We start from the raw sequence: 144,160 nt of genomic DNA on the forward strand, positions 1-144,160 counted from the left end.
TAAGGAAGGCCCCACCAGGAGAGAATTGCACACTCAGTAACAGCCAACTCCGTCATTATTGTCCCACTCTCTCCATGGGCCTTCTTCCAACCTAGGACCCTTTCTATACTCACCCTGATCACCTGACCCAGCTGTGTGTCCAGACAAGGAGCTCTGGGTGCCTGAGGCAGTAGAGACAGTGCAGCACCGTTGTGTATGGTAAAGCTGGTGACTTTGGAAACCTGGCGTTAGGTGGGACTTGCAGCCTCTTAGGCTCGAAGCCAGGGCACCATCAGTGAGATGCTCCTCTCAGCTCATAGTGTCCCCGTTGACACCCCCCCCCCAAGCTCAGCTTGTATAAGCCAGGAGCTAACCATGTAACTGAGTACAACTGAAGTCTCTTCACCTTCACTGTTTCATCCACAAAAGACATTGATTGGGCCAATGTCATGGCATCCTTACAAGGTTTCAGCGAGTGAATATATGAAAAGGGATCAAGACAGTTCCAGACACCTTAGAAAATGCCAGAGTTCATTCGTTCCAAAAAGCCCTATAAACCCCTCATAGTGCACAAGTGGCCAGGCCTCGCCCCTGAGGACCTCCAACCAGCAGGTTCTGCCCACAAGAAGACTCTAGCTGCCATAACAGCTGGGCCCAGCCCCTCCAGACTCAAGTGGCCAAGCTCTGCTCTACGGGGCAAAAAGCCCAAGCTCAGGATTTGAAATTCACTAATCTTCACTCTGGAATTTCCACCCTGGAAAGCTCTCCCTCACCCGCCAAAAACCCTATATAAACCCTGTTTTATATAAGCTCAGTTATCTCCTGCATCTCACCCAAGCAGAGGTAGCCGCCCTCCTGGGTTTTCCCCTTTCAATAAATCTCTTGTATGAGGCTTGTTGTGTGCTGTGATTTTGTGGTATTTCATGGCTCCCAACTGCCAGGATACCTTTCCCTTCAGAGCAGTAACACTTGCATCGGGGAAATCCCCCCTGCCCAGCAGAGCTGAAACACTTGCACTGGGAGAATCTTTCCCTTCAGAGCTACACTTCCATTGGGAAAACCTTTCCCACAATACCCATATAAAACAGTGCGTACGTCCATCAATACATAGAATACATAGTTGGGTGTTACACTGCACCTTTCTATGTGTCAGGAACTGGCTAAGAGCCTTGTATATATTGTTTCACTCTCACCTGGCAAACATTGCATGACGAACTCTTTTTACAGCATGCCACAGAAGAGAAAGCACTTTTTCTTGATGACATAGCCTATGATTATAGGAAGAGTGAGATGTCACAAGAGGACAGTGCAATTTGACTTATGTAAGGTACCCAGATAGTCAGATTTATAAATACAAAAAGATGAACGTGGCCAGGATGGGGCTCAGTTTGGTGGCGTGCCCTCTCCTTATCACGACGTAGAAACAGACATGGTTATACACACCTGTAATCTCAGCACGCAAGAGGTGAACTCAGGAGAGGGCAAGGTCATCCTTAGCTACACAGAAAGTTTGATGCCATCCTGGCTATATGAGGTCTTGTCTTTTTTTAAAAAAAATTTTTTTTGAAGTAGGAACTGAGGTCAGCCTGGTGGGTAAAAATAGTTTTTCTCCAAGCTTGGTAACTGAATATGATCTCCAGGACCTACATGGTGGAAGGAGAAAGCCAACCCCTGCAAGTTGTCCTCTGACTTCCAGAAAAGCACACACACACACAAGCAAACAAACAAACAAATAAATAAATAAATAAATCACTTTCCAGAGCATGGAGGAGAGTGAGTTAGTGTTTAGTAGGGCCTGAGTTTTTGTTGGGGAAGTGAAAACATTTCTAGAGATGAATGGTAGAGATGGATGGATATCGTTGAGGATATTTGATGCCACTAAACTGTATTCTTACGATACATTGGTACATCCTGTGTTACATACACTTTACCACTATTGGAAGAAAAGACTCTATAAACTCAACTACATTCCATTAGCTTTCAAGAGACTAACAGAAGGACTGAGGGAGGAAGGGAGGAAGGGAGGAAGAGAGAGAGAGAGAGAAGGGACAGTGTGCCTCCTTCTTTGTCTCACAAATACTTAAATAGCTGCTGCGAGTCCATCACTGCCTTAACTGTTGAGTTTCAGGGTTCCGCTAGGCTGAGGGCTCTGATCTGATTGTGTGTGGAGGTCGAGGATTGACATCAAAGACTCAGAGTTTAATGACCTTTTCGACCACTTACCAATAGCACACTACACAGCCGGTCTCACAAGCACACTGAATCTCTTCCCAACAGCCCTGAGCTTAGTGCTGTTACTCATTGTCCTTACTTTCAGATGATTAAAGGAGACACAAAGAGACTAAAGAACATGAACGCAGGCAGTACAGATTAAAAGTATCCACCCCAGGGCAAAAGTCGATACATCACAGACAGAGGTGTGCTGCCTGCCTGGCGGGGAAGGGCCAGGACACAGGCCTCCCCTAAGCATCTTTGCATGGCCAGTGGGTTAGGCCCCGCTTTCATGCTGTTTATCTCCCATCCTGTTTCCTGCCTCCCTCTACCCCAACATCGGGATGCTTCTTCAGCCTTCCTTCTGTGGCCCTGGGAACAGCAAGATAAGATAGTCACCGAGCATCCTCCCGGTGGAGCTTCCGGAACAATTCTCTCCCGTTTCCTCCCAGACCAGCTCCACTTCTTGTTTTTAAAACTCAAACTAGGAATGGGGAGATGGCTCAGTGGGTAAAGTCCTTGGCCGTCTAAGCATAAAACTTGAGTCTGAATCCCCAGAATTCACATAAAGCCTAAGGTGGTCCAGCGAGCCATAATTCTAGTGCAGAGAGGGAGAGGCAGGGCAGGAGGCCCAGGCAAGAGACTCCCCAGACAGGAGTGGGCTGGTTGGCCTTGTGTAGACAACATCCAGTAAGCAAAGACCCTGTCTGGAAGGAACAAGGTGGAAGATGAGGAATAACACACAAGGCTTTCCACATGAAAGCTGTCACACACACACACACACACACACACACCTGTGTACATACATAATACCAGCGCTAACTATGTGCCTGCCATCAGGCCTATTCTTCAGTGAGCCCCTCAGACTCCCTCTCAACCAGCACAGGCAATATCAGGCTCCCAGCTAATAATGCTGTAGTGAACTCCTCATCCAGTCCCCTTGTCTACTTCATTTCCAGCCATTCCTATCCCACTGGGAGCCAGTGCAGCCTAGTTTAGTACTTGAGTCTGATTTTGGGAGCAAAATAGTCTGTTCTTCAACTGTTGCCAGAATGGCTCCAGTTTCCTCTACTAATATATGGAAAGGGCCCCACTCCGTAGGCTGGTTGCATGAATAAATTGAGACAGGGCCCAATAAATAGCAGCCATTACAGTGGCTTCTATGAGAGTAGGGTAAGTGCCGTTACAGACATGCCTCCAACACTGCAACGCCTTAACATAATAACAATGGGTTCACTGCTCACGGAACTGTCCGCACAGCATTTTCTACTAAGTGTTCACGGGGGTACCAGGATACTTCCATCTTTGAGCACCCCTTGTTGCAGCCCTAGGGTGTCTTCCAGCAAATGTAGAAAGAGAATGTAGAGGGTCCTACAAGAGGTTGCTATGGGCTCAGCTTGGAAATAAGTCTCTCTTCTAGGTATACTTGTTGGGCTAGAACTTGGTTATATGGCTTCACCTGACTGCAGAAGAATCTAAGAAACGTGGCCCAGCTATGGGCACAGGAAGATGAAGACAGGCACAGTATGAGAACCAGGCGATTTATGCCGAATGATGGTTGGTCCCTGCGCTATCAGTATCTCCAAGGAGGAAGCGACTTAAGGGAGGAAGGGCCTATCTTGGCTCACAGTTTAAGAATACCATCTAGTCAGAAGAGGGAAAAAACAGGGAACAGGACAGGAGCCTGCCACAGAGGGCCTCTGAAAGACTCTACCCTGCAGGGTATCAAAGCAGATGCTGAGACTTATGGCCAACCTTTGGGCAGAGTGCAGGGAATCTTACGAATGGAGTGGGAAATAGTAAGACCTGGAGAGGACAGGAGTTCCACAAGGAGAACAACAGAACCAAAAATCTGGGCACAGGGGTCTTTTCTGAGACTGATACTCCAACCAAGGACCATTCAAGATTACCTAGAACCCCTGCACAGATGTAGCCCATAGCAATTCAGTGTCCAATTGGGTTCCATAGTAATGGGAACAGGGACTGTCTCTGACAGGAACTGATTGGCCTGCTCTTTGATCACCGTCACCTGATGTGGGAGCAGCCTTACCAGGACGCAGAGGAAGACAACGCATCCATTCGTGATGGGACCTGATAGACTAGGATCAGAAGGAAGGAGAGGAGGACCTCCCCTAGCAGTGGACTGGGGGAGGAGCATGGGTAGAGAGGGGGAGGGAGAGTAGGAGCTACAAGGAGGATACAAAGTGAATAAATTGTAATTAATAAAAATAAAAATAAAAAAAAAAGAGCACCATCTATCATGGTAGAGGAGGCATTGCTTCCGGTTGCTCATGGCTGGTCACAATACATCTGTAATCAGGACTCAGAGAATAGGCCAGAAGTCTGGCCAGAGGCTCAAGTCTCAAGACGCCACCTTCCAAAGGTTCCACAGTCCCCCAAAGCAGCCCCACCAGGGGGACCCAAGTGTTCAAACCCAGGAGGGCATCAGAAGCATCTCATAGTCAAACGGCAGCCCATGGCCAGCCACACAGGCCTTCTGTCCTATGCCCTGACTCACCTCACCTCACAGGAGCCCACAGAGTAGAGCAGCCACATTCTCTCACTCCTGTCCCTCCTCGGACCCACTTCAGCCTCTTCAAATATCCAACTAGACAGGAGATGTCCTGAGCAAGCCACCCAGCTACACTACCCTGCAGATGAGCACTCTTCCGCAAGGGACCCAGCACACCCTAATGAACAGGAGCATGGTAGAGAAGGGTTCAGAAGATCAGCCTTTGACCACACATGCACATGGGCTGCATATAGGTGCCCCCACACACGCGTATACACCGCACACACACACACGTGCAAAAAAAAAATGCTATTTTAGAATGCAAATTAATTTCTTAGTCATAGTTCCATGACTATAAAATATAAAATACAAGTGGAAATGTTTTCAATGTAACTATAGGTGTGTAGAATTTATATGTATTAACTTTTCAATACATGTGTAGTTTTTCAATATACACGCTTTTTTTTTTCCCCAAATGGCTAAGTAAGCTCTCAGCACATAAATACTTACTAAAGCTTTTGGAGCCAGATATTTAATGATTAGAACCATGGTGTAATTCTAAAGGATAGGCCCCAAGTGGACCATGAAAACTGAGGAGGTTTTTAGTAGCCATGTATGTCTTTCCAGCCTTTGGCCTCTGGAAAAGAACATTCCCTATGGGACTCACATCCCCTTCACTGGGGACAGGATGTGTTCTTGAAACTGGCCTTTATTTACAATGTGACACATGCTAGTTTCAGGCCTGTGCTGATATCTGTACTCTGGAAGTTTCCAGAAACTAAAGTGAATATTTGTGTTCCAAAACCCAGGCTGCCTTCCTGTGGAACGGCTCTGTGTTTACCCAGCCTGTGTGGTGACTTGGAGCCTGGGGCAACCTGACTGCAGGACATTAATCTTGTTTTCAGTCACAAATTTCAGCATGAGTTCGAAGCTGGACAAGCCCCCAGCTCATAGAAGCCACCAGGACTCATGGCACAATAACATATGTCCATCTGAGCCATCACTAACCAGACATGTTGACTATTTCAGAACTGCTTGTAGCCAGGAAGCTGCTGGGCAGAAAGCAGGTCACTAAGACATAGTGACAATGGGTAAATTTGTACCTTCTTCATCATCTTTCCAACAACAGCAAAGCAGTAAAAATGGCAGCCATTTGCTGAGGGTTTGATCCATGGCAGCCATTTGTGTATACATTTATTCTTGTAACAAAAACCTCCTGTATGTAACAGGACATTGGGCAGTAATGACATTGTTACTTGTGTATTCTATGTTCATAGAAAAACACAGGGCACAGCTGGGGTGTGACAATTCTAAAAACGGTTGAAGAGAGCCTGGGCTATCTATTCCAGAAACTTGACTACTGTCAGTGTCCTCCAGACCGCTGTGCTCCGCTCACCTTTGAGTCTTTAGATAGACGGTTTCTTACACCTTCATCGTTCCCTGAGTCTGGAAAACACCTGTTCATTCTCCAAGTCTCAACTAGACTTCATAAATATTAACAGCTTTATTGAGCCCTGCGTGAGCTATTGCTCACAAACATGATAACGTTTTGATGAGAGAAGCATGCGGGGAGGTGGAGTCCACGTGTATTGGTTAATGAGCAAATGAATCTCAGAAAGAAGAAAAAGAGGTACTCACAAAAGAATACATCCCATATATCACAGCGTTCAGCAACAAATGAAACCGGCAATCCTATTAGCTTTGGGAGGTCACCAGGCCAGAGCACATAGAAACTGTGTCACGGTGTGGACGCCGCTGTGGGCGTGTTCAGCGTGCGATAACGGGCAGTGCTGTGGCAGCAAGTTTTCTTCGTGTGTGATACTTGTGGGCCTAGGAACAAAATGGCGTTTCATATTGCTGATGCTGGCGCAGACAGATCTTTCTGTAGGATCAAATGGACTGCATACTCTGCTTACGTTCAGTGGTTTTGTTATTCCTGCCATACTCTGTAGCCATGCTATTCCTGGAAATACCCCAACCACAAGTGCTACTGGCCCTGACCACAACCACCACATAGGACCAATCAAATTAAAGGTTAGTTGGGATTGCTTTGTCTAGTTAGCCAAAATAATTTGGCTCGGAGCTGACCACTTTGTAATATTCCACACCCCCACGTATGAGCTAATTGTAGTTTTTGCCTTTAGAAGCAGATTCTAAGAATCATTCAGGGTTGCAGCCCTGGCTCTAGAGTCTGGGCTGCATCCCTGATTGATCAGCTTTGGGGAGTGCATTCAATAAACTATTCATAGCTGACTGAGGCTGGTGTCTGAAAGGTTTATGGGTTATTTCTGGACCCCAACAATAGCCCCAAAGAAGAGAATATAGAATTCAGTCTTGAAGGCATTGAGGGCATTTTTTTTTTAATCACTGTAAACGTGGAAATGTGCACAGTGAAAAACCATCTTTTAAAGTCAGAATCCTTAAGCTAGGCATGGTGGCTCATGTCTGTAATTCCAGCAGTCAGGAGGCTAATGCAGGAGAATCACCAAAAGTTTCATCCTGGCGGGGCGCAGAGGCACACACCTCTAATCCCAGTACTCAGGGAGGCAGAGATAGGTGGATCTCTGCAAGTTCAAGGCTAGTCTGGTCTACAAAGAAAGTCTAGGATAGCCAAGGGTACACAGAGAAACCCTGTCTCAGAGAAAACAACCAAAAAAGTTTCATCCTGTGCTATAGTCAGTCTCTCTCTCTCAAAAAAAAAAAAAAAAAAAAAAGGAAAAACAGAAACCTTTGTGATGCCTTTTGTTATTGCAGTCATTAAACTGTTATCAATAACAATGCTGGGTAATGGTCAGTAGTCCCAATCCAGGCTGGGCTCTGAGTGGTTAGCAGGTGCCATCCTATTTACTCTTTGTGCCTATCCTGCAAGGTAGGCAGACAGGGGGCCAAAGTTCAGAGACTGCAACTCACGAAAGATCAGATGCAATCTCCAGGTCCTAGTAGCTTTGCTGCCTCTACACACTTACTTTGTTTTGCTCATAGAAGAAAGGGTCTCACTCTGCAGCCCCTGCCTAGCCTTGAACTCATGACCCTCTTGCCTCTGTCTCCTGAGTGCTAGGATTACAAGTATGAGCCACTCTGCCAGCTTCTAAATTTATTTTATTCTCCTCCTTCTCCAAAATCTCTAAGTTCTGCAGAAAACAATCAGATGCAATGAGAAAAATACACTTTTCCTCAAAAGAAATATTTCAGCCCAATAATAGAAGAAAATGTATGTTAGTGAGCTAAGGAATAACAAAAGATAACAAATAAAACAATATGTCAGGTCTTAAGACTTTTTTTTTCAAATAGTAATTAAGTTTTTCTCTCATCTATTATATCCTGAGTGCAGTTTCCCCTCCGTCCTCTACCACCATACCCCCCCTCCTTCACCCGTTCCCATCCACTCTTCTATTTTTCTTCAGAAGAAGGCAGGCTTCCGAGGGATATCAACCAAACATGGCATATCGAGTTACAATAAGACCAGGCATCTCCCCTTGTTTCAAGGCTGGATGAGGCAAACCAGTGGGAAGAAAAGCATTCCGAAAGCAGTTGAAAGAGTCAGAGACAACCCCCTCTGTTGGGAGTCCCACAAGAACACCAAGCTACACGACTGTAACATGCTTGCAGAGGGCTCCTGATTGTTGCTTCTGTCTCTGTGAGCTCTAGGAACCCAGGTTAGTTGATTCTGTGGGTTTTCTTGCAGTGTCCTTGATCCCTCTGGCTCCTACAATCAATCCTTCCTCCCCCTCTTTCACTGGATGCACGGAGCTCCCCCTAACGTTTGTTTGTCTCCGTACTTGCTCCCATCAGTTGCTGGACAGAGCCTCTCTGATGACACTTGTGCTAGGTTCCTGTCTATACTACAGCAGAACATCATTAGGAATCGGTTTAGTGACTTTTGTGTTTTTAAATCTCTGGCTATGTTTGGCTATCCTAGGTCTCTGGGCTATCGAGTCTCTGGTTCCTGACCCTCCAGTCAGTGTCAGGGGTGAGCTCTCTCTCATGGTATGGGTCTCAAGCTGGACTCCCAATTTCTGGGCCACCTTCACCACAGCACATCTTGTAAGCAGAACAAATTGCAGGTCGAAGGCTTCGAGTCTGGTTTGGAGTTCCAGGCTTTTTATTTAAAAATCAACAAACCGAAGGCCTATAAATTCAGGAAAACCTTCCTGGAATGTTTATCCTGTGGACCACAGGCTCCACGCACCCCAGAGAGCTATGAATGAGGCCCAACAAAATGTCAAAAACTGGCTTAAAGCATTATGAGCTTTTGTTTTCCACTTCCCGGGTAACTTGGTTGTGTGGTTCTGAGTATGGACTGATCTCAATGTCAAAGGCTGAGCACAGGTTGGGGTGTGTTGTGGGAGGTTGTTGTCACTGTTTTTTGTTTTGTTTTCTGATATAAGGTCTTGTGTAAGCTCAGGCCAGCTTCAGAGTCATTTTGTAGCAGAGGGTGATCTTGAACTCCTGGCCCTGTTGCCGCTACCTCCCGAGTATAAGGTTTATAGGCAAATGTTACCAAGCCCAGCTTTTTTGACGATGTTTTTTATTAGTGTGTATATGGAAGTGGTGTGTACACATGAGCATGTACGTGTGTGTGTGTGTGTGCCTGCTTGGTGTGTTGGGGTGTGCGTGAGGGCTCAGTGTTAACATTGGCTGTCTTCCTCTGTCACTCTCCACTTTACTTAGTGATGTGAGGTCTCTCGGCTGGACCCTAACTTGTTGGTTGGTTAGTTTATGTAGCCAGCTTGCCCAGGGTAGTCCCTCTCTCTGCCTCCGCAGTGCTGGCATCACAGGTGGCTGCCGTACCTTTCTGACTTCGTACGCTGGTTCAGGAGATCTGAATTTTGGCATGCACTTTACCCGTTGAACCATCTCCTCATTCCTAGACTTGTTTTTAAACTGAAAGGTGAAAAGGCTCTCTGAAGGATTTGATGAGTTTAAGAATCATTGCTGGGTATAAAAGCTGAGTGAGGTGGTTGGTGGTCATCTATAAGCCCAGCACTTGGGAGGCAGAAACAGGACCATAACTGCAAGGTCACTCTGAGCTACATCATGAGTTCAAGGCCAGCCTGGGCTACCTGAGACCCTGTTGCAGCAAGAAAAAGTAAATAAATGAAAAGTTAAAATTGATACGGACATGGTAGCACACACCTTTAGTCTTAGCACTCAGGAGGCAGAGGCAGGTGGATCTCTTTGAGTTCCAGGCTAATTTGGTCTACATAGCAAGTTCCAGGATAGCTGGGGCTACCTAGTGAGACTCTGTCTGTCTCCAAAAAAGAATAAAATTAATTGGGTACTATACTACATGGCTATAATCTCAGCTCCTAGGAAGTAGAAGCAGGAGGATCTGGGGTTCAATGCCAGCCTTGGCTACCTAACAACTTCAGTGCCAACCTGAGCTACATGAGGTAGGAAAATAATAACAAAACCAAAACCAGGGCTGGTGAGAGAACTCATCCGAGAAAGGCACTGGCCAACGAGCTTGACAGCTTGGTCTTAGGACCCACATGGTAGATGGTGGGAACTTGACTCCCAACAAGTTCTCCTCTGAGACCAATACATGCATGCCAGAGCACACGCCCACACACACAACTTTAAGAAGCAACCAAACGGGAAACGCAGGCACACAAGGGAAGCTCAAGTTCTGAGCTTGACTCATCCTCCCAGAAGCTGGCGGGGACAGACACGCCAGTGCAGCAAGGAGAGCTGGATGTGGGAATGCGCTGAGGCAGGAGGAGGGTCAGGAGTCTGAAGCCGCCCAGGACTCCACAGTGAACTCATGTCTGAGAGACACAAAACCTAAGGAGGAAGGGGTATAAATATTAGCGTAAGCAACTTCTGGTTTTGTTTCTGTTTTTTCTGTGTGTGTGTGTGTGTGACAGAGCATCATGGACCATGTGCATGTTTGACCCAACGTGCCCAGTTGTAGCATCCTCAAGTGGTGATGCTCTTCCAGAAACGCAGACATGTCGAGTGTTCGTTCGGTTACCTGAAAACAGAACCGTGTCATCATATTAAACTTTTCCCTCCTGTTTACCTTCCTTTCCTTACCCCGAGTGCTCCCTACAGCCTCCAGAAAGTCTGTTGTGGGTTAAACTCATCAGGTCTACATCTGCATGTGGATGAGGGAATTGCCCTGGTGACCCTTCCTCCCTCCTTCCTCCTCCGGGTGCCCTGAGGAGAACGCCAGCCCAGAACCAAATATAGGACACCCTGATTGCCTGGCTCTACTTTTAAAGGGTGTTATGCAACAGGCTAACTTTAGGAGTATGTCTTTATGCTATAAACTTCTTGTGACTCATTGAAAATTAACAAAGATCAGGAAGGGACCTAGGAGGGTATAGGTGAGGGCGTGAGTATGTGTGGGTGTGTGGACGTGAGTGCTATGGACATTTAGGAAGGGACAGCTCTTCACTGTGAGAGACCTGCCTGTGAATGTTTAACTGCCTGTCTGGTGTCTTTTGTCAAGATGCCAGCAGCATCTCCCAGTTATGACAGCTAAAAAGAAAAAGTCTCTTAAAAGAATGAGAATGAGGTGGATGTGGTGGTGCACGTCTTTAGTCCCAGTATTCCAGATGCAGAGGCAGACAGATCTCTATGGGTTCAAGGCCAGCCTGGTCTACACCATGAGTTTCAGGACAGCCAGGGCTCGACAATGGGATTATATCTTGAAAAAACTTAATAAAATAAGCACACACAAAAACGTGTCTTGAAAACAAAAAGAATGTGGATATAGCTTGATGGTAGAGCATTTGCCTATCATACAAAAGATCCTGGGTTTCAAGGGCTAGACACACACACACACACACACACACACACACACACACACACCTCACTGCCTGCAGCAAAATACCTGTCTAGACTATAGAGAGTTCCTCTTTCTGATATCCACAGGCCAATGACTGAACCTCTGTTAGCAATTCTGACATCCCCACAGGGATCCCAGCATCCAGGGAGTGACCTGGTCTTTTGAAAATGATGATCTCACTGTTTTGCTCAAAAATCGTTCCTGCCTTAGCGATGGAACCAGAAGACATGAGCTTACTCTGCCACATCTGTCAAATGTCCATTGGCCTCTTTAGATTATAGATCTTGAGGAAAGTTTGAGACCAACTTATTGTTAAAGGCGCAAAGCAAAAAGGAGCCCTTCTTCCCAGACCCAGCTAGAATGGCTTATCTATTTTATAATTGTATAATATAAAATTCATATAAAATTTTTAACTTGTTTGTGGTTTGTTTGCTTGCTTGAGAAGCCTAGGCTAGCCTGGAACTCACTATGTAACTCAGGCTGACCTGGAGCCCACAGATCCTCCTTCCTCTACCTCTCAAATTCTGAGATTAAAGGAGTAATTTACGCCAGAACATCTGGTGAAAAGTATTTTTTTCTTTTTCTGTGTGTGCCTAAGCTTTTAATTAATTAATTAATTAATTAGTTAATTAATTAATTAATTGTTTGTTGGTGTGGCTGTGGACACACACGCATGCATGTATGCCATTGTGTACATGTGGAGGTGAGAGGGCAACAGGCTTGGCAGCAAGTGCTTTAACCCACTGAACCATCTTGCCATCCCTTGTGTATTTATTGGGCCTCATATTGCCCAAGCTAGCCTTGAACTCCCTACATAGCCAAAGTTAGTCTCGAACTTCTGGTCCTCCTGCCTTCACCTCCCAACTGATATGTTTACAGGTGTGGTCCGGCACTTCCAGGTGACATTTTGACTACCCTCAAGTGCCATACTTGATGGCATTAAGGACCTTTACTCTTGTACAACCATCACTAATATCCACCCCCCAAAACTATCCCATGTTGTGAAACTGAATCATACAAAAAATTCTATTAAACAGTTTCTCGTTCTCCTTACCAATCCCCTGAAAGCCATAGTTCTTTTTCTCTGTGGACAAAACCCGAATTCTGTAGGTGCCTCATCTAAGTGGAATCGTATTCGTCCCCAGGTCTCATCCATGCTGTAGGTCTCATGATCCTTATGACCAGTATTAGTTCATTATATCATATATGCCACATTTGACTCTTTGAAATCTCCTGCCTATGCCCCCCAGGGGTTACAGCTGTGCCCCACCGTGCCTAGTCTTAATTGTTTTTAGTCTCCTTCTTCCCACTGTAAATCCTGTGATCCTCAGCAGTCTCTCTTTTTCTCTTGCATCCTCGCTCCAGCTCCACCTCTGTGATTGTATCTGTGAAGACTTCTTCCTTCCTTTGATAATAGCATCTTCACTATGCTTGCAGAAACCACCCTTTAGTTCACATGAGTTGGGTAGCACTTACACCCATTCTTACCAGTGCTCAGCTCCCCAAAACAATGTCTTCCCCAACCCTTTGGGGCACATGACCTTGATCACCAGAGATTCCATCTCCCAGGCCACAAAACTCACTGGCTCAGGAATTTCTGTTGGTGGAAAGTGGCCCCTCTCTCTGTGGCTTGCTGAAAGAGAGGGTGCAGACCAGGAGCTCTGGAAGCCATGTTCACCTCTGTGGCAGAAGAGCAGGAGAAAGACGGAGATGCTCGGAGGAAGTCAGAGGCACGTGTAGAGCAAGACCGATGGCCCTCATACCGATGAGTCTAACCATCTGTTCCGCTCAGGTCCCTCTCTTAAGTTATTTCAAGCCGGGGGTTTCTCTTGCCAAAAAGGAAGGGAGAAGCCTGCCCGCTGCCTTTCCTCTTTTCCCAAAGCTACCTACCACTTGATTTTCAGATTTCAGGATTTCTAGGAGCCCTTGGGCCAGACACATCAAGCAAGGAGCAAGGAGATGTGTCTCCTGGACCACCAGCATGGCTCCTGGGTAAAGGGCAGGGCCGCTTAGTCATCCTTCAGCACACCTATCTATCCAGGAGGAGATGAGTAACAGACACTATCTCAGGAGTTTATAGTCAGCACAGCCAACACAAATAGCTGTTCCATGAGACAGAAGGTGAGGGCAAAAGACACACTCAGAAAAACTTCTCTGGACTTTGTGACACCACCAACCATCTGACCCGGGGTCAACAGATAGGCCGGACATCCTTCTGTGTCACGCCTTCAGGAAAACTGACAGTATGAGGAGTCATTCTCCACCATCCTTTCAGAGATGAAAATGTCCCCTGTGAGAATTAGGAAACAGCGGTGATCCACTGGCCATCTAGGGCCTTAGTACCACAGGCCAAGAAAGGAAGAGTGGCAGGGTCTCAGCCAGAAGCCCAATTAGGGGACTCAGGGCTAGTGGCCTGTGACTGCAGCCACAAGTTTTCACTGCGGGCATGCCAAGGCTTTCCCAACAAAAATGGAAATGAAGTGATACTGGTCTTCAAGGAAAGTAGTACTCCAGGTAGCAAGCAATAAGGAGGGATGAGGCAAAGGGTCAAGGGTTCGACTACACAGTCGGTCTGGAGCCGGCTTATTAAGGAAGAGTCAGACACAAGTAAGGGGACAATGGCTTAGTCCATAAGCTGCAATACAAGCATGAGGGTCAGAGCTTGACACCCAGTGCCCCTATGGAAAAAACGCTCAGCACAGCCTCTAATTCCAGTGCTAGGAATGGAGATAGGAGAAACCCTGGCGTTCCACAAGCCAGCTAGTCTAAATCAGCAAGTTCCGGGTTCTTTGGTAGACCCTGTTTCAAAAAAATAAGGTGGAGGAAGCAGGCGTGGTGGCACAAGCCTGAAACCCCAGCACTCCGGGAGGCAGAGGCAGGTAGATCTCTGTGTGTTTGGGGCCAGCCTGGACTACAAAGTGAGTCCAGGACAGCCAAGGCTACACAGAGACAACCCCGTCTTGAAAAAAAAAGGGGGTTGGAGAGATGGCTCAGTGGTTAAAAGCACTTCTTGCTCTTATGGAGGTTTGCTTCCCAGCATGCACAGGGCAGCTCACAACCATATGTAACATCCGGTTCCGGGGGGATCCGAGACCGTGTTCTGACCTCTGTGGGTGCCAGCATGCACACGGTGCACATGCATACATGCAGGCAAAACACTCAGACACATAAAATAAACGTAAAACTTAAAAAAAAAGTGAGAAGAGACTAAGAGAGACACAATCAACATTGTCGTCTAGTCTTACATGCACAGCCATGATCACACACAGAGAGACAGGAGGGAGTGTACCTGGATGTCACACACACACAGAGACAGGAGGGGGGGTACCTGGATGTCACACACACAGAAACAAGTGGGGGGGGGTGCCAGTGGATAACCCAGACACCATGGATTATGGCCTCATTTAATGTAGCCAGTTCTTTGTGGGAGGTGGGCTTTCCATGTTTTGTTTGATGCTGGACAGAGTCAAGGCTCAGACAGGTAAAGGGAGGACCGTGTGGCCAGACCGCACACCTGGAGCCGGAAATGACCGACTTAATCCCTCAAGCCAGCGCCTGATACCTTTCACTTGTCTAATTAGGTGAAAGTCCATTTTGCATTCTGCTTCCCTTGGAACTCTTCAGGTTTAGAACTCACGCTACAGATCATTTGTTTCCACCAGTACAATTACAGTGGTGGAGAGAGAGAGAGGGGGTAAGAAAGAACCTCAGTAGAATGGACAAAGTTCTCCATTCCATGCTGCTTCGGGGGAAAGGCAAACAATACTATCAACCTGAGTAATGAGAAAAAGAAAGAAAAAAAAATCTTTAAAGAATAAATGCTATCAGGCAAAAAAAAAAAAAAAACAAAACAAAAAAAAACAGATAAGGCATGCATTGTGTTTCAAGGAATTCTTCTTTTAAAGTCAACATGAACAGTTCCTTAAGAGCCTAGAAGTTTTTTAATGAGTCCTTTTAGACTCAAGAGGAAATCACTGGGTTTGTAGTTAGTTGGTGCCACAAGTACCTACATACTGAAGGAAAGTGAGCTGCCTGGTTGAAAAAATAAATAAAACGAAGTTGAAACTGGATCCTATTCTTTACCTCAAAATAAGTGCTAAGTGAGGCAAAGGTCAGCTTGCAAGGGGAAGCATGGCAGCACTAAAATAAAACATGGGACTCATCCCTATAAAGATGGTAGAGAGGTGTGACCCGAACACCAGGCACTCTCGTAAAGGAGCCCATCAATTCTCACAAGACACAAAAGAGAACTTGTAAATCAGGAGAGTCATCACCAGGAACAAGGTCAAAGACCCAAGAAAAACTGGGGGAAAAGTACTCCGCATCAAGATTCAATGTTGGGAAGAAATGACTTTTAAGGAAAATCGTTTGTGGATCTGCAAGATATATATATATATTTAATTTAATGAGCATCACAGTAAAGGTAGGGCATAAAAGACTTTTAGTGACATAAGACTACTGGGGAGTATTTGAGCAGTTCTATTAAAAAAAAAAAAAAAGAAGACGAAGAAGATTTTTATATCGTCTGTGTAAAAAGTGTTTACAGGGGCTGAAGAGGCGGCTCAAATGGTAAAGTGTTAGTCACACAAGCATGAGGGCCTGAGATCCCCGGCCCTCAAGTGAAAAGCCAGGTGCCCCAGCACTCACCTGGTGCTGAGGAGGGCAGGGCAGAAGGAAGCCAGGATTTTCCAGGCAGCTAGTCTGAGTCAGTTAGCTTCACACGAAGTGAAGCTGAGGAGGAGGACGGAGGAAGCAGGTGGACCCAGACCTCTGGCCTCCGCATCCACCAATGCACAGGTGCGGTGCATCCCCCAACACAGGCACGCACACACACACACACACACACACACACACATACATGAGCACATACACCCACACATGCAAACATGAAAATCTTATAAATTATGAAAAAAAAATCACAAGGGAAAACGGACCAAAAGCCCAATTCAGAAACGGATAAGTAATAAACTCAGAAGTAAAAATAACACCATAGGCCTTGGGAGATGCCTAGACTCGGCAATTAAAGGATTGCCAATCAGGATTCGGTAAGACAGGCTTTCTCAAGCGTACTCAGCCAGTATGCATACATGCGTAAATATAAATCAAAGAGAAAAATGTTATGCACTTGGGCTCAATACCTACTTCTAGAAGTCCGTCCCTGACTTCCACACAGGGGCATTTGCTGTCACATTACTGACAGTAATGAATTATGGTCACTGTGAACAGGACACAGAACAGCACGTGTCTCTTCATGAAAGACTATCTACATAAGAGGTGTGCAGCTGATCATGTGTGTGTGCTACGGGTTGGCAAACAGTCGGCAAACCTGTGGGCCAACCGTGGATAGTAGCTTGCTATCTTATGGACTACAAGCTGAAAGAATTTTACATTTTAAATAGTTATTAAGAATATATAACATCCCTCTATCCCATAAAATAAAATAAAAAATGTTCATGATCTAGGCTTATGGAAGAGGGAGGGCTACCAATTTGTTTTTGATCTCCACGTATTTTAGAAATGATGGAATAAAAAGGCAACTTATGAACTTAAGAGGCATAAACAGGAGATCATGAGTTCAAAACTAGCCTGGACTATATAGTAATTCCAGACCAGACTGAGCTGTGTAGTGATAGTCTATTTGAAAAACAAGCAAGCAACTCCAGGTATGTGAGAACATATCTGTAATCCCCACATTCAAGAGGCAGAGGCAGGAGGATGAGTTTGAGCTACACAGTAAATTGAAAGCTATCCTGAGCTACTCAGGAGCCTGTCTTGAGGAGCAGGACGAGAAAGGAGAGCAACAAAATATACAATAAAGTCAGTTTATAAAACAGAATGTGCATATGCTCCCATTGGTAAACTAAATGTGTTCCCAGTCTGGGGCTGCTACACAGGGAGAGGTCTGTAGCAGGGTGGTCTGTGAACAGTCACCATCTCTGAATGGCACAGAATCTGTATTGTAAATTTTACCAAAAGGCGAATCTAAACAGATACCATGCTTGGTAGTGTATAGTGTCAGCTCTCTCCAATCCATCCCAAGGACGACACAACAAGCCTTAGGGAAACACAGCAAAATGGTGTTTAGTGTATTCACTGTAATTACAATAGTTTGCATTGACCTTAACAGCTTTGTGATCTAGACTCCGGCTCCTCGAATCTCCACCTTCTGTTTGTTGCTTTGCTTCGAGACAGTTTCCCCGGGTAGCTCACACTGACCTGCACTCGTGATCCTCCAGCCTCAGCCTCCTGAGTGCTGGGACTACAGAGATGCCATACCTACCTACCTCTATTGTTTAAAAAAATTCTTTGACATTCCACATACTTATGTAATGAATTGTGGTTGTTTTAACCCCCATTACTGGCCCTAACTCCCTAAACTAATGAAGCCTACGCAGCTAGCCAAAAGATACTCAACCATACAATAAGGACATTTGCTCAACTACGTTCACAGCAGCTTTATTCATAATAGCCAGAATCTGGAAACAACCTAGAGGTCCCTCAACTGAAGAATGGATAAAGAAACTGTGGTATGTTTACACAATGGGATACTACTCAGCTATTAAAAACAAGGAAATCCTGAAATTTGCAGGTATCCTGAGTGAGGTAGCCCAGAACCAGAAAATTCACACATAGTATATACACATTTATAAGTGGATTTTAGCCATATAATATAGGATAATTATACTAAAATCCACAGACCTAAAGAAGCTAAACAACAAGGAGGACCTTAGGGAGGATACTTAATTCTCATTCAGAAGGGCACCAGAAGAGGTTAAAGAGAGGGAACAGGAAGGGAGCCTACCATAGATGGCCTCTGAAAGACTCCACCCAGCAGGGGATTGAAGCAGATGCTGAGGCCTAGAAGAGGTGTGTGAGGAAGAGGTACTAGGGAGGATGGTAGGACTAGGAAGAGACAAGGGAGGGGCTACAATAGGGATATAAAGTAAATAAATAAATTATATGCAATATAGAAATGAAAAAATATTTTCTGTGCCTTTGACCTAAGTTTCTTCTCCTTCCTTTATTCTGTTTATATTATTTGCTCTTTTCATAATGTCCCAGATTTCTTGTATATATTTTGTGCCTGTTTTTGTTTGTTTGGGTTTTGTTTTTTTTTTAGTTAATATTTTCTTTGACCAAGGAATCCATTTCTTTTATCTTGTCTTCAGTGCCTGAGATTCTTTCTTCCATTTCTTGTATTTTATTGCTTAGGCTTGCCTAGAAGGTTCCTGTTTGAGCTCCACAGTTTTTCATTTTCAGATTTCCCTCAGGTTGGACTTCCTTTATTGATTCCATTTCCACTTTTATGTCTTAACAGATTTTTTTTTCATTTCATTCCACTGTTTGTTTGTGTTTCATTAATGTATTTATTCACATCCTCTTTAAAGTCCCTAGCGTATTCATAGCTATTTTGAAGTCCTTGTCTCGTGTTTCATCTTTACTGCACTTTTCAGGATTACTTTAGTAGGGTTGCTGGGCTCTCCTGGAGATACAGTATCTGCTGTTATTATGTTTTTATGCTGTTGCCTAGTTATCTGGGTTTGGATGATCGTAATTCTAGGCAGTAATATCTTGTCTTGTGTTTGTTGGGTAGGTTCTCCATTCTTTGGTTTCTGTTGGTTTTGTTTGTTTGTTTTTTGGTTGTTGTTCTATTTTGTTTTCTGATTCTTAGGTGAGTGTGGGTAGGAAATGCTTTTGAGGTCATGCCAAGTGTGGCCACTGGGAGTCCTGGGCAGAATGTATTTTAAAGTATTGAGAGCTGACACTAAGGAAGGGAGGTAGCTAGAAGCGAGGGTTGTGAGGGCCCGTAGGAAGGAGAAAAGCTGGGTGTGCCACCAGGGTCCTTATAGACCCCTGGGAATGGGGGAAGAAAGAGAGCTCAGAGCATGTGGTCTGCTACAAAGCTGGGGTAAGACTTGGGGGGGTTGGAATCAGAGGAGTGGAGGGAGAGTGAAGATTGCCTCACTTCCAGTTTTGACCGTTCAAGTGCCAAATGGCCCTTTGGTGTGTGTGTGCTTTCACAGGCCACTTGTGGCTTCCTTGCAGCTTCCCAGAGGAAACATGTACGCAGCCAGGAATAACTATCCTGGCCATTCTGACAGTTAAACCTTATTAGAAACTTCCTTAATTTCCTGGGCCTTACCTGGCCCATCTCCAACTGTAACACAGTACTGTTTTATTTGTTTATTTGTTTCCAAGACAGGGTTTCCCTGTATAGTCTTGGCTGTCCTGGACTTACTTTGTAGACCAGGCTGGCCTCGAACTCACAGAGATCCGCCTGCCTCTAGGCCTCCCACAGTGAACACAGTACTCTGCACTGCAGCCTCTTCCAGCTTCTAAAGACAGGGCCTGTTCATTTGTTCATGGTATCCCAGAAAGGATGGCATGTAAGAGTGTGATAGTGCCTCCCGGGTCCTTTGTTGCCTCTTTACACTCAGCAGAACCTGGCCCCAAGTAAGCATTAGAGTAATTAAGCATCACTGTAATTAGTCTACCCTCACTCCCTGCTCCATGCATCAGTGAGTTTCTTTAGGATAATGCACTCTCCCCAATTCTGTGGCTTAAAGCAACCCTGCTAGGCTGGCTCACAATTCTGAGTCCACTGGTGTAGCTTCTCGCCTGGGCTGGCTAGGCTGTCCTCACCTGGCACACTTACACATCTGCGGTCAGCTGTCACGTTGTCCGGCTAGGATGCAGGTAGGGGGGATTTCATCCGGGACAGCACAGCTGTGCTTCTCATGGCGTGCTCTCTGGCAGATGAGGCTGACTTCGTCACACAGATCACTAAAGTGAGGAGAAGGCAAAACCCAGCGCAAACCACTTTTTCAGCGGTTGCTAGTGTTTTTCTTGTTCCGTTGGTTCATGTGAATCCCACCTTCCACAGCCCCGGGTACCCCCAAGGGATAGAAGCTACCTTCAACATAGTGGTGCTGGGGTCTCCTTCCTTGAGAACGAGTCCTCAAGGACCTCTCTCACTTGCTTTGTGATTCTCCTATCTTCCATCACCGTGTATGCGGACATCTTTCCATGAAGCCATGACCCACCCTCAGGTTTCAGACCTTCCTGCCCTAAATTCTTCCACAGTTGGGAAACAATGGGTGGCCGAACACTGGAGAGGATGGGTCTTAGCTGCAGCCCCTCCCCCCTCCCCCAGTTCCCACTGTCAACTTCATCATCCATCAAGGAGTTGAGCAAGCTCTGCCAGCAGCCAGAGCTGACGTCTCTTCTCTGCATCAGAGCTGAGCAAGATCTTGTTTGAAGACCAGGCAGAGCCGCTTCCCTGACCATCTGCCTTTCTCACCAGGGGCCCAGCAAGAGTTGGCAGTGTAGCGCTGGGGTAGCCTCAGCTAACGCTGGCACACTTTTGCTGATTCTTGTGCTGGTCTTCAAGTTCGGTGATACTCAACAGGAACCAGACACAAACCTTCCCGCAACTCTCTGTGGCGGCCACTGCAGGTGGCACCTGGGTCCTCCACAACTGAATTCCAAGAATATCTTCTGAGATGCACCTAAGTGGCATATTCAGCTACAGGTAGGACCATATCATTCTCAGGTGGTCAGTGTCCTCAGCACTCAGGTTATTTTGTTGATGTGTTGATATCTCCACTGGTTTCACTGTCTCTCTCAGGACATGGAATATGCCCAGATACAGGAGCCAATCAGCTTTATATGCTGTCATGACAATTTGAACAGGGCCCAAAGCAAAAATGGTACTTCATTCAGGCAAAGGCCAAGGTGACAGACAGGATGCCAGGTCATAACCAGAGTGGAAGTTCACACTTGGTGAAGAGGAGATATTTAAATCGTGCTTTATAAAATAATGTTGACTGGGAAAGGAACCAGTAGGTGTCATGTCCCTTTAGAGGCAGCCTGGTAGGTTGGAGAAAGGAAACCAGGAAGGGAAAGTATTGCAGGCAGGGGAGGGTGTCATTGGAGATGTGGGGGTGGGGTGGAGTGACACTTAGGGTCTTGGACTTGACGGGACAGGGAGGAATTGAAGCCTGCACCAAGAACAGGAATGTTGGGGGCTTAAGATGGAGTGTAGACTGGTCTGTCTTACTCTTGGAGGTGCTGACTCAGGATGAAGTCCTGCCAAGAGGCAGGCTCTCACTTTTCTGTGAGGAACAAAACCTGCTTCCTTTCCACTGGGCTGGCTCGGAAAGCATTTGAATCTTGGCCACTCCAATAATCTGGCCTTTGCATTTCCACCAAATACCTCAAATTCATTGCCATGGAATTTCATATGAAATACTCAGGTTTCAGGGTCCGCCTTTAGTCCCATCTACTCTGCAGCTTTCATTCCTGTACTTTCTCAAAACCCCACCCTTGATTTGATACAGATGCCCCACACCATAAAAACTGGACTGCTTTGTCCTGGGCTCCCAGAACTGCCGCCTTCAGGAATTCATTTCTCTGCTGTTAGTGGTTTGCATAAACAGGCCTTCGGCCAGCAGGGACACCCGTGTCTCTAAGCATGAGATGAACACGGATCTCTCCCAGGAGCCTCAGACAGTTGCTACAATTCTGGCAGGAAGAGAGAAGTGTTTCTCTCGAGTTGTGACTAGCCATAATTGTATAGAAAATGAACCACATCTCAATGTTCATGAGAACTTTGGGGGGAACCCAGGGTTGATTTTGGATACATTTTATCATTCTCCACCTCTCACTGAACCCGGGGCTATTTTGGCTAGACTGGCTGGCTAGCAGCAAGCCCCGGGGGTCCCATTGTCTCTGTACTCAACCAATTCTGGAGTTAGCAGACAATATGCCTAGTGTTTACATGGGTCTGAGGAATTTCAACTCATGATTTTGTGCTTGTGTAGAAATCAGGTAACCCACTGAGCCATCTATGCAGTCCCCAAATGAACTCCGTTTTTCAAATAAAATTGTTTTGTTTCTGTTGTGCTAGCATGGAACCCAGGGCCTTAAAAGTGAGCTAGGCAAGTACTCTATTTTAGTATTTGAAGAGACATCACTGACATTAAGAGTATGTTGGTATTTTAAGGGACACGTCATAGCACTGACACTAAACCTAACGGAGCATCACTCTCTTTGAAAAGATAGTCTATGAAACTAAACAAAAGGCAAAGAAGAAACGAAATGAACATTGTAGACTCTTGCCGTTCAGGTGCTACCTGGGAGGGAGATGGGACCAAGGGTGTAGACCCTACAGGGAGGTGTTGTCATACTGACACCAATCTACAGTGTGGGTGGGTGGGGGAGGGGGAGCAGGACATAATTTCTGCTCGTGAAGAGCACACATGCACATGTGAAATGAGAAGGGCAGTCTGGCGAGGTGACTTGGAGGATTCAGCTCTTGCCATGCCAAGCCTGATGACCCATTCGATCCCCCGTGTACACGCTGGAAGCTGGGAACCAAATTCCAAAATTGGGCCTCTGACCTCCACACCTACTCATACATGACCCTAAAAACATTTTAATTAAAAAGGAAGAAAGAAAGAAAGAAAGTCTTGCATGGTGGTAGACAACTTTAATCTCAGCATGTAGGAAGAACTGAGTTCAAAGCCAGCCTGGCCTATATAGCAAGCTACAGGCCAGATAGCGAGAACTTGTCTCAGAAAAAAAAGAAAGAAAAAAGGCCACAAACACGCACACAGTGCCCCCATTTACCAGTGTTGCTGTGCTTTTACGTTTATCACTAAGTCATGGTTTTGCTCCACTAAACAAAGCTCCCCACTACAGTCACAGGTACTGGGTTAGTAGGTAATACTCAGGAAAAGACATTACAAGCCTGAGACCTTCCTGAGGGTGAAAGGTGAGCAGAAAGGAAAAGCGCTCTCCTTTGCGGACTCACTTTCTCTTTGGGCTGTCCCAGCACACAGCACACCCACTCCCACTGACAGGCACACTACAAGCGGAGCACAACTGAGCCTCCAGGGAATGCTGGGCCCAGGGCTCCCAACTGTGGAGGGGGGGGGGTTGTGACCCCTGCTGAGGACCGGGCCAGAGCTTCCCCACAGCCATTCTTCTTCATGCAGCTGCAGCACTGGGCCTGTGTGACTTGTGGAGCCCTAATCTGCAGCATAATGACTCTTCAGTCTCACTACTGCTGTTCTGGCGGATCACGATCCCAGCGGCTGAAAACACCTCAGTAGCTTGAGCCTAAGGTCAAGTTTTCCGCAGGAGGGTCTTTCCAGGGCCTCTGGCCTTTTTAAAGCTTTAATTTTTATGAGTTTTAGTGATAGATGTATGTGTGCACCCGTGTGTGAGTGCGTGCATGTGAGTGCAGGTGCCCCGGAGGTAGAGTAACGGGCAGTCAGTCATGAGCCGGCCGGGATGGGCAGCTCCTCCGCAGAGCGTGCCCATAACCTCCAAGCCCGCTCTCCAGCCCTGGCCACTTCAGCTTCCAGAGGTTGCTTATATTCCTTCTTTTGGCCCTTTCCACCATCTTCAAAACCCATCCCGCCACAATCCCTGTTCTGTCACTGCCCCTTGTCTGGCTGTGTCTTCTTGTCTGGCTTCTGTAGAGCCTAGAGACTGCACCGAAGTCCCAGATGATCTCTGACAATCTCATTTTGAGACCCTTACCTTAGGCTCACTGACAAAAATGCCCATTTACCATGGCGGAAGCTGTACAGGTTCCAAGGAGCCAGGGTATTTCAGGAGGCATTATCCAACCTGCCATGGCAACTGCAATGAAAGAGGCAAGTAAGGAGGCTAGCCTGGCCAAGAGAAGAGCTCTGTCATCTGTGGCAGGTCAAGGGTCAGAGTGCATGAGGTGCTGCAATAAAGAGCACAGGGAGGAGTAGACTCCCAAATGGTTTCTGACTCACAAGGTAAACCAATGTCTGAACAAGACTCAGGCTCCTGCGTCTCAGCTGCCATGGATTTGAACCCTGGCCTACCCTACCCCACAGGCAAAGAATACCATCGGACACCAGCAGGGTCCAGCACACACAAATGGCGAGTGAGATTTATTTAAACAATGATAAGTGACAGGAACAGGGTCTGGTGTGTTCGTCTTCGTAACCATGGGCTCTGGATGTGCGACAAGACCAAGGACTGGGATGAGACTGCTCGTCCCCCCAGATGCCCAGGGCACTCCCTTGGCTGGACACTTCAGCTTCCACCTCAGCAGGAGCCTTCAACAGATTAACAGGTTATCTCCTTCAGACCTAAGGGGAGAAACGCAGATGCTGTCAGACGCTGTGGCAGAGCAAAGGAACTGGGGAGGAGGGAGGCACGCGACTCTGCTGCTTGCCCGGCCCTGGGCTCTAGCATGATCCACTGCTGGACCTTGCTCCCTGCCTGTAAGAAACAACATTTCAGAAGAGAGTGAGAAGTCAGGCTAGCTTTTGTTTATGGGTGGCTTAAAGTGGATTAACAAAGCATTTCATAACAATTTATGGGCTCTGTGCAGTAAATGTGCAAACCTGCCTACTGACTGCTGAACTTTGAGCAAACACAGATGGTTCTTCATTGTGTGCTGACACGACGAAGATGCCTTTGACATTAAAATGTTCATTGTACCAACCTGGGCGAGGTGGTGTACACCTGTAAGCCCAGCACTTGGGAGGCTGAAGCAGGAAGACCATAAGTTTGAGGCCAGCCTGGGCTTCAGTGAGACCACCCTGTTCCCAAAAGCACACCACACACACACACACACACACACACACACACACACACACACACAAAAAAAAAAAAATTAAAAAAGGAAAACTAAATAGTTCAACTTACTGTTTGAATAAACAACAGTTAACTTAAAAAAAAATCAGAAACTTGTAGTTCCAAAAGCTTGGGAAGGTTAAGTACATTCAGACATAGTCTCGTGATAGAATTTAGTGAGCTTCATCAAGAAGCTCAGTAGCAAGAGAGAAAATGCTCATGTCACACAACTAAACTGAAGAAAACACAGGAGCCACATAAACACGGGAGTTTATATGAACATGTAAATTCAACTGCACTGAAGATAGAGGCACTCAGCACAAGGGCAAGGAGTAGCTTGGCAGGGTCACCCCTCCTCATGGTTTCTCTGCTTTCACATGTGTGAGTGAGGCTCAGGGGTGCAATCCATAAAGTCAGGCGAGGCACACCTGTAGTTCTGGGAGGCCGAGGTAGGAGACATGCCAAATTCAAGGCCAGGCTGTTTTATACATCTCAAAGCAACCAAACAAAAAAGGCAGCTGTTCTCTTAGGAACTTAAATAAATAAATAACAGCATCTAGAAAACAGCAGAGGGAGGTATTGGCAGAGGCTGCCTGAGACCAGGCCACAGGTAGAGCTTCTGTGCTCTCCCTTCCCCAATTTTCCCAAGTTCCAACTACAACTTCCTGTGTAATTAGGGCAGGTTCCAATATAACACACAGCAATAAAGGGACCTCCATCCAAACCAAGTTGGAAGGACTTTGTGGCCCCAAGCGTGGAGCCCACGAAGGCTGCACCGCCATGGAATGCCTCTCAGGTGTCACTCCAATCATATCTCGGGGAGACTGAAGTCACCAGAGACCTGGACTCTGATGTGCTCTCACTGGGCTGTTCTGCTCAAGGAACAGCCAGCCACTGGGAAGCCAGAACAAGTGTGGGAGGGGTCAGTAGAGGCCGGAGCCAAACCTGGAGAGCCAGGTGCTAAGGTTCCTGCTCTAAGCTCTCCATCTTGCCTGCCTCCGTCAGGCAACCACACCCCAACCCTAGAGAGGAGGGAGAAACTGCCCCAGAAGCTGAGTGGCTCTTTTAGAAATCAAATGACCCATGTGTTAATACTGAGTAACCCTGTAAGTCTGTGCTTTGAAAACCTGAAAAAGGAACCATGACTTCTCTGGACACATGGTGGGTATGCATACATGTTTCTCTAGCTCTCTGAACCTGAACTTCCAGGTGTGCCTTTCATTTCCGGAGAAGAAGGCTGTCCTGACTCCAGGCCCAAGTGAGAGAGGCGCAGCCTCTTACCTAGCTCCTGTCCGCCTCGGGTGGCCCAACACAGGCAGTAATGCCGCATGAGCTGCTCCAGAAGCTCCATTTCATCCAGGAACTCAAGGGATTCTATTCTGTGCAAAGATCAAAGCAGGAGATGTATATCACAGAGTTAGAAAGGAGGGTGCTGAGCCGCAGGGATGACATATTCAAGACATCACGTGGAAAGGAGACGGATATAAAATGGAATACACATTGTGGAGGAAGGGAGGTGCCGGAAACATGGAGGTGAAGGCACTTGCTGCTCTTTCAGGGGATCCAGGTTCAATTTTCAGTACCCACCCACACAGAGCCTCACAACTATCCTTAACTCCAGTTCCAGTGGATCTGGTGCCCTCTTCTGGCCTCTAAGGGCATCAGGCACACACTGCAAGTGCACACATATGCAGGCAAAACACTTACACCCATGAAATTAAAATAAGTAAAAATTCAGAAAGAAAAAGAGCTGGAAGTTAGCTCAGAACAGCACACACTTAGAACATACAAGGTCTTGAAGAAAGGAGGAATGGGAGATCATGGGTGGGAGGAGACAAAGGAAAAGGAGGAGGAAGGGTTTCCTACCCCAAATGTCAAAACAAACCAATCAGAAGGGTATCTGAGGTACTAATGGCAAAGGACCAATTTCTTTGCCCTATAAAGAGCTATAACTTTTACACTAACTTAGAGACAAAGAAAAGATCAGTCTGATAGAACAGAAAAAACCAAGGTTTTCCAACTCATTTATGAAAAAAATGAAAACACAGGATCATTGTCTTAGGAATATATTGCTATGATGAAACACCATGATCAAAGCAAGCTGGGGAAGAAAGGGTTTATTTGGCTTACACTTCCATATCACTGTTCATCATGAAAGAAGTCAGGACAGGAACTCAAGCAGGGTGGGAACCTGAAGGCAGGAGCTGATGCAGAGGCAATGGAGGGATGCTGCTTACTGGCTTGCTCCTCACGGCATTCTCGGCCTGCTTTCTTATAGAACCCAGGACCAGCTGCCCAGGGACGGCTCCAATCACAAAGGGCTGGGCTCTTCCCATTGCTTACTAATTAAAAAAGGCCCTACAGGTTTGCCTATAGCCTGATCTTACGGAGGCATTTTCTCAGTTGAGGTTCCCTCCTCTCAGATGACTTCAGCTTGTGCCAAATTGACATAAAACTAGCCAGCACATCAGTTTTTCGACTCTCAGACAGAACAAAGACTGAAAGATGGGCACAGGAGAAAAGGCACTCTCCCATTTGCTAGTAAGATGACAAAACAGGATTGCCTCCCAAGAGGGCACTTTGGCCTCTTTCAACACGGAGCACCAACACCCTCCAACCCTGCGACTGACCTTGCCTCTTAAGAATTTACCCTGTGTACACAGACACATTGCCAAGGGCATCCCTACAGCACCATACCACCAACTTAGTAACAAGAAAGAAATGAACTCTAGTAGATCATCTGCATGAACTGAAACACGCTCGTACATTAGGTCTCTACGCCAGGACACGAACCAGGGCAGGTCTGCATGGATTAGCATTAACTTCCAAGATAAATCCTGAAGCTTTACGGACATTAACAAGGAATGTGTGCTAGTATAGCACCATCAGTGCAAAGAAAGAGGTGCACATGTTTTGGGGGACACAGATGATTTGGGGGAAATACAAATAAAACTAGAAAAGTAAATTGTCTCAAGAGGTAGGGAGTAAACAAACAGGCAGTGGGTGAGAAGGTTTTCCTTTGGTTTTTACTCTGTAGTACTTTGTTATTTGAAAAATCAGGTACATGGTATGACTTTATCAAGAGGGCATTTTAAGTATAAATGAATATATACAGAAATATGTACAAACAAAATAGCAATACTCTCTCCACTGGAATATGTTCACATTGTGAAGGGAACTGAGGCACAACTGAAGAGTATTAGAATGAAGAGATCCACGTCGCCACTATTTGCAATAGCCTCTGCTGGCAATCTCCTCGGGGCAGTGCCAGTCTGTGTGCATTTGCATGTGTGCACATGCATGTGCGGGTTTCTGTAGCTGTGTGCGCATTCCTATCTCAGCCTGTGAGCCTAAGGACCGCATCTGGAAGGAGAATGACTCTCTGCAATGTACTGTGGCTGCTTCCCAACTACTCTTACTTAAAGGCATCTAACATGGTTTGAGTAACGGCCCTAAGGGCCATGTATTAAAGGAGTGGCTCCCAGAGTGGTGCTAGCGAGAGGTGGTGGAGCCTTTAAGAGTGGAACCTAGCAGGAAAAATGTTGGACTCTCACAGTCCAACAGAACTGTGAGAGTCTAGTCCCTTCTTCATCCTTCCTTTTGCTTCAAGGTTATGTGTTATGTGACTTTTGTTCTAATATGCCCCTGTCATGTGAACTCACAATAGTTCAAAAGCAGTCGGGCCAACAAGTCACAGGCTGGATGCCTCCAAAACTCTGAGTAAAAACAAATATTTTCACTTTCTACAGGATCGTCTCAAGTAGGTGTTATAGTAAGAGAAAGCCAAGTAGAGTAGAAAACTGGCACAGGGAGGAAGACAGGTTTTGCCACCACAGACCTCATTACTGGACAGCCTTAGGAGATGGTTGCTGGAGGGGTATGGCAAGTAGAGGGAGGCAGGCCAGAGCAAAGCTGGGATGCTGATAAAAACACAGACAATTGGCAATGCCAGCTAAGTTTATGGTGGAAAGAAAACTGATCTGGAAACTGGACATGAGGCCACCCTTGCCACACTGTGACAAACTGATCGCACCTTGTCCATGCCAGAGACTTTGTGTGGGGCTGAGATGAACAATGATGGACCAGTTTATCTGGAGGAGGAGCCTTCACCTCAGCAGAGCACATGACACGCAGCAGCAGGACTGTTTACAGCGAGACCCAGAAGCCAACAGCAGTGGAGTGGAAAGACTAGAAAAGAATGCAGCCCAGTGCTGGAAAGATGCTCAGCAGATAAGACTGCTTCCTGCTCTCCCAGAGAACCTGAGTCCAGTTCTCTGCACTCCAGAGGACATCTGAATTTAGTTCCCAGCTGAATTCAGTTCCAGTCTTGCGTTCCTGCTTTGACTTCCTTCAAGGTTGCATTACAACTTGGAAGTGTAAGCCAAATGAATTCTTTTCTCTCCAAGTTGCTTTTGGTTTGAGTGTTTTGTCACAGCAACAGAAAAGTAACTAACACCAAAACACATAGCAAAACAACAACAACCAAAAAAGATAGCCAGTGGATAGAAACAGAGTCAGGACAGCTTGGTCCAAGGTACAGTTACTAGATCTGAGTAAAAAAACAAAGTGTGTTGAAGGACACCTCAAAGCGCGTCTCAGTCTGCAGGTCTATCCCAGACATCGTAGCCCCAGAGCATACAGATACAAATGCAAACTTCTTTTGAAGACTTTCCCATAGCACTGGGTACCCCGTTCACATTAGCTGCCTATCATCTCCTCTGGCTCCTGGCCATGAGAGGACAGTGTGCTCTGCTATGCGCATTAACACAGTCCCCGAAGTAATGGCCAGCTACCACGGAATGAATCTCCACACCGTGAAGCAAAACAGCCCTCTTCTAAGTTGGTTTCAGATGTGTCAGAGTAATGGAGGCTAACTAACAAAACATCCAAGGCATATTACCCAATAAAGTTCCAAAGAAGAAAACACAGAGCCTTAAGGAAGCCTCCAGAATGGTGACTACCTAGCATCACTAAGAGGACACAGTACAAAGCATAAAGCTATTCACTAGCACTCAAGTTCACAAGAACAAACATATTGGGGCCTGTTCTGATCTTGAATCCCTTGTGCAGACAAAACCCAGGTGACATCCAGAGTTGGAAGGCCTGTCTGGGGTAGGCAGAGCAAAATTCACCTCTCTGTCACACCTGGTCTCTGTTAGGATTACATGTGCTGTATGCAAGAGGCCATGGCTGCATGAGACAAAAGACTGCCCAAGAGAGTTTCTTCCCCTATGGCTAATGCTCCTTACAGATTCCTACCTGGCTGTCTAGAGTAAATTTGCCAGAGCAAAACATTATACATGCCAGACCAGAGATGTTCAAAATATCACCTTGACACGTATCAAGTGGAAGGCAGTCTTACAAAAAAGAAGCTTCCACAAGAATCCAGAAAGTACCAGCATACAAGACTATACTCTCTTTGTTTGTTTGTTTGCTTTGTTTTTGAGACACGTTTCTCTGTGTAGCCTTGACTGTCCTGGAATTCACTCTATAGACCAGCTGGCTTTGAACTCACAGAGATCCACCTGCCTCTGCCTCCTGAGTGGTAGTGGTGTGCCAGGACCATCCAGCAAGACTGTACTCTTAAACCATTCACTGCCTAGATGACTCAATCTTGGACACAAGAGAAAAAAAAAAAAGTGATACTTTTCTAAATGTCAGTAAGGTCTAAGGAAAAGGAAGGTCAAAAGTTCTTCACATGGTCTTGTAATAGACCCCAAACTGTACCTTAAGGTCTCCAAAGGAAAGAGGAAGGGACAGATGAGGGAGGACAGAATGACGCAGAAATGAGCCAAGCAGGCACCAACACAGACGCCTGCATGCACAGGGACATTCCCTCTCTGTCTTAACAGAGACACTGAAACAAAGGAAATGCAGCCCATACTAAACATCCACATCTGGCCATTTTTAAATTTCTTTTAAGACTACCACAGTACCAGTTAGTCTTATCTACGTTGCTTTGCAAGCACATCAAAATATCAAAATATTGAGGCGTCCACATTCTGTTTACATAAGCACATGTGTGTAAGTACACGTAAACTCGATATGGAGGCCTCGATATTTTGATATTATGAATATAAATTACGATCCGTTAAGCTTTCGAAAGGAAGTATGACTTCTGCAACCACTGTGTATAGTATGATGGACTGATTTAAAAGCCAGAAGTCTATATATCAATAAATATGTGTAGAGAGATGGTTGGCGAATTAGGTCCAACTTGTTAATGAGAGCTAACTGCACGGTGTGACTGCGCAAGACTTCATGCCCTTGGCATGAAATAATTTTAGAACAATGAATAGATCTTTCTTTCATAACAAAGGGTCCATTTGAAGATGTCGTCTGAGTCCATCAAGGGATGTCATTTAAAGATGACCTCCCTTTGAAGTCATGGGCAACATCAGCTCCTCTCCGAGACAGGGATTACACAAAGTTTCCACCACAGAGGTGGCTCTGGGAATTTTCCGGGTGTAACTGCTTATTTAGGCTCAAATCATCTGCTTTGCCAACAACTCTTATCTCAGCCACTGGCTAATGAGTTACTCTCTCAAGCTTTTTACCGGTGTTTACCTGATTTCAAAGTCTGGTTAGAGTTAGCGTTGTGCTCACACTAAAGATCACAGACATGGGCCTTTGACTCCCTCGTTTGGAGACTGGGCCCGGCGCTTACGTACCTGCTCACCTCCGCCCTCGGCAGCCCGCTGTACAGCTCCATCATGTTCACTGCGCACGCCGTCTCCCACCCATTTAACAGTAGTCGTTCCTTCTGGAAGGGGGCACGGAAACGTGGAGGATTCAAAGACCAGCGTGTAAGCCTGAGGCCCTAGGACACGCACGATTTCTGAGGCCCGTAGTAGTTCCTTTTATCTTCCTTCTCAGTTTGCCATTTTCTGTATGAGCATGCAAGGCTTTCTTGGGAACACCTACTAGAGCGTACAGGCAAAAAAGAAAAACTCTTCCATGGATAACAGTTATTTGTCTGGTGGGCTGAGTGGCTGGCTGGTAGTCCAGGCTGTTTTGGAGCTTGCTAGACTAGGCTGGTCTCAACCATGTGACCTTTCTGCCTCAATCTACCACGTGGTAGGATTACAGGTCTGAGCTATGACACTCAGCTCAGGCAACATGTCACTTAGTCGTCATGTGAGAACGTTTATTTAAATAGTGACAGGTATGGGAGGTTATCTCCAGCAAATAAATGACTTCTTTACTTTTTTTTTTAAGGGACTACTACAGATTAAAAGAGATACAAAAGATATGTTAATCACCTATGAAGTGTAGATCATGGATAGATGCCAAATTAAATACACTAACTATAAAGCATGCTCTTAGGAAAAACAGAAGAGGCTCTGAGAGTCAGACCCATGACGGAGCTACTGTTGACTTGTGGCCCGTGATCACAGTAACATTACCCTGGAAGGAAGTTCACACTAGGAGGTTCTTTAATAAGCATGTAGGCTGAAACCATGTATTGTCCAGTGTATGCCTAAAAATACTCTGACAACAAATAATTGTCGGGGAGACTATGAGACAATACTGGCAAAGACTGATAATTATCGAAGCTGGCTGATAGGATATGGGTCTTTCTACTTTTATGCTTGTCTGAAATTTTGTATCACACAAAATAAACTGTGCAAAAGTTCTGCATAATGAAAGGAATGAGCTGTAGGGAACACAAATTTGTGTTTTCTGTATCAAGGAGACAGGTAGGACTTGAATTTTTCCGCCCTAAGGAGCCCTCTCTGCCTGAGTCACAGGCATACCCGGGCCTCTCATGGTGCTTCTGCCACAGTGTGCCCTGCTTTGCTGGCTAAGGGAATGAACAAATGCCCAGGATTTGCTCTGACCTGTGACTCGAGCGACTTGCAGGTTTCTACTCCTGCCAGGTCACACTGTCGCCTCCGGAGGTTTTCAATCATGATCTGCCCAAACCGGTCATCCATGTTGACCTGAGAAGGGAAAAAGCTGGTTAGCCACAACCTTAAACGTCTGTGTCCTAAATAAGCAAAACACAATATCCTGTCAAGGCTGACATTTGGTAAAACACATGGGAGAAGCTCAGGAGGGTTGTGTGACACAAAATTGAGCTGGTGGACCCCCAACAAAGGGCAGTACAGACCCCCTAAAATGCCCACCTAGTACAGCAATCCCATTGCTGGCAGAGAGGCTCAAATATATGTACAAAGATACAATGTTAGCCAGGTATGGTAGCCTATGCCTTTAATCCCACCGCTCAGGAAGGCAGGAGCAGGCAGATTATTATGGGTTCCAGGCCAGCCCGGTCTACAAAGTGAGTCCAGAACAGCAAAGGCTACGCAGAGAAACCCTGTCTCAAAAAGACCAAACAACTCAGTGGATGGCTTTTTGATCACCTCCCCCTGAGGGAGGAACAGCCTTACCAGGTCACAGAGAACGACAATGCAGCCAGTCCTGATGAGACCTGATAGGGTCAGAGGGAAGGAGAGGAGAACCTCCCCTATCAGTGGACTGGGGGAGAGGCATGGGAGGAGAAGAAAAAAGGGTGGTGGGATTGGGAGGGGATGAGGGAAGGGGCTACAGCTGGAATACAAAATGAATACTTTGTAATTAATAAAAAAATTAATTTGAAAAAAAAAACCAAACAAACAAAAAGATGCAATGGTATCTGTAACTGGAAGAATATGGAAAGAAACACCTATTGTTTGATTAATTCTATTACCTTCATAAAATGACATAGTATACAGCTGTGGAAGCACACAAAAACCACCCAACCAAATAACCAAACAATCCCTCCCCCTGCAAAAACAAAAAACAAAACAGAGAGATACAGGCACAGAATAACTTTAAGATAAATTCATTTGTTGCCAAGACTACCACACCTAACTACCTGAGTTCAATCCCCAGGACCCACATGGTAGAAGAGGATCAACTGCCACAGGTTGTCTTCTGACTTATACTTACACACACACACACACACACACACACACACACACACACACCATGACAATGGTGTGCCCACCTATATGGACAAACATATACAATAAATAAATGTAAGTAAACACTAAACAAATAAGTAAATAAACAAATGTTAAAAAAAGATTTTTAGGAAGAAGCAAGGCACAGAGAAATGTGAACAGAATGTTCCCATGCGCTTTCAAGAGGCAAACTAACCTATCTTTAATGCATTTACAAACGGAAAACACAGCAGGCAGTGCTGTTTCCTGGCAGACAACTAAGCTCTAGGGTTAGAGAGAGATCTGCTTGTTTTGATAAGACCATTCTTACATGTCTGAGACTGCCTCTTGCCCAAGTGGGCCTTAAACGGGTGTTCCTCCTGCCTTGGCCTCCTGAAAGGCAGAATTTACAGTGTTCCCACGCCACTGTCAAAGTATGCACACCAGTCCTCTGTCACGTTCAATAGACTTATGTAAATGCACAAGTGCTGGAAGGCATGATGCCACTGTATACTGTCACAGCATGTACACCAGTCCTTTGTCACATACAAGGGAACAAAAGGCATCACTTGACCAGTAAGATCCACCCCCGAGCCAGCTGGGCAGCAATGTTCTCTCTCACACTCTCTCTCTCATGTGCCTCAGGACAGAAGGTCTGAGAGCACACGCTTCATCATTTTGTTGAATGATGAAGAGCTGATGTTGAATCCTGGCTTGGCAATAGCTGTGACCCTGGAGAAGCTGGGTGACTTAGCTCTGCTGGGGCAGTACTCACACCAACCAAGCTAAGTGTGTGCTGCCATCACTCAGTTATTAATGTGGCTTTGTCACTGTACACAATTAACTGGGAGAAGCACCCAGGTAGCTAACCTGCACTGTGAGGTTGCTGTTGGTGGAGATCTGTTGATTTAAGTTAAATTTCTACTGACAAGGTGCAGATGGTGGGAGCTGAACCAGGTGAGGGACAGCTGGGGCAGAGCAATGGAGTCTGGCACAGTCCCAGACTTGCTTCTGAGTGAAAGTCCTTGAGTCAGAACCAACCCACTGTCTCCCAGAGTATGCTAGATAAATGCTCTGGACAGGGAGTATAGAAGAGGCAAATGATTACCCAAGTATGAAGCCAGCCTGGTCTACACAAGTTTTTGGCTAGCCAGGGTACACAGTGAAACTCTCTCTCAAAAAAAAAAAACAAAAAAAAAAAAAACAAAACCAACTAAGTAAATAATAAAAACAGCTAGCATGCATTCTGCTTGTTATTTGCCTACTGCAGTGTAACAGCTCATGAATTTCTATAAGGGAAGTGCTCAACAACAAAGGATTGTGGCTAGGGAGGTGGCTCCGTGGGTAAGAGTTTGCTACACAAACCTGAGGATCTGAGTTCAGACGCTCAGTGCCCAAATAAAAAGCCATAGGGCCACATGCAAGTGTAGCGCAGTGCTGGGGGTAGGGGGGGGGGGGCTGGAGACAGAGGATCACTGGGGCTATGCTGGCCATTCAGCCTAGCCAAAACAGTGCGAGCTCCAAGTTCAATTAGAGACGCCCATCTCAAGAGAACAAGGCCGAGAGCAACAGAGGCCACCACATGGCGCACATGTGTTGGGGGTCGGTCTGTGCTATGTATTCTAATGCTAATTACTGGCCTCCAAGATCTGTGGTGAGCACATCATCATGCATGCCTGTCTTTGTGTAAACTTTGCTCTACCTAATTTAAAGCTGATTGGTTAATAAAGTTGCTGAAGCCTGTGACTGGGCAGAGAGAGTTGGGCGAAGCTTAGGTTCCCAGGCTTGGGGGTCTGAAAGGTACCATGAGGTTGGGAAGGAGAAGAACAGAGAGAAGTGAATTGCCATGTGGCTGTATGGACCATCAGCACATGGCCATGAGGGCTGGTCTGATAAACAGAAGCAGCCCAGACAGGAATGATTAAGGCAAGTAATATGAGGTATGTAGCTGGGAAATAGCAACAAAGCTTAGAGGGTTGATACCTGCCCAGTTACTGTGCTTTAAAGTTTTTATAAATCCAAGAAGTCTCTGTCTTGATTATTTGGGAACTAGCCAGGGTACAGAAGCCCTCAAATCTAATAGCCCTTTCTACAACAGATATGGGGATATAATCACTCCACATCACCAGCAGTAAATAACTAGACCTCAGAAGAATCTCAGCAGTCCACACTTGCTGAACAGGGGGCAGTAGCCCAGGTGGAAATGCACACACCAGCTCTGTGTGCCTCACAACACACTAGGGAGCAGGGGTGTTACTATTTTCAGGCAATGAAACAGAGGCACAAAGACTGTAGGCAATTTGTCTTCATTACACAGGATTCAGACTCAAGCTGGATTCTCAAGCATCAAAAGGGCTTTTTCTGAAGCCATTAGACCAATCTCAGTGATCATAGGAAGAGGGCATTTTATACTTATAATCCTGTATATCACAGTTCTCTTACAAAATTAGGAGCTCTTGCAACACTAGGACAAATGCCCACATGGTATTCCCGGCTGGAGTTTCTGAAGGAGTGGCTGCTCCAGGCCCCTCAGTTCCCAACCTACACATCATTCAAGTAGCCTCTCCAGGCTCTCAGGTCATACCCTCCAAACAACCTGGCAGCTTCAAGTCCCTCAGTGCCCATCCTCCATACCACTCACATAGTCCACGACTTCCTTCATATCCCTGCCTACCTAAGCACCTCAGAGTTTTCTCTTCTTTCTGACATAGCCAAAATTACTCCATCCATGTTCTGTGGCTCTGTTGATAATATGTGATAAAATAAAAATTTGAAGACTTTCCCCAAGAATCAAGTTCTGAAATCTCTGCTAATAGCTCGTGGGAAGTCAAGAAAGCAGGAGAAGGGCTGCTAGAGCAGGCTGATGAAGCAGACGTGTGGCTGCAGACGGAAGGAACTGAGCAAGGGAAGACAGAGGCAAAGACACTCTGAAAGCGCATGTAGAGAACACCTCTCAGGAAACGCTTACCTGCTCGTAGTTTATGAACATGGCTGTGTCAAAACTGCTGGATGCCCACTTTAGGAGGTTGGCCGACTGCTCTGGAGTCATGTAAACCAGCACACATTCAGCTATCAGGAGTGTTGGTAATCTTAAGGAAAAAGGAAAGGGGGTAAATACGTTTTCATCATCGACACATCAACCTGTATAAACATCGCACCATTGGCAGTTCATACTCAAGAAATCCAGACCCGGCAAGCACTGTGTGATCAATGTTTAGTACAAATGTCAAGAGACAACCACAGAAAGGAGAGCAAGTAGCTGAGGTCCGTCTGTCTGTCTTAAGAAAATGAGGTCATATGTGGATGGACTGCAGAAGAGGAGACAGATCTGCTGCTGCTGTGGACCAACTGTCCAGGACAACAGAACCCTGAACATTCTCCCATCACAGCAGTTTATGCTCCCACCCTGCTTAGGCCCTTGTTCCGGCCAAAGCGCAGCAACAAGCACAGAGCGTGTCAATCACCCACACTACAATGGGATCCTGACAGAAAACAAATGGACTCCAGGTAGCCAGGTGACGGCAAGAAAATGAAGCATCTGTGCTGACAGATGCCAGCTGGCCCATCTGCTGGTCACTCAAGCGGACCCTTGGAGCTATCAACATACCTGGCCCCAAGAAAGAACCACCCAGTTAAGCCCAGCCCCCACCGTCAGCTCAAGGATCCTTAGTGAGCTGTTTCAAACCACTAAGCTGAGATATGCAGAAATTCCTAATATTCACTTAACAGAATCTAATCCCTCCTAAGTGAAGGTTTGCCACAAAGAGCTGAAAAACAAAGATTTGAAGTATAATTCAGTGGTTCAGGGCTTGCCTAGCATGTATCAGACCTTAGGTTCTACCCCCAGCACCAACTAGAAAAATAATTAATTTTAAAAGCTGAAAGCAGTGTCGCTGTGAATGGTTATATTCTTCGAGAAATTCCATTATTAGTATGCATTGATCTACCAGACACAAAGTAACAATACACGATGGAACAGGAAAAACAATACATCCTTATAGAATTATCCAGAAGGTATAATTTTTATAACATAGTTTTTACAATTTCACACATGCATGACTTGCATACTGGCCACTCTCAATCCCTGTCACCACTTGTTTCCCCTCCCCCACTTCCAACAAATCTCTCTTTCACATTCATGTTTATTCGTTTTGTTTTGTGATCCACCCATCCACCAAAATTCTCTAGGCCATCTGTGTGACCACGGTTTTGGACCTATCTGTTGGGGCCTGATGCACTCAACAGCAGGTCTACAACTGTAAACAACAATCATTTCTTTTCCAAATCTATCAATAGCCAGATGTTTAGGGTAAATGGTAGGGCTCCATGAGCCTCCCCTCCTCCTTCCTTGACCTGACGTGGTAGTCTTCTGTGGGCCAGTGTAGGAAACCAGCTGATATGAATTAATGATTGCAATGGCTGTGCCAGCTCTCTCGGGTTGTTGTTTGACACGTCCTGCCCTTTACCCTATCTCCTGGCTCTTACACACTTCCTAGCCTTCTTCTGGAACATGCTGTAAGCCTTAACAGGGTGGTCTAGGCGACTTGATTAGAGTGGACCACATCATCACACTGCCAACATGCTCCCTGTGTTTTTACAACATCTCCACTGGTTTTTTTGTTAGTCCATTTACATTCCTTCTCAGGCTCCTTTGCTAGGACTTCATTCCTTCCCTTCACCCTAAGTAATAAGATTACCATGACTGGTTATTTCTCCAAAATTAAGTGGCTTTCTTTTGTCTTTAATTTTAGACTGTGACACAAATAAGTTACATGAAATCAGATGGTAAAAAATAAGATACTGATAAAAAAAAACCATAGAGATTATTACAAAAACTGTAACAATTTCTATGCAAATTTAGAAGTTATTTGAAACTTCTCTAAGAACCATCAGCAACAACTAAAATTATAGAAATGTAAAAGCTGTTCAGATTTTTCTGTTTGTGTTTTGCGAAAGGGCCTCACTTTGAAGACCTGGCTGGCGATGAGCTCATGATTCTCCAGCCTAAGGCTGGTGTAACAGGCATACATCACTATACCTAGCTATTTCTCACTTTTTTTTTTTTCACTACTAAGAATTAAAACTAGAGCCATGTGCATTACAGGCAAGTACTCTATCATTTTGGTTATATCCCAGTCCCATTTCTCAGATTTGTAAAAACCAGTTATCACTGACATAAACTTGTAGCATGGCTTGCTGGGTTCTGATATTATTCCAAGACTTGAAAGAGAAAACCATAGAAATACAGAAGAGAGATGAGCCACTCACAGTGACATCCCAGTGCACACTGCTGCTATATAATCTATATAACTATATAGATAACTATATATCTATATAACTGGACATGGCTTCTATGCTCGTAACTGCCATCAGTGAGAGAAGAAACGGTGTCCACACAGTCCAGCACAGCCCTGACAGTACCAGCCAGCCCTTGTGCTCCCCTGGATTCTACTTTGGTTTTCTAAACACTGAAATGGTCTCTACCTTCACTTGGCTAAGATGCACATCCGTCGCTCACTGGAACTAAACCTGGGTCCTCTGGAAGAGCAGCCACTGCTCTTAACCACTGAGCCATCTTTCCAGCCCAATTTATTTATTTTTATTTTATGTGTATTGGTGTTTTGCCTATATGTATGTCTGTGTGAGGTTGTTGGATCCCCTGGAACTGGAGTTACACATAGTTGTGAGCTGCTGTACGGGTGCTGGGAACTGAACCTGGGTCCTCTAGAAGGTCAGTACTCTCAACCACCGAGCCGTCTCTCCAGCCCCTTTATGAACTCAGTCCTCATGTGAGGCAAGCACTTTATTGACTGAGCCACCTTCCTGCAGCTGACTTTTTTTTTTCTAAGGCAGGATCTCACTATGTGATATGTAGTCCCATCTGTACTTGAATCCACGGTGATTTACCTGCCTCAGTCTCCCAAATACTGGGATTACCCGCATAGCCATGACACTCGGTTTAGGATCACTACTTTTCAAAACATAACTGAAAGGAAAGCACTGAATATAAGGAAGACACCTGAGAAGTCAGGCATAATTCTAGTATTTGTTATAACAACTGCTCTTCATCTTTGGTATTCCAAAAGTGAGGCCAATTTCCCCATCAACATCTTGCCCCACTTATAGCTGATTGCCTTCCTGTTCTGTCATGTCACTAGAGAAATTGCAGGTCCCTATAGCCGAAGTTAGACTGAGATGTGACTTGCTCCATAAGTGACTAGTAGACACTCCTTCCTGTTCTCCTACCCTCAGGTGCATTTCTTCATCAAATCTTCAGACCCATCCGGTGAGACAGCATTTTCCCATACCATAATGCAGAAAAAAAATAAGTACCACATAAATATTAAAACAATTTTAAATGACCACTGTCAAATAACTAGTTCATGCAACAGTTAGCATCATGCTCAGAGTCAGATGCTAAAACTCCAGATGAAGAGAGTGCCGTGGTTACTGAGGAGCATCCGATTCAGTTAGTCCCCCGGTGACTCTCACTAACAAGCTCTCAAAGCACACGCCTAAGAAAACCAGCGTCCTTGGATAGCAATACATACATTCCACCAAAGGGAGAATAAACTACATGCTAATCAGAGCTGTGGAGTGAAAAAGCCGTAAGAAACCCAGATGTGCGCTCGGCGTTTTCTAGTCAGTTTTCTCTCCATCCTGTAGCGCATACCTGAGAGCCAGCTCATAAAGACAAAGGTTTACTTTGGCACCCAGTATTAGTTTTCCATCCACGATGGGCTGGCCCTGTTGCTTTGAGCCCACAGCCAGGCTCCACATGGGAGAACAGGGTACATTTCACAATGGGAACCGAGAGAGGGACTGGCTGTGGCACCAACATCCTTCAGGGACACGCTCTCAAGGTAACTTCCTACCAAGCTCCCCCTCCTAAAGGTTCCACCTCCTCCATGGCCTGGAACCAACAGTGCTCTCTGAGTACTCAGTGAGACAATGACCCCATGATGGCACGAGGCCATCAGAGCCATCTCTCGCATGGGACGTGGGCCTACAAGCCCCACTGAGGATAACGCTGCTGCTGACAGGAGGTTGCATAATGGAGAAGAGACACCTGCTCACACATCAACGGCAGATGAGTTAGAAAGGCACGGAGACATGCTGCCGTTTTTCTCCATCCATCGCCCAGAGCTCCATGTTTCATACCATTCCTCCCTCCTCTCACCTCACTCAGAAGAACGGGGGATCTTCTCCTGCCCCAGTGACAGCTAAGCTCAGCACGGGCTCTGCATCGTCCCACCACTGTCCCCAACACACTTCTCCTAGCATTTACTTCCCCAGATGCTCATTTCTTTAACCTTCTGCAGAAGATGCTGTGCCTTGGTTTATTCTTCTAAGCAACATTCCCTTCACCACATCTTCCATTCAAGTGTGCTCCTGCTACTAACTTCAAATATTCACCCCAATGTCACCTTCATCTGTGCGGCGTCTCTTACTGCATGTTGAACTCTAGTCTGATTTTGACCCACAGCATAGTTCTAAAGCCATACATCACTACCCTCTTCTCCACAGAGGACACTCTCAGTGTGGAGGACCCTTCTTTTCACTTAAAAGCCACTTCTGCAATGTAAGCGAAATGAAAGCACAGGGATCCGGAGGTATGAGCTTTACACATGTGGTCTCACGATGACGGTAAGTATTCCACAACTTGATTTTTAACTCATCACTACATTTTGAGTTCTCTCCATGTTGATTTGAGTCATGCACTTCATGTTTTGTTCATCCTGTCTCCTTCTAGAGGGCCTGTCCAGTTTTCTACTATCCTGCTTGCTGCAGTGAGCACCCACCTTAAGCATGAAGCACCTTCTCTGGAACACACATCCAATGTGGAACTTTTATATCACACATAACAATTCTGCTAGCTGCTTCCCATTGCTCTTCACCATGGCCTGCAGCCAGTTCACCCCCTCTTAGTGAGCCACTAAAGCCTACTCCCGACCACCCACGTCCTTACCAACACCATGTACAGTCAGATTTACACATTCTTGACACCTTAGTGGGCGAATGGCAGAATTTCATCTGATGGCTACCGTGGCTTGATAGCCTCCTGTGGCAGGCATACATCATACATCCTGACATTCCATCACATTCACTATCCACCTATCTTTGGCCATTTACGCTGGTCTCTCTTCATGAGTGTTGGTCTCTAGGTATTCGAGACACTAGCTCCTTCTTTACATATTGTTTCAGACTCTCTCGCCTTAGTTTATTATATCAGGGCCAGCATTTTTAAAAGGACTCACTGGTGAAAGGATGACCTAAGAAAATGACTCCTTAGAAATCTCAAAAAACGGGGGCTGGAGAGATGGCTCAGAGGTTAAGAGCACTGCTTGCTCTTCCAGAGGTCCTGAGTTCAATTCCCAGCAACCACATGGTGGCTCACAACCATCTATAATGTGATCTGGTGCCCTCTTCTGGCGTTCGGGTGTACATGCAGGCAGAACATTGTATACATAATAAAATAAAGAAATCTTAAAAAAAAAAATCACAAAAAACTGCACCAAGAAGCAACGACACAATTCAGCACAAAGACGGGAGGCAAGTGTGGAGCTGTACTACCAACTGCATCCCAGACTCTCAGGAAATCACAATCACGTAAGGGTTAAGAAAAAATCTCACTGTGTATTCATGTTACATTTCTTTAGCTTCTCTTCCAGTTCAGAAAGGTCTCGGAGATCTGCTCCAATGATGGCGAATCTTTTTGAATCCAGCGTGTGTCCATCTGTAAATGCAAAAAAAATTAAAATTCTCATTTCAACACAAGCCAACGGTATCACACTTTTAATGGGCACGGCTTTTGCTTTTTTTTTTTTTTTTAAAGGTTACTTTAATTTTTCTTATTTTGTTTTTTATGTGTCTGGATGTTTTGCCTGCGTGTGTGAATGTATACCATGTGCATGACTGGTGTTCTCAGGGGCTAGAGAAGGGCAGCAGATCCTGGAACTGAAGCTACTACCTCCACGCAGATGCTGGAATGAAACATGGGCCCTCTGGAAGAACAGGAACCACTCTTAATGCTGAGCCATTTCTCCAACCGAGATATGACTTTTTCAAAATTAAGTTAATTTTAATCCAGGTATGGTGGTGCATACCTTTAATCCTAACTCTTGGTAGGCAGAGACAGGTGGGTCTCTGTGAATTCAAGGCCAATCTGGTCAGCATAGCAAGTTGCAGGACAGCCAGGGTTACATAGAAAAACCTTATCTCAATAATGATAATGATGATGATGAAACAGGAAACTCTAGGTTTAGTGACAGTCCCTGTCTCACTGCAATAAGGTGGGGAATGATAGAAGACGCCTCTTCTGGTCTTCTGGCCTCCGTGTAGGCACATGCAGTCTCAAACACACGCACCTACACATGCACACATGAATAAACCACCTGATAGGCGACTGAAACTTAAGCCAAATCTTATCTTCTAAAGTTATCAGTATAACATTGTAGCTTTTTTCCTTTATGTTTAAGTCCAGTAGTGAGTAAAAAAACTTCTCTCTCACACACAGGTGTTTCAGAAAATAGGCCCACTCAACACTCAACACCTGTTTTACAAACTGCTTTTCCTACCTAATAACAGCATCAAAGGTATCCTCTTTATTTTGACTTGTTTTCTTGTAATGAGGTCTGACTATGTGGCTCAGACTGACTCTTGCAGCCTTAGCTTGTCCGGCTGAGTCTACAGACCTGCACCACTATGCCCAGCTCAGGGCGCCATTTTCCACATCGATTTCCGAGCATGCTACTAAGAGGGGAACACAATCCCTCACTACTTGACCTATGGGACTGCCAAACAAAAACACCTGTATTCAGCCAGTCCCTTCCTACTGGATAGATTGTCCCCACTTGAGACACTGCAGTGAGCAACCTGGTCCATACACAGGGACCTGGCAGTCACTTCTTCAAGGCAGAGGGATGAGTGGGATTAGAAAGCCAAAGACTAAGCCTGTCTGAATACCAGTACCAACTGGTGGGTGGTCCTCCAAACTCTATACCATTTGGAATATGTTTTGTTTAAAAGAAAGTAGTTTGTGCAGTGAAACATTTACAAAATGAGTAAAAACATGAATTTTTAGATGTGCCAGAGTGAGATGGGATGGTGTCTGTGGTGGCTCTCAGGTTTGCGAGCCAGCACAGCCACCCTTGAGGGCTGTGCCCAGACTGTAACTGCGTAGACCTTCCCACAGTAGACACCTGTAGCGCATTCCCAGGTGGCTCTGAGGTTGTCAGTCTGGATATGAATTTAATGACACTGCCTTTGATGGCCATCAGTGCCGTCAATGATATCTTGGTGCGTCCTTAGAAACTTTCAATTAAGGAATGACTGGTTTTTCTTTATTTTTTTAAGCTGGGCCTCTGCTGGTTAGCTCAGCGTGGCCTTGTACTCCCGGTAACCCTCCCACTGGCAGAGTGCTGGGGTGACAGGTGTGTGTCACCATGCCTGGGTCAATTACCTTTCTACCACAGGCCTTATTTACTATTTCCTCAGTGGTAGAGAAAATGTGGGTAGGTGACAAACAGCAGTCATCCTGACCCACTGCTGCCGATTCAAACTCTTCTGGCTCTGAGAGTCCTTAACAAAAGGTGTTGAAAATGGCACAGTGCCATGCTAGCACATATCAAACCCTGTATTCAATCCCCAGGACTAGAGAAAAAAATAAATAAAACAAAACTATAGCATGTACAGAGGGCCCCTTATCATCTTCATCAGCCCATTTGGCTGATTTAAATACACTGAAAGAAAATAACACCTTCTGGGAGCCCTATAGATGTCAGGAAAACAATACAGAACAAATAGGAAACCCAAAGATACCCCAGGGTACTGCAATGCTGGATCAAGAAAATAATATCAAGAATACAAAAGTACTTGTCTGGCCTATAACAGAAACAAACAATTCCCATGTGCCTGTGTACCTTCTTAAAAACAATGCACTGATCATGAGTGTGTCTTGGATTAGTTTCTCCATTCCTGACCAAGCCTGGAAGACACACTAGAGTTTTGAAGCATGTAGTTCTCTAATAAAATGGAATGCAGAGGTGAAGAGGAAACCAAGTGGATTGCGAAAGACACACCTTACTAGGACCAGTATCAAAACAGCAAAAAGCAAACAGGGCACAGGACAGCAGATGTGAACACACATAGTGATGTAAGGCTCCTGGGCCTGGCCTGTATCAAGGAGGAACTCCACACAACAGGAGGAAAGCCCTGGACAACATGACCTCGAGCCTTTGATGTGACAGAATCTGAGGATCTCAGCAGCACACATCAGCACCACACACAGTTGCCCCTAAGTCAAAGCTGTTCCAGTTGTTTAAATACACAAGGTCCATTGTCTGTCCTCAGGGGAAGCCTCTCCACAGGGAACACAATGGACATGTGGGAGACATGAGCTCGGAGCAAGTTCCAAAGAAGTTTTATTATTCTGAGAAAGCAGACACTTTTATAAAATCCAGCACTGTCCAGAGACCACTGGAAGAAGCAGAAAGCCATACATACTGGAGTGCTCCCCAGAGGTGACAGGAAGGACTAAGTCCATGTATTGGGTAAGGAAGTGCAAGCCTGAAATCCTAGCACTGGGAGGTAGAGGCAGGAGGATGGAGAGCTGAAGGACAGCCTTGGTTACATAGCAAGTTTGGGTCAGCCTGGGCTTCCTGAAACTCTGTCTTGGGGGCGAGGGGGATTGTATGCATTGCTTCTGGTAGTTCTGTAATTCACACTCCTTTAGAGAGCTTGTTGCTAAGAGGATTGACAAAGGAGAAGCTTTGAAAATACAACTAATAAGGCTTAACAATTAAGAACGAGCTTATACATGCCCAAAGTGAAGAGACAATTATGAAAATCCCCCCTCTATAAGCCTGGCCGTTCTTCAGTTTAAGTAGTGGTTCTCAGCCAGGGGCAACTTCACCACTCAGGAGAACAGAGCAAGAAGACATTTGCTCATCACGACTGAGGGATGCGCTGTAAGCACCCCATGATAGCAGGCCACCCCACAGCAGACCCCAGACGTCAGTAATGAAGACAAAGAGGCCCTGACATAAAGAGAGTCACTAAAACTTAAGAGCTACTGCTCAATAGTAAATTGTTAAAAGTCCTTAAATAACACCCAGTCCCGGGTACTCAGGAGGCTGAGGCAAAAGGGCTGCTTGAACCCTGGAATTTGACACCAACTTGGACAACATGGCAAAACTCACCTTAAAACAAACAAAGTTTTAAGTGGTCCTAAACACTCTGTGATGGAGGAGTCATAACACATTGTGGTCTATGCAGCTGACAAACTAAAAACAAAAGCAAAACCTTCTTTGAAGAGAATTTGTAGTACATGGTCACATTTCAACGTAAGCGTCTTTCAGCCTTGTAGCTCTGGGCAAGTAACATCCCACATGACCACCTTTCTTTTAAGTATAAAATGTAGACAACGCTGATCTTAAATGATTATATTTAGTACTGAGATGTTAAACTGGTAAGTTTGGGGTTCTCAAATGTGTACTGACATGGCCTGGGTGGCATAGCAAATTCACAGGGATGAAGCAAAGCAGTTTGAATTTCTGCAGGAGACAGGTACTAACTCAGTCAGGCACACTGCAGCTTCAACAGTACATCTTTCAACTCCTCCAATGTTATCATCCCTCTGGGAAGTCGAGCTCTTGTATGCCATGAATGAAAAGCAGAAACTGTGAATGTCAATGTGGACACAGGCAGTACCCAGCCTGATTCCAAGATGACACTGTGAGGTACCCAGGCACACAGGTCTCATTAGTAACAGCAGTTTTTAAAGAATGAAAAAGTTAGCTGGGCGTGCTGGTGGTGGTACACGCCTTTGATCCCAGCACTCAGGAGACAGAGGCAGGTAGATTTCTTCAGAGTTTGAGGTCAGCCTGGTCTACAAATCGAGTGCCAGGATAGCCAGGGCTGTCACATGGAGAAACCCTGTTTCAAAAAACAAAACAACAACAACAAAAAGAGCAAAATAGTCACGCCTAAAGCAGTGGTGCACATCCGGAATCCTAGCATTTAGAAGGCTGAGGGTGAAGGGTTAAAACTTGAACGAAATCTTGGTTGTATAGCAAGACTTGTCTAAATGCATGAATGAATAAATAGTGCTTGTCCAACTTACCTGTTGACTTTCAAATGACTAATAAATTGCTATAACATATATACTTAAGATTTAAGATGTTTGAACCCAACTCATTAATAAACTGAAGTGTGGAAGATGTCTTATGGACTAGAGTACTGTGGAGTTGCTGAGACCTTGAAGGCACTAATTTTAAAATGATAGGGTCAGCCTGACCTAGCTCAATGCCTAGGAACACACAGGAGGCCTTGGCAAACACAAGAGCCCAGCTGAAAAATTCTACCCAAATGAACCCACCTACAGAGAGAAGTCACTCTGTGAGCTTAACAGATGGCAGTTGCTCTGGGCAACATGGTTCACAGTGGTTTGTTACTGAGCAAAGGGCAACTGATAAAGGCTGTGATCATCTGCCTCCTACATCTGCAGTTCAGGAATAGGCATGAGCAAAGTGAAGACCTGAGCAACGTTACGTGGTCTATAAATAGCACTCACATACACATGTGCAAGCAGTGACTCAACAGTGTTGGTATGTTCAAGTCAGCATTTCAACAGGCATGCTGCTCGGAGCTGGACTCAACCAATTCAACCTGTCACTTCTTCAGGGAAAGATTACTCTATTATTTTTAAAGATTACAAAAAGCTCTTTTTAGACAAGAGATTTCCCTAGAACAGTTGAGCTTTGCTTTTGCTTTTGTTTTGTTTTAAGGTAAAAGCGACTCCATCTCGGATGGATTTCTTGCCCACATGCAAGATTAATTTACCCATGTATCCATCCATCTGATAATTCATTAGCACTACGTAGAGGGTACTGAACCAATTCTGGGAATACTAGACTGACCAAGAAGATGTGGTCTACGCTGGGCATGCTGGCACTGCCTGTGACCCCAGCACTGAGCAGGTGTAGGCAAGAGAAACCTAAGTTCCAGGCCAACCCAAGCTACCCAGCAGAGTCCTGAAGAAAAACAAAAGCCAACCAACAATAAACCTGTCCTCATGGGGCTTATAACCCAATAGGAAAGATGAAAAATGGACACATCCAAGCACGGTAATGCTCTGTGGGCGGTGTGCACAGTGGGAGTTGGTTCTACTTCAGACATTTCCACACTGCTGATCAAAATGATGCAAAGTGCCAGGCTGCTCATGACAGATGCTGACGCGAAACCAATTAACCACGATATGGACGACCGTTACAGAAGGGGGAATAGCACATGGGGAACAAAGGCTAGTAGCCATGCAGACTTCTGCGGTAACTTTAGCAACACTCCACACACAAGAAACGTGACTGCAGCCCTGCAATTGTACACAAAGGGAGGTCTGTTTGGGTGCCGGAAGGCTACTGTGTTGACAATCGGAGAAGGCCTCTCTCAGAGCATGGTTTCTCATCGTTATGGTGTTAAACCCCTTGACCTTCTCTGTCAACTACAACCGAACACAATGAAAAACTTTGGGAGAGATCTAAAACAAGCAAACAAAAGACAGAACACCACAATCTGGGAGGCTCAGCACTGAGAGAGTGTGTCAGAAACAGGTATAACTACATAGGGGACTGGGAATGTGGCTGAGTGGTAAAGGGCTTGACTGGCATGTAGAAGGGGCTAGGTTTGATCCCTAGAACTACCAAAAAAGAAAGCTGCTGAGCAGCAATACCAATGGCTGGAGCCAAGCAAGTTAGCACAAGCGATGGACTGCAGTTATGTCAAGAAGGAGCCTGTCTCAAACAAGCAAACTGTTACAGTCCCCACTGTAACGCTCAAAGGCTACTTGCCCATGTGAATAGGATCCTCTTGTTGCAGCTCCATGATGGGTCTGAACAGAAGTGGCTTGCTTCTAGGAGAAGGGAAAGAGGAAAGAGAGTCAATTAGCACATGAGTGCATTTACTGACGAGACGCAGGCATCCGTCACAAACTGCGTGTACCTATTGAGGACCCCTTATCCAAAATTCTTGGGACCACAAGTGGTACAGATTTGGGGTATCTGAGAGTCTGCAGTATTTGCATAGACTTTACCGTACACTTCCCCAACTGGACATGATGTGGAAAATGTTTGATTCTAGAGCATTTTTTATTTCACATTATGGATGAGGGAACTTAGGTGAATTGCTAATGTGTAGAACAAGGGCCACTTCAGAACTCTTTCAGTCTATGTACATCTGGCCCTAGGCACACAGTGGCAGTTCAGTCCACACAGGCTTCAGGTTAGGACTGCTCTGTGTTTGGTCTTCAAATCACACTGATCACACAGTAATTCAATTTAAAAATAGCTAAAATTAGACTAACACAAATTTTTGAAATGTTCTAGGATTTCCCAGCTACCTCCAGCTTCTTGCTTATTCTCAAGCAAAATTGTACCTTATGATCCTGGCTGTTCTTTGTCATATGAATACAAAGAAAAAATCTCTTAAAGTCTGGGAACATTCATACATAACTCCTGTGACCCAGCAAATGAAAAAAGTCAGAAATCTGAGAACCACATGGCTACTTGCAGGTAAAACCTGTTTTTCTTTCCAGGAAACCATCTTGAGCTTTACCTAGGGTCTGATCACTCCCACTTCACCCAGAGTGCTAGTGAGTTCAGCAGAACCACACAGTTCTGAGGCAGCATTTGTCACCTTTTAAGCCTATTTAATATGAAATGTGCTTAATATTTAGAAAAACTGCAACACTCACAGTACAGACCACAGAAAAGCTTGACCAATGCTCCCAATGTATAGGGATACAATAGATATAAGAATAAACAAAGTTTTAATGTCTGGAACTTAAAAAATATAATAGGCTTTTATTTAAATAACTACTTACAGTGGGGCAGGGGTAAAAAAAAAACAGCAAAAACTCTGAAGTCCTGACAGAGGATTTTCAGGTCAGGGTTTAGATCTTAGTTCTGCCCATGCTAGCCAGGTGACCTTGAGGAGGACAAAGCTCAGCACAGAAGATTCTTTATCTCCAAAGAGGATTCTGAGCACTCAGGTTCAAAGTCTACTTGAGGAGTGAGCTGTCCACAAAGCACTCAAGATAGCAAGAGGCAAAGAAAAGTGCATCATCTAGAGTTCTGCAAGCTCTGCAGAACAGCTCACATAGCATTCCACATATTCAAATCCAGAAAGAAATTATTACATGAATTCGGGGCCAGGTTTTAGTCTATACCGCAGGATAAATCAGTAATCAAAATACACAAGAATTGGGGCTGGAGTGATGGCTCAGAGGTTAAGGGCATTGTCTGCTCTTCCAGGGGTCCTAAGTTCAATTCCCAGTAACCACATGTGACTCTCAACCATCTATAATGAGATCTGGTGCCCTCTTCTCATGTGAAGGCACATATACAGATATTGTATACATAATAAATAAATACTTAAAAAAAACCACAAGAATTTTCAGAGTATTCAACTCTACTCTGCATAGGCCAATTTTCAGTATTCAGAGAAGTTTCATTACAGAGTAAGGAGGGTCACACAGAAGGTACACTGAACTGGACGGTGGTGCACTCTTGTAATCCCAGCACTCAGGGAGGCAGAGGCAGGTGGATCTCTGTGAGTTCAAGGCCAGCCTGGTCTACCAAGTTGGTCTAGGACAGCCATGGCTACACAGAGAACCCTGTATTGAAAAAAAAACAAAAAATAAAATAAAATAAAAATAAAAAAGAAGATACGCTGAATGCCGAAGCCTGCAAAGCAAGCTGGACTGATGGTGCCAGAGTAAGAGGGGAGACTAAAAGGCACCGCTCTCCATTGAGGTCTGGCAAATTCAACCCAATACACCAAGAGTTGAGTCTCCACCAACTGGCATCCTGTCCCCCAACAAAGCCACACTTACTTGATGGTGTGCAGCTTTCTCGTGACTATCATTGGAAAGTCGACTTCAAAATATTTACTTGGGAGAAGACCTTCATCCTGGAGAAAACCACACGGAATCATTCCTTAACTCACATAGTCGCTGAGTGCAGCAATCGCTTGCCTAACCAAAATAGGGTACTTTGGGATTAGGTCAGGAGACTCATGTGGTCAGAAGTATACTATTTATTTTTATTCGTATGTACGGATGTTTGTTGAGCCTGTGTGTATGACTGTGTAGCATGTGTGTGCCCTACTGCCCTCAAGGGTCAATAAGTCCCGTAGAATTAAAGATGGTTGTGAAGTGCCACGTGGGTGCTGAGAATTGAACCTGGGTCCTCTGCAAGAGCATGTGCTCTTAATTGTTAAGCCATCTCTTCAGCCCCAGAAGGCATTTTTCAAATTACTAAGGTCCTCAGTAACAATGTGTCTGAAAGGAGCAAGAGTGAATACAGAAGCTGGGAAACAGCTTGGTTAGTGAAGTGCTCACTTTACAAGTGTGAGAGCCTGAGTTTAACGCCTAAAGCTCATGTCAGAATGCAAAGCATGGTGGTGTGAGTTTGCAATCCCAATGCTGAGAAGGCAGAGACAGGAGGACCCCAGGGGCTCTTTGGCCAGTTAAGTCTAGCCTAATTACTGAGCTCTAAGCCAATGAGAAGCCCTGTCTCAAAGGAGGTGGGTGGTGTTCCTAAGGATGACACCCAAGGTTGTCCTTTGGCCTTCATATGTGTTTGTATACACATGCACACACATTTACATACAAACACATACATGCACCCTACCACAAACACACACACGTATACATGCATAAAAAGAGAACAGACCCAAGAAAAACTAAGGTCTCTGTGTATGTCCAGGTAAGGTCTATACTGCTTGAGGGTGGGTAGAGGGGGAGAAGGAGTGAGTTGTCAAAACACAGTGAATACAGTGTTCTTCTAAAAGCACCTGAAACAGAGACCATCAGGAAGTCAATGCAGAATTTGCACTGACGAGCATTTTAGGGATTTCACTTAGAATGAAACAGCTAGCTGGGCAGTGGTGGTGCACCCCCACTTCTTGGGGGTGGGGGTAGGAACAGAGGTAGATCTCTGTGAGTTCAAGGCCAGGCAGGTCTACAGAGCTTATTCCAAGACAATCAAGGCTACACAAAGAAACCCTGTCAAAAAACAAAACAAACAAAAACAAAAACAAGGGCTAGATAAGACAGACAGACTAAAACTATTATGAGGAAGCAGCATCACATGCACAAATTAGGATCATTTTCTTGCTTAAACAAACCCTGGTGAAGAGTAGGGTTTGAAACCTACTCCACCATTTATCTGAATGGACTAAGAGATCATCACTTAAAAAGTAAAAACAAGCCAAGTGTGGTGGTGCACGCCTATAATCCCAGCACTCGGGGAGGCAGAGGCAGGTGGATCTCTGTGAGTTTGAGGCCAAACTTGGTCTACAAAGCGAGTCCAGGACATCCAAGTCTATACAGAGAAACCCTGTCTTGAAAAACCAAAACCAAAAACAAAAACAAAACCAAAAACAAACAAACAAACAAAAAAAAAGTGAATATAAGAGCTGGAGGGAGGACTCAGTGGTCTGTTCTTCCAGAGGACTCAGGTTTGATTCCCAGCACATACTAGGTAGTTCACAAACACCTTTAACTTCAGTTCCAGGGGATCTCTTCTGGCCCCTGATGTTATTCAGGCACATACATGGTACACAGACACACATGTGAGCCAAATACCCACACACATATAATCAAAACGTGATTTTTAAGTGAAGACAATGCTAATACTCAGCTGGAAGGATTAATGAGTTAATCCATTACGGGCACCATGAGAAGGGCCTGGCTATAGCAAATTCCATGTCTGTGCCTTTATTACTTATAAACACAGGTAGAGAAGTGTACGTAATAGCTCAGGATCCAACGGCAATTTCTCACTATGCACTACAGTAAAACAACTGTGGAAAACACACAGAGAAACACATGCGCATGTACATATGCACACGTGTGCACACCCACACAGCTCTACTCTGCTTTTCTACTATGCTTCTCCAGGCACAGTGAGTGGGGACGCCCCCCAAGCAACTGCCTCTTCTCCGTCCTCATGGTGCTCCCCTCACTCACTCAACCCTGCTGGCTGTCCTCAAATCTGCCTGTTCCTCCTCAGCTCTGTCACCTCTCACCCTGAAGACAACGCGCCTTCCTGGTCCTTCTGCTGCATACTGTGTTACCTCCAGCAGCTCTTCCCGCTGACATTCAGTAGGAAGCAAGGCCCAGCCCTTCTCCACAGTGCTCTCGCCACCCCCTGCCATCCACACGCCTATGCCACAAACAGACCTCTCTGCATACTTTAAAGGAAGTGCAAGAGACCACTGACATCCCGAATCTGGTGACAGCTTCACTGGGCCCAGATGCAACAAGGGAAAGGAGAATCTTTCTGCCTTGAGCAACCACAAACATGAGAACCAATCATGGAGACCATTACAAGAGATAAAGAGCAATGTGGAGGAGGGACCAGCCACAGTAAGGACAACCCAGTGGGACAGACCCACCATAACTGCATGCTGATGGGAAAGTAATCCCTGAAGTCTCCCAACATGGAGATGGCTCCTCTGCTGAATCCCAAGCCCGGGGCTTCCTTTACAAGGGAGGGAGGAAGGACAGCATCCTGACACCCTGGGCTCAGGAACCTTGGCTGTCCACACTTCACGGTTTGTGCTCTGCAAAGCTGGGCTGTGCAGAAGGAACCTGAAGACACCTGAAGGATGTGAGTTCAGGGGATACGGAAGCACTTTTATAGGAAACCCTAAAGACTGTTCACGATGTGAGACTGCTAGGGATGTAAGAACTGTACTTGAAGCCAGAGATGGAGCTCAGCAGTAGAGCACTTGCCTAACACAAAAACAGAACAAACTGCTTTACTCAAGGGATACAAGTTACAGGTCATCTGCAACTCCAACAGACAACAAGGCGAGCAAACACTTAATGCCAACACTGTCCTTCCTCCCCCACAGGGTGGGGTGTCCTCTTTCTAGCTTCCTTCCCAGCGGAGGGGAAACAACTGTGGCAAGCCATGCTTCAATCTCATGTTCGGATTCTCTGGGCCAGCAACACTGAAAGCCTGAAGAGCTCCCAGTTAATGAGCTGGTACAGAAGGCCCCGAGTCTGTGTCAGGCTTGCACAGGGCAGCCCGGAAGAGCATCACTAAGGTGCAGAGGGAAGTCAGCACGGCTGACCACTTCACACACTACCAAAGTCAATGCTGCTTCCTTCCACAGGACTCAAAAGACATCAAGAAGCTGAGGTGACTTAAAGGGCTTCACCTCTCATCCCTTATTCCTTCTGGGACAGTCCCAGCTATCCTGTCTCCAGGAAACCCCAGCTGAACAAAGGATCTTGGGCCCCTGAGATCACAAAGGAGCAGAAAGCCCATGCTAATAGCTTCCTCTCTGAAGATACAGCCTTTTTAGCTGGAAGGCATGTGACACAGTAAGAGCAGGATAGGCTCTTCCTATGCTTTAACAGAAAGATACATCTCTGAAGTACAGAATTATAATTTTTCTGTAAAGAGCCAGAAAACAGTTTAACCTTCACAGGCCAGATGGTCTCTGTTATAACTAGTTAACTATGTTGTTATCCTAGCATATGGCTGCTAAATATAGACAATATACAAACAAATGAAAGTGACAGTGTTCCAATAAAACTTTATTTAAAAAAACATGTGGTGGGCCAGATTTAGGATATAGCTTATAGCTGGCAAACATGGAGCTAGAGAGACAGCTTCGAGATTAAGACCACTGGCTGCTCTTCCAGAGGACCATGGGTTTAACTTCTAGCACCCACAGGCCAGCTCACAACCATCTGTAACTCCAGTTGCAGGGGATCTGACGCTGTCTTCTGGCTTGTGCACAAACATGTATGTAAGCAAAACACCCACACACAAAAATTAATTTTAAAAAATAAAAAGACAAACAAGGAAAATATCTACAATACCCTTAAAAAGGAACTTTGGATTTAAGAAAAAAGTGCTTCATTGGGCATGGTGGTATACACCTGTAATCCCATCACTTGGGGAGGCAGAGGCAGGTGGCATTATGTGAGTTCAAGGGTTTGAAGCCTGGTCTACAGTGTGAGTTGCAGGGCAGCCAGGGCAAAACAGAGAAACTCTGCCTCAAAAAATAAATAAATAGATAGATAGATAGGTAGGTGGGTAGGTAAATAAATAAATAAATAAGAGAAAAGTGCTTCAGACCAACACGATGATCAATAAAAATATGAAATTTTCATAAAGGACTTTCAAACTTTCTGGCATTTTCCTTACTACTTGACAGGCAATTTTTCTTCTTCGAAGAGGTAAACTTTGTTCATAAATAAAAATCCCAGATTTAATAATTACCAAGTAATCTACAGGAAGGAGGAAGAAAGCAACCCATGTAATAAAGGGATCTTGGGTCCCGTGGAGGGAATTCTCAACAGCAACACCCCTACAGAGTCAAGTCCCTTACAGCAACCACGCAACACTCTATCACAAAGACAAAAGAGGCCTACCAAAAAGCTGTCAACAAAAAGGCCTCCCTGAACAACCACAGCACTGTGTGTAAACAAGGCTTGGGTTCACTGCAATGTGTGTCCTAATTCTAAAGCCACTGGTTGTTGGATGTTGGCAAACACTCTGTCCCGACCCTCTTCCTCATCTGTAAAACCCTTCACAGAGCTCTCACACTAATGCTCTGTCACAGAAATGTTCTCATGGACACCAGTTATCTTATCCCAGAGAAGAATGCAGAAGCAAACAGGAACACCAAGATCACACTAAGGGCACTGGTTTCTCACATAAAACAAAAGCTGGGAGCTTTGCCGACCAAAGTCCTTATCAGGTGAGCTGATTAGGGACCAAAGATCTCAGCAGGTTGGGTTATGTACATACATTCTTACTTATCTCGTTTTACACTTACAAGCAATCTGGGGAAATGTACATATATATTGCTACACATGACTGGCTTCACAGAGAAGTCAGGAAATCTGCACAAACCTACAAAAAGAGCATGGAACACAGAAGACAGGCAACAGTAAAAACCATGCTGAGCAGTGAAGACAGAGCACTAGCAGAATCATGTTTTCTGAAATGAGTACCATCAGACCGGCCTCTCTACCCCAACAGGGTAGCCAGAGACCCAATCAGAACGACCACAACAGGCTTTACAGCTTAAGATTGAGATCTCTGACTCTTACCCAGAACGACAACATGTGGCCAACAGATCTTAGTCACTACCAAAATTGCAAATTCATAATTTGTTCTCAGTGACTCTAACAGAATTTCTCCCTTCCCAATGTATACCAACACATACAGAAGAAAATACATGAATTTTTAGTATAATAAAATTTAAAATAACAGATGGGATGAATGATGCCTCAGAGGGTAAGAGCACTGGCTGCTCTTCCAAAGGTCCTGAGTTCAATTCCCAGGCACCTCATGGTGGCTCCCAACCATCTGTAATGTGGCCTCTAGGCGTACATGCAGGCAGTACACTGTATACATAATAAATAAATCTTTCTAAAAAAGTAACAATCAGAAACAATCTAACTTAAGAGGCAATGCGGGAGGCACCTGGGCAGGTGGAGTGGGTGAGAAAGCAGACCACTGAACTATTTTTAATACATTTTTTAGATTTATATACCATGATATGTGCAAGTGTGTGCATGGCCACGACGGGTGGAGTCAGAGGGCCACCGCGAGCGTCACTGCTGTCAGGTGGGTTCTACTTTTTGTTTGAAACGGGATTTCTCATTGGCTTAGGAGCCACCTGTCTCCGCCCCAAGCCCAGCAGTGCAGGGACCACAAGCGCAAACTACTAGGCCAGCTTTTTATATGGCTCCCGGGGGCAGGACTCAGGCCTCTGCCTTCTCCGCTGAGACAGCCTCCTCTCTAAATATGTCTCGTTTAAGCCATCTTCAGCAGATTAATCTGGAGCGACTGTAGTAGGAGACCCTTTAATTACCTTTAACTTCCAGAAGGTGGTGTCCATCCCAGCCCCAAGGTTGAGAATCTGACAATGACACTGTGTCTTCTGGAGAAAAGCTTTCATAAGCTGACTGACACCGTGAACTCGAGCGAAATACCCTTAAAGACAGTTCCAGAGAAACAGGCTATCAGTCACTCCGGGACAACACACATTACCCCACAAAGCCATCAGAGAACCAGGCTCCTGGCTCTGCAACACTCACTGGCCAATGTGCCTCAAGCCCATGGCCCATGGGAGAGAGTGGCAATTAAACTAGCATGGCCTTACCTCAGAGCCCACAGCGTTCAGACCTCTCTGCGCTGCTCTGCAAGGGCCCACCTCGAGGGGCCGAGATCTCCCCCACACTGCCCACAGATGAATTAAGATAATAACATGATCACTTTTCACTGGGGCAAAAAGTAAACCCAGTCTCTGTCTTGAAGAAATTACTTAAAAGCCTAACAGTTGTTGCTAAACACAGTAAAAAAGGCATAAAGGCTTAGCCTCACACAGACAGCTCACAGCAAAACATACACGATCTTTTTGTTCTGTTTGGTGTTTGTTTTGCTGTTCTGGGTTTTTTGTTTATTTGTTTGTTTTGTGCTTGAGAAAGGCTCTTACTGTGTAGCCCAGACAGCTTTACATTCACAATTTTCCTCCCTCAACCTTCAGAGTACTGGAAATACAGGCATGCCCCACCACCCCTGGCTTATAAAGAGGCTAAGTGTGTGTGTGCGCACACATGTGAGTGTGCACGCGGGTGCATGTATGTATATTTCAGTGCTTAGGAACTGAACCCCTGAACTACTTGTGCATGCTAAGCAAGCGCTCTATGAATGAGCCACAACTGCAACCACTAATAGATCCTTATACGGGGAAATTAGACGACAAAATTTCAGTAACACCATTTTTATAATCAGACTGAGACTAAAAACTTTTATAGTATGTCATGTTAGTGAGGACTCTGGGAACTAAGACCTTCCCTGTTCTTTGTAAAGAGTCCACCCTGGAAGGTGCTCCAAGAATGAATCTGTAAGACAGGGCTCCTGGTGCTGAGACAGGGGGGAGACAGATGGCCACTTACCTCGGCTAATTTCAGGGGCCTTCCTCTCTTTAGACTGCCTCACAAGATGCTCAATGTATGGATCGTTCCAGTAGCCAATGCTCACCGCAAACCTAGAAAGGTTGAAAGCATTGGCAGTGAGCACAGATTTTTTTATTCCTAGGGACCACTGTCAAGTTCCTAAGAACCAGGCAGAGGATCCAGAAGAAAGTCACTGACTTCAAAAGGCCAATACATGCACAAGGACTGCCTCACAACCCCGTTAAAAAGGACCACCTAGCGTCTTCCCACTCGCATGACATCAACTACGTTTCCCACCTCAATCACGCACGACTCATCTCTCTTCTTCATATTGCTAACTTCTTTCCCAGAACCCTAAACAAAAGTAACCTCATCTCACACTTCACAGGAAATTGAAATCATCTGTTCACTAAGTAAACACTTGGGCCACTTACGTCAGGATTTTATCAACTGCAACAGTTTTCCTAACTGCTACCCTGAGTCTTCACACCTCCAACCCCATGTTCCTTAATGACTAAGCCAAGACCTAAGGGTGTGGGCAGTGCATCTCCAAGAAAGGCAGACACTGCATCTTTTCTTTGTATCTACCAACAAGACTTCTTTCTCTAATTTGTTTTTAGTTTTGCGACAAGGTCTCAATCCTGGCTGGTTTAAGCACATGCATCCCTCCTGCCTCACCCTCCCAAGGGTTGCAGCGGGTTACAGTTGTGTGCTACCACACCAGGAAACATGTTTTCTGTGCAGGCTTGTCTCTTACTGGTGTTTGCGTGTGTACGGATACCAGGAGGTATTTAATGCAGCAGGAAAATCTCCCTAATGGCCAGGCCTTGCTGCATGTGTCTACACAGTCCAAAGCAAGCAGCACACTACAGTTTGACTACAGTGAGTTAGTCTCTAAACAGTGCACAAAGCTCAGCAGTACACCAAGTCATGGTGGTGCACACCTTGGAGACAAAGGCAAGTGGATCTCTGAGAGTTTGAGGCCAGCGTGATCTATGCAGTGAGATCCAGGCCAGCCGGGACTACATGGTGAAATCCTGTCTCAGAAAGTAAAAACGTAAAACAGAACAAAACAGCTCAGTGGAACCATTCTTGCCTAGGGCACTACATTCAATCCCAGCACCACAAAATAAATAAAAACAAAAAATTAAACAGTACGGTTTTCAATGATATGTGACTCATCACTATCATATTCAATCTGACAGTGTGCAAATCTTCAGCTTTTTAATATGAAAGAGAGAGTAAAATGGGAAATCCCACCGTGTGTCACACCTAGGAAGGGTGAAGACTTCCCCAGAAGTTTTGAAGCGTGTGTGCAGTTGTAGTGCGCTACCTTCTCACTGTGGGTTAAGGTTAGCTGACAGTTTTCAGGGGAGTCTTACAGTGCCATCTAGTGGCAAATGGCATGTATTCAGTTGAAGAACGGTTCTTTAGCCCTTACTAAGGGAGGGGGAAGGGAATGTTCTCAACTGAGTTGTTAGATCAGGACCTCGCCATTTGACCAGACACAACAGCCAAAGCACACTAGGGTTTTTTCAACATACAGTATAGGTGAGGAAGGAAAAGAAGGCTGCTGGAAGGAAGGAAGGAAGGAAGGAAGGAAGGAAGGAAGGGAGGGGGGAAGGGAGGGAACATCAAATTCTGGGATTTACAGATCATCCATTTGAGACTGACTAAACAAATTGGTATATTTACACAAAGAGATGCTAACTGGTCTCCAGTTGCATGAATCCACAGTAAGCGGCTGGCGGGGGGGGGGGGGCAGTGCCATTTTACTCTCTGAGGTTTCTTTCAAGTCCTGACCCTCACTATTGAGTTTGAGTATCAGGTCTTTCATCAGTCTTGGATCAGAAGGCATCAAAACGTAGTTTCAAACAGCAATTCAGGTCTGTGTCCAATGGCCTTTAAATAGTAGGTTGACAAAGGCGCCTGGGGGCTACAGATGCAACTGCCCAGCCATGCCAATGTCTACTGCGCCTAACTGCACAGTTGATGGCAATCCTGACAGAGACCATGAGACACACAACGGATAAATAGCCTCCAAAGGAGTAAAGTGCAAAGACCTGCATGTCACAGAATCTAATGGTTGCCGTTCCCAAAAGAGACACTTAAACCTGACTGTCAGACAATCCTAAAAGGCAACGTTTAAACCAGGAGAAATACCGGAAGCCAGAAATACCAGAAATTGCAAAGCACTTACATCCTTACAAAATAAAGAACTCTTAGAAATTAGGGAGAAAACTTCCCCAAATTCTTAGAAGGAAAAAAAAAATGGATGAAAAGACATATTTGGAGACAATTCACAAAAGAAATACGACTAATTAACAGACATAAAAAACTCAGCCTTAACAATAATTCTTAAAGGCAAAATAAAAGCTCAAATAGAGTGCTATTTCTTCTTTCAAACTGGCAACATAACTATTTCTGAGCAGATCTTGGGTTTGGAGAGGGAAGCGGGTGCTCACGCACTGCTGCCAGGCAGTGTCCAGGCACATCTGTGCCGCAAGGTGATGTGCCAACAGGAATATAAGCATGGGATACATGCATACATGATGAGCCAACAACCCCACTTCAGGATTTTATCCTCAGAAAATAACCAGTGGGCACCAAGAGTTTTCCATAAGAGCACTGAGCGTGAAAATTCCATGTGCAGGATTGTCCCAATTTTCTTAGGAACTAACCCACAGGTACCCAAGACAATCCAGTAGATGCAAATGCTTGCAATGCTAACAGCAGCCGTTAACTCCATACCCCCCATGACGCTAAGCATCAACTCTGCTTGCCAGTTCCACTGTGCTCCCCCACGTACAAAACCCCAGAACACTTCTTCTCTGCAGACCCCCAACTTCCCATTCAAAGCTGAAATCCAAAGATACAGAGATCTCAGCTTTGGAAAGACACAACACTGACCCTGTCTGTATTTAATCCACTCTTGCTTTAACTTCCAAACACTCGGGCATGGCCTGCCCAAGGTGGTGGGTCTTAAATCACTCCATTTTTGTTTTGGTCTGTTTTGTTTTGTTTTGTTTTCTACCTGACAGGCTTCCTTGTATTTTCTTCTAACATGCTCTATAATAAACACCTACCGATTAAGATGTAAAATGTCTGTGTCCCTCCTAAAACTACCTCACATTGTTTCCATGGGAAACATCGGTCCAATCCAACATTCAGGAAATGTTTACTGACCATATCCAGTTTACCTGAATGTCAACTACAACAATGGGTCCTTCATCTGAGAGGTCAAAATCACTACTAACAGGTTCTAAACCGCTCCTGCTCTTCCAGCCTGAGAGGCATGGCTGGTGCCTCAAGTACTGCTTGGACCCTCCCCAAATGCTTACCACAGGCCAGGCAGTGCCGCAAATGCTGACAGTCTCCTTGCGGGGTGGCACTGCTTTACAGGCAGCGAGTGAGGTGTCCATCCCAAGCTGTGGAACTTTGTGGAATGTAGAGAACTGTGTGTGTGTGTGTGTGTGTGTGTGTGTGTGTGTGTGTGTATCTAGATATATACACAACACACATTGTTGATTGCAAAGAACGTTCTTGGTACCAAACTTGAATCCTGGGAGTGAACTGCATCCTGCCTGTGGTTGGGGGGGGGGGGGGGCTCTCAACTGCCTCCAATTGTAATTTTATTGCTGTTCTCTCCCTTCTTTTGGTTTCACTTTTACTTTCCATTTCTTTTTGCCTTGTAAATGGGAAGCAGAAGCAGCACCTTCAGGGTCATAGGCAGTACCTAACTAAGCATTTACTGGTATCTGAGTGCACCTGCCCGACCTGACTGGTTGAAGTATCCAAGAAACTACACACCTCAGAAGACCCACCCCGAATGTGGGAGGTGCCATGGCACTGGCTGGAGGCCTGGATGGAATTAGAAGAGGAAAAGGAAAAACTAAGTGAGCACTGGCGTTCCCCTCTCTGCTTCTGGTCTCCGTGGCAGAACACTTCTCCTCCACTGCAGGCTCCTGCCACCATGATGTTTCTGCTCAGGCTTCTGGGGCAAAGAAACCATGGACTGACTGTATCCACTAACTCTGGGAGGAGGGAGGGAGGGAGCGAGTGCGCCCACACTTTCCTCTCAGGTTGTCTAAACTAGGCAATGTGGTCATGGCAGTGGAAAAGGAGCCCGTGCTGTGTTGAACACAGTCACTGAACACTGAGAAACAGCACCAACATCCACAGCAGGGGCAATGACAAGAGTTCCAGCAGATGGGTCCCGTGGAATGATGTCTCCACCTCAGCAAACCATTAGTCGGTATGTCATACAATGCTAAGATGCTGTGATGGTCAATCTCCGTTGTCAGCTTGATGGGACTGCCACAGAAACAAATCTTGGGCACATCTGTAAGAGAGTTCCTAGACTGAGATATGTGGACAGCTCCACTCCATGGGCCAGAGTTTAAAATTGAATCAAAGGGAGTGGACCGGGCACCAGTGGTCATCTCTCTGCTGCCTGCCTGGCTGTTGTACTGACTGACTCACCTACTTCTATGCCACTGTTTGGTGCAGCTGCACAGTAAACTTCATAATTAAAGTCAGCACAAAACACCAAGCAGGGCAAGTTCTCCAATTCTGATCTTTTCAAAACACTTTGGATCTCTTTTCCAGATCTCTTATATTTCCATACATATTTTAGAACAAACCTGCTATTTCTTCAAAAAAGAAACGGACAGGATTTTGATTGGAATACAATGATTCTATACATTAACCTGAATAGAACAACAACAACAAAACAAAACAACAATTTTTTTTTTTATCTTGTTTCTGAGGCAAAGTCCCAGGTTGGCCCTAAACTCACTATGTAGCTGAAAATGGTCTTAAATTCCTGATTCTCCTGCCTCGGCTTCACACATGCTATGATTGTAGCTATGCACAACCCCACACTTGGCTCAGAAATCTTAGCAGCATCCTTCCTTCCAATGTGAGAAAGTACATCTCCATTTAAATCTTTAATCTCAGCAATATTCTGCAGTTTCCTGTGTGGAGAGGTTTTGTATCTCTCATTAGATTTATTCCTATCTTGTACAGTTTGTCTTTTGTCCTATCATAAATGGTAATCCAGTATTTTCTTTTTCCTGTGCATGTAGATACACACACACAGCGTGTTTGCCTGACAAAAGAGTCTACCTAGAATATATAATCACCTCCAACAAACAATGACATCAACAAAGGCAGGCAAAAGATTTGAACACACTACACAAAAGATGTAGAAATGGCCGGTAAATACATGGAATGGTGCTTGATTGTCATCAGTCACCAGTGAAATAGAACTTAAGACCATAATGAGAAGCACTGCACATATACTGGCAAAGCCACACGCCACAGAGCTCTAGAAAGACTGCAGTTCTGGAGCATCACTGCAGGACCTTGTAAACACACAGCCAGCAGGGAAATCCGTGCAGCAGCTGAAGATTAACCCACTCAATGGCTGGGTTCGACAACTATAACAAATTAGTGATTAACTCTGAGTCACCAATAACGCAGTGGCATGATGGCATGAAGAAAAGAAATAGAATGACCTCCCCTTGGAGTCATTTTAACCAAGTCCAGATTTGAATCCTCTACTTTGTTCTCCCTGTGTCTTCTGTCCTCTGTCTGTCTGTAGTATAAGCTTACATCTGGGCCTGCCTAAAAACTGTCTCGTGAATCTGTCCCTGTGTCTGTTTGTTCTATTTCTGTGTTTGTCTGTCTTGTGTGTAACTGCGTCTTTGTGTGTATTTGTGTCTATGTGTCTGTCCGTTACAAAGAGCTTTGTTCTGTATTTACTGAACAGCATAGAAAGTACCACATGAAGAAGGAATGAGATACCTAACAAAATCTTCAAAAGAGTTTTACAAGGGGTTAAGTCACTTGCTCCAAGCGGTCCCACTTGACCAGAAAACAAATATTGTTTACCGAGTATCCATAAATGGGTGCTTTCTACCTTTATGGTAGATCCTAGAAAGCTGCCTTCAACTCGTGTATTTGCTGCTTCCAGCTAATGACTTAGGTGCATGACTCTGGGTCAGGGGAATGGAAGAGTACATAACTTAAAACCATAGCTATGCATTAGCTGGGGTTGTAAAAGCTCATTTCATGGGACTCTAAGGCAAGCACAGTTGATCGTTACATTGTTCTCCTAAGGCAGATTAAACAAGCAGTTTGAGTACACAGTGGGCTATCAGTCTTGAGTGACCTCAAAGTGTATTTATTATTAACTCTGGCTGTGAGGTCTGGCAGAAGTCCCAGTCTCTTAGAACATAAGACATATTTTCAGAATATTTCACTGCCACAACTGGGCAACCACAAAACAAGAAGAATCTGAGAGAAATGGCAGACAGAAAAAGAATGCTCACCAAAGCCTCTTTACAATGGCCTATACAGGACCATCAGCAGATGAAAGAACAAATCAGACAACAGAAACAGGAGTGGATGACTTCTGACCAAATATCCATCCAGGCTCCTGAGTCTGCTTGCTGACTAGGCCTTAACAATAGGCTATAAAGATCCGAACAAACACTATTACTAGTGGCTTAAGGATCCATCTCTAGGCTGACCCTAGCCCACCTTAGGATATCTGTCTAAGAAAATCTGAGGCTGCTAAAAGAAGTTACTGTCTGTTCCAGTCCACACCTGAAAAGGGCCCTGCCTGTCTCCTAACCTCTGGGGGAGGGCAAGAGCTTAACCTCCCAAACACCAGTTAGCAAAACCAGAGAGGTTTTACATGAGCTGACCTGGCCTTCTCAGAGATTGCAAGTCTTCAAGTCCCTAACCCCACTGAGCCCCTGCACCCTTCCCTGTCTCCTCATTCTTCCTTGGAACACTTAGCCAGTCATTTCTATTGAACAAGAAGTTTGGTTCAGTTCCTACTGGAGTGAGTTGGAATGCAGGAGCTTTACTGATGAAAATCTACTTTATTATCTGGGTCTGTGTATCGTCAATGATATCCACATGAATAAAGCTTAAAGAGTATGAGGAATATAAAAACATGCTGGAACAAGTCTTTAATCCCAGCACTCTGTGAGTTTGGGGTCAGCATGATCTACACAGCAAGTTCCAGGCCAGCCAAGGCTAAATAGTAAAACCCTATGTCAAAAACGAAACACAGGGAATATGTACTTTATGAGTCATTAAAGAACTTGTAAGAATAGTCAAACCTAGGGCTGGAGATTTAGCTCTTTTCTCTCTGATGGTGGCACATGCCTTAAATCCAGCATTCTGAGGCAGGCAGATCTCTGTGAGTTTGAGGCTACATAGAAAGCTACGTACATGGTCTACATAGAAAGCTCCAGGACAGCCAGGGCTACATGAAGAGACCCTGTCTCAAAACAACAACAGTAGGCTTCCCCCAGAAGATACTGCTCCAGCCAGGAGTAGTGGTACACACCTGTAATCCCAGCATTCAGGGATGAAGAGGCAGGCAGATCTCTGTGAGTTCGAGGCCAACCTGGTCTACAAAGTGAGTCCAGGACAGCCAAGGCTACATAGAGAAACCCTGTCTCAAAAAAAACAAACGAGAGAGAGAAAGAGAGGGAGAGAGAGAGACTGTCCCCCCGAGAGAGGGGGCTCTGTCAGCATCTACTTCCAGTTTTCCTTCCTAAAGCAGAGGCAATCAATTGAACTAGGAGATTTTTATAAACTTTCCTTATCCCGAGTAACAAGAGGTGGGCCTCTGGATAATATGCAATTAGGTACCTTTTAGGTCAATGATTTCAGTCATCAAAATGAACCACACAATTTCAACTGCAAAACAAGGTGGATGTGCAGCACTGCTGTGTTACGTCGCGTATGGAAATTTAGCGTGCACCACGGAGTGGGGTTCAAATCTGTACAGTCAGCACACAGGGGGTAAGTTAACCCTGCAACCTTACATGTGACATAACCTTATTTCAAACCGTAAGAACGAAAACACAGAAATGCTGAAAGAAACTGTGAGAATGAATGGGAATGGTCTTCCCAGGGACTGGTCAGAAAATAAAGACTGTGCTGGGGAGATGGCTCACTTGGTAAAGTGCCAGCCATGTACAAGAGGACCTGCGCTGATGTGCCCAGAGTCCATTGAAGATGTCGAGCACAGCGGGGCATGCCTGCAGCCCCAGCGCTGGTAGGGCAGACACAAGTGGAACCCTGCCACTCACTTGTCAGAGCTTAACTGACCAATGAGCTGCAGATTCCATGAGGTCCTGTCTCAAAAAAATAAAGATGGAGCATGGTCAAGGAAAAATACCTGATCTACATGCTTCTATATGTGTGTAAGCATGCACACACACGTACCCACAAGCACACACCTAACAAGTATCAGGATAAACACTGACAACTTCCATTACTATAAAACACACCAAACAAAATCAGCTGGAAGACACATATCAGCCTTACAGAAAATACGTCACTGAATAGAGAGAGAAAATCAAATTCTTGGTGCTCAAAGACTTTACAAACCAACAATAAAAATATAAATAATGAATAATAAGGATGCAGCTCAATATGGCAGTTGCCTAGCATTATTCCAAGGTCCTGGGTTCAACCCCCAACACTATAAATACAAAACAAACAAAACCAGAGAAAAAGAAAAAGACAACCCAATATAAAAGTGAAAAGACCAGGTGGTGGTGGCACATGCCTTTAATCCCAGCACTTGGGAGACAGGCAGCTCTGTAAATTCAAGGCCAGCCTCGTCATCTACAGAGCAAGTTCCAGGACAGCCAGTGCTATACAGAGAAATCCTGTAGAAAGAAGAAAAGAAAGAAAAGAAAGAAAAGAAAGAAAAGAAAGAAAAGAAAGAAAGAAAGAAAGAAAGAAAGAAAGAAAGAAAGAAAGAAAGAAAGAAAGAAAGAAAGAAAAAACATTGGGTATCCACAGAAAACCAACAGTGAGTAGATTAAAAATGAACATCCTATGTTGTAACTATAAATTAAAATAAGTGCTATTACTCATTATAAATTAACAAGAGAATATTTTCTACCTGGCAGTTGATAAACAACTTAAGAAATTGAGGATATTCCATAATTCATAACATGTTCACTTTGGATAGTAATACAAACTCGTACAACCTCTTCCTGGACTATTCTGCCAACTTCACCACAGGAACCCTTTACTGGAAAGCATATGGAAAAGTGGTGGTGCTTACAATATAATTTTATTCCTCCTTTCTATTCTTTAAGAATTCCCTGAGTGTGACTGTTTTGTCTACATATGTATCTATACACCACATGTGTGCAGTATCCTCAGAGGCCATAAAAGAGTGCCAGATCCCCTGGAACTGGAGTTACAGGTACTTGTGAGATGCCATGTCAGTGCCTGAAAATTGAACCCAGGTCCTCTTGAAGGGCAGCCAATGCTCTTAACTGATGTGTCATCTCCCAGCTACACAATACAACCTTAATAGCAACACTAGAACAACTGTAATACAGGTAAAAGAATTTGCCCAAACCACAACACACAGTAGAGAAAGAGGCAGAGCACTACGAAACCACAGGTACAAAATGTTCACATTAAGGCATGAAAGAAAGGAGTGCTCACCACTGTCCTTTAAGAATTAAGCTTTTGTCGGGGAGGCAGAGTCAGGAGGATCTTTCTGTTTGAGGCCAGCCTGGTCTAGAGTCCAGGACAGGCAAGACTACACAGAGAAACCCTGTCTCAAAAAAACAAAAAGAAGGAAGGAAAGAAGAAAGGAAGGAAGGAAGGGAGGAAGGGAGGGAGGGAGGGAGGGAAGAAGGAAGGAAGGAAGGAAGGAAGGAAGGAAGGAAGGAAGGAAGGAAGGAAGGAAGGAAGGAAGGAAGGAAGGAAACTAGCTAACTTTTGGAACCAGTAAGACGGCTTGACAGCTAAAGGTGCTTGCTGCCAAGTGTTAACAACCTGAGTACAATCCCAAATGGAAAGGGAGTGACTCCCGGAGATTATCCTCTGACCTCTAATGTGTTCAACTGTACCAATGCATGTACACAAATATCCAAGCAAATGTAGCTTTAAAAAAGAAAAGAGAAAGTAGGTGTTAAGGCACAAAAACAGGCCTGGTGAGGGGTGTATGCAGTCAGTCCCAGCTGAGGCAGGAAGATCATAAACCTGAGGCCATCCTGGGCTCCAGAGAGACAAATCAGAAAGAGGAAGAAAAGAGAAAAGAAGAAAGGAAGGGAGGGAGGAGAGAAGGAAAGGAAAGTGGTCGGTGGTGGGTGAAAACGCTGCAGTTTACTCCATCCATGGGTAAGTTTTGAAGCTCATTTATCTTCACTAGAATGGTCCACTCTACAAGAGGATCTTTTCTCTTGAAACAGAAAGTAGAGCCTGCCTTGAAAATATTTTAGATCAAAATCTCTACCTTGCTCTCTGGTGCACAGCTCTAAAGATTTAATCAGTACACCAGAGAGGCCTGGGCCAGAGCCCCAGGGTAAATCTAGCTTTGCCTAGAGGTGACCACATGGCCTGCTCCAGTGTCATCTGTGTTGAGAAATCATCAAGTTCTTTAATTACCTCAAAGGAATGGCAGGCTCCAGAATCCTGCTCTGGTTTCTATAACACACTGCCCACTCACAGCAGGAAACCAGGACTTCACTCACCAGGAAATACAGACTTCAGTGCCACTTGTATTCAGCTCCTCATCTGACAGCTATTCACTGTGTGTCTGCCATACACATCCCTGCTCTGTGCTGAGTTTATTATTCTTCTGGGAGGTACAAACATTAAGCAATTAATTTCTCAATTGTGTCTGAGTTGCCCAGCACAAAGGAAACACACTGGTGCTGGACAATTAACAGAGGCTGTGAGTATAGGAAACAGGTAAAGTACTAAGAGAATGTGTGCCGCTGACACAGGCACAGCCATACCCTGGACCTTAAGGCCTCTGACCCATGGTAACAGCAAGGCCTTGGAGGAATGACAAAGCCTTCTCTTGGTCCTAGTACAAATGTTAACAGTGTGTACAAGAAGGATGAGCCACTGCTTCATCTGCAGTCCTCGCTGGAGTGACTGCAGCCTGGGCCTGCACTCCTACAGATTTCCGCTAACTTGACTCCTTGCTCAACAGTACGTAATAAAACACAGTGAGTTTCTGAGTTACTGTGCATCTCCATCAGAAAGCATGGCCCATCCAATTCCACCTTTTTGTTTTCCTTTTATCCTTTTTTTTTTATTTTCAAGACAGGGTTTCTCTGTGTAGCCTTGGATGCCCTGGACTGGCTCTGTAGACCAGGAGATCCACCTGCATCTGCCTCTGCCTCCCCGAGTGCTGGGACCACAGGTGTGCACCACTGTACTGCTTTCCAATTCCACCTTTTTTGTATATGTCTGTTCATCTGTTGTTTCTTCATTCCCCTATCACCCAAAACAGGTCATTCCAAAACCATGCAGGTCATGCTATGTATCAGAGGCATCTGTTTGAGGGAGCTCTGTGCCATCTGAGCTAAGCTAAATATCCTGAGAATCATCCTAAGAGTCCTCAGTCTCGCCCACAGCCACCTGCCAGCACTCTCTCAGCCGCTCCTCCTTCCCAGAACATCTTGAATGTGATGGATTTGCAGTCCTGCCTGAGAACCAGCAGCTCTCACTTAAGTCTCTCCTGGCAGTCATAGTCTTCATCTCCCTGCCTCCATCCTTGCCCCCTACAGACCCTTTTAAAACCCAAATCAGCTACTTCTTTCTCCAGCTCAAAATCCTCTAATGGCTCCCAACTCATAAGAGAAAAGTTACAAGAGGGGCGGGAAAGTTGGCTTAGTGTTTGAGTTCTCGCTGCTCTTCCAGAGGACCCAGGGTTGGTGCCTATCGGCCACAACCATCTGTAGCTCCAGTCCCACAGGATCCAATGCCCACTTCTGACCTTGGTGCATGTGGTACACACAGACATGCAGGCAGAGCACTCATACCCATAAAATAATTTTTAAAACCTTTTAAGTTACAAGAAGCTATCATGCACAGACTCTTCTCCGTCTCAATCGCTCCATATTGCTGCTTATAAAACGAGTCCAGCAGGCTATGCCCTTGGGAGCAATTCCACTCTGTCTTCCGCCTGGGATAGATACGGTTTCCTCAGGTATCTCAGCGGCTCACTCCCTCGAGGTCTGTAATCGTTTGCTGTGGATGTATCTTCTCAATGGGACCTTCTCTGGTCTTTCTCCTTCAGGTCACATCTGGCAGGACAGATGTGGCTTGTTTCCTGTTTGGTTTCTAAGAGCTCCATTTTGTTTGTTCACTTCTATACTGTCAGCCTAGAAAACCACTTCCATAATAAATGAATCAGGCACTCACTAAAGATTTTTGGGTGAATGAATGTACAATTGCCACATTGTATAAACTGACATGAAACTAGTCTGAACAGAGGGATCAGCATGCTCAGTGACTCTGAGAAAGGGGAGCAGAGAGAAAGGCAGAGCAGGATGAAGTGATACTGGAGACCCCTGTCAAAAAAGCAGAATCCCGTAAAACTAGGTAAGGCCACTGACATTGGGAAGCCACTAAGTCATGGAGGGCCATGGTCCAGACAGCCGTTTACAAAGTCCTGGCTTCACTATGACATACGGATTAGAAGAATGACTGACTGAGGAAACCCAGGAGGAAAACTAGTGCCTTACCCCTGATCACACCTGACCTCACCTTGCACTGAGAAACCAGAAGCAGAGCTGGAAGAAAGGAAGTAGATTCCAGAAATACTTTGGGAGGAAAAACAACAGATCTAGGTAACAGACTACATACGTGGAAGACTTCCAAGAATACGTCTCCCTGTTTTACCTGTGACCTGATAAGCAATGAGATCATCATGCTGAGGGTTGGGGCAGAGGAGGAAGAGCATGTCGGGGTAATCTTTAGCAGGGTAGGATAGCAGCAGGGCATCTGAGGCCATTCTGAGACATCTGAGTTGAGATTTCTAATTAGACAGATGTTCAATGGACAGTGACCAGACCATAAAAAGGCACAATGAGTCAAAAATCACATTGTACCTTGTAACTAATAGGGATCTGGAATACTCTCAAGTGACAGAGTAATATTTGTGATTATTAAAAAAAAAAATAAAAGTCACCCTTACCAGAATAAGAATGTGTATTAAGAGACTAAGGGAGGGAGGTGAAGAACTGGGCTGTGGCAGCTGGCGAACGCTCCCTTTGCCACCACCCATCTCCTGCACAGCTGCCTGACCCCGCCGGTCCACCCACTTACATCCCTGAGGACGACACCCACCTTCTGTGGGTCCTGCCATCATCCTTCTGCAGAGCCCTCTCCTGCTGCCCACTGCCCACCGCTCTGCCTCAGTGTCAGTGTTTCTAGTCATGCCTGACAGCCTCTGTACATGTTGTGAAAATTCACTTCTTCCGCTGCGCAAGGAAAGCGGCCTTGACCTCTAGGAACTGGCTGGCTAGCGTAAGCCGGGCCTTCATCTGAGGGCAGCTGGCTCGGTACAAACAGCGAGGCAATGCTGTTTTCCTGCTGGGAATAAGGAATCTTAAAGAACACTAACAGAAGGCATTCTGCAAGAAGGACGAGCAATGCAAAGTATGTGCACTGCTGAATCCTACGCACAGATTAAAACAAGGTCACGGTCTTACTTTGCTTTCCACTTCTGTGATAAAACACCAAGAATGTCTATCCTCTTTGTCTTTCGGGATGGGGATTGACATCAGAAGAAGAAGAAAACAGGAAACAACCTAGGAACCTGCCACAGAGGGCCTCTGAAAGGCTCTGCCCTGCAGACTATCAAAGCAGACACTGAGACTTATGGCCAACTGTTGGGCAAAGTGCAGGGAATCTTATGTAAGAAGTGGGAAATAGTAAGATCTGGAGAGGACAGGAACCCCACAAGGAGAGCAACAGAACCAGAAAATTTGAACACAGGGGTTTTCCCAGAGACTCATACTCCAACCAGGTACCATGCATGGAGATAACCTAGAACCCCTGCACAGATGTAGCCCATGTCAGTTCAGTGTCCAAGTGGGTTCCATAGTAATGGGAAGAGGGACTGCTTGACATGAACTGATAGGCCTGTTCTTTGATCACTTCCCCCTGAGGGGAGAGCAGCCTTACCAGGCCACAGAAGATGACAATGCAGCCTTTCCTGATGTGATCTGATAGACTAAGAACAGAAGAAAGGAGAGGAGGACCTCCCCTATCAGTGGACTTGGGGAAGGGCATGTGCGAAGAAGGGGGAGGGAGGGTGGGATCGGGAGGGGAGGAGGGAGGGGTTTATGGGTGGATACAAAGTAAATAAACTGTAATAAATAAATAAATAAATAAATAAATAAATAAATAAATAACACCACGAATAAAAACAACTTAGGGAGGAAAGGGTTTATTTGGCTTACGACTCTTGATCATAGTCTATCATGAATGGAAGCCAGGGCAGGCACCAAAGCAGAAGCCCTGGAGGAACACTGCTTGCTGTCCATCACTTGCTCAGCCTGCTTTCTCGTACAACTCAGGACCGCTTGCCCAGGGGTGGTACTATCATTTGCCCACAGTGGGCTGAGCCCTCCCACGTCATCCATTAATCCAGAAAATGCTCCACAGACTGGTCTACAAGCCAATCTCATGGAGACATTTTCTCAATGTCCCAGATGATCTCAGCTTGTGTCAAACTGACAAAAACTATGGGGTACAGGCACCGAATGACCTACAAAAAATACCCAACATCCCTCTCCCCCAGGTGACAAGTGACTTCAATCCATCTCTAGACAAACCTTCTAACATCCTGAGTGACTCCACCTCACTCCTATCAGCATTGATCCACAGCAAGTCTGTTTTCAGGGACCCGCCCACAAACAGCCCAGCTGAAGCAAACATCCTAACTAGTATTTTCTATCCCCTCCTATTGAGAGAATACAACTATTAAACTCATCTTCTCTAGCTATAGGTGTGCTCTACAGGACAAAGACAAATGTCACCACAGGAAAGGACAAGTCGGGCTCTTAGAGGGACGTGAATGCAGTTCCACTCAAAGGCTTCTGTGTCCTCTGTTAAGCAGAATACAGGAGGGAGACAGAAGTCAAGTTTGAAAGCAGATAGTGTTATGAAATTTAGTTCCAGCTACTCACAAGAGAAAGAGAGACATAAGGACAGGAGTTCAAGACCTGTCTAGGCTACACAATAAAACCTTATCTCAAAAACAAGCAAACCAGGTGCTGGGAAAATGGCTTAGTGGGTAAAAGTGCTTAACATATAAGCATGAGGATCCGAGTTTTAATCTCTAGGACCCAGGACACACATAAAAGCCAGACACCTCACATGAGTGTCTATAATCCCAGTTTTCTTAGAAAACAAAGCTTGAGTTTAGATCCCCAACATCCACGTAAAAGGCCAGAAGCCGTGCAAGTGCAATCCCAGTGTTAAGGGAAGGTAGAGATAAACAGACCCCTGGGCAAACTGGCCAGAGACTCTGGCTGAATCCATTCACTCCAGGCTCAATGAGAAACTCTTCCTCAAAAATTAAGATGGAATACAATAGAGGAAGACACATTGAACTCTCATGTTCACATGCACATATATGTGCTCATGCACAGCACGTGTATATGCGTGCACTCAAATAGATACAAGCGGAATTGTTTCTAGAGAGTAAGAGTAGAGAAGCATACTATGGACAAGCTGTTAGGGGCACATACGAGGCTGGCAGACACAAAGTCCCACTGTGTGTTACTACATAATACTTGTAGTATGTACAAGTATTCCAGGAGGAAATGGAAACCAGAAGTTGTGTCATTTCTCTGAGATCCACCATACCCTGCTGGACCACAACTCCTTGTTATTGTCTACCTTTTGGCTACTCACCTAATTCTGAAGAGGTCTACTAAGCCCAAAGAACAAAAGAGATACAGGAACCGCCAACTCAATTGCTGAATGATGGACTATGAACTCTAGGCTCCGACTTGGGGACAGGAAAAGCCTGGCCCTGAGGAAAGTGAGCAAAGCCAACTGCAAAGGAGGATGGTTGTGCACCAGGATGGAGACCCAAGTTATCACGGTGGGAGAAGGTGGTCACAAAGGAATGAGTGTCCATGCAGGACACTGAGCTCACCCAGGAGCTATGGCAAGAATTAAGTAAGGTACTCGTTTTGGCAGCACATAACCTAAACTTGCAACAACACAGAGGCTTGTGTGGCCTTTGTGTGAGGGTGCTACAAAAATTTTTGAAGTGCACCATATTTTGCAAAAGTTTCAACAAAGGTTGTCTGACAAAAAACAAACTCTGGGTTTGGAGAGATTACCCCCAAGGCCCATGCCTGGAAAGAAAGAACAAGGAAGAAGAGAAGAGGTGAGCCATGCACCCAATCTTCAAGGAACTGGTTGAGTTACTGGAAAAAGGTAAACAATAGTACTGTTGAGATCCAGCTAGAAATAATGAACCTCAAAATATGGGAAGGAAGTGGGGGCTGGAAAGATGGCTCTGCAGTTAAGGGCAATGTCTGTTCTTTCAGAGGTCCTGAGTTCAATTCCCAGCAAGCACATGGTGGCTCACAACCATCTGCAATGGGATATGATACCCTCTTCTGGCATGTAGGTATACATGCAGATATATATGTATATGCATATGTATATATATATATATATATATATATATATGCACTCATATACACTAAATATTTTGTTTTAATGGGAAGGGAACCAAACAGCACGGAGAACACACATCTCAAACATCTGGGAATGCTAGATATGAGAAACAAGAAGACTTCAAGAAAAGGAGCTCCACAGGGAAGCAGCAAAGTTCAGGCACAGGAAAGAAGGGAATGGCTACAAAGAGTCTGATGAACTGGAGAGAAAGACTGACTATAGAACACTCATTTTAGAGGACTCAGTACAGGTATGGCGGACCCTGGGTCATAGGTAAACAAAGAACACAGTGACCAGGAGCCACCATGATGAGCATATAAGACAAAGAGGGTTTCAGCATCTGTTTTTGTGTTGCTATAGGTGTAGTACCTTAAAAGGCAAAGAGGTTCACTTGGCAAATGATTCTGGTGACTAGAAGTTCAAATAACAAAGCACCAACGTGGCACAGGCCTGTAGCTGTGTCATATTAGAGTAAAAAAGTGGATGAGGAAGAAGGCATATAAAAAAGACAGCCAGGGAGTTTTCCATAACAGCCCACTCTTACAATAACCAACCGGGTTGCAAAGAATGAAAACGCCCTCCTACAAGAAATACAATACACAGGGTTAGAGAGATGCTTAATAGTTAAAAGCCTTTCCTACACAAGCATGATCTCAGCAAACACATAAAAAGCCACACCTGATCTTGCACATGCCTGTAATCCAGCATGGAGTTTACAGATTGTAAATCTAATTGAAAAATGAAAACTCCAGGTTCAGCAAGAGACTCTGCCTCAAAGGAACAAGGACATCTATGTTATCCTCTCCCAGCCTCCACATATGTGTGCACAGGATCATGCAAACTACACACATAAACACAAGCACACACACTCACACTCACATACACATTCATTCACTTATACATCAAAAGAAGAAAGAAAGAAACACATTAAGCCTTTTTAAAGGCCTCAAAAGTTCTCAAAGGTACCATCTCCCAAGAGTGACACATCAGGAACCAAGCCCTTGTCAACCTGGTTTTGGTGGAAATAAACCACATTCAAGCAGAACAGGAAGAGTTAGGACAGTCAGTCTTCCACTGGCTGCTGCTATAGCAAATCAATTAATAAATATAAACCTGACATATCAAAGGAGGCCATGGTTCTGGTGGCTTAGTCACTACAGGATTGAAAGTGGAAATAATAAGCAATTTGAAACATCTGCTATGGCCATCGCTGAGAACATTCCACCCTCAATCCTCATCACAACCTTTTGACACAGACGTCATCACTGGTCCAGGACTCTGTGCCAAAGGAGGAGGCAAACCAGGGGACCGGACACACTCTTCTGACCTCTGAAGTCAACCCCTGCCAACATAATATGTGTGTGTGTGTGTGTGTGTGCACGCGCGCACGCTCGCTCGCACTAGGCTGTGGTGTCATACACCTTTAATCTCGGGAGGCAGGGCAGGTAGATCTCTGTGAGTTCAAGGCTAACCTGATTTACAGAGCAATTTCCAGGACACCCAAGGCTACACAAAGAAAACCTGTCTCGAGAAAGAAAAAAAAAAGAAAGAAAAAGAAACCAGCATTGCCATCTCCAATTCTCTTTCTCTCTCACACACACCACACACACATTCTTCCCTCTGTGTGATGTAAACATGATACCTTTATAGCTATGCATGCACATGCACTGTCCTGAGAATGCTCTTGGGTGTCTTCCTCTATCACTTTTCCACCTTACTTTTTGAGACAGAGTTTCTCACTGAACCTGGAACTCACCGATTTGGCTAGAGCAGTTGGTCAGTAAGCTCCAGGGATCCCCTCGTCTCCACCTCCCCGGGCTGGGGTGACATGCATGCCACATACGATTTCTTACATGGGTGGTGGAGATACAGACTCAGGTCCTCATGCTTGCACATCAAGCACTTTACCCACTGAGCTGTCTCCCCAGCCCCACCATTCCTACTTGAGAGACAAGAAAACTAAGGCCAAATTAAAAAACAAACAAACAAAAAAAAAAAAACCTAGCTTAGGGAGCTAGGGAAATGACTCAGGGGGTAAGAGCACTTTTTGTACAAGCATAAAGACCTGAGTTGGATTCCCAAGAACCCGTGAAAAAGAAGGGCATGGCTGCACACACCTGTAACCCCAGAGCTGAGGGCTGGAGGCAAGAAGATTGCTAAGGTTTGCTCCCTATCCAGCCTAGCTGAAAAGGTGAGTCTGAGGAGCAGTGAGAGAGCCAGTGTCATGGGAACAAGATAGGATGCTAGAAGAGGACACCCAGCACCCTCCTCTGGCATCCACGGGTACATTCACCCACACATACACGTTGCATGCACATACGCCACACACACACACACTTGCACACACAGCTTGGGCAGCGCCCGACTCCAGGACTGGTGCTTTAAATCCCTAGGCTTAGTTTCTAAGACCCTACAAAAAGTGCGACACCTCACCCAAAAGCTCGTATTCCCCACACCTTAATACCTCTCAGGTCCCGAGCCTACTCCTATCTCCAGGGCATTGTCCTAATTGTCCTAATTGTCCACGCTCCTTGTTCCGAACATTGTCCTGCTTCCTTATGTCCGTTTTTTCTTGCCAGTTTAAACATCCCTGCATAAATTTCAAACTCTACAGACGCTGCTGCATCTCCAAGAGCCCAACGCTAAATTATGAGTTTATCGTTCCTCCCAACTAAGTTGTAGGTCTAGTTAAGTCAACACCATGTCTGTTTTGCTCCTTTAAGTACTCGGGAACACCGAAACCCTACCAAAGTAAAGGACTAGCACAATGTAATGTCCCAATAACTCTGTTGCAGGAATGCATAAAGGAATGAATGATGTGGAAGCTCTGTGCTTTCTCCTGCCCTGACAATGCCCCAGCACCACCTGCTACCCCTCCACAAATACTGTGGTCTGTGTGTGGTACTGACTCTACAAACACTGCAGGGCCCGGGACGTGCAATCCATCCCTCAAAGGCCTGAGTTTCAAGTACAAAATGGGAACTCATGACCAACTGCAACAGGATGTAACCTACAAAGCAAAGAAAATTTGCATTTCTAACCCATCAAAGCTGTAGCTAAGACTTGCAACACACCCCATCTTTCCTGAAGGCCAAGATCTAGTAAGCTTTGTTCAGAGCCTCACTCCCAGTTGCGGCACCCCGGGTTCACACAGACTCGGTAATTACGACTTAAATGAACCACTCCCTGCTCCGTGCACTTCCCAAGTGTGAAGGGAGGGCCGCTCCAGGTGAGCGCGGCAGATCCTTCCCAGTATCTAAGCGTACGCCTTGGACAGCGGCCTGCTTGCCACCGCTGCCCGGGACCCTATCACCCATCCCGGACCCCGCGCCCCCAGGCACCTCTTGCAGAGAGAAGCATCTTCGCAGGTGCCGCGCACTCCCTCGTCGTCCGCATCATTGATGGACGTGCAGGAAGAGAACGAGGACTCCCTCGAGCTGGCGGCCATGTGCGTGTGATGTTCTGGGGTGCGGAACCCACCAGGGACATGGAAACGGGGACTACGAGCAGTGGGAGAAGGGGCAAGAAACAGACACAAACCAGAACAGCCAGGGCTAGGCGTGATGGGCGGGCGCTGCTCAGTGACGCCGCCCCCGCGCGCCGCCCAGCCACCTTTCAGCTGATTGGTGCCCGGGCCATGTCGCTTATTGGACCAAGCTCCTCGCCCAGTCAGACCATTGGACGGTTCATTAGGCTCCACCCTCACAACCCGGAAATTTCTGAAGAGGGCCCGGACATGCTGGGGAAGCCACAATGCTTTCTGGGAAATGTAGTCTTAGTTGCTGAGTTTTGTTTTTTTTGTTTTTTTTTTTTTTTGCTTTCTTGCTGGTCAGGAACTTTTATAATACGTTCAACTCAGGGCTGAAGGGCGGTCGGGATCTTTAGCACTAGGAAGAAGAAAGGAAACTTGGTCCAAAAGAAACAAGTTTAACGTTTTAGTTTCTGTCGCCGCTCAGTGTCTTTCAACAATGTAGCAAATCTTAGAAGGCGTCAACACTGTGCCGGGTCCAGTGCTAAAGCCTTTGAGATGTTGGAAAGGGGTTCCGGGTGTAGCTCTGAGAGCGTGCCCCGGTGGGGTTCTCGGGAACAGAGGGAAAAAGTTGTGAAAGAGAGCTGTGAAAAATAGAATGGAAAGCTGAGGAACCGTAACAGAAAACTAGGGCTAGCGGTTAAAATTTTTCTTGACCTCTGTTTCAGAAACAACGGATGTAATAAAATGTATGTAATAAAAATAGCCTGCAGGTATGAGGCAACGAGTAAATAGGAATCAAGGTTTAGATGACCTAGAATGGGAAAGATGGGAGAATAGAAGCTGGTGAAACTAAGGAGGGCGTTCAGTTTCTCAAATGAGTATATATTTTTCATAATTGCTCATATTCAAATATACATATAGATATTTCATGATGGATCACTTTCTAAATAACACTGAAGAGTCATGTTCCATTTTTGTCTGTTGATTGAGATAGAGGAAGGGATAAGCCCCAGCTTTATGAAGTTTGAATCATACCCATAAAAGTTCTGTGAACAAAGCGAATAAAATGTAATTAATGTAAAAATTAAAAATTTATTTAAAAAATTAAAAAAAATAGAGTATACATATAATTATATAATTTAAAAAAGTTCTGTGAAGATATGGCAGAGATAAATACTTGTCCATCCTTTCTTAGGTTTGGGGTCTGAGCCCAGAAACACACACACAGAGAGAAAGAGAGAGGGAATCATAGCAGTCCTCACCTGTTCAGGAAGCTAAAGCAACAGTATCTCTTGAGCCTAGTATTGGAGGTCAGCTTGAATAAAAATAGCAGGACAGAATTCAAACCAAAAAAAAAAAAAAGTAGATAAGTTCTCCTATAAACCAGCCTGGCTTTTAACTCACTGTGTAGTACAAAATGACCTTGAACGTCTGATTCTCCTGCCTCCATTTCTCTGGTCCTGGGACTGGAGGTATGCATCACCATCACCACATGCAATCTGGGAGCTGCTGAGGCCAAATCCAGAGCTTTGTGCGCTCTAGGCAAATACTCTATCAAATGAGCTACATACTGACTCAAGGTTTAAAAGAAAAGCAATGCATCAATATGTGTGTTCATATATTTTGTTTTACTTACTGTTCACTGGGAACACAAGAAACAATGGATACCATTTTCCCATGGGGAAAATGGGGAAAGGAATAACTGGAGTTCTGAAATATTGTTGGAGCTAATCTTGAGGGGTTAATACCCCAACAAAAGCAACTTAAAGGGCAATATACTTTATTTTGGCTTATGGTTTTAGTTGAGGAAACTTGGGGTATCCTGTCCCTTCCAAAATAACGCTAATTGTGGCTGAAATGCTATTCAAAACGGCAGAATGTGTTAATAAAATCTAGACATTATGGCACCCAGTAAGATTCCCCCAGAGACCCCAACTCAGCACCAGAGGTCCAGAAGAGGCCCTGAGACTTATGAGTCTGAGGAGGCCGAGATCATGGCTGCCACAAAGTAATTCTCACTAACCTGGGATAGGCCCCCAGTGGGGACAAGACCAAGTTAGACTTGATAGGTTCTAGACAGGAACCCTGTCTGTGACCGTCACAAATTCCCCAACTAAAAACAAAATGAAAGTAAGTATTGCCAGCCAATGTGCATTTGAAATTTGGACCAACTGGTATGCTTTTCTTTGTTGTTCTATTTCGGAATCTGGACAATCTGGAGAGGTCTTAGGGGCCTTAGGGTGGATTGTTGTGGAGTTCAAGATCACCAGAGTAAGACTACACCAGACAAATTTTCTTTTAATTTAAAAAAAAAAAATTTAAAGTTTATTTTTGTAGCAACACTGCAATAGCAGCCTCCTTTGCAAATCTGAGAACTGCAGCAAAAGGGGAAGACAGATGGAGGGGGTTTTTAAAGGCACAAACCACAATTGTTTCATCTCTGGGGATTTTCTGATTCATGAGGCATTGTCACGATTTTTTTGTTTTTATTTTGCGTTTTTGGTTTCTGAGAATAGGCATATTGTTAATGTTGTTAGGATACAATTATACACAATAGGGCAAGGGGGAGCAATTTTAAGAAATGAGCCAGGTGGCTCTGAGATCAATCTGCTGACAGGGCTGAACCTTTGTAGGGTCGTGGTCTGGACATCTGTTGGTCAAGAGTCCTTAGGCTAAGATTAAGATCCTGATGACTCCTAGGTTTTTCTTCTTTACACAGTAACTTACTTTGAAACTCAGTTTGAAATGAAGCTAGTTTTTAATCAGTATAATTTGCTTTCGTCATTAATAAATGGTAAAGAAGCATATTAAAATATATTTTATGATTATTATATGTTATAAGCAAATGCTTAACTTGCATACCTACTTTACACACCTAGGGTGGCAGAAAAATTTCTCAGGTGAGGTTCACAAGTGGAAAACGTTCTAGAAGTCCTGCGCTGAAGTCTCCTCATGTCTCTCTGAGCTCACAGCCTACCTAGAGCTCAGTCTTGGGCCAGGTGTGAGTACATGAACTAATGAAAACCCTTCTTCACCTTTAAATCTCCCACCAGGTATCTGGTCAGATAATCTACCTCCAGCTGATTAGGAATCTAAGCTTGTCTGTCTGTGATGCTGCTCAATGAGAGACATAGTTTCTTCATTTGCTAGAGGAGTTTCCAATATGAACAAATGACGGCTCTTGTCTTCCTTTTACATTGGTCTCTATATCCAGATACTGGACTTTTTCTATTGAAAAAACATCAGAATCAGTTTGAATCTCGTCTTTTTCCTGCAGCTGAATTTTGATCTGTTCTACTGTGTTTTGAAAATTATCTTTTTTTTTTTTTGGGGGGGGGTGTCTCATGTAGCCCAGGCTGGTGTCCAATTCTGTATAAAGCAAGAATAACTTTGAATTCACAACCCCTCTTTTTCTACCTTCCAATCACTGGATTAGAGCCTTGTATCACCATAGCCGATTTATACAGTGATTAGGATCAAACCCAGAGCCTCATGTATGCTAGGCAAGCACTCTAACAACCGAGCTGCTTCTTGAATTTTCTCTGAAAAGAACTGGGCACAGGAGAAATAGTAATTTGCTTGTGCTGGTTTTTAAATCAACAGCTGCCCTTCTCTTCAAAGATTGAAGAAGGCACATTTTACATTGCTTTTTATATTCAGAAATATTTAAACAATGTTTCTCTTCTTGAGGATATATTTCTGACACTTTGTGGCTCCTTCCTCCAAGTGAGCTTCCTGACATGATGAGTGATGTCTGGTTTCACTGTCTGTGTTGCCCTGAAACACAAATTCAATATTGGGATCCTAAACCTGAAGGTAACATAGTGTTTGGAGATGTAGATTTGAGGATATGATTAGGTAATCTAGACCACAATGTCCTCACAAATGAGATTAGAGCTCTTGTAAAAAAAAAAGGCCTGGGGAGACCCCTGATCCTTCCTCCAAGTGAGAACACAGCGAGAGGGCATCATCTGTGAGCTAGAAAATTGATCATCAAACACCAAATATGGTCATGAACTTCCTAATCTCTAAAAACTGTGAGAAGCAAGCTTGCCATTTACGAACCACCAAATATATGGTCACCCGCTGTAGCAGACTGAACAGACTAAAACAAGTTCTGTTGACTTTTGTGTCTTGTTTTTATTTTTTATAAACCTTATTATAAAAACTGCAAATAAAAGCATCCCACACCAAGATTAACCAGACCCAAAGTTTACAGCTTGATGACCCTTTATATTTTGTACAGTAAGAATTGGCAGTTCCGAAGAAAATCTGTGTAGAACCCTGTTAATTTTTATAGGGTGCAAGAGTTTACTTAAGTCTTTAACTGTGCCTTCAAGTTCTTCAGTGTTGGGGCTTGACTCCTTTCGTTTGTTGGTGGGGCAGTTAAAAACAAAATCAAAGGCCCCGTGTGTGTGTGTGTGTGTGTGTGTACACACACACGTGCATGTGCCATAGTGTGCATATAAACATCGGAAGACAACCTGCTGCACTCATTTCTTTGCTTTTGCCATGTGGGTTCCCGGGATGGGATTCTGTTTGTGAGGTTTGGCAGCAAGCGCTTTTACTTGATGAGCCATCTCTCCTGCTCTAGGCCAGTGCTTAGCAGTCTGAGGTTTAGAGAGCAGTGACTTCAATTCCTGAGCCACTTGGCTGAAACATGAGTTCTAACTCTTCTGTCTTTGGTTCACAGTTGCTAAGGTTTTCTGGATGTCTGTAGTTGGCGACGAATTTGATGGTTGACGATTCCCTGGCTTCTATTCTGTTTTAAGTTCCTTTTGTTGGTTGTTGTTTAAAAGAAGGAAAACCCCAACCGTTCTATTTTACCAATAAAAACTCAGGATCCAGATGCTGGGGTTGCAACCTACTAGCTCAGAGAGGCAGATAAAGTGCCCAGCGGACCTTCCTTCTCAGCTCAGGTCTGGCTGGAAAAAACCCAAAAGGCTCACTAGTTCAGCTGACAGCCCAGGAGCAAAAAAACAAAAAACAAAACAAAAAAACACCCAAACCACAAACAAAACAAAGAAACAAACAAACTAACAAACAAAGAAAAACCTCAAGGCCAAAGGCTTGTTAGCTCAAAACCCAAAAAGCTATGGAGCGAAGGAGCTGAACCCTTACAGTTTTGGGGTTCGCAGTGGGATCAAATATCCTGCATCAGTTGGTAGATTTGCTTTTCCACCTACCAGCTCTTCGTTCTACACTAGACGTCTGAGCAACACTTCAAAGATGAGTTTCAGACTCATGTCTTAAAACTTTGCCTGTCGATGTGGTGACCAAAAGGACATTAAAACACACGTCATCCACTTGGAAAGCTAATGCATGATCGGTACCACAACGGAATGAAGTTGTACATTGGTTCCCCAATACAATGACAGCAATATCTGCTTTGCATTTTGTCTTACTGCTCTCTGTAGCCCAGGCCGACCTGGAATCTGTGATCCTCCTGTCTCAGCCTCCTGAGTAGCTGCCATTTCAGGCCTACGGCACTACAGTCTAGTTTCCTGGTAGCTGCTGGCGGTACTGACTCAGTGGCTGACTCAGGTTTGGCAAATGATCTGAAGTCTCATCCGTCTTACTTTGGGAAGTCTTCTTGGGCGGGGTACCACAGGCCTGTAATTCTAGCATTTGACAGGTGGAGGTAGGAGGATCAGGAATGTAAGGCCATCCTCAGCTGGATGAGCCTCCTCAAAAAAAAAAAAAAAAAAAAAGCCTTATTTCAACACTTTATGCTGTCATTAATATCGATGATTTGCAGACTGCTGCCTGACCCAAGGCTCCACACTTGAGCTGTGACCATTACAGATTTTTTTTTTTTTTTTTTTTTTTTTTACGTTTCTTGTTCTTCGATCTCAAGTTGTCCCTTCTATTAGCTACTTTGCTCTCGGCTGTGAGCAAATGCCGAACAAGAAGCAAGGTGAGTGAGGAAGGATTTAGTCTGGTTTCCAGTTAGAGGGAGGGACGTCCACCAAGATGAGGTAGGCGTCGCAGTAGGAGTTAGGAGGATGCTTGCAGTTCGCTTTGCTGCCACAGTCAGAAAGCAGGAGGCGCCGAACGTTCCTGGCTCAGCCAGATTTCCCCTTTCCATGCAGTCTATGGCCACAGACAGTGGGACGCTCTGGAGTGGGTCTTCCCGTCTCAATCAACCTATTGTAGATACTTCTTCACAGACGTTTGTTTCTAAGGCGATTCTAGACCCTGTCGACACTTTAAACCATCACACAGCCTGTGAAGGATGCCATAGCCCACTGGACACAGGGAATGTCGTCTACTTGGTGCCAAGGCTGCCAAGGAAGGAGGACGTGGCTGCAGGTCCTAAAACTAACATGGTTCAGTTGGAGAAAAAGGCTCAGCAACGTGAAATGATCCCAACAAGTTTCCCCACCCCACTGTGCCTGTGGGGCTGGGAATCAGAACCCTGAGGTCATTTAAGACAGCAGGGCCTTAGAAGCCCGTCAGTGCAGGGCCTAGTGAGGGCCAGTCCCCCTGCCTGGGGCCTGGGTGTATACGCTACAGGTGGCCGTCATCTAATCCTCTCTTTCAGCCTTTCCCATGGACCAGTGAGCAGCTCCTGCAAAGAGTCGCGGGCCTCCACGACACTCACTCTCCTGATACTCTGCCCATTGGACAGGACAGAGGGCAAGGGGTGCAGGTGTTGAGGAAACGGAGCTGGTTCAACCCGCCAGATCTGCCTGGGCTCGCTCTAGCCGCCCTGAAATATACCCTGGTCTGACCCGCCCGTTCTACGTTCCGTCCTCCGCTCAGCTTAACCTCAGGTTCCGATCGCCCACGCATGACTCCGCCTCATTCAGACCCCTGCTGTTCCGCTCGGCTTGGCTCGGCACCATCCCTCTGTGTTCCGCTTTACGCGACCGGGCCCGGGTCTGCGGGGCCCGCCTGCGTTCCAGCTGGTGCCGCTAGAGTAGGTACCGCATCCCGCTCGGCTGGGCCCTTCCCGCCGGGCTCGAGCTCAGAACTCCGAGGTCCAGGTGCCCCGCCGGGCTTGTCCCCGCCCTTCTCCGCTGAGCCACGCTCGTCCGTCTCCGATTGGCTCAACTCCATCCCTCTCCGCTCGACGATTGGTTCGACTCCACCCCTAAGTTCGCCCAGCCCTGCTCGGTCCGGCTCGGGCTGACTTCTCCGGTTTTGGTTTTGGCCCCGTTCGGCTCGGTTCCACCCATCTCTGCCGGGCCTCGCTGGTCCCCGCCCTGATCGGCTTAACTCCAGCCCTCTTGGGTCGGTCCGCACCTGTTCGACTCCGCCTCTCTGGTTTCGGCTTCTTTCGGCTCGGCTCGGCCCCGCTCGTGGTCCGGGCGGGCCGCGGCGCTGGAAGTGACGCGGCGAGGGCGGGGCCGAACTGTAGCCTCCGTCGCTGCCTCCGGGGCCGGGAAGCGATGTAGGTAGCAGCCGCCAGACGGTCTCCAGCTCACCCCGGCCCGAGCCCCGCGGCCTGCCAGCGCAGCCGCCGCCATGAAGAAGCAATTCAACCGCATGAAGCAGCTGGCCAACCAGACCGTCGGCAGGCGAGTGCTCGCTCGGAGCGCGCCGACGGGGGGCGCGCGGGGGGCGGGCCGGTCCTGCGCGCGAGGGGGCCGGGGAGAGCGGGGCGCGGCCCGGCCTGGGCCAGCGGGGCGGGCGGGGGTCTGCTCCAGGCTGCGGCTTCGGCGCTGCCCATTGTCCCGTCCCGAGGAGCATCGCCCTCGGGGGGACCCACGCGAGTCTTTCCTGCTGCCAGCTCGATCTCGCCGCCCGGTGCGAAAAGTCCGCAAACTTGTGTGCCTAACGCAGTACCGGGCGCACCGCTTTGGGGGCGGCGTTCTCAGGCTCTCCCAGCCGACCTTCTGTCGGAGCCTTCCTTCCCGAAGAACTTTTTACTGGTCGCGAGGAACTGAAGGGGTGTTAGGCTAGTGCGGCTTGCCCAGTTATCACACGCACACCCCCGATTCCCCCCTACTCCCACCCCGTGGAGCAATCAAGACATGCAGTCAGTCTCCAAATCCAGGCTATTGGGAACTTGCTGCAAGTTCTTCAAGTTTGGAAAGGGAAAAGGATGTCTTTTCTCACCTTGGATGTTTGGTTCTGTTTCTCTGATGCTGCGTGAGTGCTTGACAAGAAACATTGATTTTTTTTTATTATTATTATTGTTGTTAACGAAAGAATACAGGAGGGATTGTAGATGAGTAGGCTGTAGAACAGGAACGATTTGCGGATTTTCGAGCTTCAGGAGGCTGTAGTCATGTGCTGTGCTATCTGGAACAAATAATTCAAGGTCTTGCAGGGCAGATAGCTGTGCTGAACCCATTTGCTGTTTATTCTGCACGGAGATAGATGAATTTTTTCACAGCTCTCGCTCTTTCCCTCCTCCCCTTGCACCGAAGGGGAGTTTGGTTTGGCTGGAGCACGTGAGACACTTCTTTTTTTATATATAGGAAAATACTTTTACTTCCTCTTGAGTTTTCTAAATTTGCTTTTTACAGTGTTTCATTTCCCTCAACTTTTTGCTGTTTTGTTACTGAGTTTCAAAAAAAAAAAAAATTCCCCATCGTGTAGTCTTGGTATACATCATCCTTTATACAGACTCAGTCAGCCCCTGCCCCTTAAATCCAGACATGCCTACTTTTCTGTTGCTCATAGAATTCAAGAAAGAGGAAGATCAAGGCAAGTAATCCTAATGGCTCGAACAAGAAATATTGTGAGAAATGATAAAGATAATTTCTTATGAGTTTTGTACTCCTTTCAGAGTTCTCAGTAGTATGCATGGCAGAATCAAAACTTAGTGAATACCAAGACATATTTGTTAGATTGGTATTTATTTACTAGGTCTTGTATTGTGTGGGACAAGGGACAGTTGCTGTTTTTATCAAAGTTCTGAGAGCATTCTATCTCGAAAGCCCTTAGGATTCCGTGGGCTTCTGTTTCCCCTTAGCCTCCCTTCCTCGCTTTACATTCCAGCCACGCTTGCCCACTTTCAGTTTCCTTGGGAGGCCTGTGTTTCTTACGCCTTATCCTCTTCCTGGAAATCCCAGAAGCCTTTTACCACACCTAGCTGATAGAGACCTCTTTGCCGTTCTTCGTGTCTCTCAGTGATAGCCTCCGTACCCTTAGATGATCCTTGATGTCTCAAATGGGCACTGTCATCATAGCAGGCTCTTACCTGCTTTCTGTAATCAAGCTGTCTCTTTACCTGCTTGTGTTGTCTGTTTGACTGAGCACTCTGAGAGTCTGTCCTGTGGGACTTTGATTCCCAAGATCTGTGACTCCTGTCCCATGACAGATGACCTGTCAAAATTGTTAACTCCAGAATTCTAGCTCTTACTACATTGCCGAGTGCTGTGGGATTAAGTATGGGAAAATATGAACAGGATAGAGCCATGGTGATTCAGTGATTCATACTAGGACAGTAATTCTGGCCCTGACCTTTGACTCTGTTTGAAAAATCTTTATTGTTAGATGCCAGTGGAAGCGGCAGCTATTACAGAGCTGTAAGGGTGTGGCAGCTATGGGACTAAAGTCAGAACATCTGTTTTTACTAGGGAGAAAACCTGTTGCTCTCTTGCTGTGAATCTCTCTCTCTCTCTCTCTCTCTCTCTGTGTGTGTGTGTGTGTGTGTGTGTGTGTATGTGTTTTCCCTATTTAAGTAACCCTAAGGGGTAGGAAGAAAAATGGAGGACAGAGCTGAGAATTATTATCAAATGGAGCCAGATGTTGGTACTCAGCAGGAGCAGATCATTGGTGTACTTGGGCAAAGAGGAATGCTTTTCTAGCACAGGATTTCTTGCAGCTGTGCTCTGGATAGAGAAGGAATGTATAGCTATGACTGCCCATCGTTATCAGTTTGTTTATCAGTGTGTAGAATTGTAGGTGGTATCATGCGGTGAGGTATTCCTGTAGGGCGGAATGCTCATAAGTAACTCCACTGTGAAGTTTCATGAGACTGACATGGTGGAGGATTAGTAATGCCTAGAAAGAAAGAGCTGTCATGAGGCAATTTGTGGGCAGAGGATGGAGGAGTCTGTTGGCGACTTGGGCAACACATATGAGGTGGTCTCACGATACAGGTGCCCTAAAGAAGAGGAGTGGGGATGGTGGTTTTCGTCCACCTTCTTTTTGTTGAGTCAGACACTCAGCGAACAATGAGGCCACACTGTACATCACTGTACCATATTAAAAAAAAAATCAAAGATAAATACAACAAGATAACTGCCCTGGAGCTGCTCAGGAGATATAAGGAGGAGATAGGCAAGCCCTACGTAATTATAAACATAAGATAAGCACTTCCAGAAGGATGGCAGGTGCACAGAGGAGAACCTGTCTGCTCCTGCATGGAGGTCACAGAGCTGCTTGCAGATGTGAGCAGAGCCTTTTCTGTTCCTTCCACCTTCAAGTACTTCTTTCAGATTTTCTTGCAAGAATTAGGTCTCCTCTGATGATAAAACAAACAAACAAACAAACAAACAAAAACCAACAACAACAACAACAACAAAAAACGCAATTCAAGGTGCCCGAAAGAAAGGGTTTCATTGACTTGGGACAGGAGTCCCAACATAGCATAGCTTTGTTTGAGACGGTCTCACTGTATAGCCCAGAATTCCAAGTCCTTCTGCCCTAGCCATCCCAGTGCTGGATTTGAAGGGCACCCAGCGGGGTTCACTCTTTAGACAGGCTGTGTTCACAGACTTCCCTTATCTTCAGTGCAAGTCTCAGAGAAAAAGAATACTTTGTGGCTGTGGCCAAAGTCCCAGGATTGGCTCTGTTTCTGGGTCACATGCCTGTCCTGGGAAATGGAATGGACTCAACTCCACCCAGACAGAGAGTGGAGGAGTTCTGGTTCCCCAAGGTAAACCGGAGTGCTATTACCAGCAGAAGGGGAATGGGCAGACACTGCTTAGGCAAGCAAGAAAAGCCCTGTTGAGCTTTTGCAGTCTCGCTTTGGAAAAGGAGAGGCCTTCTCTCTTGAAAACGCTTAAGCTTCAGATCATTTAGTGGAGGCAGGTGATGCACTGGGGTGGGGGAGGAGGGGTGACGATGGGAGACTGTTGTCTGGATCAGAGGAGGCTGTGCAGGAGGATAAGAAGTATGAAGTTCAGAGATGCATGTGTCGAGAGGAACTAGAAGGATGTCACTAGGCATACAGCCTGGCAGAGTCAGCCCTTAGGACTTGGGCTCAGTGCTTTCACTTGGTAAGTTAAGGGTTCAAATTCAAGTGTCTCGAGGGCTAGGGAAGGAAGAGCCATGTTCTACCAAGGGGTTGTCTATGCCAATGTGGATTCCAACCTCTGGAGTTCTCAGGAAGTTGCCAAAAATGTACATTTTGGTGGACATTAGATGACATTTAACTCAAGTCAAGCAAGCACGTTAGTATTACATTACACTACACAAATATTTTTGAGGCCAGATGTGGTCTGTGCTCTGTGTTGGCGACTGCTTGTCTCAGAGGACCTGGAACTTAGAACTTCCTGGCTCCTTCTTTACCCGATGCCATGGCATCGTTGTTTCTCTGGCTTTGCCGGGGAGTTCGTTTTCATTTTCATTTGCTGAGATCTTTACTAGGGCCACCGTAGTCATTTCACCTCTCTCCAGTGGTGTGGCTTACCAAGGGCTGTGCCTCACCACCTGGCCTGGTTCTCACCCACGAGGACTACCATTTATATTTTATGAAGGAGGACAAATGACTTGCCAGGTTGGCATAACTAATAGGTGACCCACACAGGACATGTGGTTTTAGGCCTTCTGTCTGTGCAGCCGGTATAGTTCTGACCACAGAACTCAGGGTGCCTTTCACCAGGAAAGGTGCCGTGCTTATGAGCAAACGTCTTAAGCGCCTCCCATGATCATTAAGCTAATGCATTTCTCATAAGAAACTCACTGCATTCTCCCAGCAGCTCTGGGGTGGTGTTGTTTATTCCTGGTTTAACAATAAGGAAGCCAGAGATCAAAGAGGTCACAGAGCTGATACATGACAGAGTGGTGGGTCCAAACCAGGTTTCTGATGTTGAAGCAGATATATGGTACTTTATTCATCTTTAGTGCTGCCTCCATCAAGTCTTGGAAACTGAGTGGTGTGGTGCTGTAATTCAGTGGCTCTCAACCCAAGGCTGTGTTTCCTCAGGGGACACTGGGCAGTATCTGGAGGCTTTTAGAGGCTTTGCTTAGGGCAAGGCCTCTACCACAGAGCCACATTCCAATTCTCTTGATGGTCATGACTTGGATAGGTGGGGCAAGAGTAGTTGCTGGCATCTTTTGCTGGCATGGGTCCTCCTGAACAGTGCCAACAGCAAAGAATTGTGTAGTACCAGCTGCATTAGTGTTGAAGTTTAGAAACCCTATTTAGTCCTTGTTAATGTTCTGGGTATGTGAGTGGTCGCAGCCAAAGATGGCAGACTGTTGGCTTTCAGGTTGTAGATATATTTTGTTTGCTTTATTCTGTGCTTATTGACTTACTGTTACTTTAAAAAAAAAAATTAGCACTTTTCACCTGAAAAATATGTATCTCATTCTTTTTCTAAAAGAATCTTGGAAATTCTGCCAGGCTCTGATATGCCCTTCTAGTCTTGGAGCAAGCCACAGCTTTCACACTGGGATGGGCATCAGCTCCCTGTTTGTGTAACCCATAGCTGATGGGTTTTAATCACTATGTATTTCTTGCTGACCCCTTCCTGACCATTGAGATCTGAGGACTCTCCAGGGGTGGAGGTAGCTGCCTATTACAGCAGCAGGAATGTTCAGGCGAGGGGGTGTGTCTATCTGCTGATCTCACAGTGGTCCCTGTACCGTGTAGTAGAATACTTCCAGGAGGCAGCTCTTCCTGCGCATGCTCTGTATTCCTTACTGACTTAATAGCTTCTTCACTTTAGGTTTCACTCTGCTCTGCTTCTCCTCAGAGATCTCTAACAGGGCACCTGAGGAAGCTAGGTACCAAGCCAGTAGCTTCCACCTAGCCTCTGGTACAGCAGGATAGGGAAAATATCCCCATCTGGGTATCTTCTTAGTTGGATCATCTGAGGCCAGCTTGGATGGGTTGCAGGTTGTGGAATTCTAGAATGCCAAGCACCTTATTTACAGGTATATGACAATCCCCTTTTTCCTCCTGGGGGAATAAAAAATAGCCACAGAGGGATGTGGTCACTTAGCGTCATCTTTATTTATGAAGGCAGCATGGACTCTGTTATGAATCACTCTATGACAGAAGTTCCTGGTGCTGGGGAGAACCCTCCGTGCTTTGCAGCTGTAATGGAGGGTACACCATGACAGACTGGAATACTTTGTATGTATCATTCTGTTTCTCAAACGTAGGTGGATACCATGGTAACCAAGTTAAAATCCATTGAAACAAAATATTACACTCCGTCTACTCTGCATGTAATTTCCTGAAGGCAGAAGGACTCATGGTTCCAGATGTGAAACCCTTGGGACCTTTGTTTTTATTTTGACAAAGAGGTCTCATTGTATAGATCAGGGAGGCTTTGAACTCTCGATCTTCCTGCCTCAGCCTCCCTAGTGCTGTGATGACAGGCATGCTTCCATGTCACCTTCAGATGGATTTCAGAATTCAGGACTTTTCAGGTTCTGGAGAAGCATTGTGCATTTATGCTGGTGTTATAGGCAACCTTCAGCTGAGTCTGGGTAACAGCTTCAAACCTACCATGTTATTTCTGTAGCAACACGTGTGCATATAATTACCCCATGATAACTGCCCGTGACAGCTTCTTGTCGTTGCAGGTCGAGTTTATAGTCAGTGTGTTTCTGGTATGCCCAGTGAGTTTCAAGCTTATTTTCATTTTTGTTGCCCCCACCCCCAATGAAAAGGATTGTAGATCTGTTTTAGTTTCAGTAATATATCTATATGGCTCTCCGTGATTCCTTTTATTTCAAGTATCTTCCGTACTCCAATACGAGACTACAGTCATTAGTGTACGAGCAGAGAACACAAATTCAAGTGCCAGGCAGATAAAGAAATGAAGTGGGAGGTGGGTGTGAGAACGAGGAATGGCGGGGACTGTTGGACGCTTAGCCATTTAAGGGGGAGGGGTGCTACTTTTCCGCTCTGGCCACTTTGTCGCCTTGCGGCATGTATACACATTCAGCCACATCTCCCCTTCTAAAAAGAGGCACGCACATATATTGTGTACGTGTACCACAGGCCTGCACAAGCCTGCGGAGGTCAGAAAAGAGACAGATCCCCCGGCGCTGGACTTACAGATGACGGTGAGCCGCCATGTGGGTTCTGGAAACTCAGCCTGCGTCCTTGGCAAGAACAGCAAGTGTTCTAACTAGCCGAACCGTCTCTCCAGCCCCCTTCCCATCTCCCACTTTTGATGATGCTCCAGCATGTTGACTTTCCTGCAAAGTATTATGATTCTTAAAAGTCAGCAGCTAAAAAGAAAAAAAAAAAAATTCCATCCATGTAGGCCAAAGAAAACATATCTGCAAACTTTATCTGGCCTTGGGCTGTCTTCTTTGACCTCTAGCTTAGAGACTAATGCTTGTGGCATGAGAAGTCGTCAGTGGTATTAGTAGCAAGCTGCTTCTTAAGATGTAGATGGCTAATTTGTTTTGTCGTTGTTTGTTATATTTTTATATTTATATATGCTATTTTTTGTTGGTAGGTATTTTATTTTCGAACTGCCTTACTTTCTAGCCAATTGGTTATTTTCCTTTTAATCTTCCAGCTGAACTTAAAAAAGTTATTTACCTTAGAAAAGGGAATGGAAGTCCTCCTTTAAAAGGAGGAGCTGGAGAGATAGTGCAGACCTTAAAAGTACTTGCTGCTCCTCCAGAGGACTGGGTCCCTAGCATCAAAATGTCTGCTCACAGCTGTCTATAACACTAGTTCCAGGGGACGTAATATCCTTTTCTGGCTTCTGGACACTGCACACGCATGATGTACATATGTGTAGGCAAAGCATTCATATATATGAAATAAAAATAAAGAAATCTTTAAAAATGAGGAGCCCTCTTTCCTCCTCCTCCTCCTCCTCCTCCTCCTCCTCCTCCTCCTCCTCCTCCTCCTCCTCCTCTTCCTCCTCCTTTTCCTTCTCCTTCTCCTTCTCCTTCACAGGACTTCTATGTGTAACAACCTTGGCTGTCCTGGAACTCACTCTGTAGCCTCAAACTCACAGCGACCAGCTTGCCTCTGCTCTGAGCGCTGGGATTAAAGGCGTGCACCATCATGCCTGGCAAGAGGAGTCCTCTTTTTAAAAAGGATGAGTTAAGGAAGGTTGAAGTATGCTATTCCTATCTTTCCAGGACCATAGTGGTCCTAAGTAGCACTGCACACTCCTTGTATATTTGTCACTGGGTACCTTTAGGATTGGCCTAGGACACCTACAGATGCTGGAATTCTCAGATGCTCAGGTCCAATATAAAATGTCTCTATAAAAGTCTAATATAAAAGTTTCTGTAGCTAGCCACTGCAGTGGTTCTGCATACTTTTAAGTCATCTCTAGATCACTTACCATAACTAGTAGATTATAAATACTATATAAAAAGTGTTATATTGTGTGTATTTTAGGGAATAATATAAAGGAAAAAATCTGTACAGATTGGAGGCAATTTCCTTTTAACCATTTCTTACCCAGGTTGGTTAAACCTGCAGACAGAAATAGAGAGGAAAGCCAGCTGTATTGATACCCGGAAGCACTGTTGGTCTCTTCTCTTCCCAAACTATTCCCCTGGGTGATCTCGGCTCCATAAGTCTCACCTCTTGGCTAATGATTTGCAGTTTTATACTCTGGTCCTGGCCTCACTCCACTCCTAGTGATACTACCATCTTAGTCTTGAACATCTCTCGCTAAGTATGCTGCAGACATTGAACTCATCCTGACCATCATCCTTAAATTTGTCTCATTTTCTTAACTTCTCTAAACTATGGGTCACCAGACTTTTGCCTACAGGCTGACTCTAATCCATCCTGCTTTATTAAAGAAGGCTTTTTGCAACTAACACTGTCACACACTGCAGTAGGAGGGGTGAGTAATTAGGCGACCTGGGTGGCCCAGAGAGCCCAGAGAGTTTACAGTGAGTTTGCTGGGCTGGGGATGTAGCTCATCAGTGGAGTGCTTGTGTGGCATTTGTAAGGCCCTGGGTGCTGTCCCCAGCAACCATAAAACAGAACAAAAACTTCTTTTCCTTCCTTAAAACACATGCCACCACAAGCCCCAGCCATTTTACAAGTTCCATTTCTCCTCCATATTTTCATTCGCTTCCTCTTGTTATCCTTTCACCTTGCCTCTGTTCCTGAAGGGCATCCATCCTTCTGTCAATCTTAGTCAGCCTCTCGTTTTTTACCTGGACTGAAGATTGTCTGCCAACTAGTTTTGCTGGCTTATGTTTACTCCACTCAGTAAACTGTGTGGAGTAACGTGTTCTGGACTAGTGTGGGCCTAAGAGAAATTCCAGAGGATAGAACAGATCTGTGCAAAGCCTCTGTGTCAGATGAGAAACCATTTTGAGTAGGTGGAGCTGACTTGCTGCAAATGAAGTGAGACCATGTTTGACATGAAAACAGTGTCTAGTCTCTTTTAGTCAGTTGTAAGGGCTGGTGATCCTGAGTCACAGCCTTTCATTGATTTCAGGGTTTTGGTTCTATTTTTACTGGGTATTGATTATCTTACGAAGTTTCTCTCTTCTACTCCCTTCCACCAGTTTTCCTTTTTTGGTGTCTGCCTTATCAGAGAAGCCTTTTGGTCTAGCCATCCATTTGATCTCTCCTTTAATGTTTCATTAGCATTTCTTCTCTAGTTTCTCATATTCTTCTACATGAGTCACTCAAACACATGCTTCATAAATACTTTAAATCATAAGTCATGGAAACAAGTCAAGAGAGATTCAGGTGAACACAAATATTTCTATCAGCAAATGTTGAGAGATGCATAGAGATTCTTCCAGTTAGTTGTCACCTGTCAGTGTAAACATTTAGAAATCCACCAGCTTGGATTTCACGTGGTTATTTGATACTTGAAGGTGTGTAGGCTGAAGAGGCTGATTGAAACTAAGCCCAGCCATACCTGGGAAAATAAACCAGACTATTTCATTCACTGCATATGGGGGTGCTAGGATTGAGGGTGTTGGGGGTATCCCCGAGGCCTTTGGCACGTGCCTGGTGGGACATGTGTTCAGTCAGGGCTTTTCTGGAAACAGAACACCTGGGCATCCTGACGACAGGCTGGTGGAGAGAGTAGTGACAACAGAATTGCAACAGGCCAGAGATAACCATAGGGGCCCTGACAATCTGTACTTTCTGTCCTTTCTTTTAATGTCTTCTTTTGCTTATCAATCAGAAAGTCAGCTGTGTCTGCATCTTAGCAGGGGAACAGCTCTCTAGCACGTTTGTTTTCAGGTCACTCCAGTAGAGGATGGCTGCTGGGGTGTACTGACAGTCAGTCTGGAGTGTGGCTTGGATCTTGAAAGCTTTCAGAAATGTTAGAATAATAAGTGCCCTTATTTTCTTTACCTGGCATTAACTGATAAGCATCTTTCCTCCGAAGAGAAATTTGGTTGCACCTTGAAATTCTCTTGTGTTATATTGTATTTATTTTAGTGCACTTTAAAATTTTTATATTTGTACATTAATAAATTCTTAGATAATTTTATGCATCTGTATAGTGAATTTTGGGCCATTTTTGCTTCCATCCTCTTTCCTCTCCTGATGAACCCGTCTTTTCAATAAGCACTACCCCTTTGGTGTGTGGCCCCTGAGTTTAATTATGGTTGTTTGTGTTAATTATGGTTGTTTTCGTGAGCAGAAATAGGTTACAAAGAACAATACCAGCTGCCAGGCGCGCTGGCACATGCCTGCAATCCCAGCACTCTGGAGGCAAGAGGCCAGCCTGGTCTACAAAGTGAGTCCAGGATAGCCAAGGCTACACAGAGAAACCCTGTCTCAAAAAAAAAACAAACAAACAGAAAAGAATGCTATCTGGCTCCAGCTGCCATAGTCTGCAGTGGTGGGCGGGGTCTTACAGACTCCTCCCCCATGCACAATAAAATGGTGATTGGACCCATTTTGAGCAGGTTTATACCTCTCTTCTTCAGACCCCTAAAATACTATGATTGTGCTTCCATTTTGGGATGTTAAAAGTTAATAACGTACCAGTGACACCCCCTGAACTCCCAGATGTCAGTAAAATGCACAGTCTTTGACTACCACCACCCGCTCCTGGAGACAGGCAGCGTTGTTGACTTTTGCCTCTTCATGGCCTGTCATTAGTTTTCTTTTCCAGTTTGAAGAGATCATGGTTTGCAGACAGTGGCAGTCAGATTTGGGGGCCCTTCTGTGTGGAGGCTAAGAAAGTGGAGATGATTCTTTGGGCTGGAAATTTGGGAACAGGTGTGGCTAGGATGTACTAGGAGAGTGGCCAGGAAGCTGCAGCACTAGACTGAGAGGTAAGGACAAACAGACCGAAGGTGATGGCACCTTACACGGATGAGGGAAACAGGACTACAGTGCTCAAGATGCCCAGCCCAAGGAATGACACCACCCACAATGAACTGGGACCCACCACATCAGTCACTAATTATAAAAATGCTGTTCAGGCTTCCTCCCACCTGATCTTATGGAAGAATTTTCTTAATTGAGATTTTCATCTCTTGGATGACCTTAGCTTGTATCTATTCAGCACAAATCCTGCCAAAGTGGGATGTTAAAATCTGGGTTACTAATGAAGTCTGAAAACATCATTCTTCCCTACTTTAAGACATAGAATGTAGTGTGTCTCCTATTTGAGTCTTTGTTATAAGGCTGGCAGGTAGGCGTTTTTACAGAAGAAAACAAACTTGACCCTTAATGATACTTTCATAGTCAATTGGCGTTGACCGATTGGCCAACATATTGACAAATCAGCTCATATTGGAATGAGGTGTTCTCATTGGGGATAGTCTGAGAAGGAACATGACAGATATGCTTCTCAGATGTTGCCTACACTTGGAGGAGTTGAGGAGGGACTGAAGAGAGGGGCCACCAAAAATGAGGTTTATAAACTAGGAAAGAGCATCCTTCATGAAGGTGACAGAGTCTCAGTTCTCAGAAGAGTGAAGATGATCATGTGATCCAGCCAGGAGGCCACAGCTGGGCTGACAGATTTGTGTCTCACTTTTTAATTTTTTTCTTTCTCTTTCTGAACTTTTCTGCCTCACATCCAGGTAGTCCTCATCTGAGCTCTGTCTGGCAACCTTTCCTGATGGCTGCTTGGAATGTGAGTTTTCAGTAGGAAGATAGGGAGGGCAATCCATACTCCTATTACTTGTGTACGTGGGGGGGGGGGGGGGGGGGGCAAGGTTTCACTGTATTGCCCAGGATGGCCTGGAACTCATGGCAGCCTTTCTGCATCAGCCGTCTAAGTGTTTGTGTGGCAGGCAGCATTTGTCAAGAGTGCTGTGGGCCAAGGCCATTTCACATGGGCCCTCTGTTGTGTGTGGCTTCCTGGCAGGATGCTGGGTTTCTACTAGTCTGACTCACCAGATAGAGAAGACAAATGCACTTCAGACAAGGAACTGGAAGAAGATGAGCAACTTGTAGAGGACTTGAAGTGGATTATTGGTGGCAGTATGTTCGTGATGCTTTTAAGGAAGCGGTTAGCAAGTCATGCGGCAACAGACTTAATTGTAGGCTCTGGCTCTGGGCATTTTGTAAGAATAGAAGCTTTGCTGAAGATTTTAGGTAGAGGTTGTAACAGACCTTGGGCCAGAACTCCTCCCACTCTCCAAGATGATCTGTATGTAATTTCACAGGTGCTAGAGGTCAAGGCCACGGACAAGACACCAAGGTGAGGAAACCCACCTTCCAGGCTGGCAGCTCAGCAAACCCAGCAGCTCTCAAAGAAGCTCCGCCAGAGCTCCATGCAGGGCCACTCTCTGGAGAGATGCGTTAGCAGTGCTGACCATGTGGGTGTGTGCTGTTTCTCTAGAACGCATGCTCGTGGTGAATGGAACTCTCCCCAAAGCAGAAGTACTCTCTCAGGATGAGAGTTCATAGTCATCAAATTATTTCCCGTCAGAATCAGCTTTCTTCACAGTTAGTTGGCTGGGTTGTTTTTAAAGATCAGGCTGTGGGATGTAGTGAGCGTGCTGAACTTGAGCTCACAGTGAGCTGAGGCGTCACCATGCCGATCTCCAGCTTGCCAGCTCACTCTCCCTTCTGCTGTCTCTCTCCTTTTCCTTTCTTCCCTCATCCCTCTTGCCCTTTCCTCTCTCTTCCTCCCTCCCTTTTTTTTCCCTCCATGCTCCCTCCTTCCCTCTCTCAGTCTCTTCCTACACTGCCCGCTTTCTCTCTCTTACCTTAGCCTGGTGAGCCTCTTTGTTGTGCTCTGAGGGCTCCTGACATCACAGTGGAACAAGCCCTGGTATGTTTAAGACATTGGCACATGAAGAGGCATCACAAGACAGCAAGGAAATAGCATGAGACAATAGGTTAGTTAGCACTGGGGACCAGTCAGGTTAGCTTTCACCTCACCATCATATGCCAAAGTAATCCCAAACAGACCAACAGTTTTATGCAGAGGCTAGGAGCAGTTCAGTGTTAGAGCACTTGTCCAGCATGCTTGAAGCCCCTGGCTCAGTGCCCAGTATAAGGGAAAAACATCATAAAAAATTAATAGAAGCAAATGCAGCTTATCATAGAAAGTAAAGTGCTTCATGGGTTGGTGTAAGAGTGCGAAAGAGCATTAGATAACCTGCACATTTAAACAATTAAATTTTGGGCAGAGCACTCATCTAGGTGGTCAAGGCCTTAGATTTGATCCTCAGCACCACAAAATAAGTAACCTTATTTGTTGTGGTTTCATAATTAATGCTGTGTTAAGTGCTATTTGGAAAAAACCAGTAGCCGCAACTGAGAGCTAACACCCTAGTTAGTGTGTGAAGCTCTCAATTTAAAAAACGCCGGCCTAATGAGCAAATAAACAGAATGGTCGTGGCATACAGAAGATGAGGAATGGATGAAACTCTTCCTTTTTCTTTCTTTTGGTTGTTTGTCCCGTTGAGACGGGGCCTTGCCGTATAGCTCTGGGTGTCCTGAAGCAAGGGTCTATAGACCAGGCTGGCCTCAAACTCACAGAATTCTGTCTATCTCTGCCTCCCCAGTTCTGGGATTAAAGCTTTGGTCACCGTGCCTGGCTGTGACTGTTTTCAGAAATGCAAAGCTTCAAGAGTCAATTTTTCTGCAAAATTCTGTGTAAGGTAATGGTGTGTTGCTGTCATGGAGGCGCAAAGGCTGTGCCCTCCACTACTGGTGGAAATGTAAATGTAATTTATACCACTTCCAGAAACTTCTCTCTGATCCTTGGTCTACTCTGACTGCAACCCATCCCTTCTCAGAGTCTCCTTCCAAGTGTTCTTCCTTCTGAGCTTTTTCTATGACCTGAGTCAGTCACACCATTTCCTCTTTGACATCATTTTCAAGGCTTATTCTAGCTGGCCTTTCTCTTTCACCTCTTCTGCAAAATGCCTGACTTTGGCTTGGCTCCTGTACCTGGGATGTGGGGTGTAGCCCAAAAAGACAGTCCAATTGTACAGGTTGGCGCTGCCAAGCCTCACCGCCTCCAGCTCCTCTGGGCCTTCCTATCCTTGGCTCTGGTTCCCAGTCCATTTTCCGGAGTGCTTTTGCCAGACTTTCACTTTCCTCACAGCTGCTCCACCCTTCCTCAGGCACACCCACTCCCCTTGGATTACTTTCTCAATTTCCAGAGAAAAGTGGAGGTGCTTCTGTTGGTCTCATGGTCTAGTTGACCAGGCTCTGTTCCTGACATTTTGGAAGGTCTGTCTTTATCTTCCCACCTCCCAGGCCCTGCCTCACTCTCTATTCTGCCTTCCCAGCCTCCCTGCCTCCTTTTCTTCCACAGAGCTCTCTTCTCAGTTGGTAAGTTTTCTCCTCCCTTCTTGGTATTGACTTCTTGTCAGTGGCCTGCATCTTGACCACTGATAACTGATCACATTATTTTTGTATCCACAGGACCTAGCCTAGAGCAGGTACCCAACAAATACTATTTTAATGAATGATTTCCAAAGCAATTGGTATTTAATTTTTAATAAATTTATTTATTTTGGTTTTTCAAGACTGGGTTTCTCTGTGTAGCTCAGGCTCTCCCGGAACTCACTCTATAGGCCAGACTGGCCTTGAACTCAGAGCTCTGCCTGCCTCTGCCTCCTGAGTGCCGGGATTAAAGATGTGCACCACTGCCCTGCTTACTTATTTATTTTTACTTTATGTATATGAGTGTTTTGCCTGCATGTGTGTCTGTGTACCACATATGTGCCTGTTGCCCACAGAGGCCAGAAAATGCTGTCAGATCTCCTGGAACTGGAGTTAACAGATGGTTGTGAGCTATTCTGTGGATGCTGGGAACCAAACACAGTTCCTCTGGAAGAACAGGCAGTGCTCTTAACTCCTGAGCCATCTCTCCAGCCCTGAATGAAATCTTTAAATCAGTTTTTCTAGAAACTAGAAAGGGAGTGGTAGTGGTATTCACTCTTAGACAAATATAAGAAAAAGTAATTGACATGGATTCTGAGGGGTCACAGCACTGCTCTCCTTCCCATGCCCTGTCTCTTCATCTTAGCTCACAGCCACATATGTTCTTGTTCTCAGCTCTCCTGCCACCTGTCACTCATCCTTGCTTTCTTAGCATCTCTCTCCTGGCATCTTCCCTTCCTTCTGCAGGGATTCTTTCTCTATTTCCTGCCGTGGATCTTTCTTGTACGCATAAGGCTTCTGTCAGAGCAAACTTCCGAAATATGCAGTTGCTGCTGATAACCACAGCATGCTGCATCTCTGGTCCAGGTGTCTCAGAACCGCACTGGACTCCCGCTGGCCTGTCTGCAGGCCCGTGGAACTCAGCGTTTCCTGAGTTGATGTCATTCCACCTCATCAAATTGTTCAGCTACTTCTTTAGAATGAAGACTACTTGTATCCAGCAGGCATTCAGTAGATGCTCGTGGTGGTTGTGTGAGGCTCCTACTTCCCATTCACAAAGACCTGTTCATTCCTCATGGACAGTTCCTGCTTAATCCACACTGAGTCCCATCTCCTTATGGCTCCTTATGGCTTTTGATATTTTCCTCCTTGGCCTCTGTCTTAGTCAGGCTCACTATTGCCATCATGACCAAAGCAGCTTGGGGAGGAAAAGGTTTATTTGGCTTAATAAAATAAACACAGCACTATTCATCATCAGAGGAAGTCAGGACAGGAACTCAAGCAGGACAGGAACCTGGAGGTAGGAGCTGACGCAGAGGCCATGGAGGGGTGCTGCTTACTGGCTTGCTCCTCATGGTTTGCTCAGCCAGCTTATAGAACCCAGGACCACATGCCCAGGTATGGCCCCACCCATAATGACCTGAAAGAAAATGCTCTCCAGACTTGTCTGTGGCCCTGTCTGGTGGGGGCATTTTCTCAGTTGAGGTTCCCTTCTCTCAGATGACCCAGGCTTATGTCAAGTTGACATAAAACTGTCCAGCACAGCTACCAATATGTGAGCCCTTACATCTCCCACACAGTTACCTGGAAGAAGTTTCTGGAAAAACAGCTATAGCAATGATAGCTAATACTTGATTTTTACTAAATGTCAGCACGGTTCCAAATGTTAGCCATGAACCAGCTCATTTAGACTCAGTAATTCCTGGGAAATGATTGTGTTATCCCTTTTTACAGCATTACAGGAGCACTGGTCACAGACCTGGCACACCTGTGCCAGGATTTAGAGTCTTAATTATGTTGTCATAACTAAAGAAAACTTTTTTTGGTGGGAGAGGGGTTCTCAGAAGTAGGCACTTTTCCTAGATATTACAGAGATACAAGGAATTTGCTCATGGTTGCTCAAGTGGCTGGACTTGGCTCCAGGTATAACTCTTAGACATATTTCCCCACCTAAAAGAATGAGTACATTGGGGGGAGCTTCAGATATACTTAGGGTATTTTAGGTTCCATCTTCAGGGTTCTGGAGGAGCTGTAAGAGTTCGGGGGCTGGTGGGAAGGAGAGCTCTGCTGAGCATGATCAGGGACCAGCCCAGCACTGTACCACAACACTTGAAAATGTTCTCATACTTGCAAGAGAAAACTTGTGTTTGCACAACATCCAGATAACTCATGCTGGAGTGCTGCCTCTTCCCAGCAATCCTGGAAGTGGAGTGCTCCACCCCTGCCCCCTCCTCCTCCTCCCAGTTTGTTAATTGACTTCGTAAATTGATTTTTGTTAGTTTTGTTTTTTTGAGATGGAGTCTCTCTATGTAGCCCTGGCAGTTCTGGAACTTAATATATAGACAGACTATTTTGGCCTCAAACTGATAGAAATCCACCTGCTTCTGCCTCCCGGTATTGGGATTAAAGGCGTGTGCCACCACTCCCAGCTACCGATTGAGTTTTGACAAAGTCTAAGTGTGTAAGGACCACAATAGTATGTGCAGATGCACAGTACCTTGAAGCACTGTCCTTATGTGTACATTTCTGAAACCCACCAAGGAGGGAAGGTAGGACATTGCGGAACCTTCCTAACACTGCGACCCTTACACATTTCATGCTGTGGTGACCCCCCAACCACAAAATGATTTTTGTTGCTACTTCAGAGCTGTGGTTTTGCTACTGTTATGAATCATAATGTGAATATCTGTGTTTTTCTGGTGGTCTTATTTGACCCCATGAGAAACAGGGTCGCGACCCACAGGTTGAGAACCACAGCATTAGTTTAAGACGCTTGGCTGAACATGCTTTTTTTTTTTTTTTGTACTGTTAACATCCATTAAATATTATAAGGAACTTTTTTTTTTTTTTTTTTAAGTCTTAGGGGGAAAAAGGAATGGAAGCCATTTAGTAGAAGTTCAAAGTGTGCCTATTAAGGAAGTGGGTCACTGGACAAGGAAATCAGTACAGTTTGTTCATTCATTCTTTGTCCAAATCAGGACAGTAGCACATTAGACAAATTTCAGAACTGCCATTATACCCAGGCTTTAACAAAAAGGGGCCGACTAAACAGAATGCATAGTTCACAGAAATTAAAAACCATTCCACTGTTACCTGCTCAGAAGAGGAAGTCGAGTGTGGACAGACAGTAAAGCCAGTCTTTCTGTCTTCTCATTTTCCAGGATCCAGGGCTTTCCAATTCACACAATCCCGACAGGCAGGCCATAGCAGTAACCTGGAACAAGACACATCGGTCCTCACGCAGACACACCTCCTTTCTGAATTGTAATGCCGAGGGTGAAATTGCGCTTCCTCCCAGGGATCTTTGGGAATATCTGCAGACATTCTTTAGGTGACTGCTGTGTGGGAGGAAAGAATAGAACACATTGTCACTCATTTCTGTGTGGGTAGAGGCCAGGATGCTATGAAATACTCCACAGTGCTCAGGTCAGCCCCCACAGGAAGGAATTACCTAGATCAAAATGTCAGGAGTGTCAGGTTTGAGAAACACTAAAATCCTAAAGAGCCTAGCTGGCTAACAGCCCAAGCGTCTCTATCCCAGGACCTCAGACCAGAGAAGTTCAAGTCTTGAAAGTTGAAAATTGGTAATCTTTGAAAAGCCACTCCATGTTGAAAGTCTCCTGGAAAGCTGATAAAATCTTTAAACTATTTCATTGTTCCCTACATATCTGCTTGCACAGTGGAGCTGAAAGTAAGATATTAAGAGTGACAGCTTAGAGCATAAATACCTACCTTGTAAGACCTCCCTCCCTTCCCACTCTCTGCTTTCTCACTGTGCTCTTGTGTGGGGCTGGGGGTCTGTGGGTGCAGCCTCTTTGGACTTGGCTGTGTTTTAAGAGCTCTTTGCCATCCTTCTTTAGAACACTCTCTCCAGGGCAGGTTCCCATCAAGTGCGCTGATCCTGGCTTCTCTCCATCTGCCTTTTCCTCCCCACTCTAGCGGTGAATGGGGGGTGGTACCTAGAGATGGCCTTGGGCCTTTGTCTAAGTATGACATTTTTCTCCATATTTCAGCATGCTGTTCTGTCCCTTGGGTATAATGTTTTTGCAAGTCAGCCATTCTTTTCCTTATTCCCTCTGTTTCTTTTCCTCCTTCTGCCTACTTTTAAGGTTTGCGCTATATCTTTGATTTTAACCACTTTTTAAAATAATACTGACATTTTTCTTTATATTTATCCAGCTTGGGGTTCTCTGGTCTTGTTGTACCTTTAGGTTAATATCCTTTATTTATCTTAAAAAGTTGGTCTTCTTGTGCCTGCCTGTCTGTCTTGTGGCTGTGTGTGTGTGTGTGCGTGCGTGCGTGCACGCACTCGCGCATGTGTGCTCCATCAGAAGAGGGCATCGGGATTCTATCACTGTCCTCCTATCCATGTGAGGCAGGGTCTCCCCTGAACCAGGAGTGTTTCCTCTGCCAGGCTGGAAGTCAGCAAGCCCTGGCAGTCCTTTCTTTGCTCCCACACGGTTGGGGTTACAAGCTTACGTGAGATGCCCAGCTAGTTCCATGGGTGCTAGCGTGACAGTACAGCAGATGCTCGTAGCCACTGTGTATCTCTCCAGCCTCTCCTCAGAGTATTCTAGAGAATTCTTGCATGTTGACTTTACACATTTCTTCTGTCCCTGTTTCTTCATTTCCTCATTGATAGATTGATTTCCTCCTTTAGATCCTGGGAACTTTGCTGTCTCTGAGTTTAGTTCTATTGACTGTCATAATGGTACCTTCTAGATCTTTTTTTTTTTTTTTTTTCCTGTAGTTGTTTGTGACCAATTGCCAGCTGAGTATGGAAAGTGAGCATGGCATGCCCCTTCTGCTGGGCTATTAAATTAGCTGGCAGTTGTCTGTGCCTTGGCCTCATTGTTGCTTTGCGTCATCTCCTTTGGGCAGGTCTTGTATTCTCGCTCTGCTGCCTTGCTCTAGGACTTAGCAGGCCTGTGTCTGCACTGAGCTCTCAGCCTTCCTGCCCGCCTGTAGAGGACTACTGCCTGATACTCATGCTAAAGTCCAGAGCCCCAGTGTTTCTCTCGGGTTTCTCAGTTCCTCATTCTGAGGAAGGCTCTCCATTCCCTCGCCTCAGGTGGCTGTAGAGGAACTAATGTGTGGTGACGCTGCCAGTCTCGCAGTGGTCTGTTGTGCCTTCCTCTGCACAGAACAAAGCTGGGATAGGAGATTTCTCAGGGTTGTCCTGTCCTGCTCTCTGAGTTTGGCAGCCCCGTGTGTTAAACCTGACTATCAGGGGAGAAAGAAGAGTTCTACAATTGTGGAGTCAAATTTGAAGCAAGTTTTAATTAAATACTGGCCAGGATGATGGACTCTAGCCAGGACCATTCTGGGGTTTCCAGAAAATGGCTACCAATCACCTTTTGCAGAGGCTTATAAAGGCACACCCTTAAGGCTTCCCTATTTCCCATCAGGTCCAATCAGGGTAAGCATACATCCTGATGCACTTCCTGCTTGCATACCTCCGACCTACATCTGATCAAGTACATCCGGTGCAGATGGGTCAAACAAACTTGTTTAGGGGAGTGAAAACAGAACAATAGCTTCCAGCATTTCAGGAAATATCTGTCCCTGAGCAAAGGGCTTACAGGTTAGAAGCAGTTTGTTTTATGGTTCTCTTAGGCATAGTAATTAAAACTGAAAACATAACTTTGGCTGTCACACATGCACCTCAGCTTAGGCACCAGCTGTCACGTGTACTGTCTGGCGTTCACATTTCCAGCTCTCCCAGTAGAATAGCTCTCAGAAGGCACTTCTTTCAGAAAGCCTTTTAGATATCCAGGATCTGTGTTCTGGGTTCCTCCTGTTTTCTAATTTTCTCCGCAAGTGGTGTTTGGAATTTTATTTTTCTGTGCAGAGAATTGAATCTAGGGTCTTGTATGTGCTAGGCAAGGTCTCTGCCACTATGCCTCTGTTGTGCAAGCTAGCAAACTTGTCTGTGCTTAGGTGTCTCATTAGTGAACTGATAGGTATAGTAATAGTATCACCCTCGAGGCACATTAGATGTTAAGAGCAGGTTCTCTGCAGTGATGGCATCGAGATTCAGAGCCCACTGGTGAAACCTGGGCTAATTACCCCTATACCTCAGTTTCTTCACCTATAGAATGGGAACAATAGTACCTTCATTACAGAGTTATTTTGGCCTTAGTGGAATTATTTCTCACAGACCACCTGGCCACATGGAGCCCACAATAATGGGCTCAGTAGATAGCTGCGATGGCAGAGAGAACCCAGGGTGCCACACGCTTCCCTGTTGGAGTGCTCAATGCCTAGAAGAAAATTGTTCATTTTCCTCGATAGTGCTCGCTGGCTGTCAGGACAGGGGCTGTATTCCTTACTCATGATGGCTCATGGAAGGGAACTAAACAAATATTTATTCAGTGACTGAATCATGACAAGGTTGTGTGAGTGTGCATGACAGCAGCTGTGGTTGAATTCAGCGCCGCTGCCCGGCCTCACTCGGTTTCCATTAAGTTCTTCTGTGAATCCTTTTGAGAAAACGCCACGTGTTTGAAATGAGCTCTCTGTCTGCAGTGTTCTTCAGCCACCAAGCAAGCGCTCCCTGACCTTTAGAAAAAGTGAGTAAAGACTTGCCGTTTTCCGCACCCAGAACCTCCCCATCGTCCCTTCTGCGCTCGCCCTGATTTTCCAAGTGAACAGACTTTCCCTTCATTTTGTGAGCCTGTCCATCTTGGAACCTTCTGGGCTCCTTTTGATTTATGGTCACTGTAGGAACCTCGATGAAGTCGGCTGCGCAGGTTCTCAGTACCTCTCATGCCTTGATATGTTTGTAGAGACGGTCTTAAAGGGTGTGTGGGAGTGAGCATGCAAATACAAATAAAACGAGGCGCTGGAAGGTAAAGAGATGTATTCCTGGATCATATGACTAGTGTGTGGTCATGTCAGCAGCAGGATCTGTCATGAAAATAGGAGAGGAACTCAACTCCGTGTAATACGGAGGTTCCCTTCTGAGGCTCTTAACGTGATGTCTTCCTAATGAGTATTTGCCTCAGAAAGTAAGGACCAGGCTGAAAAGGTTCTTGTCATTTTATTAGAGTATTGAGAGTGTTCTCATAAAAGATGATAATGTACAAAGGTCACATGTTAAATTTTTAAACTTTTATTTTTGGTACTGAATAGATATGAAGACCTTGTATATGCTATCCAAGTGTCCTCTCACTGAGCCCCCCGCCCCCCGCCCCGCTCCTAAGACTTTTCTGAATGTTATAGTAGCAGCAATCTGGTATTTAAATGGGAAGCTCTCTTGATAGGCATTTTAGATTCCCAAGCCTTTTAGTTTAACATCCTCTCCTCTCCCCTCCCCACGCTGTCTTTCTGAGTGGTTTCTCAGGTGAGTAGTTTGCAGCCAGTGATTTTGCCATACTAATTAGCCTGTTGAAATAGTTGCTCACTATTGGCTCTGGGTCTGTGTTCTTGGATCTGCCTTGGTAGCTGAGAGTCCTGAGTCAGTCTCCTACCTCTGTTCTTGTATGCCACAGACAGAATTTTTGTTTTCATTCGAAAGCTCAACCCTGGGACCTTAGATGGCAAAGCTTTTGTAGCCAGATCCCTGTCCTGCCTGCCCTGCTGAGTCCAGACACTTCCACAGGGCTTTGTCCATGCCCTTTTCTAGACCCATCTGAAGCTGCAGAGATTGCTTCCAAGGACTGGCCACACAGACCTGTGTGTGAGGCCTCTCCTGTGAATGAGGTTTTTTGTTTACATTTCTGTCTTTTCCCATGAACTTCTCAAGGGTGGGGACTGACTCACTTCTGTCTGTTTTTCTCTCCTCCCCAGTTCTTGACATTTAATGTACTCCATAAATCCTGGGTGAATGAATGGCCATCTAAGATCTGAATGCCTTGGGGCAGGTTCATTCTGAGGTAGAGGCTGGCTCTGGTCCTGTGAGCCCTCCCCTGGGAACCGCCTCCCCAGCTGAATGCCACTCTTGTCGCTTAAGCAGCTGAGCCTTTCATGGAGGGCTGCACTGCACCTCGAATCCTGTCTCTCTGTGTGCTGTCTGTTGTGTGCCAGTGGCTCTCCCTCCCACAGGTGTCATCACAGCCATCGCTTTTTTTCCCTTGATGGCTGTCCTGTCCCTGCCTTCTGTGAGACCTTTCTTTGTCACTGTGAGGTCTGTTTGCACAGACCTTCCCGGGAGAAGCTAGAATGACTTGGAAAGGGCTGAGTAAGATGTGTTTTTTATCTGAAAAGTGTTTGAATTCATTGTACCTCTCCGAACAGCTGACAATCCCATTGGCCATCACTGCATGCCAGGGACCATGGTAAATGAGATAAGTAAGCAGAAAGATGGGGTTGGGGTTGGGGAGGTAGCTCTGTGGCTAGGAACACTGGCTGCTTTTCCAGAGGGCGTGGCTTCAGTTCCCAGCACACTCTTGGGTGGCTCACGACCATCTCTAACTTCAGTTCCAGGAGATCCAGTGCCCGAGTCTTGCTCTTCAGGCACGAGGCACACATGTGGTGCACATATATACACACATGCAGGCAAAACACACATACACATAAAAATAAATGCATATGAGAAAAGAAAGACTGTGTTTCTAAATAACCCGTATGGTGGTATTACTATTCCTGTTTCTGACTTTTAGTCACGATGACCACCATTTTACAGTGGGATGGACACTCACACAAAGTCAAGGGTATCTGGCTCCACAGACCTAGTTCATGGTTCTTCTCATACCCTCAATCCCTCTCTTTCCCTGAAATGCAACTGGGTGACTTCCTGGAAGGAAAGAAGGCAGGAGAGTATTCCAACCGTGAGTCACACACTTGAGATATACTCCAGGCAGTGCTGAGTTGCAGAGTATGCTCTCTGCCTAGTGTGTGGGAGGCTTTAGCTCTGTACCTGCCAGCTGTTCACTGCAGGGTCACACTCTCCGTCCTAGTGCCCCTGCTGTCTCCTGATACTTCCACTGCAGTGTCTCCCTGTGCCAGCTGTGCTTGGGCATGAGCTGCAGAGCTTTTGCTTTAAAGGAAAGGAACGGGGTTGGGGGGGGGGCAGCTGATGTTGACCTGTGGCCTCCAAAGTGCTGTACTCATGTGCGTGTGCATACATACCACAAACATTTAAAAGAGTCAGGTAGGATCTGCTGCCAGTTCCCAGTGGTTCTGTGTTGGGTCCAGGCATAGGGATATTGAGTCATGTTCCCATTAAGGACATGATCACCTCTAAGAAGTATATTGTGATATCATCTTTGTGGAACCATTATGGAGTGTGCTTGCACATCTAGATGATATACCCACTGTGAAATGGCCTGTCCTTCTATTGTAAAATGTATAGTGGAACTTAAATCAATCCCAAGAGAAAATGATCAGAGCAAGAAAGTCAGTTAACTTAGATGTCAGGGTTGCTGCCATAGGAAATGAGGGTTGGTTTGTTTTGAGGACAGGGTCCCTCTATTATGGAACTCACTCTGTAGACCAGACCTGGAACTCAGCAATCCACCTGCCTCTCCCGCTGAGTGCTGGGATTAAAGGCGGGTGCCACCATGCCCAGCTTAAAAAGTGTATTCCAAAGTAACAATGAGAAGTGTTGTGAGGATTAGCCTTAATTATCAGCATGACACAGTCTAGAATCATGTACGAAGAGAATCTCAATGAGAGATTGCACTGGGTTGGCCTGTGAGAGTCTGTAGAAGACTGAAAATAAATGGTGTGGGAAGAGCCAGCCCGGTGAGGGCAGCAGCACCAGTCCTCTGCTTGGGATCCCCGGCTGCGAAAGAATGGAGAAATGGAGCTGAGGGCAAGCAAGTGGGCATGTGTGCCTTCTGCTCCTGGCTGTGGGTGTTATGTGCTTAGCTGCCTTGAGTCCCCTCCAGGATGGACTGTGACCTGGAATACAATTCCAGAGCTGACAGCGCTGATAGGAACGTCTAGCCTCCTCCCCTTGCGTCGTGTCTTGTCAGGGTATTTTATCACGGCAACAGAAGGGAAACTAAAACAACAGCAAATACGTGAAGTGGTAACCGTCTTCATCATTCTAAGCGCTATGCCCGGGACATAACTGTTTCCCTGTGGTGGGCAGCAAGGGCTTGTTTACAGCAGCAGCTCTCCAAATATGTGAGAAATGCACTCTCTGTCCTTCAGGGATGGAGTTTTTAGCTGCATCTTTGGGACTGCTTACCTGTGCGTCACGTTGGTCTATCAGGAATTGCAGTGCCATTAGGAGACACTTGTTATTTGTGTCCAACCCAGTGAGTTCTAGTAAATTTTTCATTACCCCACGTAAGATTCCCTCATTCCCTTTTACAGTGAAACCTGATAACCATTCCACTTAGCCAACTGCTCATCCACTTACTGCCCCTGTCAGTGGCCTTTTCTGGTCATTCCAGAGTGCCAGGAGTGGTAACAACTCAGTCTAACCTCCCTCTCCCTCTCTCTCTCCCTCTCTTCTTCTACCTCTCCCTCTTTTCCTCTCTCCCTCTCCCTCTCCCTTTCTTTCTTCACTATTCTCTAGGTCTGCAGTGGCTCACTAAAAATAGTAGGCTTCTCTTAGGGCCACTATTTACATCAGCTGTGTGCCAAAGCTGCTTTGTGAGTCGAATTAGGAACTGAGTAGTCATCTATAACTTGATTTTTGTGAAAACTCACTTTCCAAAGTCAACATGTACCAGCACTGAGCTAGCTTAGGGGTAGACAGCCAAACACTTACATTTGTGATCTTTTGGCTGTGCGTGTGAGAGAGAGAGAGAGTGTGTGTGTGTGTGTGTGTGTGTGTGTGTGTGTGTGTGTCTGTCTGTCTGTCTGTCTGTCTGTCTTGTCTATGTGGAGAGAACCTCGAGCTTCTCACATCTCTTATATACTAGGCAATTGCTCCCTCACCGAGCCCTACCCAGACTGCTGGAGACTTTCTGTGTGGTTTTCAGCTCCTCCTGGCCTCTTGTTGCCTTACATAGCAATAAATAGGTCCCTTTCCTGTAACTCCTCCCATAGGTCATGCCTTGTCTGCCTTGTGGTAACTTTGTATGTTTCTTAATTATTTCTGATTTCAGAAGGAAAATTTGCAGTCTGAAACTCTTCAGGTCCAAGCAGGTGACACAAAACACTGAAATGGGCCACGGAATGGCTCTGGGGGAGTCCTCTGGGACATCACTGAGAGAAGTGCAGGGTGCTGGTGGCAGAGAAGTTTCTTGGACCTTGCGGTAGACAGAAAGTTTTGTGGAGCTCTGAGACTCAGGCCACGTGGTTAGAGTAGGCCTAGCAAATAGATTCCATTTCATGTGCCAGAGGGGAAAAGGCCAGTGAGCAAACAGAAAGCCTAGGACACAGTCACATATGCAAGAGAATGATAAAATGTGATTGTCGGCTTAGTCATTGACTCGGATTCAAATAATAGTCTGAAAAGATTAAGTTAAGATCGATAAGGCTTTACGCCTTTTAAAGTAAAAAGTAAATAAATTAACTCCATCTTAGAGAAACTGGACAAACCCTATGTTTTGGAATTCAGGGTGTAGAACTGTTAGCTCCCTTTGCCTGTGCCATTGCTTAAATACTTTATGATCTTTCCCAGGAGAAACACCTTTCCCTTTTACATGTCATGCATGGGAACCCCCTGACCCCATATGACCCCTTTAGAGTTCTGTGAACTAAGGACTTTCTAAACTATTTAGTGGAATGTGTAACAAATTGTTTGATGTATAAAGTATGAGAAGGCCCTTTATTTTTAAAAATCCAATTAAGTGGATTTCAGATTCCTTTTTAGCAGCTCAAGAAGACAGCAGAGCTGGTGAGAGAAAACAGTGGGAACTCACCCAGGCTTGCAGCTTTCTGAGGTTTGGAAGCATTTGTAACAGGAGATGACAGTGTCGCGCAAACTTAAATTTCTAAGGACTGAAATCCATTTCTTATCCACAAGGCAGGCCTCTGATTTCACTGTGAACGCAACTGTGATGTGTGCCATGCCCAACTGTGTAGAGCACTCACTGGGATTCCCTGACACAAGCTGTAGCATCCTTTGTTCTTCACAGATGCATTTATGTGTTTCTGGGTAACTAAAATTCAAATCGATTTATTAAAAATTATTTCAACATTCTGTGGTAGATTTTTATTGTTGCTACCTATCACAGTGAATGTGTGGACAGGACTGTGAGCTTACGTGTGAATATATTGAAGGCAGCTGTGTGGTCTCAGAGACAGGGGGATGCATTAATGTTTGGCGTTGTTATTGGTGCTCCATCTGTATGCTTGCTTAGCCCGGAGAGCACATCAGGGCCAGAAGTATGAGCCTCTAGTCTGAAAATGATCATTTTGGTGAGTCTTGTGGCACACTCAAATTCATCCATGCTCTCTTTGCCTAGCTTTGGCAGAGCGGAGCAACCGACGATAGCACAGTGTGGTCTGCAGACCTGGAGCATTTATTTCTTGGTCTTTCCAGGAGAAAAGTAGCTGAACCCTTCCTTATGTAGAGAGATGTGCGTGTTTCCGTTCTGTCCTGAGGTTTGTTTATGAATAGACACCAGAGAGAAGATAGTCTACTGTCTACCTGAGGGGTGGGGAGGTGGGATAAGACGAGAGATGCTTTCTCAGTCGTTTTGTCACCACTGACTCCAGCCCCAAGATGTGCCTCCGCTTTGGGACTGTATTCGTTCCGCCATCACCATCCACTGTAGTTAGCAGGCACACCTTGACTATAGTGCAGAACACTGAGAAATAAAATACAGCGGAGACCAGCTCATGTACCGGCCCACAGAGGGATGCTGGCTTTCAGGGTCTCTGGCATGCCCGCTCAGAGCTGCTGGGGTGGACCAGGTTGGCATGCACTTTCCATCAGTGCCCTGCTAGTGAGGTCCTGGAGCTCTGGTGACACACTAACTCAGCTCTGCCCCCACTAGCCATAGGTAGTATAGCAGCGAGGCCTGGCTATGCTCCAGTAGTCTCTATTTATAGACTGTGTTTATTTATCCTAGCTTCATTTCTGTTGCTGTGAGAAAACACCCTGACCAAAAGCAGCTTGGTGGAGGAAAAGGTCTTTTTGGCTTGTGATTCCAGGTTACAGCCCATCCTTGAGGAGACGTCAAGCTGTGAGCACAAGCAGATGATCACCTCAAATCCAGCGAAGAGCAGAGAGAAGCAGACGACCCCATGTTGTCTGCTTCTTGCTGCTGCTTTTACTCTACGCTTGCTTTTTCCTCTCACATTGTCCAGGGTCCCCTGCCTAGGGAACGGTGCTACCCACCGTGGTCTGGGTCCTTCTATGTCAAATCAACAATCAAAACCATCACCTCCTGGCAAACACACAAGTCAGCCTGATCAATTGAGGCTTCCATCTCAGGTCGTTTCAAGTTTAACCCTGGCCCTCACAGACATCGGGCACGTGCTGATGATTGAATTAAAAGTGCTATAAACATCATCCTCAACTCTCATAGCTTCTCTGACTGACTTTGGCTTGCAGATGTAGGTTGCTGAACCCTGGGTTAAAAAACCGCCATCTGAGGCTGCAGGATGAGGTGTGCTGGGTTTGAATCGGAGTCTCTGATTCTAACAGTGTGGCCTGAGGCAAGTTACCTTCCAGAGCCTCCCTTTGCTCATTTGGAAATGGGGGTAGTAGTAGCTCCTACATCATAGAGTTAATGCAAGAACTGTGTGAGAGACTAGAGGTAGGGCAGCTCATCTGGGCCTGAGGTACACCCAGCAAGCTTAGCTGTGATGTCGCAGCTAGCAGTAGGGCTCTTAGAGGTATCCTACAGCCATGGCAGAACTGTCTGTGAAATGAGGGTTGATCTACTGTGGACTTGCCTTCAGTCATAGTCAAGCAGACTCCGCAGAAAGGTAGAGGGCTTGGGGAGCACTGCCTAAATGTCATGCAGTGGCAGTCAGTAGGTTTAAACAGGCGATGGCACATGTGGGCATTCACAAGCTAGGCCATGAAAACAGTGAGGTAGGGCTGAGGGTTCTGACCCGTGGGAAGATGCTCCTCAGGTGTGTCTGCCCGTTGGACCTGTGTGGTTGGGTGTCATACACACATGATTCCATATTTGTGTGACTGTGTCACTGAAATCAGGTTCTTCAGCCTTGGCACTGGCCCTCTTTAGGACCTGTGGGAGGCAAAAGGATGCTCGATGCCCTTACAGGTACACACGGTGTAGACTACAGAATCTACATGCGTGACTTCGTAATGGCAGAGGGAGTCAAGGCTGTATGTAGATGCCGAAGGGCAATTACACTGGGTTTCCTGGTAGACCCACTGTCATCACAGCAGTCCGTAACTGTGGAAGGAGGATCACTGACAGCCCTGTGTCGGAGGCTGTGACTGGGAAGAAAAGCACCGAGTGCACATGGCATGTTGCCGGCCTGAACAGTACAGGAAAGGGCCAAGGAATGTGGGTGGCTTCCAGGAGCTGGAAAAGGAAGGAAGTGGATTCTCCTCTGAGTGTCCAGAAAAGAGCCTGGCAATGCTGACCCCTGGATTTCTGCCCAGTGAGACCTGCATTGAACTTTTGACACCCAGAATTGCAAGATACTCAGTGTGTGGCAGGCCGTTGCAGCAGCAGTGGGGGCCTGTGGAGCCGGCAGCTCTCCCCCGGGTTCTCTGCACTGTGGACGGGAAGGCAGCGTGCTGCGAAGACTGGAGGACACAGCTTCCACTCTGCAGTCATTGCAGCCTCCTAGCACCACAAGCCCAAGCTAGACGTCCCTGGGGTGGTGGGGTGGTGGCAAGAGACAGCCACTTCTGGTTGGGAATCACTAATTTAAATCTAGAGCAACACAGGGAAGCTGATTACAGGGGTCCCACCTGGGATGTGGCGCTGGCAGTGTAGAGGGATGACTCCCTCCCCTTTTAATATAAAACTTAAAAAATCTACAGTAATATAGGCGGGCTTACTTTTTTTTTTCTTTTGGCTTTCTGAGATATGCTCTTACTAAGACCAAGGCTGGCATTAAACTAAACTTGCTATTAGCCGAGGACGACCTTGAACTCCTGACTTCCTGTCTCCCCCTCCCCGCCCCCCATGAGCACTGGATACAGGCCTGCACTACCACGCTCATTTCTTTTATCCTAATTTTTAAACACATTAATTTTGAAAACTCATGCCCTAGTTGTGTTTTAGTCACTGAGGACTGGGGAAAGCAGTCCTGTACTCCATGGCCGCTCTTTTGCCTACTTCCATTGGACTGTTCTTGTTGCCTCTTGAGGTAAAAGTTTGTTTTTGGCAGTACCCATCATCATGCAGTGAGGATCCCTCAGCTCCTGCATGCTTGCGGGAGGAGTGGGCCGCTCTCAGACACTGGAACACCACAGTCTGGTCAGCAGTGCTCAGTGGTTAGGCGCTCACAGGTTTGGTGGTGTGGACCTCTGGGTCTCTGGTCGCGACGTTCTGGACAAGTGTTTGCATAGCAGTGAGCATCCTGGGAGACAACATGGCAGTCTACAACAGTGGCATTTGGTGTGTGGGTGTCACCATGACAGTAGCTTTGCCAGAAATCAGTCCATGATTCCATGGGCGAAACACCAAACCAACTAGAAGTTTCCCTTTGACATTGCTGTGCACTGCTCTGAGTGTTAGAACACCTGGTTTAGGAATACTTGTGTTTTCTCCTTGCCCAGCAAGTGGCCTGCATGAAACTTAGGTGGAGGGCTGAGTGTTCCTAGACATCATCCAGGGGTAGGAAAGCAAGTGAAGAGACACACGGCACTGCTCTGAGGCCTTGAGAATTGCAGGGAGAAATCATCTTAGGGCTTTAGAAAAACTACAGGACAGGAAAAAATCCTACCTGAAGAGGTGGGAGGTTGAGGTGGGTTAGATCAGCAGATCAGAGCCCTTGACGGACAAATACGACCTTGGTTTGAATCCCCAGCACCCACTTAAAAGTCTGTAACTCCTGTAAGGGCCACAGAGACCAACAGATTCCTGGAATTCACCTGCCAGCCTCCCCAACCAAAACACTGATCTCCAGGTTCAGTATGAGGGCCTGTCTCAAGAGAGTGATGGGAGACACCTGATAGCCTTTTCTGGCCCACACATACACAGTGTGCACACATACATACACCCCCCCCCCCACACACACACACACATGGAAGAAAGAGAGAAAGACAGACCGATTCTGTATGGAGTAAGCCATATGTGAATGCTCTGTGAGGAGCCAGACTGGCCTGCATAGGAAAAAACAAGTCCCAGGGTAGCGTGGCAAGTGGGAAGTTCCTTCCTGAGGGCTATTGTTTTCCCAGTTACAGACAGGAAACTTTGGAGTGTATTTTCAAGCACAGAACATTGGACATAAGTGGCTCTAATAGTACAGAGTTGAAGGCTGTAGCAAGATGTCTGGCTCTGAACTCTTGCTTAGCAAACATTTTGTACAATTGGCTTGTTTTGTACAATTGTTTCTTATTCCCACCTTTAGATGTTTTAGTCCAATCCATTGTTCTTAATCTTTATTCTAACAAGTTAAAAATGATGACAGCCAGTCAGTTAACAAAATCCACATTTACCTTGGGGGAAAACACTGTAGTCAATAAATAAAATACACCTTAGGGAATCCAGCAAGTTTTTATATTGGATTTACTTCCTTACTGAGTATGCACCTTGGCCAGTATTCTGAATAATTGCTGGCCTTTCCTTCGGCAAGATTAAATCTCTGGTAAAGATGACTAGTGAGGAATTACAGCCATTTTTTTTTCCTGGCAGCTACTTATTTATATCTATGTTTATAAACAATATGTGTAAGCTATTATTGCTTGATTAGCGGTCTCTTGTAGAACCTCTCCCTGCCTGTGCTCCACCATTCTTCCAATACAGTCATGGAATAATTTTTGCCAATATTACTGTTTGATATTTAAGTTATTAGAACTAATTACTGGCAGTGCAGTATAGTAGTGTACTGCGACTGTTATGGACGTTTGGTTTTTAGGGGTTTTTTTTAAGTTATTATTTGCTTTATGTTTATATTTGCTTAATTTTGTTTGTGGCTATTATATTGCTCTGCTTACAAATTTACAAATCTTAAGCCTAGAATCTCCAAAATTTAAAAAAAGGCCAAGTATGATATTACACCTCCATAGTCTAACACTTGGGGGGTGGAGACAGAACCAGAAATTCAGTGAGGCCAGCCTGGGCTACATGAAATTCTATCTCAAAAACAACTCCCCCCCCCAAAAAAAAAAATTTTTTTTTCAAACAACCAAGAATTTAAGAAGCAATAGTTTGAATTGTTTGTGTGGTTGTATTGTGTTTGTTTTTCTCTTTTTGCCCTTTCGGTCCTAGGAGTTGAACCTAGGGCCTAACACTTGCCAGGCCTTATTTCTGAGCTGTACTCCAGCCCTTGTATTCTATTTCAGCCACCATAGGAGATCCGTGAACAGGAACTGGGGAAACGTGCATGCAGTCAGTTCTCCTGGACCCCCATTTCTCTGAGCTGCCTCCAGCGCCCACAGGGGACTGTGCAACTAGTTTCCCTGTGCTTGTTATGTGTTTGGGGTTCCATGTTGTACAAGGACAGACTCACTATTCACTTTATTCTCTTCTTTTAAATTTGTGAGAATGTTTAAGAAGCCTTGGGACCAAGCAGCTTCAAAGTTGAAGAGGGTTCAGGCAGAAGCCTATAGGGCCCTGATTCCTGACTAGGGTCCTGACTAGAACGAAAAAGAAAAGGTTATACCATCCAGGATGGCCTTTTACTAGAGGAAAGATGTGGCTGTTGGCGAGAGCTGTGGAGGGATCTGGGTACCAACACGTGTTAGGGACTCTCATGCCAAGTGCTGTCCTTCAGGAGGAACCTCAGGCCTCCTGGAGTGCGGGTTTCATCTCCTGGTCAGTGGGGCCTGCGGCACTCTCTGGCTGGCATGATGGCCAGTGCTTCAGGGTTTATGCCACTCAAGCCACGGCGAAGAGGGCCCATGTTGGCTGCTGCGGTGAAACTCTCTCAAGGAGTTCAGAGCTCCACTTCTGCTCACTGGGGCCTAGGCTGTCTTCAGCCTCTGCTCCTCTGGTCTAGGGACGCATTTGAACCATGGCAGTCTTGTGGTAAGGGAGCCACTCTCTAGGCATCTCCGGGTTAACTGGGTTGACACTGTGTGATGCCTGCTGCTGGCATTTTGTATAGCGATACCCATTTTTATAAACATGCCAGTGCCCTAAGGGTAGGCTGGAGGGGCCGATACTTCTCTCCCTCATTGACAGATGGCCCTGATCTGAGCTGTGTTTTCAGGTCATTCTAAGGGTCCCCTCGCTTTTTGGCTGGGCAGCTTTTCCTTCTCTTGTGTTGATTCAGAGCTAAGATTATGCAGCCCTACAGTCTACCATCGGGTTTTTTGTCTGTTTGGTTGGTTGGTTGTTTTTTGTTTGAAGGACCTCACTCTGTGGACCAGGTTGGCCTCGAACTTGAGATTCATCTGCTTCTGTTTTCTGAGTGCTGGGATTAAAAGCATGTGCCCCCACCGCCTGGCTACTATAATTTGTTAAAAAGTCATTTTTTTTCTAGGTGTGTACCTCATACCTTTAGTCCCAGTGTCTGGGGGACAGAGGCAGGTGGATCTCTGAATTTGAGGCCAAGAAGGTCTACTTAGTGAGGTCTAGGCCAGATAGTGTTACACAGTGAGATTATCTTGAAAGTCAGGTTTCTAATTAATTTGTGCCTCTCCTCAACTTCCTTACTCGTCAGACTTTTCTTTCTCCTTAAAACTCTCTTGTTCATTATTAATAGAAATCTGGTAGCTATCACCAACAACTTCTCAAATCACTAGTTGAACCACAAGTCGAAAACAAAAACAAAAACCCCACGTTGGACTCTAGTAATTTTGGTTTTTATATGTCGATAAGCTGCCCTATGAACTGCAGAGAAGAACGTTCTACACTTGTGACAGAGTTCTTGCCATTTGAGGGAAGGGTGGCTGGTGAGCTGGCTCAGTGGGTAAAGTGCTTGCCACGAGATCGTGAGGACCAGACTTCAGGTCCCAGCACCCAGGTGAAAAGGCTGGCAAGTGCAGTAGCCTGACATGGCATCCTCACGGCAAGATGGCTCCTAGATTAGCAGGATTGGTAAGCTCTGGGTTCAAGTGGGAGTCAATGCTTCAGTATATAATGTGGAGAGCAATTGAGAAAGACACCAGGCGTGAACCCCTGGCTTTCACGTGCATACCTACACACATGCTTGTGTACCTGTGCACACACGCACTTCCACACACTTGGGAACATGTTCATACACACACACACACACACACACACACACACACACACACACCAAACAAATAAGGAAGAAAGGTTTATTTTGGCTCAAGGCTCCAGGTTTTCAGTCCATAGTTTGTTAGCTTTGTTGCTTTGGCCCGGTGGTGGAACAGAATATCATGAGAAAACAAGCAAAGCCTGGTCACTTCATGGTCAAAAACACAGGAGAGGCAGGAAAGGGCTAGGATCCCCACATCTTGTTCAAGGGCGTGTCCATGACCTTACTTACCACCCTTTTGCAATTGGGTCTCTGGGCAGTTTTCTGTAGCTTTGGACTCCAGCAGCCTTGATAGCTGAGAGCTGGCCACATCCCATTCTCTATGAAGTTCAGCGAATCTAGTAGTTGTTCTAAGCACCAGCGAAAGCTGGGAAATAACCTTTCTTTCCACTTGAAGTTAAAGAAAGGAACATTTGCTACTGTGGTATGTGATGTTAGGTTTTGCAGATTTAGGACCAATTTTTCTCAGTGGGGCTAGCTATGAAATCTTAGATGTGATCATTTTAGCACCTGAAGTTAAGCCTTCAGACAGGCGTTGTTTCTCAGAGCACGGCCTTTGTGGACCTTCTGTTATGCAGGAGTGCACTCCAGACCCATGGAGTCGGTCTAAAATGCTAGGTGACCGGCCCTGGAGAAAGGCTGTGAATGAGCCCCCACAGCAGGCTCCAGGCTAAGGGCCACTGCCCCACACCGTGGGGTCTTGTGTTGGGCTGCTCTTCAGTCTTTCTGTTTGTTTTGCTTAAGTTGCCCTCTCATGTAAATTTCCTCCCGCCTGTTTTGTTAGAAATCCCCAGTGAACCATTTTTAAGTTTCACAAGGTTACTTTTCCTACATTTCTAATTCTGAACTTCATTTTCCCCACAGAGCTGAGAAAACAGAAGTCCTCAGTGAAGATCTGCTACAGGTAACAAAATACCTTTTCCCTGACTAGGGGTCCCATCCTATTTCTGCATGCATGCCGCATGAGGGTTCTACCACACAGCTGTTCCACCAGCCACTTCTTACTATTTTTCTTGAGACAAGGCCTTGCTGCATTGCCCAGGCTGCTCTCGAACTCACTCTGTAGCCCTTCCAGGCCTCCCATGAGCTGGAATTACAGGTCTGTGCCTCCAGTTGTCTTAAAACAGTCTCTTTAAGGACATGGAATGAAAACAAATAATCTAGGACTGGACGGTAGGACTCTGGTAAAGCACCTCCCTACCATGCACAAGCCTTGGGTTCAGACCCCAGCAAGGGAGACTGCTGGAAGCAGGGCACGGGCACTGGGCTGAGACAGGCATGGTGAGACGTGGGGCTTGTGAGAAGGTTCACTTCCTCTTTCCTAGGTGGAACAGAATCACTGAATTAACATGGCTTTGAATAGGGAAAGAGAAGCATGGGATGGATGGCGAGAGGAAGGGGATCTGAAACCCTCTGTCATGTTATGGGGTTCAGATGGGGTTAGTCCTGCTTTCAAGTGCCAGGTGTTAGGGTGGGGTGGGGTCTGGTCGGTCCCCTGGCACAGAGACCTGGTCACAGGCCCTGGGCAGGCTGGTACTCTGATTCACTGCTGTGATATTGCCCCTTTTGGAACAGATCCTGCTCGCTGCTTGAGATCCCAGGGGCTCCATCCTAGAGCTTTGCTGTCTCTGTCTTGCTCACGCTGTTTTTCCCCAGCTCTGGAATGCTTTAGTCTCAGTAACTTAGGCTTGTAGTGAGATGGCAGATCTAGCACAACCCCAGAGGCCAGGGCCACTCTGCTCTTATCTGTCAAGTGTCTTGGAGGAGACACTGGGCCTTTATATGCTTTATCTATGCTCATGTCCCCACCCACCACAGAAGGCTCAGGGAGGGCGAGCCTTGTCTGCATGGTTAAGCTGCTTGTCCTGCCTGCCTGCCTGCCTCGTGATTCCTTAACCTGTATGGCAGTCTGCCTACTCCAGGCAGGCTCTAAAACTGAGTCTGGCCCCAGGAGAATGTCTACCCCTTCCTGTGGAAAAAGGGAGCTGGCATAAGTCAGAAAAGGGCTTCTTTCCATCACAGCCTGCCAAATGTCTCAAATTGTGTCCGCCACCTGCAGGTAGAATACAGTCGTTTTGGTTTCCATGGACAGATGAGTTCTAGATGACCTCATACAAAGCCATGCAGTGTTTGAATTTACCTTGAACACACCCTTTTGATAGCATCCTTTTCATTTACTCACTTACTGCTTGTGGTGCTGAAAATCAAACCCAGGCCTTTGCACATACTAGGCGAGTGCCTCTGAGCCTCATTCCAGCCTCGTCTGTACTTTAAATCCCCTCTTTGATTATTCACAGTGCCTACAGGATGTTAGTGCTGTGAGCATGGTCCTTATGCTGTGTTGTTTAGGGAACAGCAATGAAAAGTGCACACGTGATCTTAAGAAAGTTTTTTTTTTTTTCTTTGTTGAATGTTAAATCCATGGATATGGAGGGCCAGTGATTTGGCTTTTGGTGCTGGGGATTGAACCAAGAGCAGTCTAAGCTGCATTCTTCCCTGAGCAACACTTCCAACTTGGTACATTTTACTCACTCTCTTTTTAAGGCAGGCAAAGTCTTAAGTGCAAGGCCAGCCTCTGCTACATAGTCAGACCTTGTCTCAGAAAACAAAACAAAAATATGTTCTTGACATTTCTTAGTTTTAGGCACATATTTTAAATTCATTTTCTTTCTGAAGTACTGTTTGTGTCAGCCAAGCTTTAGCTAGGTTTTTCATGTGTTTTTTCATACCATCCTGCCCCAGTAATATATATTATCTCATTGAAGTTCTGATATGGGGTTTTTGTAGCTAGAGGAGAGCCGAGGCCTAGCAGCCCTCAGGCTTAGCTGTCTGTTATTGTCTGTGGGGTATGAAAGCTTTGCCCCCTCCCCGCCCCCCGGGAACACAGACTCTTCTTTGCACTCTATCATAACCACCCCAGGTGTTTTCCCTCTTCCTTTTCTGCTGTTTTTAACTTGAAGAAAAAAACCAAACCAACCAACCAACCAACCAAACGGTGGTTCTCAGTACCAACTCTACTGCCAGGCCTGGCCTGTGGCCTAAGTTTGAGTTAATCCCCCAGTGCCTCAGTTTCCACCTGTTTCCAGTGAGGATGCTGCTAGTCTCTGCCCCCTGGGGTCACTGTGGGGCTAATGAGGGAATGAACCAGATGGCAGGGAGACCTGAGAGTGGAGCCTGAGAGAGGGGTTTGATTTTGCTCTGATCTCCACCACAGGCCACCAGGTTTGTGTTGCTGGTCTGTCTCTGAGGTGACACCGCCTTCTTCTCCCATGTCTTTCTGCCAGAGCTGCCTTCTGCTTTAGCGGTGAGGTGTTACTCCAGAAGGCTGTGAACCCCAGCAGACAGAGACTGGAATGTATTCCCCGTTGCTTTTCTAGTACCAGGCACAGGAGAGTACTCAGTCCTTGTTCAGCATAGTCAAAAGTGGAGAGACCTTCTGATCCCGTGGCAGACACTGGGCCAGGCACCGGGGGAGGCCCAGTGAGCAAAGCAGACAGGGCTCCTGTCCTCATGGAGTTGACATGTTGATGCAAAGTTCTGGGACTCCAATTATCTGCTCTTACGGCAAATAGAGACTGCACTGGTTTTCCAGTGCTCTCAAATGTGGGCACTGTCGATGGGGTGGTGCTGTGGCACATGCTCCTGAATGTCAACTTGCCTACAGGTCATTTTCCTGATGACTGGGGTTTTTATCTGAAGAGAAGTTGCTGGTGTCCGGGTACCTTTGAGAAACAGGCACAAAGCAACCAGGGGTCAAAATGTGTTCTGCTCTGAATTTGCTGATTTTTCATTAAAATAGAAAGCGTCCCTGAGGGCTTGCTCTCACTCTTCATGAGTCATCAGAACACACATTTTTGACATTCCTTCCTGTAACAAGCAGCCCTCTTTGCCATAAACAGCTCTGTCCCAGCAGTCTTATTTTAGGAGGCTATTCAAGATGTATGGGTCTTACTGCTAGGTGTCCATTCTGCTGTGGGGGCCTTATTAAGACAGAAACAAAAACCTAAAGTGGAAAAAGGGTTTTGATACTGATCTTGTTTTAGTTGTGCTACATGGATTTGGGGTCTGCTGCTCTGTGCGGGGAAGACCCCATTCCCAGTGCCTTTGGTGTCCATTGTCTTGTCCCACAATAGGTAGCGGTGGTTCCATTAGACCAGAGCTTTGCGGTGCTCTAGCTGGTGAGCTGACTGCCACTATTGGGCTTCATAGATGGAGTCACAATTGTAGCCTGGACAGATTCAGCTTTGGAGGGGTCTAGGACATTCATTGTAAGGAGGACAGCTGTGTGCTTTTCCAGAGGTGACATCTCAAGGGGCAGCATGGAGGGCTATTTGCATCTAATAGGTAGAGGCCAGAAATGCCACTGAACACGACACACACACACACACACACACACACACACAGTATACAGGACAACCGCCAGCAACCCAGGGCTATCAAGTGTCAGCAGTGAGAACCATGGTGTGAGTGAGTAGGAGCTGTCCATTCACACCCAAGAGCTGAGGTGTTTCACCACAGCTCGCTTTTTCTACCTCCATGCACACAACACACATGGAAGAAGCTGGATTTCCTTGTAAGCCCATAAAATGACTCCTTTGTCTCTTCTTTGACAGATTGAACGGCGCCTGGACACTGTGCGGTCAATGTGTCACCATTCGCATAAGCGTTTGATAGCATGCTTCCAGGGTCAGCACGGCACCGATGCTGAGAGGAGACACGTGAGTATCAGCTGTGTCTCAGAGCCATGTTAAATGGCAGTTCAGTTGCTCACCGTGAAGCTAGGGTTTGTAGCTTTGATAATCACCAGACATCACAGAAGGAAGAGCTGGTGTGCAAATATCTGTGTCATCACTTTGAGTTTCCCACAGTTGCTTACAGGACACTTGACCACAAGGTTTTCCCTCCCTTGCGTAATAGTTAGGATTCTGCAGTTGTGTAAATTGAGTGGACGTTTGCATACACCTATGGGTCCAGGAATGCCTGCTTTGGTCTACCCATCAGAGACAGACTGTCATTGCTTCCGTGCCCACTGTTCCTCTTCTAGCCTGGCTTCCCCTCTGCTGACCTTCCACCCTTGTCTCCACCCTCCAGTAGCTGTCTTGCCGGTTAGCCCTGTGGTTCTTGTTGTGGGTGTCTTTAAAATTCCTTACCCCTGCCTCATCCCTACCTTCTCCTTAAGGTGAGACCTGGTTATCATGAAAACCTGAACTGTTTGGACTGTCATCCTGTTTCCCTTCTGAACCACATTTCCTGCCTTCATCCTTTCTTTCTTGTCAGTCTTCAGTCTAATTATCGGAGTCAGTTGCCAAGGTGGGAAGGTACTGTACATTCTGTGGTGCTGGTGGTGTAGCTGGGCATAAGGAGATGCCCGAAAAGCCAGCGGGAACTGTTGAGGGCTCTGTTGGTTGCCAGTATTGGAATACAGCTCAAACTCTTTAGCATGACTTAAGCTCTTTGTAGTCTAATCCCATTTTATCCCAGCAGCTTCTTTACCTTTTGCTTTCTCTCATTCCCTTTGCAGTCTAGCCACATCATACCCAAGAGTCCCTAAATATAACACTCTCCTTCACACAGCCATGTCCTATTGTTTCTGTCGTCTGCTTTGAGATACTCTCCAACTGTCACACTTACTCATTAAAAACAAACCGAATTTTTGTCAGATGCCTCCTGTGTTTGAGTGTAAGAGATACAAGAGTGCTCCTGGCCCAGTTGGGTAATGGATGCCACCAATAGGTAATTATAAAGCAACACGGTGAACAAAATGTTCCTAGGATGCTAGGAACAGAGAGCAAAGGAAGCAGTCAGCTGGGCGTCCTTGGAGGGCTCAGTGCCTGAGCTGCCAGGAGGAGAGTTGCTGGGGGCGGGGGAGGGTGTTATATGCTGACAGTAGGGCAGGGGTCTTCATCCCAGTTTCTGAAGTGTCTGACGACTTCCTTTAAACTTTCAAGCATATGTGCCAAAAAAAAAGTCTCTGAGGGAAACAAGAAGAGTTGCCATGACAGTGGTGAGAAAAATAGGAATCCTCAGGAGAGCACATAGCTTGGAGAGGGGCTGCAGGAAACACAGGTAGAGCTCCCAGGGCGCAGCAATAGCATGTGGAAAGAGGCAGGAAGGGAGGGAAGAGACATGAAGCAGCAGCTCTCTCAGCTCCTCGAGCCTCCGTGGACACAGCAGAGCATAAAGTGGGTCTTTAAGAGACAGACCATGGCCTGTCTGTATAGTTGGCACATATGTCACCAATGGAGAGTTTTTCAGTTTCTCCCTGATGGAGGAAGAACTGTTCACCCCTGGGAAGCTGGATCTTTCCCTGTGGAGTTTCAGTGTGGACAGATATCTTCATTAATCAGCTCATGCCTTCAGCAGAATTTCTTTATATATGTATGCCTGGAAACAGGATCGAAGCTATAGAGTCAGGGATGAAAACCACAACTGGGATCATGAATGACAGTTATAAAAATAGGTTCTTTGTGATTTGTTTTTCCTCCAGAGACTCAGGGAGTCCTAGAATTACATGAAGCCCATTGCTCTAATTACTGAGTTTATCTTACATTCCATCTCTTTTTTTAAAAGTTCACCCAAACCGTGAATTATCCTCAGTTATGTTCAGATTGTTCTGTTTTGAAAGCATGGCAGTCAGTAATAGTCCCCTTGTAGTTGCTGGGAATCGAACCAAGTCCTCTGGAAGAACAGCAAGTACTTTTAACTGCCGAGGCATCTCTCTAGAGCCATGGATAACTTCAATTCAATGTACAAAAGAATATGAGTGAAGTTTGTCCCAGACCCCCATCCCTCCTCCAGAGCCACCACTATTGGTACTCTCCTCAGTAGCTGTCCAGAAGTATACCCAATGCATGTAGGCACATCAAGCGATAGGCAGTGTCTGACGTAAGTGTTCTTTTCACTGGGGAGACAGAATGACATGGTTTCGCAGAATAAAAGCACCTTGTTTCGAACACCGTGTCATTAGAAGCATCCTTTCTGTTACTTTGCCTCTTTTACATGTACTCCAAGATAACACCAGCCAGTGGTATATAGATACTGGCTGATGTTGCTCATTGGAACTTAGGTCTGCATGCTCGCCCTCTGTGAGGCTGCAGGCCAGCCACTTGACCTCTGGATCTGAGTTCCCTGGTCAGATGATCCTGTTGTTGATTGAGAACAGATCTCTGATAGGAAAAATGACCAGTTTTGTGCTTAAAAACACCACAAAACTCATTTAGATATTTAAAGCTGAATTTTTGGACTATAGCCAGATCAAGACCCAGTTTAAGAATGTTCTAGCCAAAGTTTTACAGTTGCTCACTTTATTATATTTACTAATGATGATATTTAGAGAGTAAGATCTATTCATGAAACACAGTCTGAAACCGGAACACAGGGGCTGGGGCACTAGCTCAGTTGGTAGAATGCTGACCTGCCACGCACGAAGGCCTGGCTTCAGTCCCCAACACCACACAGACTGAGTGTAGCAGTACCTGTCTGTAATTCTAGCACCCTGGGATGTGGAGACGGGAATCAGAAGTTCAGAGTTGTCCTTGCCTACATGGTGAGTTCAAGGCCAACTCTAGATACATGAGACTGTCTCAAGAACAAACAAGGACAGGCAAGATGGCTCACCTGTAAACAGTCATGCTTGACGGCCTGAGTTGAGGGAGAGAACTGACTCCCACAAGCTCTCCTCTGGCTTCCACATTTGCATCGGTGCCCTACCCCCACAATAAGGGAATTATTTTTAATAAGTTTAATTTTAATTAAAATTTAAAACAAAACCTGAAATCCAGAATTCTCTGAAATCAGTGTCTTTATGAGTGCAGACTTTGGACCATTACACATTTTGGATTTTCAAGTTAGGAATGTTCAACCAGTAAAGATAGTGGACATATTCCAAAGTCTACAAATCTGAGCCACTTGTGGTCCCAAGACTCCAGATAAGCACACCAAACCTCTGTTCACCTGATTAATTAGTAACAGTAACAGCAGCAGCTGCTGAGCCCCTAGTGAGCACACCCCATGGAGGGACCCCCCCCCCCCACGTGCTGAGCAAGCCCCATATGCTAGGCGCACTCCCTGTGCTGGTTACGCCCCAGGTTCAGGGCACCCCCTCCCCATGTGCTGACCAAGCCCTGTGCGTGAAACACCTGAAGTGAATTTAGTTAAAGGATAGCCACAGAGATAGCCCTCTTCCTTGTGCAGATTGCCCTGTAGGGCCAGGGTATCCAGAGTGACCTGAAGCAGGCCGGTGAGAATGGCTGTGACACAGATAAACATCCACTCTGTCTTTGCCTTGCAGAAAAAGCTTCCTCTGACAGCTCTCGCCCAGAATATGCAGGAGGCTTCAGCCCAGCTAGAAGAGTCTCTCTTGGGGTAAGAGTGGTACTTGCAGAGAGCCCTTGGCCTGGAGCATGGGGAGTGGGTGGCTGTTGTGTCCAGCGGCCACCATAGGGATTGGGAGCACAACAATGGGGGCGCCTTCATCAGGGGCTAGATCTGGGGAGAAGAGACATCCCAGGGCTGGGATGCTGGGGGTGGCCTCTGCTAGGAGCTTGGGTGGAACTGGGTGGAGCAGGAGCCACTCACAAGGGTCAGTATGTGTTCCCGCATGCTTGCACATGAGCTTGTGCACCCTGTGCCAGTGCAGGCTCAAGAGTTAGCACTGACCAGTCCTCAGTCCTTCAGAGTCACTTACTGTAAGCGTGGCCACCAAAACATGGAAGAACGTATCGCCTCAATTATGTGGCTTATGTAGTAGTTGCTTTCACTACTACATGCCTAGTTTATTTCTTTTTAAATATATTTTTATTCTTAATTGACAATACATAATTGTAAATTTATGGCTATGAGGGGGTATGATGTATTATTATATCTGGGTAATTGGAATGATTATTACCACGTACACACAGACACACAAGCATTCACACATGCATGCACGCATGTGAATTCTAAGTCTTTTCTCCACATCTTTTGAAATTAAAACTCATGCAGGTTTCTGTCTTTTTGTCCTTGTACGTAAGTCATTTTCCTCACGCCAGTGATGCTGTGTACAAGCTAATTGCTGAATGCTCTCTTGAGTATTAGCTCACTGAGCCTTCACCACAACCTAGAAGGTAGGCAGAAGTAATGCTTCCATTTTAGACGAGGGATGCTGGCAGAGAAACGGTAATGAGACTGCCTGAGACCACACAGCTGTAGAGAACAGAGCCTGCATTCTAACTGTTCAGCTTGGCTGTGATGCCACCGCCACCTCTCCACACCACAGCCCTTTCTGTTGCCAGAAGAACTTTACTGAGAGTTGGCGGGTGCAGAAGAAATGCACGAGGGAGGACTGAGCCAGTGGAGTTACACATTTGCACACCCATTTGGGGTTACATCCGCTGTATGTTTAAAGAAAATTAAAAGGAAGTATGATGTTCTAGTATCGCAGTGCTCACGGTCTGTAAATGTTAGTCAGCCTCCTCATCTGCAATTCAGAACCTTGCTTTGTGTGCTGCTGGAGTGGAACCCACATCTATACTTTGTAAGCTGGAGGCCCAGTTTTTGTGTTGACTCTAGAGGAAGAACTCCTAAGGCTAGACTCACTCACAGACACAAAACCACATGTAATGAGTGACATTTGCACGTGTTAAACTTTTTTAGGGTATTTTGAGAACTCTTTTCACCTAACTTGAGAACCCAATTCTTCTAAGTTGTGACCTCCCTGTTCACACTTTATCTGGACCCACACTAAGGACATGCCAGAGGTAGCCCTTCCCTCCTTCCCTTCAGCCTCCTGTTCTCAGACGGAAGCCTAGGGCCTCAGACACTCTGGGCAAGAGCTGCATCAGTGAGCCACCTCTCTGTCTCCACTCATTTTACCTTTAAAGCCCACATCTGGACTTATATTTTAGGTGATAGCCCACATGTACAGCATTGTAAAGGCTTTGCTGGGTAGTGCTCCGCTGTGTTCCTGTCCCAGAGCAAAATGCAGCCACGTGACGGCTTGGTACCTGGTTTAATGAGCTCATGGTTGTTGTTGGGTATCTTGTCCCTAAAGGAAGATGCTGGAGACCTGTGGGGACGCTGAGAACCAGCTGGCTCTTGAGCTCTCACAGCACGAAGTCTTTGTTGAGAAGGAGATTGTGGACCCTCTCTACAGCATAGCTGAGGTGGGTGCTTGTGCTGCCTGGCCTGGCAGGGATCAGATAGTAAATGGTCAATGTATGTGTGAAATTTTAACAGTAATCAGAAGCTTTAATGTAGACCTATTTGGGGAAGTACGGGAAGTTTGTGTCTAAAATAAAATCTTTGTAAAGAGCTGACTAGCTAGAATCCCCAGGTGTATCTATGTGGTTTGTTCTTCCAGGTGGAGATTCCCAACATCCAAAAGCAAAGGAAACAGCTTGCTAAATTGGTGTTGGACTGGGACTCAGTCAGAGCAAGGTAAGGTGATGCTTTGGAAGTAGAGAGGGTGGCAGCAGAATTCTGTCCTGTGATCAGCATTTGAGCCTTGCAGAGCCAAACACTGAGTCACTGGCAAGATCGCAGCCATGCTCACCTCCTTTAAGCCTATTTCTTCCCAGGATGGCAGTGGGGATGTTATTCGAACACCCTGAACTAAGTGAGCCACCAAGGAAAGGAAGCAGAAAAAAGCACTAGGAAAACTAAGTAAATGTATTCGTAGGAGAAAGGCTTGGGGCTGACAGTTCTCAGATCACAGCTCTGAAGACATTGGAGTTGAGGGATAATAGATCTAGGATCCTAACAGGCTTATAAGAGCCTCACCAAGTCTTAAACCCTCCATGGTCAAGAAATGGAAGGTCCCACGAACCCTGGAGAACTAGGGCCATGGGGCTGTTGATCCATTTGTGTACTGGTACAGCGGAGCCTGTATGACCTGAGCATATGACCTGCCCCTCTGCCTTTATTTTAGCAATGATTTACAGACTTTATTCTGTAGTATGTGGGAACAGAAACAGAAGGACCTACAACCCAGTCCTCTCTCTTACTGTATGACAGTGGCCAACAGACCCCTATAAAGGGCCAGGTGGTTACCTTGCGCCCCACATTTGCTGATTGTGACCCACCTTACTTTCCTAACAGCACAAAGCAGCTATGGCTCAGTGGTGAGCACTTGCAGACTAGGTTCCATTCCCAGCACTGCAAAAATAACTGGGTTCGTAAAACAAGAGAGACATGGGCAATGCGTGCATGCTTCTGTGAAACCTTAGATACAAAGTCCAGGGCTGGTGGGCTCTCCCAGTCCTCGTGGCTCCATGGGTGAGTGGCTCTCTGCCACTCACAGCAGTACTCCTCAGAGAGCAGCTTCCGCTCTAGAGTCAGTGGCTGCGGCGCTGCTGCAGTTCTTTCGCTTCTCAGACAGCATGGAAACATCTCTGAGTCAGCGCCCACCTACGGTATGTGGTTGAGTGTCACTAACACCTGCCAGGTGTGAGTCTTCATGCTCTGTGGTACTCCACCGATCCTGCTCTATTTCCTCCTCTTCGTTTTCAGCAAATACTGCTTGCTTTTCACTTAGTGCAGAGGTCCCTTGCAGCCAGCTGGAAAGGCCGGGATAGAGCAGACACCCTCTGCTTCTGTGAAGAGGACTGTCAGCAGACAGGCTGGGGCCCACACACGCCATCCATATGATTTACTCCACGCCCTAGAGGTGGCAGGTGGCAGGACTAGAACTCTGACAGAGGCGTCTGCTGTGTCTTTGTCATGTGCGCATATGTGCTAGAACCCTGCATGGCAGCCAGACCGGGGGTATGCCTCACTATAAGTCGTTTTGCTCGGGAGAAAGAGTGTCTGCTGGTTAATTTGGTGAGGCTGTGTGTGCCCTCACTTACCTGTCGGGGCATCAACGTCTCAAACACATGTACCCTAGGATTTCCAACACTGATTCTTATGTACATAGTCGTACTCATTTATTGGAAAACCACAGTGGTTGCGTGATCTTGTTTGCCCTTACTTGTTCCTGTGGCTCTGCTGTCCTTGAAGGAAATGGTATCTCACACAGTGAGCGCCTGTGGTATGTGCACTGCAAGCGATTATGCCCATCCCCTCCTTTTTGTTTCTGTTGTTTTGAGACAGGGTCTCACAGAGAGCTCTTTTTATCCTGGAACTCACTATGTAAATCAGGCTGGCTTCAAACTCACAGAGATCTGCCTGCCTCTGCCTCCTGAGTGCTGGGATCCCAGGTGTGTGCTGCCATGCCCAGCTGCTTGTCTCCTCCCATACTCCCTGTCCTAGTTCTGCAAGGTAGATAGTATTCATCAGCTAATAGCTGAGACTGTCTAGGCAGAGATTAAGCTAGAGTTGTTCTTCAAACAACACGTCACAGTTCAAATTCTGTGCTTCTCTCAAACTCAGCACTGGCTGTGTTGCCTCTGTAGACTGGGGAAGCTTTCTGTGCATCTTACTGGGACTGGGAGGGGGTGAACTGCAGCATTTGTGGAATAGGGGAGCAGACTGAGAAGCCTAATAAGTTGCTAGTGTGGGTTTTCATGCGTGTCTGCATAGAATCTGTGTTTAAATTTTTAATGAGACCAGACATATCTGTATTCAAATGGGTCAAAGCATATTTGAAAACCAAAAATAATGTTACAGACCCATCATTCTCCTGCCACTCTGCTGTTACTATGTGTATCTGAAATACTTTCATAGCTGTAGCTTGAAGTTCTAGCTTTCACTGCTAAAAGCAAACATGGGTCTCAAATGGTAGAACAGTGTATCATAAGAAGTCCTCAAGAGTAGGCACTTGCTCTCAGGATATAGAGAACATTCCAGATCAAACCAGGAGGAGGGTGCCTCATAGGATTCCATGATTGCACCATGCAGAAAAGATTGTTTTCCAGCAGTGGTGTCTGTGTGACACATGATATACTTGGCTGTGCCACCCCCAGCACTACAAGAGTCCTGCCTTGTGGAGAAGCTAGTACCTGCTTTTGCCTGCTTCTATTCTAGAAGCTAAACATAAGCAAGAAGAACACCTCCTGGGAGTCAGCTCCCATCCAGGGGAGTCGGGCTGCGGGAAAGGGGCTCTCTAAAGTTCTCTTTAGCCTTGACTCCTAGTTGAGTTTGCACAGCTCCTTCTCAGTCTGGCTCTTCCCCTGTTTTGCAGGTGGAACCAAGCACACAAGTCTTCAGGAACCAACTTTCAGGGGCTTCCATCCAAAATAGATACCCTGAAGGAAGAGATGGATGAAGCTGGGAATAAAGTTGAACAGTGCAAGGTATGGAAATCCCCTTATCAGGCTAGACCTTTGGCCACCTGCTGTTTTCTGTATAATGGGTAAAAAGTCATGTTTAAACTTTTCAGTGTTTTATCTACTTCATGTCAGAATAATATGAATGATATTGAAATGGTTTTAAATTTTTTAATGTTGTACATTATTTTATAGTCAAAAATCACAGTTTTAAAAATCAAAGTGGGGTCTGGAGAGATGGCTCAGTGGTTAAAAAGTCCATACTGCTCTTGCAGAGGACCCAAATTGAGTTCCTAGCACCCACACCAGGTGGCTCACAACCACCTCGAACTCCAGCTCCAGGGAATCTGGCCTCTGTAGACACCTGCACTCCAATGTTCATACCCATACATGACACATCCACATACATATACCCAAGTATAACTAAAACAAGTCTTAAAAAAATGCAAGTGGGATATTTAAAGAAAACTTGCCTGGGCTTATTTAAAATAATCAGTTGAGAGAGAGGAAAGAAAATAAATATAATATAAAGTTACAATTAACATGACCTGACAGTATGAAGAGAGAGCAGTGTATTAGTATAAGTTTTTTAATATAAACATGACATCTGGTGCATAGTAAATTGGTTATATTTAACATAGTAAATTGATCATATTTAATTTACTAAGGGAAGGATCTTTTGTTTGATTTTGATTTTGGTTTTTGAGACCGTTTTACTGAATAGCCCTTGCTGCCCTTGAACTCACTATGTAAATCAGGCTAGCCTTTGAACTCACAGTGATCTCCACCTTCCTCTTAATCTCAAATGCTAGTATTAAAGGTATGCACCACCATGCCAGGCAGGAAGGATTAGTTTTAAAATTTTTCTGCAACAGTTGGTTTATAAATTCCATAATGATTAGATGATTAAGTGATGTTATCCTCTAACCATGTAAACAGACACTTATTAAAATGTTTTTAGGGGTGGTAAAGAAACAAGTCTTTGGTGAATCTTGGGATCTTTGATTTTTTTTTTTTTTCCGCTGTTGTTCCTTTTTTCTTTTCTTTCTTTTTTTTTTTTTTAAATGGTCTTTTTCTCCTAGACTGTTTTGGGACTCTTATATTTTGGTTTATAATATTATAATCCCTCCCTAAAGAGAGCAATTTTGACCTCTAAAGTATTGTTAATACTGAGTATTGCAGGTAAAAATGAAAACATACCTCAAGAGTTGCATCATAGTTTTTATGTTTATAAAGGATCGTGTAGTAGATGGTAGAATGCTGGCTGGAATCCAGAGCTCTAGGTTCAGTCCCAGAACTGAGAGTAGTAATTCTAACGCTTGAGAGGTGGAAGAGATGGAGAATCAGAAGTTCAAGGTCATCCTTGGCTACAAGCTTTGAGGCTCATACACATCATTCTTTCGTAGACCCAGCCCAGTCCGTGTACACTGCTCAGTTCTCTCCATGTACTGATGTGATATAACTTACTATAATTGTCCCCTTTGTTGGGATATAATTCGTTAGAAATACTATCCTTAAGCAGGTCCGGCGTTATGGCACACACCTTTGATCCCAGCACTTGGGAAACAGATGCAGGTAGATCTCTGTGAGTTTGAGGCCAGCCTGATCTACATAGTGAGTTCCAGGACAGCAAAGCTACATGGTGAGATTTGGTGAAAAAGAAAAAGAAAAAGAAAAAGAAAGAAAGAAAGAAAGAAAGAAAGAAAGAAAGAAAGAAAGAAAGAAAGAAAGAAAGAAAGAAAGAAAGAAAGAAAGAAAGAAGATTATTATGCGTTACAGATTTGTAGTTTTCCTTAACTCATCAAAGCTCCATGCTTAATGATTTTCTGACCCTTGAGCCTACAAGACTGCCACATTCCAATATGTCGGGCGGCACAGGCTGTCCCCAGCTTTAGTTTGTGTTTAGCATTTGACTGTTCATTATTTTCTTTTCCTCTCTTTTGTTAGGAACAAGGTGAGAGCTTAGGCAATGTGGGTCTTAGGAATGTGGGTCTGTTCTCAGTTATTAGAAGCCCAAGCAGATTACTTCCTTGCTTTCTCATTTATTCTAAAGGGATATTTGTTGCTCCTAATATGCATTTCTGAATAAGAGAAATGTACACCTTGTTGGGAAAAATAGAAGATGGTACATTAAAAAGCTTACTCAAGTTATATTTATAAGTTTTCCGATATGTTTCATATATATATATGTCTATACACATTAAAAATGTATATTCAAGTACCAAATCTGTCCTTTAAATTTCTGTCCTGATGGTACAAGCTTGTCATCCCAGCTACTTGAGAAACTAAGGCAAAACGATTACAAGTTCAGGGCCAGCCTGGGCTCCAGAAAGTACTCAGGGCCAGCCTAGGACTTTTGTGACACTTTGTCTAAAAATAAAAAGTAGATGGTAGGCTCGGTGGTAGAGGTTTGTCTAGAATGCACAAGGCCTGAGATTCATTCATTACTGCAAGATAATAAAAATAACAGCAATTTTTACATAAGTTAATAAATTTATATATTAAAAAGTGTCAGTACAGAGTGAAGACTTTCTTTTATGTTTCTTTCTCTTTGCCTAGCATCTACTGCTGCTAACAGCAAACTAGTGTTTCTAGTACCTCGGGGGTTTTCCATACACATTTCTATATTTATATGACAATAGAAGTATGATCTTTCCCCTACTTTTTGTTACCCAGAACTCAAATGGTAACAATGCCAAATCATGCTCAATAACTTGACTTTCTAAAAGGTGTGCCAGCATATATCTTGGTATTTTATTTTATTTTTTCTGTTATAGTGATAAAATCATCTGACAAAAGCAGCTTAAGGGAGAAAGGGCTTATTCTGACTAACACTTAAAGGTACAGTCTATCATGGCATTGAAGTCAAGATGGCAGGAGTTTGAAGCCACTAATCACACCACACCACGATTAGGAAGCAGAGAACGATGAATGTCATTGCCTAGCTGACCACCCACCTCAACCTAATTAACACAGTCCTTCACAGGCTCCTACAGGGTGAATATTGCTTCGTGAGGTGGCGGTGCTCGGACGCCCGTCTCTTACAGGGTTCCAGACCCTGTCAACTGATAATTAACACTAATCCTTACACTTGGATTTCCTTGTATGCCGATTCAAAAAATTTTTTTCCTGTTCTTTTTTCTTTCTTTTTTGGTGTGTGTGGGGGATATCAGGATTCTATTGGCATTGCCCATGCTTTGCCTTTTGTCTGAGGCAGGTTCTGTCCTTTACCACTGTGTGCCCAAAGCTCATTGGCCCACAAGCTTCCAGAGATTGTCCTGTCTGGTCCACCCTCTTGCTGTAGGAGATACACACAGCGCCCAACTGTACTCAAGTCCTCATGTTTGTGAGGGAAGTGCTCTACCCACTGAGCCATCTCACTGCCGGAAGTTCTTGCTGTGATTCAGTGCCCACCTGGATTCCGTCACTAGGCATTCCACCTGTGACTGTTTTCATCCCTTTTATTTGATCTAAGAAATCCCAGAGGTTGTTGTCAGGTACCAGTTTCTTTGAGTGATGTTGATGACGAATCTTCTCACCAGGATCAACTTGCAGCAGATATGTACAACTTCATGGCCAAGGAAGGGGAGTACGGCAAGTTCTTCGTGACGGTAAGCACCTTCTCTTGACTGAATGTTAACATGTTATAGAAATTGAATCATTTACGCTTTTTTGAAAGAGTTCATTTTCATTTTTGCTCAACCATTGTGTCTGTGTCCATCCAATGCTAACGTTACTTTTGTTTTTGAATGTGGGTCTGTTCTCAGTTATTAGAAGCCCAAGCAGATTACCATAGAAAAGCATTAGCAGTCTTAGAAAAGGCCCTTCCCGAAATGCGCGCCCATCAAGGTAATGTAACCTGTGTATCCGCTGATGCCTCCTCTTGCTCTGCCCCCTCTGCCTCTGTTCTCTTCACCCTGGCTCCTTTGCATGCCTTTCCTTGGGATGAAGCCTCTCTGCCTAGCATTTCCCAGCATAATTTCATCTTTCTTGCTGCATTCTCTAATTTCTTCTAAACCCGGATTAACACACTAACAGAGCATTGCACTTCCAACACCTTCCCTTCAAGAGAAACAGCCTTTCTGCTTCTTCCATGGGTTTGAAAACCTCTGCCTTATAATTGCCCTTTCCAGTCAGTTTTTGTTCCATAGGAAGCATCCGTCTGTTCTAGAAAAGTATTCCAGACTTACAAAGGAAGACTTTGACAAGCCAGCCCGTCACGCCACATCAGTAACTGTGATCAAATCACGAGGCCTCTGTCTAGCCCTGTTCAGGCCCTGCTCCACCAGCTCTTATGTTAGTCTGCTCTGCTGAAGCCCACAACCCTTCTGTCCACTGGTGTGCTGAACTCTCCCCTGGTGTTTAGTTTTCAGCTGGATATTTATCGTCTCCTCCAACCCCAGTTCTTGCTATTACTTCTCTCTCTTTTACCATTAGAACAGTTATCAGCAGACATGGGCAGGAGTTGCTGAGGCAGGAGTTAGTCTGTCATCTTCCGGTTGTACTGCATTTATCCCTTGGTGTCCATGAGGAGGTTGGCTCTCCAGAACAAAAAGTCCCACACTTCCAAGTCCCTTATGTAAAGTGCATATTGTGTGCAAACACCCTCCACACATGCTCCATACATCTAGCTGGTTTATAATGTCTATTATAGTGACTCAATGCTAATGAAGATAGTTGCATCATGCCTTCTTTGGGGAATAGTAAGAAAGTGAAGGTCGGTACATATTCAGTACAGGTCAGCCTTTTCCAGTCTTTGTCTTTCTTCTTTCTCTCTTTCCCTTGCAGGCCTGGTGGAACACAGGTCTTGTTCCATCCTTAGAGGGCAAGTGCTCTCTGCCCACACCTTGTCCAGTCATCTTTGGTCTGCAGTTGTTGACTCTGTTAGCCCATAGTTACAGAGAGTGGACTCTGTAGTTTTGTTTGATGCGTAGAGCTGACTTTTAGAGCATACATTTCCCTGTGTAGCCTTTGGGCTTATACTGCAAGAGGATCTTGGCCAGGAGTTGAGCGTGGCAAACACGTGGGCAAGGTGGGCAAGTGTGTTCACTGATGTGTGAACAGCAGGTTTCCTAGAGACGCCATGTCTTCCCCTAAGCTTCAGAAGCCCTGGTGACTTACTCTGTGTGTCTGGATGCCTTGCCCTATTCGAGCTCCTCTGGCCTGAGTGACTGGGTCTTGAGCAATCACAGGTGCAGTGCAGTGCAGTGTATCTCATTACTTGGCCATTCTTTGCGGGACAAGCTGCCCTTTGTCCTAAATCACCCAGTTTTCCAGTTCCTGGATGATAGATTGAGTCTCCGCAGCACATGCTCATCTTCTCAAGGGGCAGGCTAGTCAAGTTCAGTGCATTGAGAATAAGTGTGAGATGCCCCCCTTACATGCAACAAGGTATTGATATCATTCTAGTCCTTGAATGGTGAACGCTCTGTCAGGAAGAGTTGAATGTTAATATAAACAAGAAGGTTGTATTTCTTCATTCCCCAGAGCAATAAACAGAAAGTCATGGTAGCAGAGAAGCATGTGAGGAGCACAGCTATGAAGGAGGTGCCTGTCTTTCTCAGGCCACTCCCTCACTGGCTACCATCTGACCCCCTCACCTCCACCTGACCTTGTACCTACCTTTCTTTTAGCCCGGTCTTTTTTTCAGGAGCAGTCTCTCAGAAAGACTCAGCATATCACAGTGTGGAACCTCATGCAATGGGATCCTCCTGTCCCCATGCCTGGGGGACTCCAGTAATCCCCTTCAGTCAGCTAGTGGTTATTCAAGCCCCCTCCTGTCTTGAACTCATGCCCATTTGGTTTTGGCTTCCTCCCCTTTCTGAGAGACTCTGAATGAATTTTCACTTTGCTGTCTACCTTCTTATCCTTAACTCTTTGCAGTTCGGCTCCCGTGCCCACTCAGCTATTAAAGGAAATTACAGTTGCCCAAGGAGCAGGGACTTGTTTCTCCGTATCTTGGTATTTGACACAGACCAGGTCACCGTATCTGCTGACACCTCCTTCCTAATTTCACTCTTTCTTTATTGTTAGGATTCCACGTGTCTTTGATTCTGTTCCCACCTAGCAGTCAGCCTTTTCTGAGGTCTGTCCTCACTCCTCTTCTGTTCCTGTCGCACCCTCCCTCCAATGCTTCTTCTCTTCCTCTCTCCGTCCCTTCCTCTTCCCTTTTCTCTGGAAATCCTTCATCTTGACAGCCCTACCAACCACCATCACTGTCTCATACCATACACATCAGTTAGTTCCTTAGGATCTTGCTCCCTTGTCACCAGGATCTCCCGCCCCAGCCATCTTGCCCTCCTTGTCTTCTGTTACGTGCCTTTCGCTGCAGCTGTGAAGCCTGGGAGCTGTCACTCTGTCCTCTTGCACACCTGCAGCTGGGTCTGGGTAGGTGGCACTGAGCTCCACCATCCTTCTATCCCACCAGCCCTGTGCACCCTCATTTACTTGTGTCTCCATGCTGTTCCCAGCCAACTCCCTCACATGTGCTTGTCTGCTTCTTGATGCCTGTGAGTGCCCACCTCCCTCCCTTCCCTTGAGGAGCCTTCTCTAAACACTGCAGCCAGCACTGAATACTTTGCTATCACGTTGATGGTCTACACCAGAAGTCGCAAACAGCCAAAGCTCATTCAAGTTTTGTGTGGTTTTTTTTTTTTTTAAATGAGTTGCCACTTTTAAAAAGCCAGACATTTTTTAACAGTCTTGGCCTCTGTCTTCTCTTGGGCATTTTAAAGATCTCAGCAGAGCGTACTTTCCCCTGTGGAAATCTCCGTCCAGCTCACAGAGTGGCTGCAGCCATGGCTCTCCAGCCTGGCCCACACCGAACAGCTGTGTTTGCGACCCTTGTCTATACCATTGATCGCCACACCGTAGCACTGTCTCTTTAATGGCTGTTACATGTTTGTCTGTGTGTTCTGTGTCCTTCACAGCCCAGTTGCTCTTACTGTGTAAGTAGGCATTCCTTAAGAATTTTGTGTGCCTGCTGCAGTACTTGACATATTGTAGGCCTGTTATTTGAGGGCCAGCTCTTGAACTGGAACTTGCCTTTGGAACTGTGTCTTGGCCAGACGTTCTCATTTGTTCCCTCTGTGGTTATCTCTCCAAAGTGGGTGTTAAGCCATACTCTGCTTGGTGTTTATTCCAAGAGAGGACTGGAGGATCGTCATCTCTCAGTGTTATGGGGGGTTCAGCTCTTGTTTTCTCAAAGGAAAGTGGAGAGAGAAAAGCTTAAGTAGAAGTTTATTTAGCAGGACAAGCTCTCCAAAGGGAAATTGCAGTAGGCTACCCTAAAAGCTGGAGGCAGCACAGCGGGCCCTGAGTCGCTGGTGTTGAAGTTTTTGTAAATGTTTATGAGGTAGGTGCATATTTATGGGGAAGGATGGGCTTTTCTCATCCCAAATCCTGGTGGGCTGGATCTCCCTCTTAGGGTTCTTCTTTGTGTAATCCTCTGGACAAGTTCACAATGGGCAGACTTAGACCCTGCGTTGGCGCGTGTGTGTAGGGAAATGCCCCAGCCTCCCAATGTTCGGTGAGCAGTAATGACCCCGTGTGCGGCCTCAAGGACATTCACCACAGGGCCTTCTGACCAGCAGGAGACTCAACCACTAAAATGCTGCTGCTGTTTTCTTAGCTCACATCTAACTCCCTCTGGAGAATGTTCAAGATTCATGATTGAACTCATGATTGTCTGTCAAGACATTTTTGCTATTTTAGAAATTGAGATTGTGTTAATGGAATAGCTACGATCATGGTTTTGGTTTTACAGTAGACTGCATAAACAGGAAACAGGAGTTGGGTAGGGTGTTAGACTCCTTCCTCCTGGCTTATATCTATCTCCTGTTTAACATCAGCATCTCAGGGTTGGACAAGTCACAGAGGTGATAACCTGTGCAAAACTCAAGTACCTCTCTATCCACTCAGAGAATGGTCACATGGCCATTTTGAGCCTGATGGACTGACATTGTTTTAGATAAAAGGGACAGAGCTGTGTAGGTAAGATCCAGCCTTCAGAGAACTGTTGCAGACCTCTATCTTGTGGGACAGACCGGTCCTCCAGATGCTTTGCCTGTTAGAACGTTCTCTGGGACAGGACAAGGAACTGAGAGTGGCAGATGCCGTGGTCTGTGTTTTGTCTGCTGCCACTGTCCCCACCTCTTTCTCTCATCTTTCCTCACTCCTTGCTGTCCTTTTGAACTTTTCATTATTTTTTATTTTTCATTATTTTCAGTGGATCTGTAGTATTTTGTTTTTCTCTCTTCCTCTCTGTGTGGGTATAACAGACCCCGTTCCCCACAGGGAGGGAAGTGTCACTGGACAGCCCTGTCTAGATCCAGGCCTCCAATAGCAGGGCGGTGACAGGAGGGGCATCCATCAGAGCCTGGGGAGGATGAACACTCCTCCTTAGCTGAACAGGGTCATGCGTTGGTTCTTTCTTTGGTTTCTGTGTACTTTTCAGGAAGCTCTAGATCTCTGCAGTGCCCACAGGCCAGACCAGCCTAGAACCTCACACTTTAATTTAGCGTATCCATGTTCGGAATTCTTTTGACTGTTGTACACGTTACTGCTGAGCTGCCACAGATCTGTGGTGTATGAAACGGGGACTGAGACCCAAAAATCATAAAACACTGTTGCCACCATCAGCATAGGCTTTGGCGTAAGTTACTTGGAAGCCACGTACACCAAAGTCTTTCTACTCAGGGTTTTAAACTGGATATAGATTGGCAGACAGTATTGCTGGTCACAGATGGCACCTGTTTTTTGTTCACTTTGGCCTTTTTGGTCTTGTATAGCAGACATGCAGCCCTGTTTGGGATGGCAAGGATTGTCCTGCTTTCATGTGATGGAGTCTTTTCCTTGTCCTCTACCCACAAGGCCAGTGCTGCTTTGCATGGTTAGAGTACATTTCTGTTCAGCAAAGATAGTGTGCTCGGATGTGGCCTGCATTTTACCGCAAGGCCTCTGGCTCCTCATACGTCGATAGCATGTGGTGTGGGTCCAAGGGCACCATCAACATCCCCCCTGGGCACCTTGTCCCATGTGGCATGCTCAGAGCCTCTGTCCCCAGCGATTGTCCTGACTGACACATACTCTGTGCTCCCATAGTTGGTAAATAACAAAAGCTCACCAAACGTCTGGTTGCTTCTCATCTCCCCAAGCCTCAGCTGGTCTGTTAGAGAGTCCTTTGGTGCTTTGGAAAAGAAATGTCCAGGGATTCATTAGATGGCCACAGGTCTTATCAACTGTTTACTGCTCTAGATAAGTGGGCAGAGAAGCCAGCCTTCGGTACACCCCTGGAGGAACACCTGAAGAGGAGTGGGCGTGAGATCGCTCTTCCTATTGAAGCCTGCGTCATGTTGTTGCTGGAGACTGGCATGAAGGAGGAGGTGAGGGGCACCCCAGTGCCATCTGCCAAATCATTTGACCCCTCCTCCGTCCAGATCACCACCCTCACACACTTTCATTTAATAGCCACTATGGAGGTATGGACTGGTAGCTTGTCCCTGTGACCCACATTTTCCAGTGAGTCTATGGACCTTTATTCAATAAAATAAGTGGGGCCTCCCAGAACAATGTACACTTGTCCTGCTTGCTGTGTACTTTGACCTTTCACCATCCTGTCTCTTTTCCTTTCAAGCTCTGTTTATGATTTGGGACAATGCTGTGGTGGCCAAGAATGTCCATGCCCTCTTGTTGATGACAGTCTTGCATTGTGTGTGCTGTGCAGTGGTTTTAATGGGTACATTTATGTATTGTATTTTGTAAGATCCATACCAATACACCCGCATGAACCAAGCAGGGCAACTCTTATTCCTCCTCTTATAGAGGTAAGCATGCAAGGAGTTCATGCCAGGGCAGAGCTAGAGTCAAAATGCAAGATGCTTTGGCCTTTAAAGAATCTTTTGCTGAAGTCTCATGCGTCCAGAAGAACGGGTGCTCTGTAAGTGGACACAGCAAGTTTCCACAGATGCAACCTCACCATCGAATCCAGCCCAGATCAAGAACATCCCGGAAACTCTCGTGCTGGCTTCCGGTGCCTAACTTCAGCTTTTAAAAGCCCCAATCCATGTTTCTCACTTGGGCCTGCTTGCGCTTTCCAGGAGAGCAGCGGCACTATTGATCGTCGTCAGCACCTACCACCGCTACCTCCTCCTTCCCAGTGAAGAGCCAGCGGGTGTGTAAAGTGTTGAGAAGCCTGCTGACTTACTGCTCAAGCCTAAGTCTCCTAAATCCTGGCCCAGTGCCCCGTATCCACCTTCCCCTCCTGGTTGGTTCTCTGTGTGTTCACATTCAGGTCCGGGAAAGTGACACACATTCTGGTCTGTTTCCCCTGAGATGTCGTTTTTTAAAATAACATCTTCTGAAATACGAGTAGTCAATAGTCAGTGCTGTGTAATAAAAAAGCTTTTTCACAGATGAAGAACTAGCATCAAGAAGGTCACCGTGCACTGGGGACACACAGCACTCTTCATTCCTTGGAGTGCTGTTGTGAGATGGGCACTGTGGCTCTCACAAGCAAGCCAAAGTTCCCCCGGGTGAGACTCCGTCTGACTATGCTACTGGCTTTTTATTGTCTTTAGGGCCTCTTCCGGATTGGGGCTGGAGCCTCCAAGTTAAAGAAGTTGAAAGCTGCCCTGGACTGCTCCACATCTCACCTGGATGAATTCTATTCAGACCCCCATGCTGTGGCAGGTGAGCTCCAGGGACCGTCTGCAAACCCAGCTGTCCACAGTGGCAAGCAGGGCCTAGCTCAGATCAGCTGAACGGACAGTTGTCATTTGAGGAGTGGGTGGTCAGATGAAAGACTCCCCTGATTAAATCTCCTAATATGTACTGCATGTTTGCACACATAGATGCCTCTTCTCTTCTTTCTGGGTTCTCTCCTCCTCACCCCCACCCCACTCCCTGTTATTAAGCAAAGGTGAAGATAGCTTGCATGTATTTATTTTGAAGGTTTACTTGAAATATTTCTTCCTGTCACACCCATGGGCTACGTTTACATGGAGAAATTATATATATTAATAGAATTACCTTAATTAATTGTATTTTCCACTGCTCTCTCTGTGTATTTTTGCAAAGAACTGAATTTCTTTTTTCCTTTGTGAGGTTTCACTGTCTTAAGCACTGCTGTCCTGTGCATATTGGAAGACTGTGAGAACCTTTCATTTGCAGAGCGTTGCAGCTTGTAGCTCCACTGCATACTGAGTGTGTTCATGGTTTCAGGTGCTTTGAAGTCCTATTTGCGGGAATTGCCTGAGCCCTTAATGACTTTCAGTCTGTATGAAGAATGGACACAAGTTGCAAGGTAAGTTTAAAGTGTTCAGAGTTTTAAAGCTCAAAGCAACAAAGTACTACTGTGCTCCATTTGTAAGCCATTGTACTCTCAGAGGTTGTAACTGGACACTGAAATAATGGCATGTGTAATGGCCCCGTTACCTACATCCAGAGTGAACATACTCAGTATTATTAGCATAGAAAGCTCATAGATGATGCCTTTGTTTGAACTGGTATGGCTTCGCCCACATTAGTGAATTGGCTGGTCTCAAACCCCTTTATAAGGAAAACAGTTCTGCAGCTGGGACATACATTATAGGATAAGTGTCTGCGCTGCTGCTTGCAGGCTCAGTTGTTCAGCAATAGGATGGGAGCCTTCCTCGCAGTAACAGTGTTTTCCCGTTCCGCTAGGCTAAGCTCTGCCCCACCCGTCCTGCCTTCTTAACAAGCATAGGGCATCCAGGACAGGTACATGATCTTGTCACCTTCATTGGACAATTGTCAGAGCTGGCATCCAGATGGAGACCTGTCTGCCCCCAAAGCTCCACCCATTCTTTGATCTTGTCCTCACCGTGTGTGTGTGTGTGTGTGTGTGTGTGTGTGTGTGTGTGTGTGTGTG

The 144,160-nt window shown here is 45.7% G+C and overlaps 2 protein-coding genes across 7 annotated transcripts in view; one reads left to right on the forward strand and one right to left on the reverse strand.

Annotated features, from left to right (window-relative positions):
* Positions 1 to 24,402: 24,402 nt before the first annotated feature.
* On the reverse strand, positions 24,403 to 78,118 carry Lcmt1 (leucine carboxyl methyltransferase 1). The gene is made up of 11 exons (XM_055627667.1): positions 77,879 to 78,118; positions 58,038 to 58,129; positions 56,951 to 57,072; positions 50,937 to 51,013; positions 48,895 to 48,956; positions 42,683 to 42,785; positions 37,017 to 37,137; positions 32,963 to 33,064; positions 31,793 to 31,884; positions 26,403 to 26,500; positions 24,403 to 24,631 (listed from the first exon to the last, which is right to left on the reverse strand). The coding sequence occupies exons 1-11, from the start codon at positions 77,983 to 77,985 to the stop codon at positions 24,609 to 24,611; spliced, it is 999 nt and encodes a 332-aa protein (XP_055483642.1). The 5' UTR covers positions 77,986 to 78,118; the 3' UTR covers positions 24,403 to 24,608.
* A 7,156-nt stretch (positions 78,119 to 85,274) lies between these two features.
* Arhgap17 (Rho GTPase activating protein 17) overlaps positions 85,275 to 144,160 on the forward strand; it is an 84,818-nt gene continuing 25,932 nt past the window's right edge. For 2 of the 6 annotated variants that reach the window (XM_055627341.1, XM_055627337.1), the window contains exons 1-12: positions 85,275 to 85,532; positions 119,951 to 119,990; positions 123,700 to 123,804; positions 127,377 to 127,450; positions 129,117 to 129,228; positions 129,426 to 129,502; positions 132,186 to 132,297; positions 135,813 to 135,881; positions 136,038 to 136,119; positions 141,526 to 141,653; positions 142,848 to 142,959; positions 143,491 to 143,572. In XM_055627341.1, the coding sequence (XP_055483316.1) occupies positions 85,480 to 85,532; positions 119,951 to 119,990; positions 123,700 to 123,804; positions 127,377 to 127,450; positions 129,117 to 129,228; positions 129,426 to 129,502; positions 132,186 to 132,297; positions 135,813 to 135,881; positions 136,038 to 136,119; positions 141,526 to 141,653; positions 142,848 to 142,959; positions 143,491 to 143,572 (1,046 nt within the window). In that variant the 5' untranslated portion in view covers positions 85,275 to 85,479. Of the gene's footprint in view, positions 85,533 to 106,467; positions 106,489 to 119,950; positions 119,991 to 123,699; positions 123,805 to 127,376; positions 127,451 to 129,116; positions 129,229 to 129,425; positions 129,503 to 132,185; positions 132,298 to 135,812; positions 135,882 to 136,037; positions 136,120 to 141,525; positions 141,654 to 142,847; positions 142,960 to 143,490; positions 143,573 to 144,160 lie in introns of those variants that run through there. The other 4 variants (XM_055627340.1, XM_055627338.1, XM_055627336.1 and 1 more) reach the window with 3 other exon arrangements.

This window comes from Psammomys obesus, unplaced genomic scaffold (genome assembly GCF_907164565.1).
Source record: "Psammomys obesus unplaced genomic scaffold, mPsaObe1.curated_primary_1811, whole genome shotgun sequence".
NCBI lineage: Eukaryota > Metazoa > Chordata > Mammalia > Rodentia > Muridae > Psammomys > Psammomys obesus.

Excerpts from the sequence above, each read along its gene's own strand:
- Lcmt1 (XM_055627667.1), bottom strand. The coding sequence starts at position 77,985 with ATGGCCGCCAGCTCGAGGGAGTCCTCGTTCTCTTCCTGCACGTCCATC. Across the intron at positions 57,073-58,037 it reads GGCCCCTGAAATTAGCCGAG|GGTATTTCGCTCGAGTTCAC; the intron begins GTAAGTGGCCAT and ends ACTGTCTTTAAG. Across the intron at positions 37,138-42,682 it reads AAATGTAACATGAATACACA|ATTACCAACACTCCTGATAG; the intron begins GTGAGATTTTTT and ends TTTTTCCTTAAG.